The sequence below is a fragment of the Oncorhynchus keta genome, chromosome 18 (assembly GCF_023373465.1).
Source record: "Oncorhynchus keta strain PuntledgeMale-10-30-2019 chromosome 18, Oket_V2, whole genome shotgun sequence".
NCBI lineage: Eukaryota > Metazoa > Chordata > Actinopteri > Salmoniformes > Salmonidae > Oncorhynchus > Oncorhynchus keta.
The window spans coordinates 2,250,379-2,353,404 of NC_068438.1; the positions used below are offsets into that span (position 1 = coordinate 2,250,379).

The window sequence follows — 103,026 nt, forward strand, 5'->3', positions numbered from 1 at the left end:
CTGCTCAATTGTTCACCCGTATGCCCTCTGCTTACCCACTCCTCGCAGGATGTCCTTTTGAACTCCCTTTCAATCTCGCCAAGTACGCAAATCCAAGTTTGTCCCACCTTATTGAAGGCACCCACACACAATCTCAGGGCCCTTGACTGTATCCTACCGAGGCGCTGTAGTACCGTTTTTGCTGTCGATTCAGTTACAAAGCACCCATCATCCTTAAAATGACCTGATCAATGCCACAATCATATACTGCCACTGCCCTCATGAGGTTCAGCACCTTCCTACACTTCCATGTAAGACTCTCATCAAACCACATACCTACCTATATCAATATAATGTATTTTTAAAGCCCTTCTTACATCAGCTGATGTCACAAAGTGCTGTACAGAAACCCAGCCTAAAACCCCAAACAGCAAGCAATGCAGGTGTAGAAGCACGGTGGCAAGGACAAACTCCCTAGAAAGGCCAGAACCTAGGAAGAAACCTAGAGAGGAACCAGGCTATGAGGGGTGGCCAGTCCTCTTCTGGATGTGCCAGGTGGAGATTATAACAGAACATGGCCAAGATGTTCAAATGTTCATAGATGACCAGCAGGGTCAAATAATAATAATCACAGTGGTTGTCGAGGGTGCAACAGGTCAGCACCTCAGGAGTAAATGTCAGTTGGCTTTTCATAGCCAATTATTCAAAGTATCTCTACCGCTCCTGCTGTCTCTAGAGAGTTGGAAAGAGCAGGTCTGGGACAGGTAGCAAGTCCGGTAAACAGGTCAGTGTTCCATAGCAGCAGGCAGAACAGTTGAAACTGGAGCAGCAGCATGGCCAGGTGGACTGGGGGCAGCAAGGAGTCATCAGGCCAAGTAGTCCCGAGGCATGGTCCGAGGGCTCAGGTCCTCCGAGAGAGAGAGAGAAAGAAAGTGAGAAAGAGAATTAGAGAGAGCATACTTAAATTCACACGGGACACCGGATATACAGTGGGGCAAAAAAGTATTTAGTCAGCCACCAATTCTGCAAGTTCTCCCACTTAAAAAGATGAGAGGCCTGTAATTTTCATCATAGGGACACTTCAACTATGACAGACAAAATTAGAAAAAAAATCCAGAAAATCACATTGTAGGATTTTTTATGAATTTATTGGCAAATTATGGTGGAAAATAAGTATTTGGTCAATAACAAAAGTGTATCTCAATACTTTGTTAAAAACCCTTTGTTGGCAATGACAGAGGTCAAACGTTTTCTGTAAGTCTTTACAAGGTTTTCACACACAGTTGCTGGTATTTTGGCCCATTCCTCCATGCAGATCTCCTCTAGAGCAGTGATGTTTTGGGCTGTTGCTGGGCAACACTGACTTTCAACTCCCTCCAAAGATTTTCCATGGGGTTGAGATCTGGAGACTGGCTAGGCCACTCCAGGACCTTGAAATGCTTCTTACGAAGCCACTCCTTCGTTGCCAGGGCGGTGTGTTTGGGATCATTGTCATGCTGAAAGACCCAGCCACGTTTCATCTTCAATGCCCTTGCTGATGGAAAGAGGTTTTCACTCAAAAACTCACGATACATGGCCCCATTCATTCTTTCCTTTACACGGATCAGTCGTCCTGGTCCCTTTGCAGAAAAACAGCCCCAAGCATGATGTTTCCACCCCAATGCTTCACAGTAGGTATGGTGTTCTTTGGATGCAACTCAGCATTCTTTGTCCTCCAAACACGGCGAGTTGAGTTTTTACCAAAAAGTTATATTTTGGTTTCATCTGACCATATGACATTCTCCCAATCTTCTTCTGGATCATCCAAATGCTCTCTGGCAAACATCAGACGGGCCTGGACATGTACTGGCTTAAGCAGGGGGACACGTCTGGCACTGCAGGATGTGAGTCCCTGGCGGCGTAGTGTGCTACTAATGGTAGGCGTTGTTACTTTGGTCCCAGCTCTCTGCAGGTCATTCACTAGGTCCCCCCGTGTGGTTCTGGGATTTTTGCTCACCGTTCTTGTGATCATTTTGACCCCATGGGGTGAGATCTTGCGTCGAGCCCCAGATGGAGGGAGATTATCAGTGGTCTTGTATGTATTCCATTTCCTAATAATTGCTCCCACAGTTGATTTCTTCAAACCAAGCTGCTTACCTATTGCAGATTCAGTCTTCCCAGCCTGGTGCAGGTCTACAATTTTGTTTCTGGTGTCCTTTGACAGCTCTTTGGTCTTGGCCATAGTGGAGTTTGGAGTGTGACTGTTTGAGGTTGTGGACAGGTGCCATTAATACAGGTAACAAGTGGAGGACCGAGGAGCCTCTTAAAGAAGAAGTTACAGGTCTGTGAGAGCCAGAAAGTTTTCTTGTTTGTAGGTGACCAAATACTTATTTTCCACCATAATTTGCAAATAAATTCATTAAAAACCCTACAATGTGATTTTCTGGATTTGTTCCCCTCATTTTGTCTGTCATAGTTGAAGTGTACCTATGATGAAAATTACAGGCCTCTCTCATCTTTTTAAGTGGGAGAACTTGCACAATTGGTGGCTGACTAAATACTTTTTTGCCCCACTGTAACAGACTGATCCTAGCCCCCTGACACTACTGCAGCATAAATATTGGAGGCTGAGACAGGAGACAGGCTGAGCCATTCCCACCTTTAACCTTCCTCCTAGAAAACACCAAGCAGGACTTGGCCACAGACATCCTAAAACCTTACGTTAGCGACCAATCCTCCACAGCTTCTTGAATCTTCCTCATCACGTATATCACATTCCCACCTCTCTTCCATACAGCCCAATCATCAGCATACAAGATCACACTCACCCGCTGTCCCACCTTTTTATATATACAATGCCTTGCGAAAGTATTCGGCCCCCTTGAACTTTGCAACCTTTTGCCACATTTAAGACTTCAAACATAAAGATATAAAACTGTATATTTTTGTGAAGAATCAACAAGTGGGACACAATCATGAAGTGGAATGACATTTATTGGATATTTCAAACTTTTTTAACAAATCAAAAACTGAAAAATTGGGCGTGCAAAATTATTCAGCCCCTTTACTTTCAGTGCAGCAAACTCTCTCCAGAAGTTCAGTGAGGATCTCTGAATGATCCAATGTTGACCTAAATGACTAATGATGATAAATACAATCCACCTGTGTGTAATCAAGTCTCCGTATAAATGCACCTGCACTGTGATAGTCTCAGAGGTCCGTTAAAAGCGAAGAGAGCATCATGAAGAACAAGGAACACACCTCACATATTCTTATGATTCTAAAACATTTCACACAGTTATACAGGTTCGGGTTGGAATACCTTAGTCACTACCTTAAACATATAAATTATTCTATCATTCACCTTGCCCTGATTAAAAGCAGTGGTTCGCTCTTTCAGTTTTGCGCAAATGCTACCATCAATCGATGGTTTCTGGTTGCGGAATGTTTTAATAGATGGTGTGGGTACAACATCACGATGCACTTGCTAATAAACTTGCTCATCGAATCAGCGTATTCATCAAAGTTGTTGTTCGACGCTATGCGGAACATATCCCAGTCCACGTGATCGAAGCAATCTTGAAGCGTGGAATCCGATTGGTCGGTCCAGCGTTGAACAGACCTGAGCGCAGGTGCTTCCTGTTTTAGTTTCTGTCTGTAGGCTGGGAGCAACAAAATGGAGTCATGGTCAGCTTTTCCGAAAGGAGGGCGGGGGAGGGCCTTATATGCGTTGCGGAAGTTAGAATAACAATGATTTAGTGTTTTGCCAGCCCGGGTCGCGCAATCGATATGCTGATAGAATTTAGGGAGCCTTGTTTTCAGATTAGCTTTGTTAAAATCCCCAGCTACAATAAATGCAGCGTCAGGATATGTGGTTTACATAGAGTCAAATTAAGTTCTTTCAGGGCCGTCGATGTGTCTGCTTGGGGGGGAATATACACGACTGGGATTATGATCGAAGAGAATAGCTCTCTTTCCTTCCCATATTTCTGGCACTGAAATAGAACATGTTCCACTGTCCTCCCGAATGGCACAGTGGTCTAAGGCACTGCATCACAGTGCACGAGTTGTCACTACAGACCCGGGTTCGATCCTGCTGTATTACAACCGGCCGTGACTGGAAATCCCATAGGGCGGCACAAAATTGGCCCAGTGTAGATCGAGTTAGGGGAGGGTTTGGCTGGGGGGCTTTACTTGGCTCATCATGCTCTAGCGACTCCTTTTGGTGGCCGGGCGCCTGCAGGCTATCCTCGGTTGTCAGGTGAACCTTGATTCCTCCGACAAATTGGTGTGGCTGGCTTCCTGGTTAACCGGGCGGATGTTAAGACGCGTGGTTTGGCGGGTCATGTATCGGAGGACGCATGACTCAACCTTCACCTCCCGAGCCCGTTGGGGAGTTTCAGCGATGAGACAAGATCGAAATATATCGAAAAACGTGTTCCATTGTCTCCATCTCCTCCTGACAATGAGCACCCTCCCAGTCTGATGTTTCTTCGCCAATTTCAATGTACTATTGAGCATTCTGGGTCCCAGTCTCAGCCGTGTGATTACACTTCTCTCTCGGCCTGATGGCCTCCTTGACCCAACCTTTTCCTGAATCTTAAACAGTTATCTTCCCTTTCCCTCCCTTTTCCACAACAACTCTTGCCACTGTTTTCATCAAACCCTTGACTTTTCCTTTACTGATTGACAATTCCATCTTAATTAACAATAGGATGTTTAAGAGCCTGCTTGGTGATACCATTCACCTCCTCCTTCCCTTCTACTCCCACGTGAGCTGTTACCCAGAGGAACATCACAAATACCCCCATCTTTCTCACCCTATATAAGCACTGAAAAACCACATACAATACATCCTGTCAAAAAGGCTCATCACTGCTGTACAGGAGTCGGGGCAGGTGATTACTCTGTCTGGCCTCACCTCCTCCACCCACTCTGCAGCCAAGAGTATGGTCTTCAACTCCATTGTGTAAACAGATAAATGATCCGTTTCTCTTTTTGTCACTGCCACCTTAAACTCAGGATGCATCAGTTTTGTTCCTAAACAACCAAACCGTAAATAGAAATCCGTGTCCATTGAGGTCATTTACAAAATTAGACTGATTGGCCAGATGGTGGCGCTATAATAAGAGATTGAAAATGCTTAATTTGACAGGTCAAGGGCCTAACCCCGTTTTGACCTAAAGTCTTTCAATTTGGTAGATGTGTTCCTTGTGAGGTGAGGGACCTATGTTCCAAAGACCAGGGACCAATAAGGTTCGCCATGATGAATTTTCCGCCATTTTGAATTTTGTGAAAAACACTTAAACCGCTACCAAAGATTTTTACAACTGTTCTGTCTGTGATGGTACTCTTCTGGCACCGAATGTCCGATCTGCACAAAAGTATTCACACCCCGTGACTTTTTCCACATTTTGTTGTGTTACAGGCTGAATTGAACATTTATTCACCTTTTGATTTTTTTGTCATTGGCTTACACACAATACCCAATAATGTAAAAGTGGAATTATGTTTTTTGAAACGTTTACAAAAAAAAAAAAAATGAAATGCTGAAGTGCCTTTAGTTAGTAGGTATTCAACCCCTTTTAATGGCAAGCCTAAATAAATTCAGGAATAAACATTTGCTTAGCAAGTCACATAATGAGTTGCATGGACTCTGGTGTAATAGTGTTTAACGTATTTTTGAATGACTACCTCATTTCTGTACCCCACACATACAATTATCTGTAAGGTCCCTCAGCTGAGCAGTGAATTTCAAATTGAAGTGCAACCACAAAAAAATACTTTGATATCCTTTAGAACAGTAGCCTGGGTTTTTCTAATGACTGCCTTGCCTGGTTCACCAACTGCTTTGCAGACAGAGTTCAGTGTCTCAAATCGGAGGGCATGTTGTCCGGTCCTCTGGCAGTCTCTATGGGGGTTGTCGTGGAAATTTCCTCTATTTACCAAATCATGAGCGCAAACCACACACAAGTCAGAGTTAGTTATCAAAGTCCATCTTTAATTATATGAGCTCTATCACAACCCTGTGACTCTCAGATCAATTCAGTGTCTATCCATGAATTCTCTGAGAGCCCCCTCTACATTGCAACTGAGATCCTTTAATAGCAAAGAACACACATAGTCAGACAGCATAGACATAATAAATCGTTCAACTTTGTCTCCTTACTCAAACCCAGAACTATAAACCAATCCTACATATCAACAGGCATATATCAAATTGTCATTTAGAATAAACCAATTCTAAATACAACCAATCCTGGACAAGCTCACGGGGAGCATAGAATGATTCCAGACACTGCCATCCTCCTCTCCCCGATGGGAAAAGTAGGGAGTGACTGGCACACAGACACAGTGGAGCAAAAGATATGTTTACACATGATGACACCTTGACCTCTCCCCTCTCTGCGGCCCATGCAACTTAGTCTTGACATAGAACGGATAACTGCAATCCCGCCACAGTATTATACAAAAATAACATTCTGATGAGAAGTAACTTACAAACATATGATGAATATAAAACATATTACCTATGTTACCAACCAATTCTGATTATTCCCCAACAGGGTGCCACAGGGTTCAATTCTCGGGCCGACTCTTTTCTCTGTATATATCAATGATGTTGCTCTTGCTGCGGGCGATTCCCTGATCCATCTCTACGCAGACGACACCATTCTGTATACTTCTGGCCCTTCCTTGGACACTGTGCTATCTAACCTCCAAACGAGCTTCAATGCCATGCAACACTCCTTCCTTGGCCTCCAACTGCTCTTAAACGCTAGCAAAACCAAATGCATGCTTTTCAAACATTCGCTGCCTGCACCCGCACGCCCGACTAGCATCACCACCCTGGATGGTGCCGACCTAGAATATGTGGACATCTAAAAGTACCTAGGTGTCTGGCTAGACTGTAAACTCTCCTTCCAGACTCATATCAAACATCTCCAATCTAAAATCAAATCTAGAGTTGGCTTTCTATTCCGCAACAAAGCTTCCTTCACTCACGCCGCCAAACTTACCCGAGTAAAACTGACTATCCTACCGATCCTCAACTTCGGCGATGTCATCTACAAAACAGCTTCCAATACTCTACTCAGCAAACTGGATGCAGTTTATCACAGTGCCATCCGTTTTGTTACTAAAGCACCTTATACCACCCACCACTGCGACCTGTATGCTCTAGTCGGCTGGTCCTCGCTACATATTCGTCGCCAGACCCACTGGCTCCAGGTCATCTACAAGTCCATGCTAGGTAAAGCTCCGCCTTATCTCAGTTCACTGGTCACGATGGCAACACCCACCCGTAGCACGCGCTCCAGCAGGTGTATCTCACTGACCATCCCTAAAGCCAACACCTCATTTGGTCGCCTTTCCTTCCAGTTCTCTGCTGCCTGTGACTGGAACGATTTGCAAAAATGGCTGAAGTTGGAGACTTTCATCTCCCTCACCAACTTTAAACATCTGCTATCTGGGCAGCTAACCGATCGCTGCAGCTGTACATAGTCCATCGGTAAATAGCCCACCCAATTTACCTACCTCATCCCCATACCGTTTTTATTTATTTACTTTTCTGCTCTTTTGCACACCAGTATCTCTACCTGCACATGACCATTTGATAATTTCACTCCAGTGTTAATCTGCTAAATTGTAATTATTCACCTACCTCCTCATGCCTTTTGCACACAATGTATATAGACTATTTTTTTATTTTTCTACTGTGTTATTGACTTGTTTATTGTTTACTCCATGTGTAACTCTGTGTTGTTGTCTGTTCACACTGCTATGCTTTATCTTGGCCAGGTCGCAGTTGTAAATGAGAACTTGTCTCAACTAGCCTACCTGGTTAAATGAAGGTGAAATAAAATAAATAAAATTAAAATAAAAACATGGTCAAGTTATTAATTACACTTTGTATGGTGAAGCCTAGCGGTTAAGAGCATCAGGCCAGGAAAGGTCACTGGTTAGAATTCTGCCATTCTGCCCTTGAGCAAGGCAGTTAAGCCACAACAACAACTGTTCCCTGGGTGTCGATGACGTGGACTACGATTAAGGCAGCCCCCCGCACCTCTCTAATTCAGAGGGGTTGGGTTAAATGCAGGAGACACATTTCGGTTGAATGCATTCAGTTGTGCAACTGACTAGGTATGCCTTTTCCCTTTCCCAATACACCCAGTAACTACAAAGATAAAGGCGTCCTTCCTAACTCAGTTGATCGAGAGGAAGGAAACCGCTCAGGGATTTCACGATGAGGTCAATGGTGACTTTAAAACAGTTACATAGTTTAATGGCTGTGATGGGAGGAAACTGAGGATGGATAAACAACATTGTAGTTACTCCACAATACTAAGCTAATTGACAGTGAAAAGAAGGAAGCATGTACAGAATAAAAATGTTCCAAAACATGCATCCTTGTTGCAACAAGGCAATAAAGTTATACTGAAAAGAATGTGGCCAAGCAATTAACTTTTTTCCCCCTGAATAGAAACTGTTATTGTTGTGGCAAATTCAATACAACACATTACTCTGTGCCACTCTCCATATTTTAAAGCATAGTAGTGGCTGCATCGTGTTATGGGTATGCTTGTAATCATTAAGGACTGGGGAGTTTTTCAGGATGAAAATTTTACGTAATGGAGCTAAGCACAGGCAAAATCCTAGAGGAGAATCTGGTTCAATCTGCTTTCCACCAGACACTTGGGGAAGAATTCACCTTTCAGCAGGAAAATAACCTAAAACACAAGGCCAAATCTAATCAAATAAATAATACACTGGAGTTGCTTACCAAGAAGACAATGAATGTTCCGGAGTGGCCGAGTTACCGTTTTGACAAATCTACTGGAAAATCTATGGCAACTCCTGAAAAATGGTTGTCTAGCAATGATCAACAACACATTTGACAGAACTTTGAGAATTTTGAAAAGAACAATGGGCGAATATTGCACAATCCACATGTGGAATGCTCTTAGAGACATAGCCAGAAAGATTCACAGCTGTAATTGCTGCCAAAGGTGCTTCTACATAGTAGAAGTGGTCCTTCTGTAGCTCAGTTGGTAGAGCATGGCGTTTGTAACGCCAGGGTAGAGGGTTCGATCCCCGGGACCACCCATACGTAGAATGTATGCACACATGACTGTAAGTCGCTTTGGATAAAAGCGTCTGCTAAATGGCATATATTATTATATTATTATTGACTCGCATGTGACTACTTATGTAAATTCAATATTTCTGTATTTCAATACATTTGCAAAAATGTCGAAAAAGCATGTTTTCACTTTCTCATTATGGGGTATTGTATGTAAATGGGTGAGAATATTTTTTTTAATCCATTTTGAATCCAGGTGGTAAAACACAACAAAATGTGGAACAAGTCAAGGGGTATGAATGAAAACTTTCTGAAAGCATCTATGTACAAAGGTCTCTCAAAACACAATATTTTCCAGACTTGTACCTAAAACAACGTCATTTGTGGGGGTCAACATGTTTACTGTTGACCAATAATAATTCACATGGTCTGGCACATAAATGCATATAAATCAGTCAAGGATATTCATATTGTAACAAAATTTGGTGCACATGTTGCAAACACTGTCAAGACTCAACAAGATTCATATCGACCACATGGTGGCGCATGGGCACAAGCAAGGGCACAGAGTGATGAAATTTTGGCTAACATAGCCCACCTACGAAATATCTCAGACACCACTGGCCTGATTTTGACTAAACGATGTTGACTTAACGTCTTGTCATAGAGATCCATCATTTACAAAATTACACTGAGTGGCCCAACAGGGGCTCTGCATCATTCGTGGGGGACAACATGTTTACTGTTGCCTTGTTTTTTATTAAATTTGTAAACATTGTCTTATTGTGGTTATTCTCATTGATCATTTGAGCACTGACTGATACCTGTTGAGTAGACTCTGTATTGTTGCAATACAATTCATTAGTACTGTAGTGGGATAGTGGACAGTTCAGTGGAGGATGTTTTTATGTTTTGTTTGTTTGTTTTGCTCTTGAATGTGATTTGACCTTGTTACCTCTTGGATTATAAAAGTTTCAACCAATCTAGCTGTTTTCATTAGTGGTTAGGCAGACCAATGGTTGGTCAGAAACACTTGCATTGTTGGGCTATAGTATCATTATAGGTCATGATCTAAGTACTATTGCTGGGGTTTTCAAACGTTTCCTTTCTGAGGCCCACTACTTAGTTAAGATTTATATTATGGTTCTTCTGTTTCATCTCTGCTTTTCCAGGGACCCCTGTAAACAACTCCTTTGGGCCCCCTATTGAGAACCACTGCTCAATATACATACTTTTTAGGCTATGAAATGCCTAATGATAGCCTAGTGAACAGTGACAAAGTTCAAAGTAACATTCACACAAAGATGATTGTGAGAGTAAAATCCAAATCAGTCAGGAACGTCACACCAAGGGTAGATGATGTCATTCATATATCATTACTTTGAAAGTATGGATGGGATGGTGAGAGCTGACATTTGTATTATCACTGCGCATGGCCAATTCCCAAACGAGCCTCTCCCTTCTACGACGCTTCAGTCTGCCCTCACATTCTGCGCTTGCGTATTATCAACCTAGCGGCTGCAGGGTAGGGCGAATCGGTGGGAGTTAGCTTGGTGTGTAATGGCGGCTTCGGTGTTGCTGTCTGCGGAGAACACCGGACCGACTTTTGCGGTCGGCAATTCTGGAGTGGTCGGGTCTCCCGGTAATGGAGTAGGGGCACCGGGTCCTGCGTCTTGGAATCGGTCTCTGGACAGGGCATTAGACGAAGCCTCGGCAACTGGTTGTCTCAACCTCAGCGGCAGGAAACTGAAGGAGTTCCCGAGGAGCGTCGCCAACCACGACCTCACAGACACAACTCGGGCCGGTGAGTGGGGATCGAGACTCGCGCAGTAGAATAGATGGAAATGTTTATAATAAATCCATACAGGCACCTCGACGATGGCTGTGGGTATCTAGCTAGCCAGCATAGGCTCGAAAATATACTTGTTTTGACTTGGAGTAGCTACCAAGTTAGCCTGCTAGCTAACGTCACGACACTGTCCGGCCAACATTAGCAAGCTAGCTGACGTTAGCCAGCCAGCCAGCTAGCGAGGGTCCAGACGTCTCCAGACAGCGGAGTTGGTCAACACTGGTTTGAATGAGTTACATTTTCTGATGAACGATGTTGCTTGTTTTGGCTGCTAGCAAACGATTTAGTTAATTTAGTTAGCTTACTATTTGCTTTGGGAAGTTGGCAAAGTATCGCTCAACAAGCTAGCGTGTTAAGCATGTCGCTATGTAACAATGCTCCTGTTAATTTGGAGAGCTACTCAGCTAGCTAACGTTAGCGGTAACCTTAAGTTAGAGAACTGGCTAGCTAGACCATAACGTTAGTTATTTGACGGGTGACTAGTTACCTAAGTTATTTACTTGCCAGCCTAACTTTAGTCAGCTCATGTTTTCATATGGATGTAGGTAGTTATAACATGCTGAAAATACATTCTCAGGCGCACTCAAAACGTTATAATACGTGGGGCGAGAATTGACAGATTTGTACCCTCATGGAATGTGAACTCTTATCAAGAACCGGTTTAGTCACCATTACTTGTTTTTGCAGGTAACTCGTGGCACAGAAAATGCGGGATGCGGTGAACTATTTGTTATTGTTTGTGATACGATGTTCATCTTTGGCATGGTGCATTGCATCGTCCCTCACAGCTCATATGAGATGGACAGTCATTTGAGGGACTGTGGCAGGCCTGGGGTTGGGCTTTGACACGATGTCGCACATTCCTGAACTCGCTCCAGACTGTCACTAACGGCCACTAAACACACACATGACATGTATAATTTGGATGGCTCATGCCATACCAGTATTTCTGGAAAATATCGTTTTCCCCTTTTACCCATTTAACGTTTTTTTTCTCTGTCTTCTATAGGCATAATGAATGCAATAATTAGCCTCTTATGAGATTTCCCTCCCCTGGACCTGTACACAGACCCCTACCCCACACACACTTGCAGGGGTTGACTCATAACCCGAAGTCCCCTCAGTTATATCCATGGGCCAGGTAACTTTAGGGTAATTAAAGTGGAACTGACATTATTTTATCAACTTAATCTTATTAAAATCGGTTCATATACACACCAAGAATAATATGACACTTAAAAAATATATATAAATATATATTTTCTGACAAGGGAGCACTTCGACATGGTCATTATCATGTTTTCATAAATTCTTACAATGTTTGGGAATTACCTATACTAAGACATTTGTGAAAATGCTGAAGCAATGTAGATTGGGGAAACAACCTTGCTTTTGGACAATGAATAGACACTGAAGTAAATAAAACCTAATAAAAACATCTCCCTGGTCCAGCACCGTAGTCTACCTGTGCACTATAGTAGGCCTTTATGAAAACAAGCCATTTGTCACAGGCCTGGGATAATTCACTTTGATCTGGACTGTGTGTTTTATAGGCAGTTCAGCAGCGTGACTTTAGATAATTAGAAATCATTCTCCAAAAGCCACAACATACACCTGAATGGATTTCTGCAAATACCAGGAGTCCCTTACATTTGGCAACTTTACAGTCCTCTTGAACAAACAACTATGAAAAGGCAGTCTCTCTTCCTCAGTTACAGTGGGGCAAAAAAGTATTTAGTCAGCCACCAATTGTGCAAGTTCTCCCACTTAAAAAGATGAGGCCTGTAATTTTCATCATAGGTACACATCAACTATGACAGACAAAATTAGGAAAGAAAATCCAGAAATCACATTGTAGGATTTTTAATGAATTTATTTGCTAATTATGGTGGAAAATAGTTATTTGATCACCTACAAACAAGCAAGATTTCTGGCTCTCACAGACCTGTAACTTCTTACAAGACCACTGATAATCTCCCTCGATCTGGGGCTCCACGCAAGATCTCACCCCGTGGGGTCAAAATGATCACAAGAACGGTGAGCAAAAATCCCAGAACCACACGGGGGGACCTAGTGAATGACCTGCAGAGAGCTGGGACCAAAGTAACAACGCCTACCATCAGTAACGCACTACGCCGCCAGGGACACAAATCCTGCAGTGCCAGACGTGTCCCCCTGCTTAAGCCAGTACAAGTCCAGGCCGGTCTGAAGTTTGATAGAGAGCATTTAGATGATCCAGAATAAGATTGGGAGAATGTCATATGGTCAGATGAAACCAAAATAGAACTTTTTGGTAAAAACTCAACTCGTCGTGTTTGGAGGACAAAGAATGCTGAGTTGCATCCAAAGAACACCATACCTACTGTGAAGCATGGGGGTGGAAACATCATGCTTTGGGGCTGTTTTTCTGCAAAGGGACCAGGACGACTGATCCGTGTGAAGGAAAGAATGAATGGGGCCATGTATCGTGAGATTTTGAGTGAAAAACCTCTTTCCATCAGCAAGGGCATTGAAGATGAAACGTGGCTGGGTCTTTCAGCATGACAATGATCCCAAACACACCGCCCGGGCAACGAAGGAGTGGCTTCGTAAGAAGCATTTCAAGATCCTGGAGTGGCCTAGACAGTCTCCAGATCTCAACCCCATAGAAAATCTTTGGAGGGAGTTGAAAGTCTGTGTTGCCCAGCAACAGCCCCAAGACATCACTGCTCCAGAGGAGATCTGCATGGAGGAATGGGCCAAAATACCAGCAACAGTGTGTGAAAAACGTTTGACCTCTGTCATTGCCAACAAAGGGTATATAACAAAGTATTGAGAAACTTTTGTTATTGACCAAATACTTATTTTCCACCATAATTTGCAAATTAATTAATTAAACATTCTACAAAGTGATTTCTGGATTTTTTTTCTTCTCATCTTGTCTGTCATAGTTGAAGTGTACCTATGATGAAAATTACAGGCCTCATCTTTTTTTAAGTGGGAGAACGTGCACACTTGGTGGCTGACTAAATAATTTTTTTGCACCACTGTATGTACATCAACAAGATAAAAATGAATGCTAGCCAGAGCAAGGTGTGCTAAAATCTAACGAAGTAACATCAGATAAACCCATTCAAACTTTTTCAACTAGTTGTCTGTCAAAATTTCACTGAACGATGTGGAATTGTAGCCTACTTGTCCTTCTGCAGCTTGCCTGCACCCAAGCCAGCTGGCTAAAGTTCTTGCTATAGCTAGCTACTTCGACACAAATGAGAACAACCTCACTCTGACCATTTTACTCGCCCTAGAAGAGTTGGTTAGGCTGTTTGTCATGAACTCTCTCGATAACATGTAAACTATACCTTTTTTGCCTATGTTTACTGACATCGGTCATATTCAGCGGGTGTTTTGCATTTGTAAATTCATCAGTTATTCTGTGCTCTGGCACTCAGTGCTCTGAAATTGGAGTAGCGAGCTCGATAGCCAGAGTGAATTTGCAGACAAGATGCTAGCTAACTGGAAAAGTCGTTCAAGTTCTTCCTAGCTAACCAAATGACTCTTGCATCTCTAGCTGTGTATAGCCACAGAAAAATGATATCACTTGCCCACTCCTCCAATGACATCTTCCTAGTAGCTCCAGAACAAGTCAAAAGTTTGGATACACCTACTCATTCTTTATTTTGACTATTTCCAACATTCTAGAATAATAGTGAAGACATCAAAACTTTGAAATAACACATGGAATCATGTAGTAACCAAAAAAGGGTTAAACATATCAAAATATATTATATTTGAGATTATTTAAAGTAGCCACCCTTTCTTTGCCTTGATGACAGCATTGTACACTCTTGGTATTATCTCAACCATCTTCGTGAACTAGTCACCTGGATTGAATTTCAATTAACAGGTGTGTCTTGTTTATTTGTGGAATTTCTTTCCTTAATGCTTTTGAGCCAATCAGTTGTGTTGTGACAAGGCAGGGGTGGTATACAGAAGATAGCCCTATTTGGTAAAAGACCAAGTCCACATTATAGCAAGATCAGTCCAAATAAGCAAAGAGAAACAAAAGTACATCATTACTTTAAAGACATAAAGGTCAGTCAATATGGAACATTTCAAGAGCTTTGAACGTTTCTTCAAGTGCAGTCGCAAAAAACATCAAGCACAATGATGAAGCTGGCTCTCATGGGGACCCCCACAGGAAAGGAAGACCTTGAGCCAAGTTAATTCGTTACCAGCCTCAGATGGGCTCAGTGTTCTTGGCTTGGTACATAAATAGATACGCTAGCCTATTAGACACATTATTACTGACTTGTGATCTGTTTTTGTCCAAAATATTGAGTCGGTGAAACTGAACCTCGAATGGAGGCAGTAAGCAATGTACCAGGCCAGCTGTGATTTACTGTATGTCATGGAATGTTGAGTCAAATAGAACCTTCAGTACCAGTCAATAGTTTCGACACAGCTACTCATTCAAGGGGTTTTCTTTATTTGTACTATTTCCTACATTGTAGAATAATAGTGAAGACATCAAAACTATGAAATAACACATGGAATCATCAAATCAAATCAAATTTATTTATATAGCCCTTCGTACATCAGCTGATATCTCAAAGTGCTGTACAGAAACCCAGCCTAAAACCCCAAACAGCAAACAATGCAGGTGTAAAAGCACGGTGGCTAGGAAAAACTCCCTAGAAAGGCCAAAACCTAGGAAGAAACCTAGAGAGGAACCGGGCTATGTGGGGTGGCCAGTCCTCTTCTGGCTGTGCCGGGTAGAGATTATAACAGAACATGACCAAGATGTTCAAATGTTCATAAATGACCAGCATGGTCGAATAATAATAAGGCAGAACAGTTGAAACTGGAGCAGCAGCACAGTCAGGTGGACTGGGGACAGCAAGGAGCCATCATGTCAGGTAGTCCTGGGGCACGGTCCTAGGGCTCAGGTCCTCCGAGAGAGAGAAAGAAAGAGAGAATTAGAGAGAGCATATGTGGGGTGGCCAGTCCTCTTCTGGCTGTGCCGGGTGGAGATTATAACAGAACGTGGCCAAGATGTTCAAATGTTCATAAATGACCAGCATGGTTGAATAATAGTAATAATAATAATAGTAATAATAATCATGTAGTAACCAAAAGTGTTAAACATATCAAAATATATTTATTTGAGATTCTTCAAAGTAGCCACCCTTTGCCTTGATGACAGCTTTGCACACTCTTGGCTTTCTCTCAACCAGCTTCACCTGGAATTATTTTCCAACAATCTTGAAGGAGTTCCACATATGCTGAGCACTTGTTGGATGCTTTTCCATCACTCTGCTGTCTAACTCATCCCTAACCATCTCAATTGGGTTGAGGTTAGGGGATTATGGAGGCAAGGTCATCTGATGCAGCACCATCACGCTCCTTCTTGGTTAAATAGCCCTTACACAGCCTGAAGGTGTGTTTTGGGTCATTGTCCTGATGGAAAACAAATGATAGTCCCACAGCGCAAAGATGGGATGGTGTATCCCTGCAGAATGCTGTGGTAGCCATGCTGCTTCAGTGTGCCTTGAATTCTAAATAAATCACTGACAGTGGCACCAGCGAAGCACCATTACTCCTCCATGCTTCACGATTGGAACCACACATGCGGAGATCATCCGTTAACCAACTCTGCTCTCACAAAGAAACGATCTCAAATTTGGAACAAAGGACAGATTTCCACCGTTCTAATTGCTCGTGTTTCTTGGCCCAAGCAAGTCTCTTCTTCTTATTGGTGTCCTTTAGTAGTGGTTTCTTTGCAGCAATTCGACCATGAAGGCCTGATTCACCCAGTTTCTGAACAGTTGATGTTGAGATGTCTTACTTGGGCTCCTGAGTGCCGCAGCAGTCTAAGGCACTGCATCTCAGTGCAAGAGGCGACACTACAGTCCCTGGTTCGAATCCAGGCTGGATCACATCCGGTTGTGATTGGGAGTTCCATAGGGCGGTGCACAATTGGCCCGGGTTTGGCCAGGGTAGGCTGTCATTGTAAATAAGAATTTGATCTTAAACGACTTGCCTAGTTAAATAAAGGTTAAAAATATATATATATTTTTGACTCTTGAAACATTTATTTGGCCAGTAATCTGAGGTGCAGTTAACTCGAATAAACTTATCCTCTGCAGCACAGGTAACTGGGTCTTCCTTTCCTGTGGCGGTCATCATGATAGCCATTTTCACCATAGCGTTTGATGGATTTTGCGACTGTGCTTGAAGAAACTTAAATTTCCCGGATTGATTGACTTTCATGTCTTAAGATAATGCTGGACTTTAGTTTCTCTTTGCTTATCTGAGCTGATCTTACCATAAAATTGACTTGTTCTTTTTATTTTTTATTTTATTTCACCTTTATTTAATCAGGTAGGCTAGTTGAGGACAAGTTCTCATTTGCAACTGCGACCTGGCCAAGATAAAGCATAGCAGTGTGAACAGACAACACAGAGTTACACATGGAGTAAACAATTAACAAGTCAATAACACAGTAGAAAAAAAGGGGAGTCTATATACAATGTGTGCAAAAGGCATGAGGAGGTAGGTGAATAATTACAATTTTGCAGATTAACACTGGAGTGATAAATGATCAGATGGTCATGTACAGGTAGAGATACTGGTGTGCAAAAGAGCAGAAAAGTAAATAAATAAAAACAGTGTGGGGATGAGGTTGGTGAAAATGGGTGGGCTATGTACCAATAGACTATGTACAGCTGCAGCGATCGGTGAGCTGCTCGGATAGCTGATGTTTGAAGTTGGTGAGGGAGATAAAAGTCTCCAACTTCAGCGATTTAAAACATTTTTTTTATTAATTTCTTTTTAATTATTATTATTATTTTTTTGCAATTCGTTCCAGTCACAGGCAGCAGAGTACTGGAACGAAAGGCGGCCAAATGAGGTGTAGGCTTTAGGGATGATCAGTGAGATACACCTGCTGGAGCGCGTGCTACGGATGGGTGTTGCCATCGTGACCAGTGAACCTAGATAAGTCGGAGCTTTACCTAGCACGGACTTGTAGATGACCTGGAGCCAGTGGGTCTGGCGACGAATATGTAGCGAGGGCCAGCCGACTAGAGCATACAGGTCACAGTGGTGGGTAGTATAAGGTGCTTTAGTGACAAAACGGATGGCACTGTGATAAACTGAATCCAGTTTGCTGAGTAGAGTGTTGGAAGCGATTTTGTAGATGACGTCGCCGAAGTCGAGGATCGGTAGGATAGTCAGTTTTATAGAGACTGCCAGAGGACAGGACAACATGCCCTCCCGATTTGACACACTGAACTCTGTCTGCAAAGTAATTGGTGAACCAGGCAAGGCAGTCATCCGAAAAACCGAGGCTACTGAGTCTGCCGATAAGAATATGGTGATTGACAGAGTCGAAAGCCTTGGCAAGGTCGATGAAGACGGCTGCACAGTACTGTCTTTTGTCGATGGCGGTTATGATGTCGTTTAGTACCTTGAGTGTGGCTGAGGTGCACCCGTGACCGGCTCGGAAACCAGATTGAATAGCGGAGAAGGTACGGTGGTATTCGAGATGGTCAGTGACCTGTTTGTTGACTTGGCTTTCGAATACCTTAGATAGGCAGGGCAGGATGGATATAGGTCTGTAACAGTTTGGGTCCAGGGTGTCTCCCCCTTTGAAGAGGGGGATGACTGCGGCAGCTTTCCAATCCTTGGGGATCTCAGACGATATGAAAGAGAGGTTGAACAGGCTGGTAATAGGGGTTGCGACAATGACGGCGGATAGTTTCAGAAATAGAGGGTCCAGATTGTCAAGCCCAGCTGATTTATACGGGTCCAGGTTTTGCAGCTCTTTCAGAACATCTGCTATCTGGATTTGGGTAAAGGAGAACCTGGAGAGGCTTGGGCGAGGAGCTGCGGGGGCCGGAGCTGTTGGCCGAGGTAGGAGTAGCCAGGCGGAAGGCATGGCCAGCCGTTGAGAAATGATTGTTGAAGTTTTCGATAATCATGGATTTGTCGGTGGTGACCGTGTTCCCTAGCCTCAGTGCAGTGGGCAGCTGGGAGGAGGTGCTCTTGTTCTCCATGGATTTCACAGTGTCCCAGAACTTTTTGGAGTTGGAGCTACAGGATGCAAACTTCTGCCTGAAGAAGCTTTCCTGACTGACTGCGTGTATTGGTTCCTGACTTCCCTGAACAGTTGCATATCGCGGGGACTGTTCGATGCTATTGCAGTCCGCCACAGGATGTTTTTGTGCTGGTCGAGGGCAGTCAGGTCTGGAGTGAACCAAGGGCTGTATCTGTTCTTAGTTCTGCATTTTTTGAACGGAGCATGCTTATCTAAAATGGTGAGGAAGTTACTCTTAAAGAATGACCAGGCATCCTCAACTGACGGGATGAGGTCAATGTCCTTCCAGGGTACCCGGGCCAGGTCGATTAGAAAGGCCTGCTCACAGAAGTGTTTTAGGGAGCTTTTGACAGTGATGAGGGGTGGTCGTTTGACTGCGGATACAGGCAATGAGGCAGTGGTCGCTGAGATCCTGGTTGAAGACAGCGGAGGTGTATTTGGAGGGCCAGTTGGTCAGGATGACGTCTGTGAGGGTGCCCTTGCTTACAGAGTTAGGGTTGTACCTGGTGGGTTCCTTGATGATTTGTGTGAGATTGAGGGCATCTAGCTTAGATTGTAGGACTGCCGGGGTGTTAAGCATATCCCAGTTTAGGTCACCTAACAGAACAAACTCTGAAGCTAGATGGGGGGCAATCAATTCACAAATGGTGTCCAGGGCACAGCTGGGAGCAAAGGGGGGTCGGTAGCAGGCGGCAACAGTGAGAGACTTATTTCTGGAGAGAGTAATTTTCAGAATTAGTAGTTCGAACTGTTTGGGTATAGACCTGGAAAGTATGACATTACTTTGCAGGCTATCTCTGCAGTAGACTGCAACTCCTCCCCCTTTAGCAGTTCTATCTTGACAGAAGATGTTATAGTTGGGTGTGGAGATCTCAGAATTTTTGGTGGCCTTCCTGAGCCAGGATTCAGACACGGCAAGGACATCAGGGTTAGCAGAGTGTGCTAAAGCAGTGAGTAAAACAAACTTAGGTAGGAGGCTTCTGATGTTGACATGCATGAAACCAAAGCTTTTTCGATCACAGAAGTCAACAAATGAGGGTGCCTGGGGACATGCAGGGCCTGGGTTTACCTCCACATCACCCGCGGAACAGAGAAGGAGTAGTATGAGGGTGCGGCTAAGGGCTATCAAAACTGGTCGCCTAGAGCGTTGGGGACAGAGAATTAGAGGAGCAGGTTTCTGGGCATGGTAGAATATATTCAGGGCATAATGCGCAGACAGGGGTATGGTGGGGTGCGGGTATGGCGGAGGTAAGCCCAGGCACTGGGTGATGATGAGAGGTTTTATCTCTGGACATGCTGGTTGTAATGGGTGAGGTCACTGCATATGTGGGAGGTGGGACAAAGGATGTATCAGGGGTATGTGGAGTGGGACTAGGGGCTCCATAGTGAACTAAAACAATGATAACTAACCTGAGCAACAGTATACAAGGCATATTGACATTTGAGAGAGACATAAAGCGAGGCATACAGTAATCACAGGTGTTGAATTGGGAAAGCTAGCTAAAACATTGGGTGAGACAACAGCTAATCAGCTAGCATAACAACAGCAGGTAAAATGGCGCTGACTAGGCAACGGGGCCGACAGATAAAACAAACAAGCAGAATGGAGTACCGTGATTAATGGACAGTCCAGCGTGCATCAGCTATGTAGCCAAGTGATCAGAGTGATCAGAGTCCAGGGGGCAGCGGTGGATGGGGCAGGACTGGCGAGTGTTATCCAGGTTAAAAAATAACAATGACTAAGTAGCTTGTAGCTAGCTAGCTGGTTAGCTTCTGGAGGTTCTTGAGTGTGTTCTAAAAATAAAGATAATAGCGATTCCGTATCACATTGGGTGAGGCAGGTTTCCGGAAGGTATAAACACATTTTTTAAAAATCGGGAAGAGATAGAAAGTACATATGGGCCACTGTGTTTTTGGGACGCGGTGATGCAGACTGTTAGCAGGCCTGTGCTAACAAGCTAACAGATTAGCAGGCCGGGGAATGAGTAGGTGTCCATACTTTTGACTGGTACTGTATTTGTAAAACCTCTTTATAAAGTGTGTTTTGTAGCGTAAACTATGAATTTTATATTTTTGACTGATATTATGACTCTATTTCATATATGCAAAGTAGGTCAAATGCTGTCAGTTCCACTTTTATAGCCAAAAGAGAAAACAATACCTTTTAAACAAACCAGAAATGTTTTTTTTCTTGTGCAATTTATATCTTTAGGCTTTTACGTTAAATATTATTTTACGTTAAATATATCCTATCTGGCATTAGTGCGTACATCTCTAAGCTTTAGGGCCTATAACCGTGTGCATGTTAAATAACCTACACGCCAAATGCTTTGGGGAACAGTAGATAAAGTGGACATCGTCCACGTCGGAAAATAATCTGAGTTTAATTGAAAAACAGTAACGCTGCGAAATGGAGAGTTGAAAGTAAAGAGAAGGGAGGGCCAGACATTGTTTGGGAAAGTAGTAAAAGAGGATGATGCCAGTCCCAGCTATCTTATATGTGATGATTGTGAGGAGCTTCACAAATTTGACAGTCACAAGACAGGGACTTCAAATAGGCCTATGGCAGTTCAGTTCTGCTGTTCAGAGGTTAAATGGAAACTGAAATCTGGACACTGACTGTAGGTCTATAACCTCTCAGAGCCTTAATATTAAGTCCTGTAGAATTAACCATTTCTTGCAGTAAAATCATACACGAAATGTAGATAAGATTGGGACTTGGGAACAAGAGGTTGACCGATTAAAAAAAAAAATATATATATATATATATTTTTTTTTCAATACCGATACCGATTATTGGAGAAACAAACAAAAAAAGCCGATACATAAAACAAATACAAAAATAAAATATTTTTTTAATTTAGAGGTTTTAGGTTGTAGTTAATATAGTATTTATAGGACTATTTCTCTCTCTACCATTTGTATTTCATATACCTTTGACTATTGGATGTTCTTATAGGCACTTTAGTATTGCCAGTGTAACAGTATAGCTTCCGTCCCTCTCCTCGCCCCAACCTGGGCTCGAACCAGGAACACATCGACAACAACCACCCTCGAACCAGCTTTATCCATCGCTCCACAAAAGCTGCGGCCCTTACAGAGCAAGGGGAACAACTACTCCAAGTCTCAGAGCGAGTGAAGTTTAAAACGCTATTAGCGCGCACCCCGCTAACTAGCTAGCCATTTCACACAGGTTACACCAGCCTAATCTCGGGAGTTGATAGGCTTGAAGTTATTAACAGAGCTGTGCTGGTGAAGAGCTGCTGGCAAAACACACAAGTGCTGTTTGAATGAATGCTTACGAGCCTGCTGCTGCCTGCCATCTCTGTCAGACTGCTCTAACAAATATCAAATCATAAACTTAATTATAACATAATAACACACAGAAATACGAGCCTTTGGTTATTAATATGGTCGAATCCGGAAACTATAATTACGAAAACAAAGGTTTATTTCAGTAAAATATGGAAGCGTTCGGTATTTTATATAACGGGTGGCATCCCTAAGTCTAAATATTCTTGTTTCATTGTACAACCTTCAATGTTATGTCATAATTAAGTAAAATGGGAGCTTGGGAAGTTGAGTCTTAATTTGATCAAGTTACACTTGTGTGAAACTCACTGTTTGCCAGCTATATATCTCATAACTATTAAGTTAATTATCTAAGATGTGCCAAATGCATTCTCTCCAGCTGGGTTTTGCTAATGTTTGCTCAGTTGCTAATGTGAGCTTGCAAGATCAAGCTTCCTGGTAACGGCAGCAGAGACAAACCCCTCCTGGATTGAGATCGCTGCTGCCTAATATTTGTTTTGTGCGTGCTGCAAACTGTGTTTTGAGATACTTCAAACTGTGTTTTGAGATACTTCATAACTTTGAGTTGGGTTGTCTGTCCTTGTAGTGAATGTTTGCATGTTCTTGTTAGCAATTGCCTAGCATCCGCTGAGAATACCTTAGTACTTCTTAGAATTTTGTTAGCATTCTGGTAAGGGATGTTTTTGGCCTTTTATTTATTTGAAATGCAACTGCACCCCTTGCACTACCGGTAATACCGTAAATCCCAGGATGGCACAGGCACGGTATGAAGATATGGAAATCTGGTTAACACCCAACCAGTAGCAGTTATTTGCATAACCTTATTTCTATTACAGCATGTTGGATGACTCATTCCATTCACCCAGTTCAATGTAACAGTGACAGGTTTAGGCTACTACATGATATTCAAATTTTCCCTATACCTATCATGAGGTTGCTACAACCAAGCATATGAGAAGTTTACAATGTAGGTGCACACAGGTCGAGAGAAATTTGAAGTGACACATGGACAGACGGTGACATTCAATACCGTCTTGCACACACTTCCCTGCATCTAGCTGATATAGGGTGTAATCATTAGTCCAACAGTTGTAAATGAGAATTTCTATTGGACAAATTCAGGTATGTTTATCCCCGTTTTGTTCTGTTTGCTTCTGTTTAAGAAACGTTTTTCAACAGGAACAGTGGAATGAATACACCCCTGATCACAAGCAAACAGTTCACTTTCATAGCAGCCATTTCACAATTTTCACCCATATTAAGAGATCCAGCAACAGAGACAAAGCACACAGAAAAAAAAACAAGAAAAACAGCACCCACTTACACATCTATGCACCCACTTACACATCTTAATTTTGGAAGAAATTAAGTAGTTCAAAACTGTTCAACGAATGTCTTCTCTCTTTTGAGTCAACTACTCACCACATTTTGTACACTGCAGTGCTGGCTAGCTGTAGCTTATCCTTCAGTACTAGATCAATTCTCTGATCGTTTGATTGGGTGGACAAGATGTTAGTTCCTGCTGCAAGAGCTCTGATAGGCTGGAGGACGTCCTCCGGAAGTTGTCATAATTACTGTGTAAGTCTGGAAGGGGGTGGGAACCTTTAGCCTCCTAGGTTTCGTATCGAATTCAATGTACCCAGAGGAGGACGGAAGCTACCTGTCCTCCGGCTACACCATGGTGCTACCCGACAGAGTGCTGTTGAGGCCACTGGTAGATCTTCTTTTCAAAATAGTGTTTTTAATTATGTGGTGGCTTGATTATATTTAGAATAGTTGTATCTTTTTAAAAATGTTTTACAATTCATAAAATAAAATAAAAAGATGGTCCTCCCCTTCCTCCACTGCACCCAACCCTAGTATGTTCTACATTTTGGGAGATGAGACATAAAAAAGGTATTTTTAGAAAGGTTTAGTTCTAGTCTACGATAATGTCTTTTTGGTGTCAGAATGGCCTACCTGTTGGACCAAACCTAAAATGTAAATAGCTAGTTTAAATGGCTTGTCAGAGAGGAAGAAGTCAGTTTTCGTCTTTGTTGTTGAGTGGCAGGTGGGGCTTGGTGTCTGCGAGTCGCAAGGCCAAGGAGACAAGGCCAAAAAGACGGAACGCTTATAAAAATGCAGTAGAGGCATTTGGAACATGCCGCTAAAACATGCGTTCAAATGAGTTTGACATATTGCAGTCCCTAACTGTATAGAGAGAGCGAGACAGAGGGGGTATACATGTCCTTGTCTGACTAAGTCTGTAATGCTCTTGCCTGGGCGCTCCACTGATCAGTGTTGTCTGTGTGCACTGACTGAGGAATTGGAGTGTAGTCAATGCAGTGTGTATGTGCCCTGCCAGTTTGGCGATGCTTGGGGGCTACATCCAGACACGGTTCACACTGCCAGACCCTTACAAAGGAAAAGAGGAAAACGGAGATCGAGACTGAGGCCTGACTTGGTTAACTTGGCAGAGGCCTCTCTTGTTGTTCTCTCTCCCTCAGTGTTTTGTTCCACCAGACCCATGTCTGTGGCCAGTCCACACCCGGTTATCTAAGGCAGGAGCTCGCTGGAAGAAATGTCTTATACAAGTCAGCATGGAATGCATTATTTTAAAGGTGCATTTTTCTGTTGAACATTTGCTTCCCCCAACTTGAACACACCACCTACGCATAGGCTAATGATTTTGTTTGTTACTGGTCTTGTTTGTTGAGGAAAGGTAAATGTGGACAGTTATTCTAACATCTTCAAAGTACCCGGTAAGGACACACGTCATTGCATCCTCGACTTCCGTCTCCTGTTAAGATGAATTACCATATTCTTAATGTCATTTCTGTCACTCTGAACACGCCCTAATCAGGTTATACACCCAATGCATATGGGACCGTTATATTTCTCAAATGTCTGCCGCCACATTTTCAGAATGGAAACTTCTGATGCCTAGTTACCTTGCCCCTATTCATATCTACCGCTATAACTCCAGTATCTCTGCACATTGTAAATATGGTAGTGGAACTGTCCCTGTAGGTTGCTTACTTTCTCGTGTTTTTGTTTTACCTCATGTTATTTTTGCTACATTGATATTGGTTACTGATTGTTTGGGTTTAGAACTTGCAAGAAAGGCATTTCACTGTGCATGTGACATTAACTTGAAATCAGTGAAGGGAAGTGAGTAAGTGTGCACACTTTGGGATGAAGGAGAGAGAATTTGGACTTAGCCCATATTTCTGTCATTGGGCATCTTTCGGTGTGATTGTCTCTGGTTGGAGGGAGAGCCTGGCTGGGGTAGGAAGCAGACAGCGTTGCGGAGAGCAGCAGCTTCCTGTATCCTGGATCCTCACACAGCTGCAGGGGATAAATATAGACGACTTGGCTGGGATTGCCATCGGGATACTGCAACACTCACTGCACAGTATTACTGAACAATATGTGAGTGACACACATACAGAAATACTTGCTCACAGATGATCACAAACTCCTGAAAAAGCTATCCCTTTTTTCTGTCTGTGGCCCAAAATGTTGGGACATACTGGTCAAGTTAACAGGTAGTTAGTTAGCTAATAAGGTAACATGACGGAGCAAAGTGTAAACAAATGGTTAACAACGTTAAAGTAGTTATAGAACTGCCCACGGCATGGTTTATGAATGGAAAATCCGGTCCCGGCGATCCACTATAGGAAGATTAAAAAAATAATTAAAAGCTAGGAGGCTCGCTCGGCATTACTTATTTAGACAAGTACAAGAGCTGTTTAATGATACTGAGGCCTTTGCTCTGACTGGAGGGAAAAGAACGTCCCTTTATCTGTCAGCTTGGTGGCTATTTTCAGACGTCACGGGTGTGTGTGACTGTCTCTGTGTGTGATGGAAATTGTCTTTTGTGTTGCTGTCTGTAACATAGGCCTACTCTTATTTAAACACCCAACAAAACACATTTAGTCAGAATGAGTGGTCTATTAAAATACCTGTAGTTGTAAAATGAGTACTACTGTAGATACGTTTTCCAGCATTCACCCCGAGTTCTTATCACAGTATTACATCACGATAAGCAGTGGAGAAAGTAAAGACCTATGCTTGGGAATAGGATAGCAAAATCACATCTTTAACTTAAATGTATGTCTTAACTATACCACATTTTTATGCAGCTAGCGTAACACTAAGAAATTACCAGCTTTTAGGCTAGCAAACAGAGTGGACTCAGAAGCTATGTGGATTGAGGGAGGGGATAGGGGTTGAATTTAGCTTTACAGCTGGTGTTCAGGGATGTTTTTTTGTCAGATATTTAGTAGTGATGGGCGTTTGAAAGAATGTCTGTGTTGGAGTACTCTCTTGAAAATAATTTTGAGTACTCGTGTTAGCGTGAAACAGGGCTGAAGGTATTTACAGTGTTGTTCATTTTACTGGTTCTGATACAGCTGAAAGTAAAAATAACAATTTTACTGCATTTCACATACTCCACAGGCAATAAGCACATCTGTTTGACATTCCGACAGTGTTTATAAATGTAACCTGCTAATTGAGTGGACTTGTACATTTAGTATACTTGTATTAGGTTATTGGCAAACCAAAGCATTCGTGATCTCTATAAACAATTCTGATTTACACTTTTGAAAGGAACAAACTAAAATAAATCTGTTTTATTCATTAAGGCCTAGAGAACACATGGTAAATGTAACTGCTGTGCAGGGTTTTCCCCTGGACAGTGACTGGGGACACTGCCCTGTAAAGGGTGCTGTCCATCAGTTGAGATGACAACCGATGTCCTTACAGATACCATGACACTTGTCACAAGAGTATGGGTTGGGTTGGGCCCAAATGTCCTGAGTTTTATTCATTAGTGCAGACCAAGTTCAAGTAATCACTCCTTGTTTCAGTGCAATTTCTTCTATTTGGTACCAAGTGAATACAACCCTGGCTAGATCCCAACACAGCCTTTCTTGCCGTTGAGAATGTGTTCTTAACCAACTTCAGTCTACCGAACGTCCCTAACACTAGAACACCTACAGGTGTGAAAACAAAACCAGCCAAATCACCTGCTCAAATAAAGGGTTGAATAAATGAAATAAACTGTGACGTGACGTGTGTCTCTCTCCCCTTGTTTAGATCTGTCCCGTAACCGTCTGCCAGAACTGCCCGTGGAGGTGTGTATGTTTGTTTCTCTGGAACACCTTAACCTCTACCAGAACTGCCTGCGCTCATTGCCTGAGAGTCTTCTCAATCTCCAGGCCCTCACCTACCTGAACATAAGGTAACGGGCATGCACACACACCAGTGGTGTAAGCTACTTAGTTGTAATATACAGAAATTGCTATGCCAAACCAGGAACTATTTTGGTTACCCCAAAATAAAATAATAATAATAAAATCTTGGACCCGAGATGCAAAAACTCCTAAATGCAATTTCCCAAGAAGGAAGTTAGCCCACCAAAATAATACAAAAGTATCACCTCGAGTGAAATTTGTACAACGAGCTCAATATGAATTCAATACATCAACAGTACAATAGACTTCGATATCGGCTATGTATCCCGCGTCGGAAACGCAAGGGTCTGAAACTTTCCAGTAAATTTCCCATGGGAAGTTCAGCCTGGGAATTCTGGGAATTTTGCTAAAATTCATTTTTTTTTTAAAGTTAGCTTATAACAGTGATTTGTTTTGTGTGTGGGATGGGATACACAAGGCAATTCTAGATATTGTGGCATATTTTGGTTAAACTCCCCAGTTCAAGGGAACCCTCTGCATGCACAGTGCATTCTTCCATCACATGTACAGTACACTCTTCCGTCACATGTACAGCTGATTCTCAAGATCTTGCGCACTAATGAGATGCTATTCAGCCCACACTACTACACTGTCTGAGCAAAGGACTACATGCTTTCTGGTAAGTTGAGATTACAATACTGGGCGGGGTAAATATATTTTATGACATACATGATTTTTTGTTAACTAGTAAATAGTAGCCTACAGCAAAGTGTGTTTAAATCATTTTTAACTTGTTAACAAGTTCTGCTAGTTAGTTTTTGTTACCACGTGGGGTTTAGCTTGCTTGAGCCTACTAACTGAGGATTGTTAATTCACCTGTTTCCATACATGTTTAATTTTTAAACAACTCCTTTGTACGATAATACATTTATCTAATTGCTTAACTATTTATCTGTGCATGGAATTGTGTGTGTGTATAAGTAAATATATTTATATATTTTTTTATTTACTTATACACACTCAATTCCATGCACATATAATTAAGTGATTTTCTAATCTTTACAGGAAAATGCCACGGGCACTATCTGATGTGTGGAGACATTTCGCTGCAGCTAATGTAGAAGGAAAAGCTGTGTACATTTGCAAATACTGTGCCAAATCATATGTGAAGAATGTAACACATGCAGAATCATCTGGCCAAAGTGCACTCACAAGAACAACCTCTGACAAAAGTCCCTCTACTTCTATTTGAGGTGAAAATGATGAATCAGACACCTTATCGATAGCAACAGCTCATGGTCCTCCTGGAATCAGAAGTTTTCCAGAAGACTCAATGGCGGAACGTAGTAAGAGAAATGCTGACGAATGTCTTGCTCAAGCTGTGTATGCAGGTTCACCTCTGATCCTCACAGGCAATGTGTGTTGGAAGAGATTTCTGAATGTTCTTCGTCCAGCGTGTACACCCCTCCAACCAGACATGCTTTATCTACTAATTTAATGGATGCAGAGTTCAAGTGAAGGTCAAGCAAATCATAGTGCAAGCAGACTATATTGCAATCATCTCTGACGGGTGGTCGAATGTTCGTGGGCAAGGAATAATTAACTACATCTCCACCCCTCAACCAGTATTCTACAAGAGCACAGACACAAGGGACAACAGACACACCGGTCTCTACATTGCAGATGAGCTGAAGTCAGTCATCAATGACCTTGGATAACCGAAGGTATTTGCACTGGTGACAGACATAATCCTGATAGGTATTAGTCTGGTTTCTTCAGTAATGACCTTAGTGATCACTGTTTTTTACCGCCTGTGTTAGTAATGGCTGCTCAGTGAAACGACCTGTCCTGATTTGTCATAGATGCTTGCTAAAAAACTTTAATGAGCAAGCCTTCCTTCATGAACTGACCTCTGTAAAATGGTATAGAATCAGCTTGATCCCCTCAGTCAAAGATGCTTGGACCTTCTTTTTTTTATATTTTCAGTGGTATTGTTAACAAACACGCCCCCATAAAGAAAATGAGAATTAAAAACCGGTTCAGGCCCTGGTTCGACCGTGATCTTGCAGAGCTACTCCACCTCAAATTGCATTTGGCAAAAGGCTCGGCATACTCAGGTTGACTGCCTCACGTTCAGGCAAATGAGAAATAAGAGCACTCAGGCTATACGGAAAGCCAAAGTTAGTTACTTTAAGGAGCAGTTCTCTCTCTGTACATCTATCCCCAAGAAGTTCTGTAAAACAGTTAAAGACCTGGAGAATAAAACCCTCCTCACAGCTGCACATGTCCCTTAAAGTTGATGATGGGGTTGTAACTGACAAGAATCATATGGCTGAGTTCTTTAATCACTACTTCATTAACTCAGGATTCCTATTTGACTCAGCCATGCCTCCTTGCCCGTCCAACATTTCCTCATCTGCCACCCCTTTTAATGTGACTATCCCCAATGCTTCTCCCTCTTTTCCCCTGCCCAGCTAAAAAGAGGCGCTCCTTAAACTTGACCCCAAAAAAACAGCTGGGTCAGATGGTTTAGACCCTTTCTTCTTTAAGGTTGCTAAGGTCCCCTATGATCGCCAAGCCTATCTCCAACCTTTTTAATCTGTCTCTCCTCTCTGGGGAGGTTCCCATTGCTTGGAAAGCAGCCACGGTTTGTCCTTTATTTAACTTCTTGGCGCACCAATCCCGTTAGCGGGATCATTTTCGTCAACATCCGCTTAATTGTAGTGCGCCAAATTCAAATGAAATTACAAGTGCAATAGAGAAAAACACAGCTTAGTTTTTGTTAATCCACCTGGCGTGTCAGATTTCAAAAAAGCTTTACAGCTAAAGCAAACCAAGCGTTTATGTAAGGACATCTCTCTCAGCAGACAAAACATTACGAACAGCTAGCAGCAAAGTAAATTGGTCACAAAAGTCAGAAAAGCAATCAAATTAATGGCTAACCTTTGATCTTTGGATATTTGCACTCTTGAGACTCCCAGTTACACAATAAATGTTACTTTTGTTCCATAAAGATTATTTTTATATCCAAAATACCTCCATTTGTTTGGCACATTTTGTTGAGTAATCCACAGGCTTGAGCAGCCACAACAGGGCAGACAAGTTCCAAATAGTATCTGTAAAGTTCGTAGAAACATGTTATACGTTTTTTTTATAATCAATCCTCAGGTTGTTTTTACAATAAATATTTAAGCCGGACCATAGCTTTTTCAATAGGAGAGAGAGAGAAAATGTCTGCTCCAAGCTGTTGCTCATGCAAAACTCTGCTGGCACCCAGCCATCCACTGACGCGATGTCGTTCTCGTTAATTTTTCAGGAATAAAAGGCTGAAACTGTCTAAAGACTGTTCACACCATGTGGAAGCCATAGGGAAATTAATCTGGTTGCTATTCCTTTAAATGGAGGGAAGGCATGCAATGGAACAGGGAGCGTTCAACATAAGAGGCACTTCCTAGTTGGATTTTCCTCAGGTTTTCACCTGCAATATCAGTTCTGTTATACTCACAGACAATATTTTGACAGTTTTGGAAACTTGAGTGTTTTCTATCCTAATCTGACAATTATATGCATATTCTAGCTTCTGGGCCTGAGAAATAGGCAGTTTCATTTGGGCATGTTTTTCATCCGAACATCAAAATACTGCCCCCAACACTCAACAGGTTAAAGTGGGAGATCAAGCTGATCCTAACTGTTATAGGCCTATTTCTATTTTACCCTATTTATCAAAAGTGTTGGACAAACTAAACTGACTGGCTTTCTTGATGTCTATAGTATTCTCTCTGGTATGCAATCTGGTTTTTGCTCAGGTTATGGATATGTCACTGCAACCTTGAAGGTCCTCAATGACGTCACCATTGCCCTTGATTCTAAGCGATGTTGTGCTGCTATCTTTATGGACTTGGCCAAAGCTTTTGCTACGTTAGGCTAAGGAGTATTTGTGTCTCTGAGCGGTCTTTGGCCTTGTTTGCTAACTACCTTTCTCAGAGTGCAGTGTATAATGTCAGAACATCTGCTCTCTCAGCCACTGCCTGTCACCAAGGGAGTCCCCAAGGCTCGATCCTTGGCCCCACGCTCTTCTCAATTTACATCAACAACATAGCTCAGGCAGTAGGTATCGCTCTCATCCATTTATATGCAGATGATAGTCTTGTACTCAGCTGGCCCCTCCACAGATTTTGTGTCGTATGCTCTACCACAAATCTTTCTTAGTGTCCAACAAGCTTTCTCTACCCTTAACTTCATACAGATCATTGGGACGCTAGCTTCCCACCTCGACAACAACAGACCGATTTAATCGAAAAAAAGACCCAATAGTGATTATGGGACATCTAGGTGTGCCAACAAAGAAGATGGTCAAAGGTAATGAATGTTTTATATTTTATTTGTGCGGTTTGTGTAGCGACGACTATGCTAATTATTTTGTTTACGTCCCCTGCAGGTCTTTTGGGGTGTTACATGCTATCAGATAATAGCTTCTCGTGCTTTCGCCGAAAAGCATTTAAAAAGTCTGACTTGTTGCCTGGATTCACGAGTGTAGCTTTAATTCAATACCCTGCATGTGTATTTTAATGAACGTTTGAGTTTTAACTAGTACTATTAGCATTTAGCATAGCACATTTGCATTTCCAGATGTCTAGATGGGACGCCTGCGTGTCAGGTAGGAGCAAGAGGTTAACTGACTTGCCTAGTTAAATAAAGGTATAAAAAAAATTGGCGACCAAAAATACCGATTTCCGATTGTTATGAAAACTTGAAATCGGCCCGAATTAATCGGCCATTCCGATGAATCGGTCGACCTCTAGTTGTTTCTCTTGTCATGTGTGTTTTGTCCTATTTGTTCTTTTTTTTTTTAAATGTATTTTTAATCAAAGCCCCCGTCCCCGCAGATGTCTTTTGCCTTTTGGTAGGCCGTCATTGTAAATAAGAATTTGGTCTTATTAACTTCTTGATCTTACCCATCCCGGATCCGGGATCGTGAATACACCCTCGGGCTCATTACCATAACGCAACGTTAACGATTTCTAAAAATCGCAAATGAAATGAAATAAATATGCCTGCTCTCAAGCTTAGCCTTTTCTTAACTGACTTGCCTAGTTAAATAAAAAATGGCTGCTGCAAACGTGAAGGCTGCTTGGTCTAAAGTGGAGGAGTACTACCCTCAGGTCATACCCATTGGCTATACCCATTGGCTATACCCATTGGCTATACCCATTGGCTGTGCTGCTCATGCATTGAATCTGCTCATGCATTGAATCCGCTCCTTAAGAACATCATGGATGGTAATGGAAAACAATGGATACACTCTACAAGGGAGCCAAGGAAATGGTTAGGTATGTGAAGGGTCATCAAGTTATAGCAGCAACCTACCTCACCAATCAAAGTGGGAAGAATAAGAGCACCACATTGAAGCTGCCCAGCAACACCTTTGTGGTGTTTTCATCATGTCTGACAGTCTCCTGGAGGGGAAGGAGTCTCTCCAAGAAATTAACATATCACAGTCTGCCGATATGGACAGCCCCATCAAGAGGCTCCTCCTGGATGATGTATTTTGGGAGATATTGGTAAGCAGCCTGAAACCTATAGCAGTAGCCATTGCATGGAATGAGGGAGACAATGCCATCCTGTCTGATGTTCAGACTCTGCTTGCAGATGTAAGAGAATAAATCTGTACTGCCCTATCCAATTCACTGTTCCTCCAAGCAGAGGAAACTGCAGTTCTGAAATGCATCCAAAAGTGTAAAGACTTCTGCCTGAAGCCCATACACGCCGCACATGTTGGACCCCAAGTATGCTGGCACACAGAGATCAACAAGGCCTATGGTTGTCATGACTACCATGTCTCGATGAGGCTGGATGAGGGCAAGATTCTTGGCAGTCTGGTTAAGTACACTTCCAAGCAAGGGCTTTGGGAAGGAGATGCAATATGGCAGACGTGCCAACATATTTGGGGCGGCAGGTAGCCTAGTGGTTAGAGCGTTGGACTTGTAACCAAAAGGTTGCAAGATCAAATCCCCAAGCTGACAAGGTAAAAATCTGTCTTTCTGCCCCTGAACAAGGCAGTTAACCCACTGTTCCTAGGCCATCATTGAAAATAAGAATTTGTTCTTAACTGACTTGCATAGTTAAATAAAGGTTAAAAAAAATCTCCAGGTGGAAGGGACTTTGTGGATCTGAGGCTGTTAACTACATCATCCTCCATAAGCCGGCTCAGAGCGCAACTGGGCCTTGTTTGGGAATACACACACACCAAAGCTGACCAATACAAGGGTTGAAGGATTGGTGGCCATCTGGGAAAATTTGAGGATTTTTGAGCCTGACAAATAGCTACGGTGAAGATGAGGCCTCAGAGTCTGGTGCTTATGTTTCTGTTTCCATATGATATTTTATTTTATTCTTTTTACCTTTATTTGTTTGACTTATTTGTCAGGGAGATGGATGTGATTTTTGATGCATATCTTGCATATCTTTATGCCTCAGAACTGACGATGCACCCAAACTAATTGAGGACTTGTTTTACAAGATTGAACTCCCTATTATTTCCGAAGAACAGAGGTCTCCTTAATGCCCCTTACTAAGGAAGAGATGTTTGCAATTGAGAATTTGCCAAATGGTGGGGCCTTTAGGACCAGACAGGTTTTGTAGTGAGTTCTATAAGTAGTTCCAAGGCCTGATCCTTGAGCCATTGCTTGATATGTTTAACCACTCATTTTCAAATGACGACCTCCCTCAAACCCTGAGGGATGGTAACATATCACTTATTCTCAAAAGGGGGAAATTCCCAGAGTCTTGTTCCTCCAACAGACCTTATTGCCCTTCTGTACATGGATAGGAAATGTCTTTCTAAAATCCTAGCCACACGACTTGTGGACTTATTGCCACATATCTGACAAAATGGTGCCATGACTCTAGTTCAACTTTTTTAAATTTTCTTACATTATTAGCCCATAAAATTTTATTTTACATACAGCCGAGAAGAACTTTTGGATATCAGAGTGGCGGTACCTCACCAGCATTACGACCAGGAATACGACTTTCCGAAATCTGATCCTTTCTTTGTACTTCACAGGGCAATTGAACTGATTCCAGAGACTGACCCAAAACACCGCTGGCGGAGGAGGGGTAGTCGACTTCTAGTCCGACTCGGGAGGCGAGCACACCGCCCACCGCTTCTGAGTATATTACTCAGTTTTGTTAAGTGTCTGGATAATAAAGTTGACGATACTCTGTTTCATGAAAACATGGCTCTCTCAGTTCATCGTGAAGAGAGGAATAAATATCTCTCTGGGAAGAAGGGTGTGGGTGTATGTTTTATGATTAAATACTTAGTGTGATTGTGATAACATACAGGAACTCAAATTATTTTGTTCACCTGACCTAGAATACCTCGCAATCAAATGCCGACCGTATTACCTCCCCAAGAGAATTCTCTTTGGTTATAGTCACAGCCGTGTAGATTCCCCCTCAAGCCGATACCACGACTGCTCTCAAGGTACTTAACTGAACTTTTTGCCAACTGAAAACCACATATCCTGAGGCTCCATTTTTTTGTAGCTGTGGACTTTAAAAACACTACTGAAGTTCTATCAAGACTGACTAGTACTTGAGCTGCGAAAACACTCGACCACTGCTACTCCAATTTCCGGGATGCATACAAGGCCCTTCCCCACCCTCCTTTGGCAAATCTGATCACGACTCCATTTTACTCTATAGCACAGGTACTTCCTGATTGATTTTCTGCCTAAGGACAATTCAATGCTGGTCTGACCAATCGGAATCCACGCTTAATATTGTTTTGATTACGTGGACTGGGGTATGTTCCAGGTTGCCTCCGAGAATAATATTGACAAATACACTGATACGGTGAGTGAGTTTATCAGGAAGTGTATAGGAGATGTTGTACCCACTGTGACTATTAAGACCGTGGATAGATGTCAGCATTCACGTAAAAATGAAAGCGCAAACCATCTAATTTAACCATGGTAAGGTGACTGGGAATATGTCCGAATACAGTGTAGTTATTCCCTCCGTAAGACAATGAACATGCAAAACATCAGTGTAGAGACATAGTGGAGTCACAATTCAACGGCTCAGACACGAGACGTATGTGGCAGGGACTAGAGACGATCACTGACTACAAAGGGAAAACCCAGCCACATCGCGGACACCAATGTCTTGCTTCCAGACAAGCTAAACACCTTCACCCGCTTTAAGGATAACACTGCCACCGACGCGGCCCGCTATCAAGGACTGTGGGCTTTTCTTCTCCGAGGCCGATGTAAGACATTTAAGTGTGTTAACCCTCGCAAGACTGCCGGCCCAGATGGCATTCCTAGCCACGTCCTCAGAGCTTGCGCAGACCAGTTGGCCGGAGTGTTTGAAAATGTCCGGAATCTCCCTATCCCAGTCTGCTGTCCCCACATGCTTCAAAATGTCCACCTTTGTTCTTGTACCCAAGAAAGCAAAAAGATAAATGAACTATATTAAAATAGCCTCATAGCACTCATTTCTGTCATCATGAAGTGCTTTGAGAGACTAGTCAAGGATCATATCACCCCTACCTTACCTGACACTCTAGACCCACAGACGATAGATCCACAGACAATGCCATCACACTGAACACTGCCTATCCCATGTGGACAAGAGGATTACCATTGTAAGAATGCTGTTCATTGGCTCTCGCTCAACATTTAACACCATAGTACTCTCAAAGCTCATCATTAAGCTTGAGACCCTGACCCTGACCCCCGCCCTGTGCAATTGGGTTCTGGACTAATTGACGGGCCGTCCCCCGGTCGTGAAGGTAGGAAACAACACCTCCACTTCGCTGATCCTCAACACTGGGGCTCCACAAGAATGAGTGCTCAGCCCCCTCCTGTTCACCCATGACTGCGTGGCCATGCACGCATCCAACTTAATCATCAAGTTTTCAGATGATACAACAGTAGTAGGCCTGATTACCAACAATGACGAGACAGCCTACAGGGAGAAAGAAGGTGAGGGCCCTGGGAGTGTGGTGCCATGAAAATAACCTCTCACCCAATGTCAATAAAACATAGGAGCTGATCGTGAATGTCAAGAAACATCAGAGGGAGCACCCCCATATCCACATCGGGATCGCAGTGAAGGTGTAAAGCTTCAAGTTCCTCTGCGTACACATCACGGACAAACTGAAATGGTCCACCCACACAGACTGTGGTGAAAATGTATTTTTTTGAATATTTTGAGAGGTTGCTGAAGAAATTTGTCTCGGCACCTAAAACCCTCACAAACTTTTACAGATGCACTATTGAGAGCATCCTTTCGGGCAGTATCGCTGCCTGGTACGGAAACTACACCACCCGCAACCTCAGGGCTCTCCAGAGGGTGGTGCAGAATGCTTAATGCATCACCGGGAGCAAACTACCTGCCCTACAGCACCCGATGTCACAGGAAGGCCAAAAAGATCATCAAGGACAACAACCACCCGAGCAACTGCCTGTTCTCCTCGCTATCATCCAGAAGGCGAGATCAGTACAGGTGCATCAAAACGGCCCGAGAGCCTGAAAAACAGCTTCTATCTCAAGGCTATCAGACTGTTAAATAGCCATCCCTAGCACATTAAAGGCTACAGCCCTATATACATAGACTTGAATTCATTGACCACTTTAATAATGTTTACATGTTGCATTACTAATCTCATATGTTTCTACTGTATCTTAAAAGTCTATGCCGCTCTGACACTGCTCGCTCAAATATTTATAGATTCTTAATTCCATAACTTTGGATATTTGTGTATTGTTGTGAAATTGTTAGATATTACTGCAATGTTGGAGCTGGAAACAAGCATTTTGCTACACTCGCAATAACATCTGCTAAACACGTGTATGTGACAAATAGCATTTGATTAGATTTTTTTAATTGTAAAAGGTGACCAAACTGGCTTTGTTAAGGGCCGTAACTGATGTAATAATGTCAGGCGTATCTTAATGTTATTCAAGACTAAAAACGAAGGCTGCTATCCTTACTAAGGTCAAATAGCTTCTCCACACACCGGGGTACCAGACAGGGCTATCCTTATTCCCCTCGCCAATTTGCGCTCAGTATGGAACCATTGGTCGAGGCCATCAGAGTAACGCCTGCTATACAGGGTCTGCTCATTGGTGACGTTTGTCAAAAAATAAGCTTGTATGCTGATGCTTTGATATTCATCTCGAGCCCCGAGACTTCAATTACATATCTTGTTAATATTATTGAATTATTCAGTGTATTTTCAAGCTACAAGATTAATTTAACTAAATCATAGTCTATGCCACTTGGTTGTCTTAGCTTTGTACCTACTACCGCTCCCCCATTTCCTTTAAAATGGTGTCCTTCAGGTTTTATGAATCTGGGTATATTACTCCCAAATCCCAGCAAAAGTATAAAGCTAATTTTGTTACTTTATTTGACACAATAAGACACATCTGGAGTGTGGAACTCTTCTCTAATTTCATGGTTGGGTAGAATATTCCTATTGAAAATGAATATTTTACTAAGACTACTCTACCCAATCCAAATGATCGAAGTCTTACTTTCCAATAAGGTAATAACAGATTTAAATGGCTGGTTAAGTTCCTTTATGTGAAGTAAACACAAGCCAATAGTTAAGATGGCAATATTGCACTTGCTAGGTTTTCAGGGGGGTTGGATCTGCCCAATATTAGGTTTTTATCAGTGGTGTGCCCACTTAAGTTATATTTCTGAATGGATCACAAATGACTCCTATTTAATTAGATATTGAGACTTTTTAATATATGTTTTAACCTTTAGTTAACTAGGCAAGTCAGTTAAGAACAAATTCTTATTTTCAATGACGGCCTAGGAACAGGTTAACTGCCTGTTCAGGGGCAGAATGACAGATTTGTACCTTGTCAGCTTGGGGGTTTGAACTTGCAACCTTCTGGTTACTAGCCCAACGCTCTAACCACTAGGCTACCCTGCCGCCTACTTATTTTTTATATATATATATATTTTCCCAGAAGCTTCAAATCTGTGTAAGATTATTGCAATAATCCCATTATACTTAATGCACTCAAAGCATGGAGGAGGCCAGTTCAAAGTGTTTTGGGAAGGTCCAAACTAACCTCTGCTCTTACCCCAATTCTTAACAACCCATATTTGTATCAGGATTGCTGGATGCTGTCTTTAATGTTTGGCTTCATAAGGGTATAGGCAGACTAAATGATGTCACTGATAGGATTTAATTGTTTATTTGAGCAGATGGTTGAGAAATATCAACTCTATAAGTAGGACTCTTTTCACTTTCTACAAGTTAGACCTATTTTGAAGAGCACCACCTTCATTGGCAACCCTGATGTCTTGTCATTGAAATAATTATTTTATGATGCTTTAAGGTTAATTTCTACTGTTGACACACAGGTGGTCAAGCAGGTGTGGGATAAATGATTGTCTGTTACTATTGACGAGGAGATGTGGGAGGACATTTGGAGATGTGCAAAAACAATATCTATCTGTTATGGTACTTGAGCAATCCAATTAAGAATAATACACAGATTGCATATATCCCAGAATGCCAGACATGCTTTTAGCCCCCCCGTCCTCTCAGTGTCTTAAATGTACAACTTATACAGGCACCCTAACACATTTATGGTCATGTTCCAAATTACAAAGGCACTGGTCTAATGTTCTTTAAGAAATGGAAAAAGAATCTAATTAACGGACATATACACACACACACAACTGTGCTACATCAGTGTTGTCATCAATAGCCAGGGACAAATGCTCAGCCTGATTGAGCCCCTCTAGAACAATCCTATGCACATCATCCACCATGGACGTGGCGGCCTGCTGTTGATGCAGACAGGGGCACCTGTTTGACAGTCTCATTTATGCTATCCATAGACTTGTCCGTAGCCAATTCCACCAAAGCTGTCACCATGCACTTTTTAAACACCTCCACGTCTGTGATGGGCATGTTGTGTTGGGTTAGAACCCAGGACGCTTTTAATGGAGGCACTTGTGACCTTCTGTTGTTGAGTCAGGTCACAAAGGAGGATTCTGCTTCTGTGTGTTAACTCTTACATTTTTCTACATCATGCCTCTCTCTGGAGTGGGAAGACCACTGAAAGTACCATGCTTAGATGTATAATGATTTATGAGATTGAATTCTTTGCAAACAACATTTTTGTTGCAAATAACCCACAGGCTTGGCATTGGGGGTTATGTTTATTCTCCAACTTTTGATAGTTGAGATTAAAATTTCCTCTTGCTAGTTCGGGATCGGCGTCCCGTCAACAGGACCGTTGTAAATCATGCAGCGCCTTTTCACGATCGCAGATTTTAGAGAAACAATAAATGTTGGTACGTATAAGTGTCTTATATCGGCTGAAAGCTCAAGTTCTTGTTAATGTAACCATGCTTTTATTGTTTGAGGAGAGCTCCTAACAACAACTTTTCACAGCGATATGTTTGATGTGTGCTTACATTCTGAAATCTTGCTCTGATTTATCATCCAAAGGGTCCCAGAGATAACATGAAGTGTTGTTTTGTTGGATAAAATAATTGTTCATATCCTAAAAAGGTCCATTTTGCATGCACCATAGATTTTGTATTTCCACTCGTTCCATTTGCAAAGAAAGGAATCTGAAAATCTAACCCTAAACGTGGTTTCAACCAGTCAAATTACATTTGTATGTATTCCTCAGCGATCATAGAACGTAACCAGACTTCACTGTATCATTAGTGGTGTAGTATATCCATATCTGGTCAGAAAGCAAGGCCTTCATGGCACGCCGATGACGCAGGCGGTCTTCACCTGAACGACTAAAACTGTGTCAAATAAGCACCAATCGGGGTCAAACAGCGCTAGCTAGATCGCCAATGAGCTGGGCTTTATGGGAGCATCCGGAAACCCTGTATCTGTTGTAAAATGTAGCTACTAACCTTGTGCGACAGCGTACCTTTTCCTTTTGGGCAGAAGTTATGAAGTTATGAAAACTGGTTTTTGCAAATGTTGAACTTATAATATGGCTACTAATACTGGAAAAGCTAAATCAAAGTCCAAGTATACAGATTTGACGATATTCTTTCAGAAAAATGTAATATGAATACAAATGTCTCCTACACGATTTGCCCAAATGTACCTGGGTGACTTCACACTTAATGTCATGTAGTTCGCTCATCCGTCTGAAACTTTGCACATACACTGCTGTCATCTTTTGGACACCATCGGAATTACAACCAGAGTGATGGCTAGAACTGGGACCTTTCTGTTGCATTTTAAATAAATAAAAACCGTTTGGTTTTTTTCTTTGTATTTTCTTCTACCAGATCTATTGTTATATTCTTCTACATTCCTTTCACAATTCCGCATTTCAGTGTTTCAAATGGTACCAAGAATATGCATATCCTTGCTTCAGGGCCTGAGCTACAGGCAGTAAGATTTGGTTATGTTATTTTAGGCAAAAATTTAAACCATTCATCCCTTAAACTTCAATTTTTATTCTCCACCTTTTGATGTTTGAGATTAAGATTTCCTCTTGCTAGTAAGCTAATTGTTTTTAACGAATAACATCAACAAAGTATTGTACACTTGTTTTTCCCCACCAATGTATTCAAAATAATAATTGAATAGAGACATTGGTGATTTTGAGTGAAATCAGATTGAAATGATTGGCATTGAATTTATGTTCTAGTCAGAAGTGTTAAAAATGTAGCGTAGGTCTATTAATTGTGCTAATATTGTATGCTAATTATGTTCTGACGTACCGACTATTAGCTCAGAAAACATTTGGCCCGAGGCCAAACCTAGTTGATGAACGAACCCTGGTGTTGAGCATCATTGTACCATCTAAACCACTGTGAAATACACTACAAAAGTATGTGGACACCCCTTCAAATGAGTGGATTCTGCTATTTAATCTCAGTGATTTATAACATGGCACCGTCATTGGATGCCACCTTTACAACAAGTCAGTTTGTCAAATTTCTGCCCGGCTAGAGTTTCCACGGTCAACTGTAAGTGCTTTTATTGTGAAGTGGGTACGTCAAGGAGCAACAATGGCTCGGCCGCAAAGTGGTATGCCACACAAGCTCACAGAACAGGACGACCGAGTGCTGAAGCCTGTCCTATGTTGTAACACTCACTACCGAGTTCCAAACTGCCTCTGGAAACAAAGTCGGCACAAGAATTGTTTGTCGGGGGCCTCAAATGGTTTTCCATGACTTGTAATTCCAAGTGTCGCCTGGAGCGGTGTAAAGCTCGCCTCCATTGGACTCTGGAGTGATGAATCACGCTACCTGCCCCAATGCATAGTGCCAACTGTAACGTTTGGTGGAGGAATAATGGTCTGTGGCTGTTTTTCATGGTTCGGGCTAGGCCCCTTAGTTCCAGTGAAGGGAAATCTTAACGTGACAGCGTACAATGACATTCTAGACGATTCTGTGATTCCAACATGGTGGCAACAGTTTGGGGAAGGCCCTTTCCTGTTTCAGCATGACAATGCCCCTGTGCACAAAATGGGGTCCATACAGAAATGTTTTTTTCAAGATCAGTGTGGAAGAACTTGACTGGCCTGCTCAGAGCCTGACCTCAACCGCATCAAACTGCTCAGGCATTACAGCAATATGGTCCTATATCATTAGAACACGTTGTCATCCCTACTGACACTGATTTGGCAGACTCACTTAACACAAATTCTGTATTTGTAAATTACGTCTGAGTGTTTGTGGCCCCCTTCTGTCCATAAATAAATAAAAATTAAAAGAACATTGTGCTGTCTGGTTTGCTTAATATAAAGAATTTGATGTATGGCTTTTACTTTAAAAAAATTATGTCAGTAGACTACTTTCTCCACCACTGTACTTTAAGTACATTTACAACCAGATACTTTTAGTCAAGTAATACTTCACTAGGTGACTTGCTTTTAATTGAGTCATTTTCTATTACTTTTACTCAAGTATGACAGTTGAGTACTTTTTCCGCCACTGACACTCACATACCTGAACATATGGTGATAAACACAGAGTGAACTCTGATGGACACATCTATTTACAAATTTGACATAACACTTGTACACTTAACCATAGAAAGACGGCCTATGCATGCATATTACACACACCTGTGTGAAGATGTGTGATGCCTTTAAACAGATGGTCAGCATCCCAAAGGCACCCTATTCACTATAAAAGTAGTGCACTAAATATGGAATAGTGTGTCATTTGGAACAAAACCCATGTTCATTCATAAACCAATATTAAAGCGATCTGTTTTGGGCATAGAGAAACGTCACAACATATCTGATTAACAGGTTTGAAAGATTTTTGGTCTGTAACATCAACCTGTTTGGTAGGAAGTGTTCCCAGACAATAGCAAAAGAATGTCAAGAACATCATTGGAACATTGTAACTTTGTTTAATAATAAACATTTGCCATCTTGCCAGTACACTTAAAAAAACATCCATCACAACTATTTGAATGGACATAAATCTACTAAGCTTTAGTCAAAAACCCCCTCTTACATTTTCTTTCCGCCCTCTCTCCTGTTGGTCTGTTCTTCTTTCATCTGGATTTCAGTCGAAACCAGTTGTCGACCCTGCCCAGCCCGGTGTGCAGTCTGCCGTTGAAGGTCCTGATTGCCTGTAACAACAAGCTTGTCTCCCTTCCCGAAGAGCTGGGCCAACTACTACAGCTCACAGAACTGGTCAGTACAGACACACACACACAGTTTTGGCTTAATTGACCGTGGGTTTTAGTGTCAAAACCACCATGTTGATTTGCCTGTTTTTACCCCCTTATTGGTAGTCTATGTGTTGTGGTTTGATTACTGTTTAACCAGGTCATACTTTCCTCTCCTCTCTCATCCCTCTCACCAGGACGTGAGTTGTAATGAGATCCAGACACTCCCTCCTCAGGTTGGTCGACTGGACTCGCTGCGAGACCTTAACATCCGCCGCAACCACCTGGCCCGCTTGCCCCCAGGTCAACACACACACTCAACCACCTGGCCCGACGCAGTGTCTGCACTGCTCAACACACACACACACACACACACACACCAGTGGCGCGCAGTGCTGTTTAAGATGGGGATGATTTTTTTTAATGAGCATGGCCTTATTTCTATGACAGCATGTTGGATGACTCCCATTCATATTCCATTCACCCAGTACGACGTAGGTGCACACAGGCTGAGAGAGAATTTGAGGTGACTTTGAATACCGCTTTGCACACTTTTGCCAGCATCTAGCTGATATAGGGTGTAATCATTAGTCCCAACAGTTGCAAACAAGGTTCTATTGGAGAAATTTGGGTATGTTTATCCCCGTTCTGTTTAAGAAACATTTTTCAACAGTATCGGTGAAATGAATAGAGTTCACTCTCATAACAGCCACGTTGTATTCTTCTTCGCTTCACTTGAGGACTTCAATGCACAACAAATCAGCTGTATGTGACCAGGCGAGAGAGAAACTTTCCAAGCCAAACCATATCATAACTTCAGCACACAGCCTACATCGTTGTAACCATATTAGCTAAAGTAACGTCTTCGTCAACATAGCTAGTAGCACTAAAGTGTTAGTCAACCCATACAATCATGCTGTGACAGTGTACAGTCAGTAAACAGTTACACTGGCAGGCCCCGGTGGCAATAAATTAGTAAAACCAAAAGCTTACCTTGACTTGGAAGAGTTCCAGTGTTGTGTTGGATAGTCATATCCAATTACCTAACATGGTATCCCTCTGTTTGAGCAGGGTGTTTCAGTAGGGCGAACTAGTTAGCTGTTTTTTTTTTTTTTCACTTTCAATCTCTATTTCTCTCTTCCTGCTTCTTAATTTTGGAAGAAATTAATTAGTTCAAAATTGTTCAACGATTGTCTTTCTCTCTTTTGAGTGGGGTGGGGCGGCAGGTAGCCTAGTGGTTAGAGCGTTGGACTTGTAACAAGGTAAAAAAAAAAGCTGACCAGGTAAAAATCTGTCATTCTGCCCCTGAAAGAGGCAGTTAACCCACTGTTCCTAGGCCGTCATTGAAAATAAGAATTAGTTATTTACCGACTTGCCTAGTTAAATAAAGGTAAAATAAATCAAATTGTGTACACTGCAGTGCTAGCTAGCTGTAGCTTTTGCTTCAGTACTAGATTCATTCTCTGATCCTTTGTTTGGGCGGACAACATGCCCCCTTTCAGGTAACCCACTGTTCCTAGGCTGTCATTGAAAATAACACACACACACACACAACCACCTGGACCACACACAAAAGTATATTTTGAAATAAAAAAAATACCATAATTGCTTGATAAGGTAAATCTGGCATGTTGGGGGGTTAAATAAGAAGGATCAGGATTTAGTTGACCAATATTTAACCCCCCTTTTTTGGGCACTTAACTTCATCCATTAACACTGAGTATACAAACCATTAAGAGCCCCTGCTCTTTTTATGACATATTTTATTTTACCTTTAAAAGTCAGGCAAGTCAGTTAATTAAGAACAAATTCTTAATTTCAATGATGGCCTAGGAACAGTGGGTTTAACTGCCTGTTCGGGGGCAGAATGACAGATTGGTACCTTGACAGCTCGGGGGTTTGAACTTGCAATCTTCCGGTTACTAGTCCAACGCTCTAACCACTAGGCTACCCCGCCCCTCAGTGTAGATGAAGGGGAGAAGACAGGTTTAAGGATTTTTAAGCCTTGAGACAATTGAGACATGGATTGTGTATATGAACCGTTCAGAGGGTGAATGGGCAAGACAAAATATTTAAGTGCCTTTGAACTGGGTATAGTAGAAGGTTCCAGGTTTGAGAGTCAAGAACTGCAGCACTGCTCAACAGTCTCCCGTGTGTATCAAGAATGGAAGCATTGGAGACATGGACTCTAGGGGATTAAAGTTAACCTGTGTGTCCTATGTCCATACAGAGCTGTCTGAGTTGCCCCTGGTGCGTCTGGACTTCTCTTGTAACAAGGTGACATCCATCCCTGTGTGTTACCGCAACCTGCGCCACCTACAGAGCATCGTGCTGGACAACAACCCACTACAGAACCCACCTGCACAGGTAACACACGGACACAGTCTGACTATACAAACACACACTCAGCTTGACAAAACCGTTGACCTGCACCACACGTTTTAATATAACCTAGTGAAACTGTTCCTTCTATTGTCTATCATGTGTTTCTTGTCATTCCCAGATTTGTATAAAGGGGATGATCCATATATTTAAGTATCTGAACAACGAGGCCAGCAAGACTCCACCTGAGCTCCCAGACTACGACAGGAGACCCCTCCCCTTCGGATCCTGGTGAGAGACACTTGCACACACACACTTCCACTGCCAATAATAAGGCAGAAGCCAGTCCTGGAAGCAGCTGTGTGCAGAGGAACAGCTGTAGAGAGGCAGAAAGAGGGGGCACTCTTTCCTCTACATCTCCCTGCCTTTTTCTGTCAGTATCTCTACTTTTATCTCTCCCTCATCCTTTTTATATTTTGTGCTCTACTCTTGCTTTCTCAGAGCCCTCTGTAGATGTTAAAAGGTACTTACTAGAAACTGTTTGGGAGGAGAGATAGAAATTGAGATCAATGGGGAAGTGAGGGAGTGTTAAAAAGAGAAGGTGGAAAGGTGGGTAGAGTTTATGAGGGGAGCACAGCTGAAAGAGGGAGTTGAGAATGGGAGGTACCATAACAACAACCTTGCAAACACTCAGAAATACAAAATTAATCATGCTCACTGGATCCCAGGGGTGTATTTACTAGAAACCAAGCAGGTCAAAACAGGGAGGGACCAACCTGAATTTGTCCAATAAGAAAACTACATGTCCTTGCAAATAATTTTCCAATTCAAAAAGTTCTGCGACAGGTGGGTGTTGTGGACATTCTTACACAGGGACACTCAAAGTCAAACTTAAATTAATCATTGCTTATTATCCGCGCGCTAGAGAGGCTCCAACTAACTTGATGCACTATAGTGAACGTCTGTCAGGAGCACAAACAGGTCAGTCCCGTTTAGTTCCCTTATATAGGCATATTTCATAGAGTTGGTTCCGGCATTTCTGGCACCGTCTCCTATCTTAACTTAAAGAACATGTTCTGGGCTTTCTGCCAAATAGTTTAAAGGGGGAGGTCATGACAGCCCCTCATATCTTTACCAGGCACAGGCAGGAACCAAGGAATGTTTATGACACCAAAGACAAGATGCACAAAGTAACATTTCCTTTACATAAGCTAACCAAGCAACTCACAAGTTTATTTATCCAGACCTGCGTTGTCACTCTAGTAGTTTTACACACACACCTTTCCCTTCAGTCACACAATAAACTCAAAAAAACAATCCTCCCTTTTTCAGGACCCTGTCTTCAAAGATAATAAGTAAAAATCCAAATAATTTCACAGATATTCCTTGTAAAGGGTTTAAACATGCTTGTTTAATGAACCATAGACAATTAATGAACATGCACCTGTGGAACGGTCGTTAAGACACCAACAGCTTACAGACGGTTGGCAATTAAGGTCACAGTTATGAAAACGTAGGACACTAAAAGAGGCCTTTCTACTGACTCTGAAAAACACTAAGAAAGATGTCCAGGGTCACTGCTCATCTGCGTGAATGTGCCTTAGGCATGTTGCAAGGAGGCATGAGGACTGCAGATGAAGCCAGGGCAATAAATTGCCATGTCTGTACTGTGAGACGCCTAAGACAGTTCTACAGGGAAACAGGACAGACAGCTGATAGTCCTCGCAGTGGCAGACCACGGGTGACAACACCTGCACAGGATCGGTACATCTGAACATCACATCCGCAGGACAGGTACAGGATGGCAACAACAACTGCCCGAGTTACACCAGGAATGCACAATCCTTCCATCAGACTTTCCCCTATAGGCTGAGAGAGGCTGGACTGAGGGCTTGTAGGCCTGTTGTAAGGCAGATCCTCACCAGACATCACTGGCAACAGCATCGCCTATGGGCACAAACACACCGTCGCTGGACCAGACAGGCAAAAAGTGCTCTTCACTGATGAGTCGCGGTTTTGTCTCACCAGGGGTGATGGTCGGATTTGCGTTTATCGTCGAAGGAATGTGCGTTACACCGAGGCCTGTGCTCTGGAGCGGGATCGATTTGGAGGTAGAGGGTCCGTCTGGGTCGGTGTGTCACAGCATCATCGGACTGCCTGCAATGAAAACAAGCTCAATCTCAAAGCTGTGTGTTACAGGCAAGACATCCTCCTCCCTCATGTGGTACCCTTCCTGCAGGCTCATCCTGACATGACCCTCCAGCATGACAACGCCACCAGCCATACTGCTCATTATGTGTGTGATTTCCTGCAAGACTGGAATGTCAGTGTTCTGCCATGGCCAGCGACGTGCTCTGATCTCAATCCCATTAAGAACATCGGGGACCTGTTGGATCAGAGGGTGAGGACTAGGGCCATTCTCCCCAGAAATGTCCGGGAACTTGCAGGTGCCTTGGTGGAAGAGTGGGTTTAACATCCTCACAGCAAGAACTGGCAAATCTGGTGCAGTCCATGAGGAGGAGATGCACTGCAGTACTTAATGCAGCTGGTGGCCACACCACATACTGTCTGTTACTTTTGATTTTGACCCCCCTTTGTTCAGAGACACATTATTCAATTTCTGTTAGTCACATGTTTGTGGAACTTGTTCAGTTTTAGTCTCAGTTGATGAATCTTATGTTCATACAAATATTTACACATGTTAAGTTAGCTGAAAATAAACACAGTTGACAGGGAGGACGTTTCTTTTTTTTCTGAGTTTGCATACAATGCATTCGGAAAGTATTCAGACCCCTTCCCGTTTCCCCATTTTTGTTAAATTACAGCCTCATTCTGTTAGTCACATGTTTGTGGAACTTGTTCAGTTTTAGTCTCAGTTGATGAATCTTATGTTCATACAAATATTTACACATGTTAAGTTTGCTGAAAATAAACACAGTTGACAGTGAGGACGTTTCTTTTTTTGCTGAGTTTCGGAAAGTATTCAGACCCCTTCCCCTTTTCCCCATTTTTGTTACATTACAGCCTAATTCTAAAGCGTATTAAATAAATGTTTTGCCTCATCAATCTACACACAATACCTCATAATGACAAAGTGGAAACGGTTTAGAATGTTTTGCAAATGTATTACAAATAAAAATAACAAAAATACTTTTTACGTAAGTATTAAGACCCTTTGTTATGAGACTCGAAATTGAGCTCAGGTGCTTCCTGTTTCCATAGATCATCCTTGAGATGTTTCAACAACTTGATTGGAGTCCACCTGTTGTAAATTCAATTGATTGGACATGATTTAGAAAGGCGCACACACCTGTCTAAAGGCCCACAGTTGACTCTTCCTAGAGCTGTCTGCCCGGCCAAACTGAGCAATCGGGGGAGAAGGGCCTCGGTCGGGAAGGTGACCAAGAACCCGATGATCACTCTGACAGAGCTCCAGGGTTCGTCTGTGGAGATGGGAGAACCTTCCAGAAGGACAACCATCTCTGCAGCACACCTCCAATCAGGCCTTTATGGTAGAGTGGCGAGATGGAAGCCACTCGTTAGTAAAAAGCACATGACAGCCCACTGAGTTTGCCAAAAGGACTCTCAGACCATGAGAAACAAGATTCTCGGGTCTGATGAAACCAAGATTGAGATCTTTGGCCTGAATGCCAAGCGTCACATCTGGAGGAATCATGTCGATATCCCTGCCATAAAGACCTGATTGGTGGTTTTGCAGAGATGGTTGTCTTTCTGGAATGTTCTTCCATCTCCACAGAGGAGTTCTGGAACTGTCAGTGATCATCGAGTACTTGGTCACCTCCCTTCTCCCCCGATTGCTCAGTTTGGCCGGGCGGCCATCTCTATGAAGAGTCTTGGTGGTTCCAAACTTCTTCCATTTAAGAATGATGGAGGCCACTGTGTTCTTGGGGACCTTAAATGCGACAGACATTTTTTTATTACCCTTCCCCAGATCTGTGCCTTGACACAATCCTGTCTCGGAGCTCTATGGACAATTCCTTTGACCTTATGGCTTGGTTTTTGCTCTGATATGCAACTATGGGGCCTTAAAAAGACAGGTGTGTGCCTTTCCAAATCATGTCCAATCAATTGAATTTCCCACAAATGGACTCCAATCAAGTTGTAGAAACATCTCAAGGATCATCAATGGAAAGAGGATGCACCTTAGTCTCATAGCAAAGGGTCTGAATACTTATAAATACATTTATTTTTTGCATTGTCATTATGGGGTATTGTGTATAGATTACCGAGGAATGTTTTTTGTAATTTAGTCCATTTTAGAATGCGGCTGTAACGTAACAAAATGTGGACAAAGTCAAGTGGCCTGAGAAGTTTCCAAGTACACTGTAGATACTATCGCTGTCCCCATTCTCTGACAGACAGACATATCCACTCCCCAGTGACACAAACCGTACCTGGGTCAAGGGACTTCCTTGATTTTGCACTTGTACTGCAACTCAATAAATTGCTTTGTTTCAAATGATTGTGTTTTGTTTCCTGTTGATATATTGTGTATATAGGTATGTTAAGTGTAATGTTGTTTATTGATGTGTTCATGCAGGGCTCATCTGCAAAAGAAACCGTGATCTCTGCATGACTCCCTGCTAAAGTAAAATAAAAGTACAGCGCAGCTCAAGTGTCTGAAATCATTTGATGTTGTGTTTTGACCCACGTCCTGTTTCAAGGTGATCTTATCTTCTGTACTCTTAGTGTGGAGGAGCTATACCCTGGCCGGCCGTACGGCGCACTGGACTCTGGCTTCAACAGCGTGGACAGTGGAGACAAGAGATGGTCAGGCAACGAGGTGAGAATGAGCACACACACACACACACACAAGATGGTCAAGCAACGAGGTAAGGCACAGACACACAAGATGGTCAGGCATCTAGGTAAGGCACACACACACACAAGATGGTCAGGCAACTGGGTAAGACACACACACACACACAAGATGTTCAGGCAACTAGGTAAGACACACACACACAAGATGATCAGGCAACTAGGTAAGACACACACACACAAGATGTTCAGGCAACTAGGTAAGACACACACACAAGATGGTCAGGCAACTTGGTAAGACTCGCACACACACACACACAAGATGTTCAGGCAACTAGGTAAGACACACACACACACAAGATGGTGTCGTGTCTTTGGCTATGCCGGATAAAGTGATATGACATGCTATTCTATAAAATAATTTCTCCATAATTAATATTACCTGATTGAGCTAATCATGTAAATGTAATTAGAGAGTCTGGGCACCGTGAAAGAATATTTATAGAGCTGTTTTCTTCCGAATAAACTCTTAAAGACCTAGTAATGTTTTATTTTACATCAATAGCAGTCAATATTAATTGTCACCTTTAATTCTGTCTCATCTGAAAGTTGTAAATTCTTGGTTATCTGCACAAACCCTGGCTAACAAATTGAATCAGCAATACAAAATTGGGTTTAATTATTTATTTACTAAATACCTAACTAATCACACGGAATTACATATACACATAATTAATCATAACTGATTACAAATTACGTCATAGAGGAAAACGTCCCTAGGGGGCGGAACATATGACAGCTGGTTACACAAAAGAAAGGGGGCTGGGTTTGAGTGAAAGAGCGGGAAGACTGAGGGATACTGGGAGAAGCTGTGCTATCGTAAATACACTCTGATGCATTCTAAATGACCTCCCATTTGGTAAAGGAAAATGCAATAAATATTTACTCTGAGCTGCGCTTCGGGAAAGGTTGGTTGTAGATGGAAGGCCATGTTGCCCAACCAAGTCCTTTGAAGAATGTCTCTGCTGGTAAATTGGATACGTTGTAGTAACGTTGTTGTGTGGTAGACGGGATACTCTGTCTGTTCCTTCCTAACCTGCGTTTGCAGCTGCTGTTGCTAACACAACGGTTAGGAGGTATCACTTCTGTAGTGAATAAGAGTTCAAAGTTCATACCATTTGCAACCAAAGCTCACGCTTATGTTGGCTTCATTCTGTAGTTATTATCTGAACCATTCTGACATCGCACCGTCGTCCTCACATCCTCGGAACAGCAGGTTACATTGTCGTCAAGGCTTTATATAGGAAGGGAGAGGAGGGCGTGTTTGAAAATGTTTATAGCCCATGTCCCTTCACAGGGATGGGCCACTGATCGAGCAGGGCCCTATCTTACATTTTAGAAGCTAAAATCACATTTCATCCCATCACGAATAACTTAATATTCATACATTTAAATTGAACAACAATTCCATGTGAATCCGATAACTCTAATGTGTAGGCTTTCCACTGTAGAGTTTGTCATCTTATCATTAATGAGAATGTCTCAGATGACAACCGAACTGACATCATATTCTTTAAGTACCACCGCATATGTTCAATTGGTCAGATTACCAGAATATAGTTCATTTCCCCCCACCTTCTGATGTTCCCAGAATCTCTATGTTAACCAAGGGTTTTGCAAATGTAATATCAGTAGGGTAGAGAAAGGAAAAGGGGGGGGAAGAGGTATTTATGACTGTCATAAACATATCCCCAGGCCAACATCATGACAGTAGACAACTGCTTGGTGTAAACCTGGGTTCCAAACTGTCATGGTAAAAACATATTGATGCAATGGTAGCTAAGATGGGGAGAAGTCTGTCCGTAATAGAGCGCGGCTTTTCTTTCTTGACATTGCTATCAACAAAAGTCCTACATGCCCTAATTTTGTCACCTGGACCAGTCATATGGTCAAGTGGTGGTCAAGCAAATTACAGTTGGCCCAGAACAAAGCAACATGTCTGACCCTTAAATGTACACAAAAAATGAACATCAATGATGTGCATGTCAACCTCTCCTGGCTCAAAGTAGAGAAGATACTGACTGCATCAGTACCTGTCTTTGTTAGAGGTATTGACATGTTGACCACACCCAGCTGTCTTTTTCAAACGACTAGCACACAGCTCAGACACCCATGCATACTAGACATTCCACTAGTCCCTTCACAGTCCCCAATTCTAGAACAGACTCCAGGAAATGTACACTACTCCACAGAGACATGACTACATGGAACTCTTTTCCATATCAAGTTTTTACATATAATGACACTGCTGAAGGTTCTTAGTGTGTCCCAAATGACAGACGGACTGAGTTCCAAGCGGTCAAAACCATTACATTTTAAGACAGGGGTGTCTCCAAAGCTGTGTTGTCGCTAATTGTCAAAGATGCATTATGTTGCATTTCAATCGCAAAACGTTTAACAAAGATGACAACTGTGGTGATATACATTATCCAAAATTCCATAATCATCACAGCCCGACACCACACACGTGCACACGTCAGTTATCATGAATGGAAACAAAGAGCAATCACAAAGGTTCTATGATTGCAAGGTAGTGTAATATTTCAGTTATGTTGAAGCTAATCTCTCCATTCATGTTTTTATTCCTCTCCCGTCCATTTTCGCTTTCATTCCTTGTGTACCTACAGCCCACAGATGAGTTGCCGGACCTGCCACTGCGTGTGGCAGAGATCACCAAAGAACAGAGACAGCGGAGGGAGAGGGAGGAGCACAGGACAACTGGCTCCCATCCTGTTACCAACGGCACATGTGAGAATCAAGGCCTGTCTGTGTGTGAACTGTACTCTAGTGTATCTCCAGTATTATTCTATGGTTTTCTAGCTTGGGAACCAGTCTGTTGATTTAGCATGTCTCTCCCTGCCACTCCTTGTCATGCCAGACTTTTTGGCATATGACACAGAGTACAAGGAGTGGAATGGTAGCACAATGGGCCTGGATTTGAGGCTAATAATATTATTCATCTGTGGAAATATACACTGAACAAAAATATAAATGCAACATGCCATGTTTCATGAGCAAAAATAAAAGATCCCAGAAATTTTCCACACGCACAAAAAGCTTATTTCACTCCAATTTTGTGCACAATTTGTTTACATCCCTTTTCGTGGGCATTTCTCCTTTGCCAAGATAATCCTTCCACCTGACAGGTGTGGCATATCAAGCAGCTGATTAACCTTTCTAGCGCAACCTTTTTACAACATTCCGCTGAAATAAAAAAATAAAAAAATGTAATATGTAACTTTCACACATTAACAAGTCCAACACAGCAAATGAAAGATAAACAATCTTGTTAATCTACCCATCATGTCCGATTTCAAAAATACTTTACAGCAAAAGCACCACATATGATTGTTAGGTCATAGCCAAGTTGAAAAAACAGCCATTTTTCCAGCCAAAGATAAGAGTCACAAAAAGCAGAAATATAGATAAAATGAATCACTAACCTTTGATGATCTTCATCAGATGACACTCATAGGACATCATGTTACACAATACATGTATGTTTTGTTCAATAATGTGCATATTTGTATCCAAAAAGCTCAGTTTACATTGGCGCCTTACGTGCAGTAATGTTTTGATTCCAAAACATCCGGTGATTTTGCAGAAATACTCATAATAAATACTGATAAAAGATACCATTGTTATTCACAGAATTAAAGATAGACTTCTCCTTAATGCAACCGCTGTGTCAGAGTTTTTTATTTTTTATTACGGAAGAAGCATAATCTGAGAACAGAGCTCAGAACCCAAAAAAGCCAGAGGAATATCCACCATTTTGGAGTCAACAAAGTTAGAAACAACACCATAAATATTCACTTTGATGATCTTCATCAGAAGGCACTCCCAGGAATCCCAGGTCGACAATAAATGACCGATTTGTCATTAATTTATGTCCAAATAGCCACTTGTTGTTAGCATGTTTTTTTTATTTTATTTTATTTCACCTTTATTTAACCAGGTAGGCTAGTTGAGAACAAGTTCTCATTTGCAACTGCAACCTGGCCAAGATAAAGCGTAGCAATTCGACACATACAACAACACAGAGTTATACATGGAATAAACAAAACATACAGTCAATAATACAGTAGAACAAAAGAAAACAAAAAGTATATATACAGTGAGTGCAATTGAGGTAAGTTAAGGAAATAAATAGGCCATGGTGGCCTTGCAATATAGCAATTAAAAACTGGAATGGTAGATCGGCAGAAGATGAATGTGCAGGTAGAGATACTGGGGTGCAAAGGAGCAAAATAAATAAATATATATTAGTATGGGGATGAGGTAGGTAGATGGATGGGTGTTTACAGATGGGCTAAGTACAGGTGCAGTGATCTGTAAAATGCTCTGACAGCTGGTGCTTAAAGCTAGTGAGGGAGATGTGAGTCTCAAGCTTCAGAGATTTTTGCAATGCGTTCCAGTCATGCGCAGCAGAGAACTGGAAGGAAAGACGACCAAAGGAGGAATTGGCTTTGGGGGTGACCAGTGAGATATACCTGCTGGAGCGTGTGCTACGAGTGGGTGCTGCTATGGTGACCAGTGAGCTGAGATAAGGCGGGGCTTTACCAAGCAGAGACTTGTAGATAACCTGTAGCCAGTGGGTTTGGCGACGAGTATGAAGCGAGGGCCAACCAACGAGAGCGTACAGGTCGCAATGGTGGTTAGTGTATGGGGCTTTGGTGACAAAATGGATGGCACTGTGATAGACTGCATCCAGTTTGTTGAGTAGAGTGTTGGAGGCTATTTTATAGATGACATCACCGAAGTCGAGGATCGGTAAGGATGGTCAGTTTTACGAGGGTATGTTTGGCAGCATGAGTGAAGGATGCATTTTTGCGATATAGGAAGCCGATTGTATATTTCATTTTGGATTGGAGATGCTTAATGTGAGTCTGGAAGGATAGTTTACAGTCTAACCAGACACCCAGGTATTTGTAGTTGTCCACGTATTCTAAGTCGGAGCCGCTCAGAGTAGTGATGCTGGACGGGCGAGCAGGTGCGGGCAGTGATCGATTGAAAAGCATGCATTTAGTTTTACTTGCGTTTAAGAGCAGTTGGAGGCCACTGAAGGAGAGTTGTATGGCATTGAAGCTCGTCTGGAGGTTACTTAACACAGTGACCAAGGAGGGGCAGAAGTATACAGAATGGTGTCGTCTGCGTGGAGGTGGATCAGAGAATCACCCGCAGCAAGAGCAACATCATTGATGTATACAGAAAAGAGTCGGCCCGAGAATTGAATCCTGTGGCACACCCATAGAGACTGTCAGAGGTCCGGACAACAGACCCTCCGATTTGACACACTGAACTCTATCAGAGAAGTAGTTGGTATACCAGGCGAGGCAATCATTTGAGAAACCAAGGCTGTCGAGTCTGCCAATAAGAATGTTGTGATTGACAGGGTTGAAAGCCTTGGCCAGGTCAGTGAATACGGCTGCACAGTATTGTTTCTTAACAATGGCGGTTAAGATATCGTTTAGGGTCTTGAGCGTGGCTGAGGTGCACCCATGACCAGCTCTGAAACCAGATTGCATAGCGGAGAAGGTATGGTGGGATTCTAAATGGTCAGTAATCTGTTTGTTAACTTGGCTTTCGAAGACCTTAGAAAGACAGGGTAGGATAGATATAGGTCTGTAGCAGTTTGGGTCTAGAGTGTCACCCCCTTTGAAGAGGGGGATGACCGTGGCAGCTTTCCAATTTTGGGAATCTCAGACGATACGAAAGAGAGGTTGAACAGGCTAGTAATAGGGGTTGCAACCATTTCGGCAGATAATTCTAGAAAGAGAGGGTCCAGATTGTCTAGCCCGGCTGATTTGTAGGGGTCCAGATTTTGCAGCTCTATCCGAACATCGGCTATCTGGATTTGGGTAAAGGAGAAATGGTGGGGCTTTGGCTGGTTGCTGTGGAGGGTGCCGGGCAGTTGACCGGCGTAGGGGTAGCGATGTGGAAAGCATGGCCAGCCGTAGAGAAATGCTTATTGAAATTCTCAATTATAGCGGATTTATCGGTGGTGACAATGTTTACTAGCCTCAGAGCAGTGGGCAGCTGGGAGTTCAGCCCAGTAATCCATCTTCATGAGGCGCAGGCACTTCATCCAGACAATATCTCAAAGTTCCATTACAGTCCTTTCGAAACATGTCAAACGATGTATGGAAGCAAACTTTAGGATGTTATTAACATAAAATATCAATAATGTTCCAACCGGAGAATTCCTTTGTCTTCAGAAAAGCACTGGAACGAGAAGTAACTCTGTTGGGAGCGCGCGTCATGAGACCGAGGCTCTCTGCCAGACCACTGACTCAAAGAGGTCCCATGAGCCCCTCCTTTATAGTAGAGTCCTCATTCAAGTTTCTAAAGACGGTGACATCTAGTGGAAGCCATAGGAAGTGCAACTTTATCTATATCTCAATGTGTATTCAGTAGGCCAAGAGTTAAAACTACAAACCTCAGATGTCCCACTTCCTGGTTGGATTTTGTTTTAGTTCTGTTATACTCACAGACATCATTCAAACAGTTTTAGAAACGTCAGTGTTTTCTATCCAATACTAATAATAATATGCATATATTAGCATCTGGGACAGAGTAGGAGGCTGGGCACACTATTCATCCAAAAGTGAAAATGCTGCCCCCTATCCCAAAAAGTTTAAACATCATTACACAGGTGCACCTTGTGCTGGGGACATTAAAAGGTCACTCTAAAATGTGCAGTTTGTCACACAAAACATTGCCACAGATGTCTCAAGTTTTGAGGGAGCGGGCAATTTTCATGCTGACTGCAGGGATGTCCTCCAGAGCTGTTGCCAGATAATTGAATGTTAATTTCTCTCCAACGTTGTTTTAGAGAAATTGGCAGTACATCCAACCGGCCTCACAACCGTAGTCCCCGTGTAACCATGCCAGCCCAGGGCCTCCACATCCGGCATCTTCACCTGAGACGAGCCACCCGGACAGCTGATGAAACTGTGGGTTTGCAGAAGCAAAGAATTTGTCTGAAACTGTCTCAGGAAAGCTCATCTATGTGCTCGTCATCCTCACCATGGTCTTGACATGACTGCAGTTCAGTGTCGTAACCGACTTCAGTGGGGAAATCACCTTTGATGGCCACTGGCACGCTGGAGAAGTGTGCTCTTCACGGATGAATCCCTGTTTCAACTGTACCGGCAAGAAAGCGTATGGTGTCATGTGGGCGAGCGGTTTGCTGATGTCAATTTTATGAAAAGAGTGCCCCAATGTGACGGTGGGGTTATGGTATGGGGAGGGAAAAGAGGTCAACGAACACAATTGTATTTTATCATAGGTCATTTACTATGACGAGTTCCTGAGACCCATTGTCATGCCATTCATCCGCCCACATCACCTTATGTTTCAGCATGATAATGCACGGCCCCATGTCGTAAGGATTTCGACACAATTCCTCGAAGCTGAAAATGTCCCAGTTCTTCCATGGCCTGCATACTCACCAGACGTCACCCATTGAGCATATTTCCATCCTCTGGGTAGACGTGTACGACAGTGTGTTCCATATTCAACAACTTTGCACATCATTGAAAAGGAGTGGGACAACATTCCACAATCAACAATCAACAGCTTGATCAACTCTATGCAAAGATGTCGCGCTGCATGAGGCAAATGGTGGTCACAGCATTTTTATTTGGAAGGTATCTGTGACCAACAGATGCATATCTGTATTCCCAGTCCTGAAATCCATGGAATAGGGCCGAATTTGATTTCAACTGACCAATTTCCTTATGAACTGTAAATCTTTGAAATTGTTGCATGTTGCATTCATATTTTTGTTCAGTGTATATTCGACATCTTTCGTCATCTTTACTTTGAACTGGTGGTAATCTGTCTCTGTTGTGTCTGTCTGTAGTAGAGGGAGAGCTGGAGCAGATAGACTTTATAGACAGTTGTGCAGGAGAGGAGGAAGAGGAGGGTAGGAGAGGAGAAGTAGCAGAAACCATCAGCCTCAGCTCCCAGTTCATGGCATACATCGAGCGCCGCATCACTGGAGAGGTAAGTGTGTGTGTGTGTGTGTGATATAAAATAGAATATATGCCATTCATCAGAGTCTTTCATCCAATTGGACATGTTTGTATGGGTGACCCCAGTGGGAATCACTCACCCATACAAGCGCCATACTCCGCCAACTGGAACAACTGTGTGTGTGTTCATGAGTGCGCTTGTGCGTGAGACTGGCCAGTGAGTACCGAACTGTATGTAGAAGGCTGTGGGCCTGTTCAATTCAACAGAAACGGCCTCCCGAGTGGCGCACCAGTCAAAGGCACTGCATCGTTGTGGTGTGGCGATACTACAGCCTGAGGTTCGATGACCGGGAGTCCTATAGGGTGGCGCACAATTGGCCCAGTGTCGTCCGGGTTAGGGGAGGGTTTGTTGGGTGGGCTTTACTTGGCCCATCGCGTTCTAGCGTCTCCTTGTGGCGGGTCAGGTGCCTGCAAGCTGACTTCGGTCGTCAGTTGAACAGTGTTTCCTCCAACAGATTCACGCAGCTGGCTTATGGGTTTAGCGAGCGGGTGTTAAGAAGCGAGGCTTTGGTGGGTCATGTTTTCGGAGTACTCATGACTCGACCTTCTCCTTTCCCAAGCCCGTTGGATTTGTAGCGATGAGACAAGATCACAATTATACATCATGAGGGAGAAAAAAATATATATATATCTTTAAATAATTTAAACGAAACTACTGTTCTGAATGACCAGTTGAAGAACCTGATTATGGTGACCAGGAAGCGGTAGTGTATGGTGTGCTGCATGAGTTTTGCAATTTGTATCAGGCCACACTCTCCAAACAGGAGCAAACGTACCTCCAAACGTACCTCCAAAAGGCTGTTGAAGAATGGTGCGCATCGTTTTAGGGAAACGTGTCAATCAGGGCAAGTCTTCACACAACATAGTAAACATTGAACCAAACTGAACACACTCCGTCTGTGTGTGCACGTTGGTGGTGTGTGGCGTTACAGCGAGATCGTGGCTGGTGTATTGATGACTGTCTCTTTGTAGAGCTCTCCAGTCAAGTCCAACTCCTCCAGAGACTCAAGGACAGACGACCCGAGGCGACACAATTCTCTGCAGAACAGGTAGGGAGACGTGTGTGTTTGTGTGTGTGTGTACACACACCCTATCTTTCTTGTAACTTGACCTATAGCAGTGTTGTATGTGACGTATAACACTCTCACACAAACACATGAGCCAATCTCTATTGCAGATTCTCAGCCTGTGTTACTGTCGTGTCTCTGTTTGGTTTTTAACTAAACAAATTGACTTACCAAATGACTGTGCTCAACAGACCATACAGTCTCCAGTCTAAATAAAGATCCCTAATCTAATCTGTATTTAGTTAGATCACACATCTAACCCCCTCCCTTCCTCCCTCTGTCTCCCACCCACCCCCCTCCCTCAGGACTGTCCATGATCCAACCTCTTCTACCTCTCATAATCAGGTAACCCGAGTATGTCTAAATGCTGGGTACAGCTTCCAATACTGTTTATTACTACGTAATTACTATCATGTTTTTAATCTTGATGTATTGAGTCTAACTGTTGATACCGCCTCTCTTCAACTCCGCTCTTCTCTTCCTCGTTCCGCCTCCTCTCCCTCTGTTTCCCCCTATCTTCCATCCTTCATCTTTCTCCTCTCTCTTGGTTTCTCTCCCCTCGCTGTGTTTCCTTCCCCTTCCTCTCTCCCCCCCTCCCTCTTTGTGTTCAGAGAGGGTCAGGGGCTGGGGTTGGTGCAGCTCCGAGCGTGGAGCGCGTGCGGAGGATGGCCCAGTTGGCCGCCCTGCGGTACGAGGAGGAGAGGCAGAAGCCACGCTCAGTGCAGCGGGACGCCGTCATGACCTACGTCAAGGTTCCTCCGACTACTATTCAGTTTTATTGTTGATTTATGTCTTGCTCTTGTATCTCTGTTAGTGGTGGATTTAGTGGGGGAGTTGGTGGAACGTTATTGGAGTTTACACTGATGCTGTGTATGTCTGCAGTAGCCTTATGTTAAAAATGTTTAAAGTAAAAGATAAATATGAATGTCCTCAAATGAATGACACTCTCTAGCGCTTTTTCTAAGTAGACATGTTGGAGAGCATTGTGTATGACTGAGACTGGTCTCTCCACAGCACAAAGTGTCTCAAAGTCCTACCAAGCTGAGTCCCACAGAGAACGAGGTGAGTCCACACACTGCGCTCTCTCTCTCTCTCTCTCTCTCTCTCTCTCTCTCTCTCTCTCTCTCTCTCTCTCTCTCTCTCTCGCTCTCGCTCTCGCTCTCTCTCTCTCTCTCTCTAACTCGCTCTCGCTCTCTAACTCGCTCTCTCACCTCTTTCCTCTCTTTTCTCTCACTCTAAAGGTCTCGCCATGCTGAGTTAATGTATGTGTTGGCATGAAAGGTTCTAGAAAAACAACAAAAAGCACAAGTTTTAATAAAATTTCACAGGGGCTCTCTGTTAACATGACTACGCATTTTCTTCAGCAGTCATGTCCGGTGTTCATTCCCCCCATGAATTCTGTCATCCCCCTTTCAATTGTCCTCCATTAATCCTCCACCTCACCCCACACACACACACACACCCCTCTCTTTTGCTCCTATTGTGGTCACGTGCCTTCCTTCACACTCCCTCCCCTTCAGTAATACCATCACTGATTCTTGAGGGTAAAGACGAAACATCTATGACCCCAGCAATGTATTGTTGTTTAACAATAACAGTAAGACGTCTTTTTTTGTGCCTACTTTAAAATAGGCAGAGCTCTAGACTGCAACCATTTCGTCGCATCTTGCGACCCTTTAACCTCACTGTGCGAGTTACGTTTTTTTATTGGTCGCACATTCTACCTGGACACCTCAATCAAAACGTCCTATTTTATGGGAGGAAAAAAACATGAATTTGGTAAACAATAAAGTGCATTACCCTCATCATGTCTGCCCTGCTGTTGGTACAGCCTGTTTCGTTGGGGCACTCGCTCTACCCCCTTGTGGGCTCGCTCTACCCCCTTGTGGGCCTCTTGTGATTGTATTACATTGCAATATGCAAATACGGGGAGCAACTAGTTGTCCATATTAAAGAGAGGAGGGTCTGAATGCGGTACAGATGACATTATTGTGGGAGCACCTTTTCTCAGAGTATGAATTGGGTTTGAATCCTAAGCAACCTGCATGCACATTGTTTGAAGTACAGTAGACTAACATAGCTACTGTAGTAGGTCAAAACTGTGTGCTCGAAACCCCTGGTAAGAGCATGGGGTGGGGAAGGCATTGTGGTGCTCATAATAATCATGTTTTGGCTTCAGACCAATGCCTACGTCTCACTTCAAAACAGTTTTTAATGTCCATGTTTTTTTTACACTTTAGGTGATTGTCCAGCATGACACCAATACAAATCAAGTAAAATTACACAGTGACAAATGGCAACCAAAGTAATGTAGTTATTAGTAATTATTTCACATTAACAGCTTATTTTCCAGAGGGAGGTGAAAAAAACAGAAACTTATTGAAGCCAATATGGAGTAAACTCTTTTAACAAGCCAATCGAGAGAGCTCCTGGAAAATACAGAAATAATAAACATGTAGCCAACCCATTATTTATTTACTTTCATTATTGACTGTCACATTAGGTGGCTCGGAGAGCAATGCATGAAGTGACACAAACTGCTCAGTGTTCTGTGCCAGCAGAGGGCCTGTGCTACTTCTCCCCCTGACATCCTGGTCATCCACCTCGGTGGAAACGACTTGGGATATGCCAAGGGGACGGCACTGGTGCGGCACATGCAGAGATTTACAGACGGTCATCCGAATGTTTCCCTGGACAAAGGTGGTCTGATATCGCACAGCGGAGAAGCTGGATGTCCCAGTGGGACCAGAAAGTGCATGGAGGTGGCCTGGCGCTCAGTCAATCAGCAGGGAACACAATCCGCCACCCCACCCTGGGATGTAGGAGTGGAATGCATCTGACGGAAGAGGGCAATGACGTATTCATTGAGTTGGTCTCAAGTCTACACCATTCCCTCCATAGTAGCAAGATGGAGAATGGTGCAATTGCAGTCCATAATTCGGGGCGTTCCTGCGTATGGGCATTCCTGCATCTTTAGGGCTCCCGAGTAGTGCAGCGGTCGAAGGCACTGCATCTCAGTACTACAGACACCCTGGTTCGAATCCATGCTGTATCACAACCGGCCGTGATTGGGAGTCCCATAGGGCGGCCCACAATTGGCCCAGCGTCGTCCGGGTTTGGCCGGTGTAGGCCGTCATTGTCAATAATAATTAGTTCCGCCTCGTTAAATCAAGGTTTCATTAAATCTGAAGGAATCTCTCATACTTCTATTGGTCCATTTTTAAGCTGGGACTCGGGGACACAGGCGGGAGCGCTCCAGTACAGTAGGTGGCGGGAATGCACCATCACATTGGATGCCAACTGCTGATAAACCCCACAGAAGAGGACGCACGGGCGACATTGTCGGTAGCTAGCTAGGAGATTGTCCTTCGCCCCCGAAAAACTCAGATAATACTTGTATTTCCCTTTTGACGTAGACAATCGGGGGAAATCCCGACTGTAGAAACCAATGGGATGCTCGGGGTGGGCCGCAATCTCACACTATTGGCAAGACGCTCGCAGTAGTAGACACCACTGTCCCTGTCTGTTGCCACATTGGCCTGCAAGCATACACCGTGACTGCTGGCCAATATGTGTGTCGGGACTGGAAAGAGAATGGTCAAAATGTCCTGAAGGCCTTCAGATTGGATCCCACAGTCATAAACCCTGCCTATTTCTACTATTTCTCTTCAGTGGAACTGAAACCATTTATGAAGTATGGGACCTTTTTAAATAACCTAATACGATCACCAAGCATGTCCCAAACACTAAAATTACAAGAACTTGAAACTCTCACTGACCGACAGTGCACGGCCATCGTTAACTCGGTGAGGTCATCTTCGTGTTCACGTCTTACTGACGGCTTCTTTAGATGGCAGCTAGCTCATAATGGCAGAACCAGCTCAACAGATGCGTCAATGGGGACTTACTGTATAGCCCCAGGCTTAAGTAATGTACTTTACACAACAGAGGGGTCCACTAACATGCCCTAACACCCAAGTGACATCAGTGTAGCGACAGTGGCTGTGAAGCATCAAAGCCCACCTGTTGTCCCTGGAGTCAGATTTAGCGGTAATAACTAAACAAACCTGTGTACACACGGTTACTAAAGGTATGAGCAGTTACATGTTCTCTATGCATTAACACATAATTTAGTGCCAGGGAACTAACCATGCTACAGATATACAGTGGGGCAAAAAAGTATTTAGTCAGCCAACAATTGCAAGTTCTCCCACTTAAAAAGATGAGAGAGGCTTGTAATTTTCATCATAGGTACACTTCAACTATGACAGACAAAATGAGGGGGAAAAATCCAGAAAATCACATTGTAGGATTTTTGATGAATTTATTTGCAAATTATGGTGGACAGTGCACCTGTCCACATACATACAGCGTCCATAGTTCTCCGAGACAGGATTGTGTCGAGGCACAAGGATACCAAAAAAGGATACCAAAAAATATCTGCAGCATTGAAGGTCCCCAAGAACACTGTGGCCTCAGTCGTTCTTAAATGGAAGAAGTTTGGAACAATCAAGACTCTTCCTAGAGTTGGCCATACTGAGCAATCGGGGGAGAACGGCCTTGGTCAGGGAGGTGACAAAGGACCCGATGTTCACTCAAACAGAGCTCTAGAGTTCCTCTGGGGAGATCGGAGAAGGACAACTATCTCTGCAGCACTCCACCAATCAGGCCTTTATGGTAGTGGCCAGACAGAAGCCACTCATCAGTAAAAGGCACATGACAGCCTGCTTGGAGTATACCAAACACACCTAAAGACTCTCAGATCATGAGAAACAAGATTCTCTGGACTGATGAAACCAAGATTGAACTCGTTGGTCTGAATGCCAAGCGTGACGTCTAGAGGAAACCTAGCACCGTCCCTACGGTGAAGCATGTTGGTGGCAGCATCATGGTGTGGGGATGTTTTTCAGTGGCAGGGACTGGGAGATCAGTCAGGATCAAGGGGAAAGATGAACGGAGCAAAGTACAGGAGCAAAGTACAGAGAGAGACTTTATGGGGTATCATGTATGTTTGTAGCCGGTTCTGGACCGCAACCTTTCTGCGTTGTGTTCTGGTGAGGTGTAGGTGGAAGGGAAGGACACAATTCTGCCGGTTGTCTTTTAATTACTGCATAGAATGGATACAAATGCAAGGCAAACTTTAATGCTGCCATCTGGACTCCCATACACAAGTATATTTGCCTCTCCTCATCACGTCTTGAGCAAACTCTACATGAACAAAAAATGAATTGTACAAAATGTACATGTTAATATTTATTTTATTTATAATTTTATAAACGTTGTACACCAATACACCCAACAATTTGCAATTCAGTGCCAAATATTTATTGGAGTGTACCGGAGGCATACTAATGAGGCAGCAACGGCATTTTTGACATGACCGGACAGGTAACAAAATGAACAACAGCTAACTTAACACAAACAGCAGGGGTACAAACTTCACAACCCAGTGCTTACATTTGAATATAAAAATTGATTTTGACAAACAGAACTATGCTCAATTTTCCTGAGACCCTCAGGATGACAAATCGGAGCAAGATTACTGAATGCAAGTACATTATATTCCTTCAGAGGTCAACGTATCAAACCAGTTGCCGTGATAAAAGTGTTGTTGTTGTACACTCTCCTCAAACAACAGAATGGTATTTTTTCACTGTGATAGCTACTGTAAATTGGACAGTGCAGATTAACAATAATTTAAGCTTTCTGCCCCCCAAAAAACATGTCTATGTCCTGGAAAGTTGGATGTTACTTACAACCAGGGACATCACTAGATATTCATGGATAGGGGGGCTAAGCTTCTTTTAGGGGGGTCTGGGCATACTCCCCCAGGATTTGTTTTAAAGCCTCCAAAATGTGTTTTCATCATGTATTTTTAGATAAGCAACGGGTGTAAAATCGATCAAAATAAGGTTATTTTTGGACAAGGTTGGCTAAAGGTATACCGGTCTCAGTTTGTGTTTGACACTGATCTAATATGACTTACTTAATTTCTTTATTTGGATAGAATAAAAGTCCTCTCTGTCCTCATCCCTCAAACAACAACAAAAGGCACAAAAATGGCTGAATTGTTATTTTGAGAGAGAGACATGCAAGGTCATATTATACCACTAGAAAAAAATATTTAAGTTAAACCCTTTTGTTCATAGGTCTTTGCAACGCACTTTAGGCCTGCTATACCCCTCTCATTTGGAGTTGCTGTTGCAACTCATTTGCTATCGGTTGGGCATCAAATGACTTGATTTCTGCTAGTGCTAGTAAACGCTCCTTAACTGTCCCCTCTGTTACATACCGAACACACAGGGCCAACTGTTCAGGCTGCCCATCCCTGTCCTCATCCGCCATAATGACATACATTCCAGACTTTGACATCTCAGAGACCATGGCGTCCGTAATCTCTTGAGCACAGCATTCGATCATGTCATTCTGAGATTCTGGAGAGAGAGATGTCGCGTTTGATGGAGTATTGTACCTTTGCAGGAAAGGGTTAAACTCCTTCAAAAGCTCCATACATTCAAGAAAGTTCCCTCTATTTGTGCTTTCACTAGATTCATCATTGGCACAGAAAGAGAGTCCCTGTCTTCCTAACATTGAGGTGACCGCAACAATTCTCCTCAGATACTCCCTTCTCTCTGCAATATCACTATCACCAGCACCATGACTGCTAGTTGCCTGGTAGCTTTGCCATGTCACAACACTGTCTCTGTGTTTGTGCCATTTCATGTTTACCCGAAGATAAACAAAGCTTTTTCCAATTTTTGCAGCCATTGCTGACAAAATAATCAAATGGAATGTCTGGGCCCAGTGTCTTTATCCCCTAAATCGCTCTCATTTCTGGAAGGAGTTGCTGCAGCGGCTTCATTTCTTTCTTTCTCTGGATCTGTTTGTTGTCCCTCCCTCCCTGTCTGGATCTCCTTGTTGTCCCTCCCTCCCTGTCTGGATCTGTTTGTTGTCCCTCCCTCCCTGTCTGGATCTGTTTGTTGTCCCTCCCTCCCTGTCTGGATCTGTTTGTTGTCCCTCCCTCCCTGTCTGGATCTGTTTGTTGTCCCTCCCTCCCTGTCTGGATCTGTTTGTTGTCCCTCCCTCCCTGTCTGGATCTGTTTGTTGTCCCTCCCTCCCTGTCTGGATCTGTTTGTTGTCCCTCCCTCCCTGTCTGGATGTTTTTGTTGTCCCTCCCTCCCTCCCTGTCTGGATGTTTTTGTTGTCCCTCCCTCCCTCCCTCCCTGTCTGGATCTGTTTGTTGTCCCTCCCTCCCTCCCTCCCTGTCTGGATCTGTTTGTTGTCCCTCCCTCCCTGTCTGGATCTGTTTGTTGTCCCTCCCTCCCTGTCTGGATCTGTTTGTTGTCCCTCCCTCCCTGTCTGGATCTGTTTGTTGTCCCTCCCTCCCTGTCTGGATGTTTTTGTTGTCCCTCCCTCCCTCCCTCCCTGTCTGGATGTTTTTGTTGTCTCTCCCTCCCTGTCTGGATCTGTTTGTTGTCCCTCCCTCCCTGTCTGGATCTGTTTGTTGTCCCTCCCTCCCTGTCTGGATGTTTTTGTTGTCCCTCCCTCCCTGTCTGGATCTGTTTGTTGTCCCTCCCTCCCTGTCTGGATCTGTTTGTTGTCCCTCCCTCCCTGTCTGGATCTGTTTGTTGTCCCTCCCTCCTGTCTGGAATCTGTTTGTTGTCCTCCCTCCCTGTCTGGATCTGTTTGTTGTCCCTCCCTCCCTGTCTGGATCTGTTTGTTGTCCCTCCCTCCCTGTCTGGATCTGTTTGTTGTCCCTCCCTCCCTGTCTGGATCTGTTTGTTGTCCCTCCCTCCCTGTCTGGATCTGTTTGTTGTCCCTCCCTCCCTGTCTGGATCTGTTTGTTGTCCCTCCCTCCCTGTCTGGATCTGTTTGTTGTCCCTCCCTCCCTGTCTGGATCTGTTTGTTGTCCCTCCCTCCCTCCCTGTCTGGATGTTTTTGTTGTCCCTCCCTCCCTGTCTGGATCTGTTTGTTGTCCCTCCCTCCCTGTCTGGATCTGTTTGTTGACCCTCCCTCCCTGTCTGGATCTCCTTGTTGTCCCTCCCTCCCTGTCTGGATGTTTTTGTTGTCCATCCCTCCCTGTCTGGATCTGTTGGTTGTCCATCCCTCCCTGTCTGGATCTGTTTGTTGTCCCTCCCTCCCTCCCTGTCTGGATCTGTTTGTTGTCCCTCCCTCCCTGTCTGGATCTGTTTGTTGTCCCTCCCTCCCTGTCTGGATCTGTTTGTTGTCCCTCCCTCCCTGTCTGGATCTGCTTGTTGTCCCTCCCTCCCTGTCTGGATCTTCTTGTTGTCCCTCCCTCCCTGTCTGGATCTGTTTGTTGTCCCTCCCTCCCTGTCTGGATCTGTTTGTTGTCCCTCCCTCCCTGTCTGGATCTGTTTGTTGTCCCTCCCTCCCTGTCTGGATCTGCTTGTTGTCCCTCCCTCCCTGTCTGGATCTGTTTGTTGTCCCTCCCTCCCTCCCTGTCTGGATCTGCTTGTTGTCCCTCCCTCTCTGTCTGGATCTGTTTGTTGTCCCTCCCTCCCTCCCTGTCTTGATCTGCTTGTTGTCCCTCCCTCCCTGTCTGGATCTGTTTGTTGTCCCTCCCTCCCTGTCTGGATCTGTTTGTTGTCCCTCCCTCTCTCCCTGTCTGGATCTGTTTGTTGTCCCTCCCTCCCTCCCTGTCTGGATCTGTTGGTTGTCCATCCCTCCCTGTCTGGATCTGTTGGTTGTCCATCCCTCCCTGTCTGGATCTGTTTGTTGTCCCTCCCTCCCTCCCTGTCTGGATCTGTTGGTTGTCCCTCCCTCCCTGTCTGGATCTGTTGGTTGTCCCTCCCTCCCTGTCTGGATCTGTTTGTTGTCCCTCCCTCCCTCCCTGTCTGGATCTGTTGGTTGTCCATCCCTCCCTGTCTGGATCTGTTGGTTGTCCCTCCCTCCCTGTCTGGATCTCCTTGTTGTCCCTCCCTCCCTTTCTGGATCTGTTTGTTGTCCCTCCCTCCCTGTCTGGATCTGTTTGTTGTCCCTCCCTCCCTGTCTGGATCTGTTTGTTGTCCCTCCCTCCCTGTCTGGATCTGTTTGTTGTCCCTCCCTCCCTGTCTGGATCTGTTTGTTGTCCCTCCCTCCCTCCCTGTCTGGATGTTTTTGTTGTCCCTCCCTCCCTGTCTGGATCTGTTTGTTGTCCCTCCCTCCCTGTCTGGATCTGTTTGTTGTCCCTCCCTCCCTGTCTGGATCTCCTTGTTGTCCCTCCCTCCCTGTCTGGATGTTTTTGTTGTCCATCCCTCCCTGTCTGGATCTGTTGGTTGTCCATCCCTCCCTGTCTGGATCTGTTTGTTGTCCCTCCCTCCCTCCCTGTCTGGATCTGTTGGTTGTCCCTCCCTCCCTGTCTGGATCTGCTTGATGTCCCTCCCTCCCTGTCTGGATCTTCTTGTTGTCCCTCCCTCCCTGTCTGGATCTGTTTGTTGTCCCTCCCTCCCTGTCTGGATCTGCTTGTTGTCCCTCTCCCTCTGGATCTGTTTGTTGTCCCTCCCTCCCTGTCTGGATCTGCTTGTTGTCCCTCCCTCCCTGTCTGGATCTGCTTGTTGTCCCTCCCTCCCTGTCTGGATCTGTTTGTTGTCCCTCCCTCCCTCCCTGTCTGGATCTGCTTGTTGTCCCTCCCTCTCTGTCTGGATCTGTTTGTTGTCCCTCCCTCCCTCCCTGTCTGGATCTGCTTGTTGTCCCTCCCTCCCTGTCTGGATCTGTTTGTTGTCCCTCCCTCCCTGTCTGGATCTGTTTGTTGTCCCTCCCTCCCTCCCTGTCTGGATCTGTTTGTTGTCCCTCCCTCCCTCCCTGTCTGGATCTGTTGGTTGTCCATCCCTCCCTGTCTGGATCTGTTGGTTGTCCATCCCTCCCTGTCTGGATCTGTTTGTTGTCCCTCCCTCCCTCCCTGTCTGGATCTGTTGGTTGTCCCTCCCTCCCTGTCTGGATCTGTTGGTTGTCCCTCCCTCCCTGTCTGGATCTGTTTGTTGTCCCTCCCTCCCTCCCTGTCTGGATCTGTTTGTTGTCCCTCCCTCCCTCCCTGTCTGGATCTGTTGGTTGTCCATCCCTCCCTGTCTGGATCTGTTGGTTGTCCATCCCTCCCTGTCTGGATCTGTTTGTTGTCCCTCCCTCCCTCCCTGTCTGGATCTGTTGGTTGTCCATCCCTCCCTGTCTGGATCTGTTGGTTGTCCCTCCCTCCCTGTCTGGATCTGTTTGTTGTCCCTCCCTCCCTCCCTGTCTGGATCTGTTGGTTGTCCATCCCTCCCTGTCTGGATCTGTTGGTTGTCCCTCCCTCCCTGTCTGGATCTGTTTGTTGTCCCTCCCTCCCTGTCTGGATCTGTTTGTTGTCCCTCCCTCCCTGTCTGGATCTTTTTGTTGCCCCTCCCTCCCTGTCTGGATCTGTTTGTTGTCCCTCCCTCCCTGTCTGGATCTGCTTGTTGTCCCTCCCTCCCTGTCTGGATCTGTTTGTTGTCCCTCTTTCTCTGGATCTGTTTGTTGTCTCTCCCTCCCTCCCTGGATCTGTTTGTTGTCCCTCCCTCCCTGTCTGGATCTGTTTGTTGTCTCTCCCTCCCTGTCTGGATCTGTTTGTTGTCCCTCTTTCTCTGGATCTGTTTGTTGTCCCTCCCTCCCTGTCTGGATCTGTTTGTTGTCTCTCCCTCCCTGTCTGGATCTGTTTGTTGTCTCTCCCTCCCTTTCTGGATCTGTTTGTTGTCTCTCCCTCCCTGTCTGGATCTGTTTGTTGTCCCTCCCTCCCTGTCTGGATCTGTTTGTTGTCCCTCCCTCCCTGTCTGGATCTGTTTGTTGTCCCTCCCTCCCTGTCTGGATCTGTTTGTTGTCCCTCCCTCCCTGTCTGGATCTGTTTGTTGTCCCTCTTTCTCTGGATCTGTTTGTTGTCCCTCCCTCCCTGTCTGGATCTGTTTGTTGTCTCTCCCTCCCTGTCTGGATCTGTTTGTTGTCCCTCCCTCCCTGTCTGGATCTGTTTGTTGTCCCTCCCTCCCTGTCTGGATCTGTTTGTTGTCCCTCCCTCCCTGTCTGGATCTGTTTGTTGTCCCTCTTTCTCTGGATCTGTTTGTTGTCTCTCCCTCCCTCCCTGGATCTGTTTGTTGTCTCTCCCTCTCTGTCTGGATCTGCTTGTTGTCTCTCCCTCCCTGTCTGGATCTGTTTGTTGTCCCTCTTTCTCTGGATCTGTTTGTTGTCCCTCCCTCCCTGTCTGGATCTGTTTGTTGTCTCTCCCTCTCTGTCTGGATCTGTTTGTTGTCTCTCCCTCCTGTCTGGATCTGTTTGTTGTCCCTCTTTCTCTGGATCTGTTTGTTGTCCCTCCCTCCCTGTCTGGATCTGTTTGTTGTCTCTCCCTCCCTGTCTGGATCTGTTTGTTGTCCCTCCCTCCCTGTCTGGATCTGTTTGTTGTCTCTCCCTCCCTGTCTGGATCTGTTTGTTGTCCCTCTTTCTCTGGATCTGTTTGTTGTCCCTCCCTCCCTGTCTGGATCTGTTTGTTGTCTCTCCCTCCCTGTCTGGATCTGTTTGTTGTCCCTCCCTCCCTGTCTGGATCTGTTTGTTGTCTCTCCCTCCCTGTCTGGATCTGTTTGTTGTCTCTCCCTCCCTGTCTGGATCTGTTTGTTGTCTCTCCCTCCCTGTCTGGATCTGTTTGTTGTCTCTCCCTCCCTGTCTGGATCTGTTTGTTGTCCCTCTTTCTCTGGATCTGTTTGTTGTCCCTCCCTCCCTGTCTGGATCTGTTTGTTGTCTCTCCCTCCCTGTCTGGATCTGTTTGTTGTCTCTCCCTCCCTGTCTGGATCTGTTTGTTGTTCCTCTCTCTCTGGATCAACTTGATTTTACGTGGACACAGATCCAGTAGAGTTAACCTCTGAAGGATCTGACCCTTTTTCTTCTTCAATTTTCACCTAAAATGACGTACCCAAATGTAACTGCCTGTCGCTCAGGCGTGAAGCAAGGATATGCATGTTCTTGATATTATTTGAAAGGAGACAATTTGAAGTTTGTGGAAATGTGAAATGACTGGAGGATAATATTTTTTTTTACTGAACCTTTTTTTAACTAGGCAAGTCAGTTAACAACACATTGTTATTTACATTGAAGGTCTAGGAACAGTGGGTTAACTGCCTTGTTCAGGGGCAGAACAACAGATTTTTACCTTGTCAGCTCTGGGATTCAATCTTGCAACCTTCCGGTTACTAGTCCAATGCGCTAACCACTAGGCTACCTACGCCCCAAATATAACACATTAGATCTGGTAAAAGATGATACAAAGAAACAAACATGCTTTTTATATTTTTGTTAGTACTATCTTTGAAATGCAAGAGAAGGGCCACAATGTATTATTCCAGCCTTGGCGCAATTTAGATTTTGGCCACTAGATGGCATCAGTGTATGTGCAGTTTTAGACTGCTCCAATCAACCATTGCATTTCTGTTTAAAATGTTGTATCAAGACTGCCCAATTGGTTTATTAATAACTTTTCATGTTCATAACTGTGCACTCTCCTCAAACAATAGCATGGTATTATTTCACTGTAATAGCTACTGTAAATTGGACAGTGGCGTTAGATTAACTTCTTGACGCACCCATCCTGTTACCGGGATCATTTTCATCAACGGGCCAAATTCAAATTACATGACTAAAAATATTTAATTTTCATGAAATCACAAGTGCAATATAGCAAAACACAGCTTAGCATGTTGGTAATCCACCTGGCGTGCCAGATTTCAATAAAACTTTATGTAAGGACATCTCTCTCAGTAGACAAAATATTACAAACAGCTAGCAGCGAAGTAGATTGGTCACGAAAGTCCGAAAAGCAATAAATGAATCGCTTACCTTTGATCTTCGGATGTTTGCACTCACGAGACACCCAGTAACACAATAAATGTTCCTTTTGTTCCATAAAGATTATTTTTATAACCAAAATACCTCCATTTGATTGGCACATTTTGTTGAGTAATCCACAGGCTCGAGCGACCACAACAGGGCAGACGAAAATTCCAAATAGTATCCGTAAAGTTCGTAGAAACATGTCATATGTTTTTTTATAATCAATCCTCAGGTTGTTTTTACAATAAATAATCAATAATATTTCAACCGGACCGTAACTTTTTCAATAGGAGAGAGAGAGAGAAAATGTCTGCTCCAACTGTTGCTCATGCAAAATTCTGCTGGCACCCAGCCATCCACTGATGCGATGTGTCGTTCTCGCTCATTTTTCAGAATAAAAGCCTGAAACTATGTCTGAAGAGTGTTCACACCTTGAGGAAGCCATAGGAAAAGGAATCTGGTGGCTATCCCTATGGAGGGAAGGCATGCAATGGAACAGAGAGCTTTCAGGAAAAATAGCACTTCCTTATTGGATTTTCCTCAGGTTTTCTCCTGCAATATCAGTTCTGTTATACTCACAGATAATATTTTGACAGTTTTGGAAACTTGAGTGTTTTCTATCCTAATCTGACAATTATATGCATATTCTAGTTTCTGGGCCTGAGAAATAGGCAGTTTCAATTGGGTATGTTTTTCAGCCAATCATGAAAATACTGCCCCCTACACTCAACAAGTTAACAAGAATTTAAGCTTTCTGCCCATATCAGATATGTCTATGTCCTGGAATTTTCTTGTTACTTACAACCTCATGCTAATCGCAGTACCCTACATTAGCTCAACCATCCAGAGGGGGACCCACCAATCCTGTGAAGGTTAATGAGTGAGTGACGACGGACGTAGTCAATATAACTGTGTTCAGCAGATTTGAAATGTTAAGTGACCGAATGCAGAGGGGGGATATCAGCACATAATGAAACCTCTTACAATATTAGATTATGACATCTCTCTAAAACAAGTTATAGGCTACTCTGTCATTATTTATCTTCATATGACAAGGATTAAAAAGGATTTGCCAGTAGATTGTCGACTTGATTCATGATGATGACTGTTAGCTAAGACTTTGAAAGTAAGATGTTGACATGATCAGTCCAATCAAAGCTACTGTACAAATAACGTGATTTGACGTAATTTCTGTGGCCAATGACCTTGAGCCTCCTTGGATGGACACTTCTAATATACATTTTCTAGCTCTAACTTTAGACTTGTACTGTCCCATGAGTGGTAGAAAACTGAGTCTACGCAACGCTCTGTATTTTCTGCTGGCCCGCCCCACCACCACAGAAAGCCCTGAGCTCGGCTGAAACGCCTGCATTTTGGAGCTGCCTTACTCAAGAAAACAAAAATGAGACTAAGTTTGTATGGGGCTTTATGAACTCAATGAATGTTTGTTTTTATTTTTTATTTGAAATTGTTTGAAAACTGATGTGGCAGGTATTAATGCCAAAAAAACAAGCAAATCAGCCCCACATGCCCTGAATGACGGGTCGCCACTGGATACCTTATACGTTTCATTAACGGTTGCACCTACAAACGTATTCAATCCGAAAGGTGGCAAGTCTGATGCTCATTTTATGGACGCTGTGGACTCGTATGAATCCGACGTCTAGAATTTGAGCTATGTTTTTGAAAGAAATTGTCTGACGACCCTAATGCTAACGGTCAAAGATCCGGTATAGTGGTTCCCGCCAACGGCCGGACAAATCATGACCAGAGGCGTGGAGTGTGTTGTGTACCGCCAAACAAGTTAATTTGCTAATTTTCATCGTCATTGGTGTCATATTGGTTTTAGATATGATGGTATGTAACATTGAGCTTCAACCAATGCATATACTATAACCCAATAATATTAGAGCACATCAAGACAAAAAAAACATCTGAATTCTGGAGCCCTATAGTGACAGTAAAATATAACAAAAGTAGCTGAATTGTCAACCCAAAATTCCTGACCATCACTGGTTTAGGCTTGTATATCCCCATATTTTTTTATCATGCATTCCTGCTTGGACATGTTAGATGTAGTAACTTATTTATTGAATGCCATCTCTGTAGTCTGACACTAATTAATAAAGCATTGTAAATGACTTTATAATGACTTAAGATGCTGACTCAAATGTATTCTGGTGTGGGACGCTGCACAATTCTTTTGGGGGGGGTGCCACCACATCATGTGCTGGTGCCACCAACTAAAAATGTTTGTGCCACCAGGGGAAAGTGTTAGTCTAGAGCGCTGGCTATATATCCTAGTGATCTCCCCCTCACCCCCTCTCCATCCTCACCTCCTGTCTTCCATGTGTGTTCTTGTCCTCATTCCCCCTCTTCCACTCCTCCCTGCCAGAACGCGTACCCCTCCAGGCGTTCCACCCACACGGACGACTCGGCCCTCTTCATGGTAAGGCCCCGTCGCTGTGCTCCCCTTCTCTTCTTCCCTAAGCCAACAAGTCTGCACTACTTCACTCTCTCTCCACTCATTTTAGAACAGTGGTCAATTTAGATTTTTACATCAACAAATGACCTTAAATTCATTGCATTTTCATCTCTTATCCAAATGAAAAGAAACCAATAAATGTATTTTTCGAGGTATCTTTTTCAAAAACGTATCATTCCATACAATAATCTGTCATGTTAATTTAGAAATAATACTTGGCGACCCCATCTTCAGTTCCCAGTCGGCCACACAAGGGGTCTCGACCCCGACTTTGAATAACACTGTTTTAAAAGGGAGCAACTGGGGAAAGATATATGGTAGCCCATGGCATGCTTACACCAATCTAAAGCTGTTCTGGGGGAATTCTTTTATATATATATTTTTTTAACAAAAATGAATCTTTATGCTTCTAAACACTTGTGGCGGAGTAAACAAGTGCCCACGTTAGGAAAACAGTAGGAAATGGGAACACGACCTGTGTCTCACCTGCTCTCTATCCACCCTCTCTCTACCCACCTGTCAACACCCAATAACCTTTCATAGTCCTCCCCCTCCATCTCTAACACTCTTGTCTACTGTTTGGTTATATAGTTAAACACATTCACACGAGAATGAATGTATGGACTTTCAGGTAACTGCTCAAAAAAAGGAAACGTGAGTAAATGAGGTGCCTCCACACACATGTGGTTCCTGAGTAAATTAAGCAATTAACATCCCATCATGCTTAGGGTCATGTATAAACATGCCCAGTTGCCCATTATTTTGGCTACCATGGTTAGATGAGATCTTGATGACTTTGAAAGAGGGGTCTCAAAGGAGCATACAGAGTTTAAAGGGTGTTTATCTCAGTCACCAGATCTCAACCCAATTGATCACTTATGGGAGATTCTGTAGCGGCACCTCAGTCCACCAAATGATGGAATTTCTCATAGAAGAATGCTGACTCATCCCTCCAATAGAGTTGTAGACACTTGTAGAATCTATGCCAAGTTGCATCGAAGCTGTTCTGGCAGCTCGTGGTGCCCCAACGCCCTACTAAGACGCTTTCATTTGGACTTTCCTTTATTTTGGCAGTTGTGAAACCTGTGTTTCGTCATATGCCTGTGTGGAAATCTGTTTTTTCTGATTGCATCTAACAATCTGTTGGTCAGTGAGCGATGTGTTCCGCCATTCACTGCCACTGTAAAAGAAGTGGCGTTTGACATCATTAACTGGGTCGTGTTCCTTACGCACCAAATGGAAGAAAGCGGATTGAACTTCCATGTGGGACTAGGATAAAACTCACATTTTCATTTTCTGTCAAGTGCCCTAATGAACACAACCCTGGGTATTATAACTTTTTCACAGTAATGTTCCTCTGACCCAAACTCTACCCCTCTGGCTCACTTTTCTCTGAGCACAGTACAGTGTAACCCAAGTATAAGCCTGCTTTTGTTACACATGGCTTATTTACAGCCTGGTTTGGCGTGACTTGTTTATTTTAAAACAAAAACTTCAAGTAGTCAGAGCACTTTCATTACAGTCCTTCGTCTTGAAATGTTAAACTGTTGACATGCACAATTTGTGACTGTCAACAGTAGACTAATGAACAAAATACACGTATTTTTTTGTATAATGTCCCTCTAAAAGGGGGCTGGCATCAGATACCTAATTGGGTGCATGGAAGGAAAATGGAAATATCTTCACCAGCATGGTATGGTTTGGGTCAGCACGGTCGTGTGAAAACGCTGTTAGTTTAGTCATAAGATGACCTGCTGCTTGGTTCTGGGTTTCAGCTGGCTGTTGGAATCCTTGCCTGTCCCCTTGCTTTCTGACTTTTTCACTAACCTGTTCCAGAGACAGGAGTTGTGTCCCAAATGGCACCTTATTCCCTATATAGTGCACTACATTTTACCAACGCCCGTAGGGCATAACAAATAGTCCCTTTTTTCTGGTGCATTGTACCTTACACCTGTCCTGGCTTAACCCCTCTTCTCCTCCTCCACTTCTTTCTCTTCTGATTCCCCTCTTTCTGTATGTGTTTATTTTCTGTCTCTCTCTCTCTCTCTCCCTTCTCCGGCTGGTTCACTGTTAGAGCGAGTACCAGCCTCGCATGGTGTTTGAGATAGACACTGACACCAACACCATAAAGAGGAAGCCTGGCACTCACAAGCAGGTGAAACACTCCTTTGGTTACAGTCCTACACATATACACATTTGACTTGTTTCACATGCACATTTAGGGAGCAACTATGTGTGCACAGCATACACACAGTCACACATTGTTGGAGCACAGCAATACATACAAACAAACAAACCAACCAAGTCATTGGCACTTAACCCAAATTGCTCCTTTAATTTGCTCTAGATAAGAGCGTCTGCTAAATTACTGAAATATAAAATGATATACGGGCTGTCTGCAAACATACCATCCCACACACAAACATGCACATAGTTGTTGTTTTGTGGCCTGTATCTGCAGCATGCTGTGTGTGCACTGTGCTTTACTCAATTAACAGAACAGTACTCGATTTTCAATCTCTCTCTGCTTATAAATCTCTCCATTATTCCACGTCTCTTTATTTTCCTTCACACTTCCTTGTTACTCTTTCTCCTCAATTGTAATTTTATTTGATTTTTAAATCCCTCAATCCACCTGTTGCCATTCCTTCCCTCGTCTCTCTCCTTATTTCTCCTTATATTTTTGTCCTCCTGCACTCTTTCTCTCCAACCACCTCCCCCCAGTCTCTTACTGTGTCTGGGATGTCCATAGATGGGTGTCTCTCCTATCCTGCCGATATTGCCCCAACTTGTCTACTGCAGGTACTGCAACCTTGCACGTCGTCTTTTCAGAGCAACCTCCCTTTTCTGTCTCTCTCTCTCTTTTTATTTCCTTATATGCTTTGGATTTTGGAGCATGCTGTTAAACACTGGTCCAGGGCCAGTTTAGTGATGGTTAGAGTTTGGCTCGTGCATGTGTGGTGCGCTCCCCTGTGCAACCACCCAGTTGTGAGCTACACTTTGGCTGTGGATGAGGTGAGTTTCCCCTGCATAATGGAAACGCGTTGAGCACCTATTAGGAAAGCACTAGGTGTCTATAAATCCAATCCATGAATATATCATTATAAGCTGACCCTAAGGGGCCACTCTACCTACCTGCAACCAGAGAGTCTGATCCATGGCTCTATGCCCACAGTCCACCCTCTTCTCTGTAACAGTTGCCCATCTTTGATGTAGTGGTAAAAGATAGGTTTGTTAACACCAAACAGTAAAAGATGAATGCTAATGCTAACAGCGCTAATGTTGGTGTCAAAAAAAGATGCTCTCGTGATATTTGCTGGCCTTTACTCTCCCTCATTACATCTCTGGTGCCAACAGAGGTGTGATATATACCTGAGTATTGTTGAGAGAACCGTATGTGCATGAATGCCGGAGTTTCACTCCTGACTCCAGTTGAAAGTGGGATGAAATGAACCCTCTCTCTCCCTCTGTTTGCTCTCTGCCGGGACTTGACTGGCCACCCAGCAGGGCGAGGATCGCTGCTCCTCCCTGTCTCCCACAGGTAAGACACCAGTCACACTATTCCTGCTGCCCTTCACTGCTAGGTGCAGCTAGTCCCATTGGCTTCCAGGGAAACCAGAGTGTAAATGGCTGTGAACGAGACCAGATTCCAACACACCCTTCCCCTCTCCTTAATCATTTTCTGTATCCCAAATTGACTACAACTCCCTAGACGTTCCTGTGGATCTGAAAGGGTTTTATAACACGCCATATTCACTCTACCTCTCTCCCACCTGCTCACTTCCTGTTCTGCTTGCAGCCCTCCAATCACCTTCTTACCCCGGCCCTGTTACTCCGCCCTCCTGCTGTGGACCCGCCCAGCGGCCGGACAGCTTCTTGTTTCGCCTCAGCCAGAAGGAAGAGCAGAGGAGAGGTATGTCACTGGATCACAACCTCTGGATCTTGGCTGCATGGCCTGGGGAGCTTTCAGAAGAGAGTGTTGGTACCTCCTGAGTGTGCAATGCGCATGTCGCAATTGAGTGTCATGTGACATTGCTCTGGTAACTAGCTGGGCTGATAGACACGTCTGGATGGGATCCTGCACAGTCACTGAGCGATACTGTGGATAGTCAAACAAAATAGACGCTTCACACCCTTAGAATTCATTTGGGGGTCGGGGATGGGGGTAGTAGTATTAGATCATTTTGCGTATGGAAAGATTTCTATGTTTTAAATAGGGGAGGGGATATTGTCGGCTTTTGTTTTGACTTATGTATGCTGGTCTATGACTTTGATTTCTGTCTGTCTATAGGTCAGAGTTTTGTCTGTTTGGTTCAGTGACTAACATGCATCTGTGGCTTATAGTTTCGAAGCTCAGTTTTCTGTTGGTTTTGTTCCGACTATTACTTCAAGTTCCTTCTGTTGCTGTAGTTCTATCTGCTGTAGTTTGCCTTCTGGTTTGTTTGCCAGCCGTCTGGTCATGCACTTGTATCCGTAGAGCTGGACTTTCCTCGTCTTCAGGATCAATGATTAGCAGCCATTCTGCTTTCACCAGCTTTTGATCTTGTGTGTGTATGTTTGAGCCTGTCTGGTTCTGCCTTCCACGCCAGGTGATGGTGCCGCCCCCAGGCCAGAGCCTGAAGATGTGACCCCTACCCAGGCTCAAGGCCCCATGGGAGAGGAGGCTGCTCTGGTGGAGCAACTGCGGAAGGTGAACAGATTCTCCCCCCCCTTTTGAACAAGCTATTAGGGCCTGGAGTTTCTACTGGGTTCCTTGGCCCGTATTCATAAAGCATTTCAGAGTAGGAGTGCTCAACCAGAATCAGTCTTTCCTTTCAGATCGTAATGAGTACAATTATATGAACACGGGGACATGATCCTAGATCGGCACTCCTACTCTCAGGTGCTTCATGAGCCCAGGTCAGATCACAAGGTCACACTCCAGTCCCGACATGTGCTGATCCCCCTGTAATTGTATCCTGCTCTATTTTGTAGAACATAGAGTCACGTCTGAAAGTGTCCTTGCCAAGCGACCTGGGGGCAGCACTGACCGACGGGGTCGTCCTCTGCCATCTGGCAAATCACGTGCGGCCACGATCCGTACCCAGCATCCATGTGCCCTCCCCTGCTGTGGTGAGTGTTTGTGTGTTTGCGCACTTTGTGCGTGTGCTGTGTGTGCAAACCATGTGTGCATTGGTGAGATATCAGTTTTAGAATACATTTTGTCAGTGTGTCTTTCTCTCAGGAACACTACACTTCAAGCATATCAATACAACAATGCTACTTTTTTGCATTTGGGTTATGATCAGGCACTGCTTACATCCCAAATGGAACCCTATTCCCTATTTGCTGTGACATAGCCCTACAGGCCCTGGTCAAAAGTAGTGCACTTGACAGGGAATAGGGTGCCATTTGGGACACAACCGCTGTCATTGTGCTTACCATTGTCCCTGTTCTGTCTCTGTCCATCAAGCCCAAACTGACGATGGCCAAATGTCGGCGGAACGTGGAGAACTTTCTGGAGGCGTGTCGCAGGATCGGGGTTCCACAGGTAAGACCTTCACACTAGTTGAATAAAGGACTGGCATACTCAATTCACTAGTCTTCATGCTAAAACGTTTGTGATGGGTTAGAAAAAGCATATGATCCAAGAGAACCTTTACTGACTGACTGTTCTTCAGATTTTAATTTGCCAGCAGCAGGCAGTGACCTCAACAAATGAATGAAATACCTGAAGGCTATTTTCAGACAGTGCAGGTTTTTCTCTTCTATCATAAATGTTTTGTTCATAGTCGGGAGACAGACTCCCTCTACTACTCTGCTTTTTGTATCAACCACAGTTTAGCCTACTTCTCTGTCCCTGCTGTTTATCAGTTGACTCCAGCTAACTCAAATGACAAACGGGCAGCCTGCATAGCTTTTGTAAACCGCTTAATAACAGTGACTTTCTCTCTCTCTCTTTCCGTTCCTCCGCTTCCCTCTCAAATGCATCTTCCATCCAAACACAAAACTCCCCTATCTGTGTGATCTTATCCTTTGCCCCCCTCCCCCCCCACCTAACCCCTTCCTCCACCATTCTCTTCCCCCACTTCACCTCCCGTGGGACAGGAGAGGCTGTGCACAGTGGAGGAGGTTCTGGATGGCCGGGGAGGCTGTGTTTACGGGACGCTCGGGGTCCTGCTCTCCATGGCTCCTCCCCCCCTCCAAATGCCTTCTCCTCCGGCCCAGCTGGCAGGCTTCGCCCTCTTCTATCTGTCCATCATGTCTGTACTGTGTGCCCTGTACTGCCACCTGGTGCCCTACCTCTGAACTGTCTGTCTGGACAACACAATCCCTTTCTCACATTCCTCGTCCCACAACAAACGGACTCTCTACTACTTGTGCACACACACTATCTCAAACACACACCACTCGCACACCTCTGTGCTTCTCATTTCATATTGCGGTGTTTTCCATCACTGCAGCATTATCTATTCAGACACAGCAGTCAGCAGAACTCAACAAGGGAAAACACAAGAATGAGTGGACCACTCCCTCTCTGTCCCACTCTGCCTTAACAAAGAGGAGCGCTCGCCACTGCCTGGTTTGTCATCCACTGAAACGGGCACAACTCCATATGCCAAATACCATATAGTAGGTTTTATCTTTTGTTGTTCCAGTTGTTTGTTGGGGAAACGTTACTTGCGTCTCCTCAAGTAGTGGCAAGGTGGACCTTCAATGCTCCCTCGTTACCCTTCTGTCATGTACTGGCACTCCCCCCATTTGAGAGAGACAGCGAGACCCTGGAGGTGGCTGTGTTGTCACTGAACTGTCCGCTACTGAACCTCCGTCTGTGCCTTAAGTTTGTCCACCTGCCAACGTGTGTGTTTTAGATGGAACATTCCCACCCGAAGCCACTTCCATTGCACTAATAACATCAATCAAGTCGGAGTGCTTGTCCAATGTAGCCTACGTGCTGCTTCCTCCCTCCTGTCCCTGAGAAGAACCAACCACGAGTAATCTGACTAATCAATGCCGAGCGCTTCTCTTCTCTCCTGACTCTAGCACAGCTTAGCCTAAGCTGCAAAGTCAGTCTGAAGTTTTAGCCTAATCAAGAGAGCAGGTCGGCGAGGGTCATGTTAGCCTTTGAGTCTTTGCTGACGCACAATCAAGTTTCCGACAGGAACCCTTTTTATTTCCTTGACTGTCTGTGATCCAGCCCCCCTCTGTCATAATGCTCATTTTGTGGCTCCGGGGAGATGTTTCCGCTAGATACAGATCTAGGATCAGCTACACCTCCCCAATCCTAACCTTTAAAGAGGAACTGAAACGCTCAAATCACCCTACATTTTACACGGTATGTACCCTGTTGAAGGTGATGTTCTGAAAATACTATAAAACATAATAATGATAGATTCGTAGAGTGCCTAGCACAAGCTTCTTCTTCAAAAAAACATCTTTATTTAACTTGGCAAGTCGGAGAGATATACCTGCTGGAACGCGTGTTTCAGGTGGGTGCTGCTATGGTGACCAGCTAGCTGAGAAAAGGTGGGACTTTACCTACCAGGGTCTTGTAGGTGACTTGGAGCCAGTGGGTTTGGCGACGAGTATAAAGCGAGGACCAGTCAACGGGAGCGTACAAGTTGCAGTGATGGGTAGTATATGGGGCTTTGGTGACAAAACGGATGGCACTGTGACAGACTGCATCCAATTTGTTGAGTAGGGTATTGGAGGCTATTTTGTAAATGACATCGCCGAATTTGAGGATCGGTAGGATGGTCAGTTTTACAAGGGTATGTTTGGCAGCATGAGTGAAGAAAGCTTTGTTGCGAAATAGGAAGCCAATTCTAGATTTAACTTTGGATTGGAGATGTTTGATGTGAGTCTGGAAGGAGAGTACAGTCTAACCAGACACCTAGGTATTTGTAGTTGTCCACATATTATGAGTCAGAACCGTCCAGTGATGTTGGACAGGCGGGCAGGTGCAGGCAGCGATCGGTTGAAGAGCATGCATTTAGTTTTACTTGTATTTAAGAGCAATTAGAGGTCATCTTCAATGCCCTTGCTGATGGAAGGAGGTTTTCACTCAAAATCTCATGATACATGGCCCCATTCATTCTTTCCTTTACACGGATCAATCTTCCTGGTCCCTTTGCAGAAAAATAGCTCCAAAGCATGATGTTTCCACCCCCATGCTTCACAGTAGGTATGGTGTTATTTGGATGCAACTCAGCATTCTTTGTCCTCCAAACACGACGAGTTGAGTTTTTACCAAAAAGTTATATTTTGGTTTCATCTGACCATATGACATTCTCCCAATCTTCTTCTGGATCATCCAAATGCTCTCTAGCAAACTTCAGACGGGCCTGGACATGTACTGGCTTAAGAAGGGGGACACGTCTGGCACTGCAGGATTTGAGTCCCTGGAGGCGTAGTGTGTTACTGATGGTAGGCTTTGTTACTTTGGTCCCAGCTCTCTGCAGGTCATTCACTAGGTCCCCCGTGTGTGTTGCAGGAATTAAATTCCTCTGTTTTAATAATGCTTCTAATGTTAACATGCATAAAACCAAGGCTATTACGGTTACAGAAGTCATCAAAAGAGAGCGCCTGGGGAATAGGAGTGGAGCTAGACACTGCAGGGCCTGGATTCACCTCAACATCAACAGAGGAGGAGTAGGATAAGGGTACGGCTAAAAGCTATGAGAATTGGTCGTCTAGAACGTCTGGAACAGAGAGTAAAAGGAGGTTTCTGGGGGCGATAAAATAGCTTCAAGGTATAATGTACAGACAAAGATATGGTAGGATGTGAATACAGTTGAGGTAAACCTAGGTATTGAGTGCTGATGAGAGAGATATTGTCTCTGGAAACATCATTGAAACCAGGTGATGTCATCGCATGTGTGGGTGGTGGAACTGAAAGGTTGGATAAGGTATAGTGAGCAGGGCTAGAGGCTCTACAGTGAAATAAGCCAATAAACACTAACCAGAACAGCAATGGACAAGGATTATTGACATTAAAGAGAGGCATGTTTAGTCGAGACATCATAAGGGTCCAGTGAGTAGTGAGGTTGGTTGGGGTCACGGCGATTCAGACAGCTCGCCGGGCTGGTAGCAGGCTGGCAGAGAATGGAGGTCTATTTTTAGCCACCTCGTGCATTTCCGTGGGTAGATAAGTGGGGTTCCGTGTGGTAGAGGGGATCAATCCAATTGGCAAAATAGATATAGTTATGGTGACCCAGGAAAAATTGTCCGATAGACCTATTCAGATAGCAGCCGATAAGACAGCTAACTATTAGTGGGCCGCAGATGGGCGTTCAGGCAACGTTCAGGCAACGTCCATCCTCCAATGGTGGGGCCAGTTGGATAACTCCCTCGGGCAGATAACGTCTGTAGTCCAGTCATGAAGTTCTGGTGGGCCTCCGCATCAGCAGTAAAATGGGTCCGGATAGGTGATTGTAGCCCAGGAGTGACTGATTGAACTCTTCAGCTGGCTAGCTCCGGAATAATTGATGTTTGCTCCGGGATCGACGTAAGCCAATAGTCACATGGATAGCAGCTAGCTAGCTGTGAGATCCAGGTGTAAATGTCCAGAGTTTGCGGTTGAAATCCGGGGTTATGGAGAGAAAAATAGGTCCGGTATGTTCTGGTCTGAGTCGCGTTGTACAAAACTGGCGATAGCTTTTCGAGCTTACAGTGAGGGACTTCAGATGTGCCAAACCTAAGAGAGGCTAGCTATTCAGTTAATGCAAGCTAACATTAGCTGCTGACATGTAGATTGTTAGATGTCCACTCCTATTAAATCAATTGCAGCTAGTTGTGAGATTTACCAAATGATCCTGCCAGTATCCATAGTGAAATGAATCATCCATAGTAAAATTCTGCACTGAAGCAAGCTGATAACATCACGAGCTACTGTAGCTAACTGACCCATCAATGATAGCTGAGCTTGCCATGGTTTTGGACTTGCTAGCTAGCTATGATAGCCCACCTTGCACAGTATATTTGTTTTAGTTTTATTTGTAGGACAAAAACACTACATAAAGAGAGACCTAAGACAACTGTACAACATTGCAGCAACACATGACAATACAACATATTAGCAACACATCATGACAACATTCACCACCATGGTAGACAGCAATACATCACTCAAAGCAACCACAAGTGTCAGTAAGAGTGTCAATGGTGGGAGTCTTTGAATGGAGAGAACTGTCCAGTTTGAGTGTTTGTTGCAGCTTGTTCCAGTTGCTAGCTACAGCGAACTGAAAAGAGGAGCGACCCAGGGATGTGTGTGCTTTAGGGACCTTTATCAGAATGTGAGACTGGCAGCACGGGTGTTGTATGTGGAGGATGAGGGCTGCAGTAGATATCTCAGATAGGGGGGAGTAAGGCCTAAGAGGGTTTTATAAATAAGCATCAACCAGAGGGTCTTGCGAAGGGTATACAGAGATGACCAGATTACAGAGGAGTATAGAGTGCAATGATGTGTCCTATAAGGAGCATTGGTGGCAAATCTGATGGCCCAATGGTAAAGAACATCTAGCCGCTCGAGAGCACCCTTACCTGCCGATCTATAAAATATGTCTCCATAATCTAGCATGGGTGGGTTGGTAATCTGATTCAGGGTTTGGCAGCTGGGGTGAAAGGTAGAGAGAACTAATCCTGCAACTTGGAAATGAAAACATTCTCAATAAAGCTACTAACATACATTGTAATCTGGGCTGCCGGTCAGATGAACCATTCAAGTGATGTCATTTATGGCGGCACGCATTAGTCAATGAGGCAATTTTCGAATGTTTTTTTTCAGCTACTTTAAGGGTAGGAACTTGCTTCTTTACCACATTTGACTTAATAAAATGTTTCAGTTCGTCTTTAACCATTAGTAGAGAAAACTGACCCACGATCAGTGTCTGGAGGCAACTTCAACCTACACCCATTTTAGCACTTGCCTGATCCCAGGTCTGTTTGTGTGTGAAAACAAATCTGTGACCAGTCTTGGCAGGCACAAGCTGTGGTAAAAATCAGCCCCAGGATATGACTGGACTGCCTTAAAGTATTCACACCCTGTGACCTTTTACAAATTTTGTTGTCTTACAAAGTGGGATTCAAATGGATGTAATTGTCCTTTTTTTGTTTACGATCTACAGAAAATACTCTGACAAAGTGGGGGGGAAATTATGAAAGATCAAACCCTAATCTTGATTAGGTAAGTATTCAATACATAAGTCCAATGCTTGTTAGAATCCCCTTTGGGGCCTCCCGGGTGGCGCAGTGACTAAGGGCGCTGTACTGCAGCGCCAGCTGTGCCATCAGAGTCCCTGGGTTCGCGCCCAGGCTCTGTCGCAACCGGCCGCGACCGGGAGGTCCGTGGGGCGACGCACAATTGGCCTAGCGTCGTCCGGGTTAGGGAGGGCTTGGTCGGTAGGGATGTCCTTGTCTCATCGCGCACCAGCGACTCCTGTGGCGGGCCGGGCGCAGTGCGCGCTAACCAAGGTTACAAGGTGCACGGTGTACCCTCCGACACATTGGTGCGGCTGGCTTCCGGGTTGGATGTGCGCTGTGTTAAGAAGCAGTACGGCTGGTTGGGTTGTGTATCGGAGGACGCATGACTTTCAACCTTCGTCTCTCCCGAGCCCGTATGGGAGTTGTAGCGATGAGACAAGATAGTAGCTACGACAACAATTGGATACCACGAAATTGGGGAGAAAAGGGGGTAAAAAAATTAATTAAAAAAGAATCCCCTTTGGCAGCGATTACAGATGTGAGCTCTGTGAAATTGGATGTTGATCATTCATAGACATCCATTTTCAGGTTTTGCCATAGATTTTCAAGCAGATTTAGGTCAGAACTACAACTATGCCACTCAGGAACATTCACTTTCTTCCTTGTAAGCAACTAAAGTGTAGATTTGGCCTTGTGTTTTAGGTTATTGTCCTGTTGAAAGGTGAATTTATCTCCCAAGTTTTCACCTGTGCTTAGCTCCATTCCATGTATTTTTTATCCTGAAAACTCCCCAGTCCTTAATTATTACAAGCATACCCATAACATGATGCAGCCACCACTATGCTGGAAAATATGTGGAGTGGCACATATTGATTTGTAATTTTTTATGCAGTATTACTTTAGTGCCTTGTTGCAAACAGGATGCATGTTCTGGAATATTTTCTGTACAGGCTTCCTTTTCACTGTCAATTAGCTTAGTATTGTGGAGGAACTACAATGTTGATCCATCCTCAGTTTTGTCCTATCACAGCCACTATTAAACTGTTTTAATGTCACCATTAGGCTCATGGTGAAATCCCAGAGCGGTTTCCTTCCTTCCCGGGGCGTTGTGTGTTAGGAAGGTCACCTGTATCTTTGTAATGACTGGGTGAATTGATGCACAATCCAAAGTGTAATTAATAACTTCACCATGTTCAAGGGGATATGTAATATCTGCTTTGTTTTATTTTACCCTTCTACCAATAGGCGCCCTTCTTTGGGAGCCATTGGAAAATCTCCCTGGTCTTTGTGGTTGAATCTGTGTTTGAAATTCACTGCTCAACTGAGGGACAGATAATTCTGTGTGTGTGGGGTACAGAGATGAAGTAGTCATTTAAAAATCATTATCAACACTATTATATTACACAGTGAGTTCATGCAACTTAATACGTGAATCGTTAAGGACATTTTTACTCCTGAACTTATTTTAGGCTTGCAATAACAAAGGGGTTAGAGATATTTCAGACTTTTATTTTGTAAAAAAAATCAAATTTTGACATGGGGCATTGTGTGTAATCAGTTTTAAATTCAGGCTGTAACACAACAAAATGTGGAAAGTCAAGGGGTGTGAATAGTTTCTGAAGGCACTGCATATTGCAATGAGTGCTCTTATACTGTTCTATAGACAAAGCATATATTCTGAGAAAGAGTGAGTAAGTGACTCTGGGTTTGTTCCAAATGGAACCCTATTCCTTAGAGTGTACTACTTTTGATCTGAACCCTATGGGCCCCCTGGTTAAAAGTAGTGCGCTCAATAGGGAATAGGGTGCGTGTGTAGTTTGTTGTTGGTCTATGCTGAATGACAAGGAGTAATGTCTCCTTTGGCTCTCAAGAGCGGTGTGTATGTTCTCTGTGTCAGTGGTCTGTTGTGTACCCACGTGCCGATCTCTACTGTTGTTGACCTTTCAACTCTTTCCCAGAGCTCCTCCTTTCACAATAAAATCAACCAAATATTTGGTGTTACTTCCTTTCTCTCTGCAGTCTGTCTTCTCTCTGCGCTACTTTAGATTGTGTTACCACATTTTCTCTCACTCACTCACTCACACTTGTATTTGCTCCTGTGGGATATGTTGTTCAGTGGGTATCTCAGTGCACCAGTCCCTACACCTCTGCTCCTTTTCCATGCTCTCCTCAAGGTCATGCCTTTGGATCCCATTCACCTTTTCCATTATGTTGCGTTTGATGTCTTTACATTTTTGTTGATGATGATTTCTGTTATCTTTTGGTGGTGGTTTTTGATATTATTATTTACCCATCCATTGACATATCCATTTTTGTTCTCCCCTCTCCTGTTTTCCATCCTCCTTTTGCCTTGCGTGTGTGTTTCTGTGTGTGTGCGTGTGTGTTTTTATGTATGTGTGTGCATGTGCTCTTCGTCTGGCCCCAGACCCAGCTGTGCCTGCCCCTCCACATCCTGGAGGAGAGAGGGCTCCCCCAGGTGGCCGGGACGGTGTGTGCGCTCCTGGAGCTGGCCCCGCCCAAACACACAACTTCCCCCCCCACGACCATTACTACCCCTCTGGCCATTTAGTGCAGCGGAGTTCCACATTCACTCTCATGGATGGACAGACACAGGACCCACTCTCTCCCTCTCCGAGGGTATGTTACATGACTTTCCCTCTCGACCACCCCTGGCACAAGGGTGTGAAGAGAAGACACCCTAAAAAATGCTACCCCGTTTTCCCCCAGCCTCCTCAGCCATACAGGGGCACCCCAGCCTTCCCAGACAGGTCTTCCCCAATGGAGAGAGAGGGAACACAAGTAGGTAAAAGAATGGGTTGACTGTCTTTCCCCCAGTGTCCCCACACAGACTGCTTATGACTTGCAGCCTCTAAAGAGAGACAGACAACCGAGATTGTTCCAGACAAACGGTCAGTTGGACGGCAAGGAAGAGTGTTCTTTTATTTTCTAATATTAGTCAGTTGTCTTCTCTCACTTCTCCATCCTCCTTTTACTGATGTTCACCAGGGATTGTTTTATTTTACACCATTACTATTATTATTGCATCTCATTTCTCATATTCATTTTACTGTCACATGTCAGATCCTTGCAGGTCAGCGGGGTCAGGTAGGGGGAAGGGTTCGGAGACTAGGAACTTGTTGGTTGTCTAAGTAACACAGTCATGTGAGCAACAGTCACGTTGATGCTGCCAACACTTACAATGGCTGTTATGAAATGAACCACATTTTTTATTATGTGGTCAAATCACAAGCTAGCTGATTCAAAAGCGATGCTGGAGTAGAAAGAGAGAGGGAGCTCTGGGAATCTCTGTTTCATTCTTTCTCACAATGTTGTGTACAAATATATACTGAGTGAACAAAACATTAGGAACACTATCCTAATATTGAGGTGCACCCCCTTTTTACCCTCAGATCAGCCTCAATTTGTTGGGGCTGAGGGATGCTGGCCCATGTTGACTCCAATGCTTCCCACAATTGTCAAGTTAGCTGGATGTCCTTTGGGTGGTGAACCATTATTGATATACACGGGAAACTGTTGAGCATGAAAAACCCAGCAGTGTTGCAGTTCTTGACACTCAAATCTGTGCGCCTGGCATCTACTACCATACTCAGTTCAAAGGCACATAAATATTTTGTCTTGCCCATTCACCCTCTGAAAGCCACACATACACAATCCATGTCTCAAGGTTTAAAAAATCCTTATTTAACCTGTCTCCTTCCTTCATTTACACTGATTGAAGTGGATTTAACAAGTGACATCAATAAGGGATCATATCTTTCACCTGATCAGTCTGTCATGGAAAGAGGTGTTCCTGATGTTTTGTACACAGTGTATATGGGTCATTATACAGAAGTGGTGCAAATTGGGGGTTGGAAACAATTCACATTTGTATCCTATTTTCCCCAAACTTTCTGCACACGTCTTCCAGCATATGTCAGGGAGATATGTATACATACACACACACACACTACTCACACTTTGTATTGCATATTTGAAATCTTTACCTTAACACTAGATGTCATTTCTGGAACACAGTGTAAAAGGGAGAACCAGCAGAGTAGTGATACTTTTGATTAACCTTATTACACATTCATTTAAGAAATGATTTGCATACCAAATTAACAAAATAACCTGTTTCAGTGTCAATAGAGGACTCAGATGGATATAATTTGTTTTAGTATAGACATTGCTATTGAGGGCTTCAACCATTTAAAAGTAGTGAACTGGGTGTGTATTGCTATGGGTTCGGAGTTCAGCCAATGATCAGACAGCATTGTCTTCTTCAAATTGAAAACCAAAGACGAAAGTAATATCAAGGAGCCAAGACTGATATTTATACCAGGACATTGGTCCCAAGATCCAGACCCAGTGAGTTGAGACGATGACAAATAAAGACCAAATTTGCGGTCTTGAGTGTTTTATGGGGGGGGCTCAGTCTGGCTTTCAACTTACCCCTTAAAGTCGTAGTAGTGTATTGCACAAGGTGCCATTTTGAAAGTGGATAGTGCAAAAGCAGTTTCTCTTGTCATTGCAGACTTTAGAGAACTGTCTATGTCAGAAATGTCCAGATCAACTAGCCCATGTCAGCTAAAATATTTTAGCAATGTTTTTTTAGACTATTGATTTGCAGGAAATAGGATTTAAAATGGCAAAATGTTCTCTCAGCCAACAAGAGGGGTGTGAACAGTTTGTCAGTAATGTTCTTGTGCCACAGATGTTCCCCAATGCTGGAAGGGGGCCTGAGTAAAAAGTTTGGGAACCCCTGCAGTATAGCATAGTACATTATAGACGTTTATGTTTTGGGTAAATCGATGCTAATGTTTGGGGTCTTGGATGGTTGGATCGCCCTGCTGGATATGCATCTCAATACTCTACACTTTTTTCATAAAGTGTGGACTTGTCCCCTACCCACATGGTGGCCCTCTTGTAGCTCAGTCGGCAGAGCATGCCGCGTGCAACTTTAAAATGGAGATAGCTTCAATGGCACTGCCCATGCTGTCAGACGCCATAATGGTACAAAAACGAGACCTCTATATAAACATCCCTTTTTCAGGACCCTGTCTTTCAAAGATAATTTGTAAAAATCCAAATAACTTCACAGATCTTCCTTGTAAAGGGTTTAAACACTGTTTCCCATGCTTGTTCAATGAACCATAAACAATTAATAAACACGCACCTGTGGAACAGTCGTTAAGACACTAACAGCTTACAGACGGTAGGCAATTAAGATCACAGTTATGGAAACTTAGGATACTAAAGAGGCTTTTCTGCTGACTCTGAAAAACAAAGAAAGATGCCCAAGGTCCCTGCTCATCTGCGTGAACGTGCCTGAGGCATGTTGCAAGGAGGCATGAGGACTGCAGATGTGGCCAGGGCAATAAATTGTCCGTACAGTGAGACGCCTAAGACAGCTCTACAGGGAGACAGGATGGACAGCTGATCATCCTCGCAGTGGCAGACCACGTGTAACAACACCTGCACAGGATCGGTACATCCGAACATCACACCTGCGGGACAGGTACAGGATGGCAACAACAGCTGCCCGAGTTTCACCAGGAATGCACAATCCTTCCATCAGTACTCAGACTGTCCGCAATAGGCTGAGAGAGGCTGGACTGAGGGCTTGTTGGCCAATTGTAAGGCAGATCCTCACCAGACATCCCCAGCAACAATGTAGCCTATGGGCACAAACCCACTGTCACTAGAAAAGACAGGACTGGCAAAGGGGGCTCTTCACTGACGAGTCACGGTTTTGTCTCACCAGGGGTGATGGGTCAGATTTGTGTTTATCGTCAAAGGAATGAGCGTTACACCGAGGCCTGTACTCTGGAGCGGGATCGATTTGGAGATGGAGGGTCCGTCATGGTCTGTGGCGGTGTGTCACAGCATCATCGGACTGAGCTTGTTGTCATTGCAGGCAATCTCAAAGCTGCGTTACAGGGAAGACATCCTCCTCCCTCATGTGGTACCCTTCCTGCAGGCTCATCATGACATGACCCTCCAGCATGACAATGCCACCAACCATACTGCTCTTTCTCTGCGTGATTTCCTGCAAGACCGGAATATCAGTGTTCTGCCATGGCCAGCGAAGAGTCCGGATCTCAATCCCATTGAGCACGTCTGGGACCTGTTGGATCGGAGGGTGAGGGCTAGGGCCATTCCCCCCCAGAAATGTAACATCTCACAGCAAGAACTGGCAAATCTGGTGCAGTCCATGAGGAGGAGATGCACTGCAGTACTTAATGCAGCTGGTGGCCACACCAAATACTGACTGTTACTTTTGATTTTGCCCCCCCCTTTGTTCAGTGACACATCATTCCATTTCTGTTAGTCACATGTCTGTGGAACTTGTTCAGTTTAAGTCTGTTGTTGAATCGTGTTATGTTCATACAAATATTTACACGTGGTAAGTTAGCTGAAAATAAACACAGTTGTCAGTGAGAGAACATTTCTTTTTTTGCTGAGTTTATATGGTGTCAATTGTTTTGGTTGTGACTGTTTCGGACTTCAAAGAATCCCCATAGCTCTCTAGATGTACATCCCACCAAACATGTAATTAATGACACCAATTCAAAATAGATGATTTACCAACTTGCTCACTCATTTTCTCCAAAAGGTGCAAGGTGGTGATACTTGTAGGGGTGTGGCTTAAGGTACATTAATTATAATTGTCTTTTAATGTGTGCGTTTCAGTAGTGACATCAAAAGGTGGGACAGCATTTTTTATAGAAAGATGTTTAGTACAAATGAGATCAGTATCTTTCAATGTAATAATAGAACAATTCAAGATGTTCTATTGAAATAATAAAAACTACTGAAATGCTTTATTTTCAAACATGACGTTTAGGAATCGGTGTAGGACAGCCAACTCAATAGAAATAGGTGTATAAAAAATGACTTTGTACTATACGAATTGAACTATATTTGTTATTGCCTTGGATTGAAATACAACACATCATTAAGTAAATAAAACATTTTTCTTTATATATATATATATCGTTTTTGGGGGGTGGGACTGCAATTTGCACCACTTCTGTAGAATCACTCGTATATAAAGCTTCAATTTATGTGTTTTGCCACAAGGAGTTGCAGTCTCGTGTAGCTACATTAATTGGACACAGCACCCCAGGGTGTAGGTAGACACTGTCCCTAAGTGCTGTGCCAGGGCAAATCAAATAAAAAGTTCTATAAGAAAACAAGCCTCTTAAAAGGTTTGTGTTTTTTAGTGGGATTGGTTCAAGCTGATCCTAGACCAGCGTTTACAGGCAAGTTCTTCCTTGAGTGCAGCTCAATCAAGTCTCTTATCAAGGGCCTATGTATGGGCAGGTTGACTGACAGCATGACATCATAGCCTGCACCTTTGCATTCGTCTCCCGTGTTTCTATCCTGAAGTAACGGTTCTTACTTATTATTGTCCACTCTAGTGATGAGCGGTTGGGGCTGGCCAGGGTCTGGGGCTAAACATACACTAACTTTGTAGAAAAGAAAAGTCTGTTTTATTTTTGTATTTTTTACAAACCACCTCATCACCTTCACAGTTGAGTTCAACATGGAGAGTTGAGACCATAGACAAGTAGTCGTGAATAGGACACTGTCTGCATCATGCACGGAACTCATCTTTTATCACTACATGTTGCTAAATTTGCATGAGATTAAAAGCAGTCTATAGATTTTGCTATTGACAGTGTTCAAGACACCCTTCCGATTCTCATGATCAAGTTGTTTTTAGTGTATGGTTCAATCATTTTTTTATGGACACAAATGTGGCTCTTGCTGCACACGTTGCTAAGTTGGTCTGTTCATTAGGCGCCAAACAGAAGATAAAAAAACAGGGACTACCTGTTTTTGTACAATAAGAAATGTTCATTTTTGTTATCCATTGCAAAAGATTTTCAGTTGCAGTGTTACCTACAGAAAGACAGGTTAACGGACTGACTCTTAGTCCTGAGGCAGACACAACCTCTCGTTCCCAGGGAGGGGGACGAGGGAGTGCTAGCCACAGAGCTGACAATAATACTGGTCAGGGCTGACCCGAGGACAACTGATTGAATGGGTTCTTGTTGGCAGATTCCCAGCCTCCCTTTTCAGAATTCGTATTCTATCGAAAATCAAGTTAAAATGGTAATATCTCTATGTAGGCAGCCTACATAGCTTTTACTGTAAGGATGTGCATCGATGTAGGCTGGGATTCTGCCTACATAGCTTCTGAAGGGAAAAAAATATCATTGGTATGTTTTTACCATGAACTTAATTTTGGATAGTCTGAGTTGTGAAAAGGGAAGTTGAAGGTGTATAAATATAAATGTTTTGTATAGATATTTTAGTGTTTTTCCCCCCTGCCTGACTTGGACTTTCTCCAGCAGAAATCATGTGCCCCTACTGCTGGGTCTGAACCCTGTGACATTTGTACAGTAAAATAGATGCATTCCATTTGTTTACAAGTATGTACTACTTCCCACATACAGAGAGGACCTTTTTAATGACCGTAACATGGTCTTTACATTTTTACAGTTTGCTGAAATTGTTCCCGAAAACTGAATTATTTTCTGGAATTAATATTTGTCTTTATCGTTAAAGTGCATTAATAAAAGTTTCCCATTTCAGTCTCCTGATTGTGCTTCTTTATTACCATTCTTGCCCTTGTTGGACTGTGAGGACCTTGGTGGTAGTCGTATTCAAAATAGCCATGCCAACTTTATACTCTAGATCAAAGAAAAACAGCAGTTCTCATTGAATATATATTTAACTACAGGCCAAGTGTCGAATTCGATTGTCTGTAATCAGGAATTCAACACTGAAAAGTAACATGTCTGTATTGGGATCAATACTTTTTTGGAGTTTACTTTCACTGGAACACCTGAAACCTGAAAACGTCACTTTTTCTTTGCTTTATTGGACTTGAGCTACTTGCTTTTCTTACAGGGGCCCAGGCTGCATCGTACTAACATTCCTCTCCACCGCGACTGGATCTGCAGGCGACAGACAGGGAATAAGACTGTTGGGGTGTAATAAACAAAAAGGGGGACAATTGTGACTTATTTTTTGCTTTCGGAGAATAAGAGCTGAAAATACTTGGTATAGGGAACAAGCAGTTGAAGTCGGAAGTTTACATACACTTCGGTTGGAGCCATTAAAACTAGTTTTTAACCACTCCTCACATTTCTTATTAACAAACTATAGTTTTGGCAAGTCGGTTCGGACTTTGTGCATGAGAAGTCATTTTTTTACATAGATTAATTTACTATCACAATTCCAGTGGGTCAGGAGTTTACATACACTAGGTTGACTGTGCCTTGAAACAGCTTGGAAAATTCCAGATGATGTCATTGCTTTAGAAGCTTCTGATAGGCTAATTGACATCATTTGAGTCAATTGGAGGTGTACCTGTGGCTGTATTTCAATGCCTACCTTCAAATTCAGTGCCTCTTTGCTTGACATCATGGGAAAATCAAAATAAATCAGCCAAGACCTCATCATTGGGTCTGGTTCATCCTTGGGAGCCATTTCCAAACACGTGAAGGTACCACGTGTACTATTGTTTGTACACATGAACAAGTATAAACACCATGGGACCACGCAGCCGTCATACCACTCAGGAAGGAGACGCATTCTGTCTCCTGGAGATTAACGTACTTTGGTGCGAAAAGTGAAAAACAATCCCAGAACAACAGCAAATGACCTTGTGAAGATGCTGGAGGAAACCGGTCCAAAATATCTACAGTTGAAGTCAAAAATGTACGTACACCTTGGCCAAATACATTTAAACTCAGTTTTTCACTGACATTTGATCCTAGTAAACATTCCCTGTCTTAGGTCAGTTAGGATCACCACTTTATTTTAAGAATGAAATGTCAGAATAATAGTAGAGATAATTATTTATTTCAGCTTTTATTTATTTCATCACATTCCCAGTGGGTCAGAAGTTTACATACATTCAATTCGTATTTGGTAGCATTGCCTATAAATTATTTAACTTGGGTTAAACATTTCTGGTAGCTTCCCACAATAAGTTGGGTGAATTGTGGCCCATTCCTCTTGACAGAGCTCGTAAACTGAGTCAGGTTTGTAGGCCTCCTTGCTCGCATGCTTTTTCAGTTCTGCCCACATTTTATATGGGATCGAGGTCAGGGCTTTGTGATGGCCACTCCAATACCTTGACTTTGTTGTCCTTACGACATTTGCCACAACTTTGGAAGTATGCTTGGGATCATTGTCCATTTGGAAGACCCATTTGTGACCAAGCTTTAACTTCCTGACTGATGTCTTGAGATGTTGCTTCAATATATCCACTTAATTTTCCTTCTTCATGATGCAACAAAAAAATACAAATTATTGTAAAGGTTGCCAACCCCAAAATAGGGGCAAGGGATTGATTTTGGGATTCGACTATCTCAATTAAATAACAGCATTATAGAAGTTTTAGGATGGCAGCTTAAAGAACGTAATAAGTCACCCTACTACACCCAATATACAGTTCCAGTCAAAGGTTTGGACACCTACTCATTAAAGGGTTTTTCTTTATTTTTACTATTTTCTACATTGTAGAATAATATGTGCTATTTTATAGTTTGTCTTCAATATTATTCTACAATGTAGAAAATGGTTAGAAATAAAGAAAAACCCTTCAATGAGTAGGTGTCCAAACCTTTGACTGGTACTGTATATGTCACACAAGTTCAATTATTCTCCTATTCACGAGTCATACCAATTTCCAACCATCTCTGAGGAAAGTCTGCTCTTCTCCTCCCTCCTCTCCTGCTGTAGCTGAGGACAGAGGAACAATGATTACGCAGATGCACATGTAGTGGTAACTGTCTCTGTACGGCCAAACCTCAGTTACTACAAAGTCTGTAGCCAAGTCACACCAAAGGCTCTGTCCAGAAACACCCCCAGGCCCCTAGCCACTTGTGTAGATCTGAAAGGATGGGATAGCTACAAGAAATGTGTAGATATTTGCAAAAAAGCATTTAATAAACTCTGTTTAAATTTGAATGTGAGTTTGCATGACCTAGGCCTATCAGAAAACCTGTCCGGCCCATCTTGGTAGGTAGGCTGGTTGTTGCCCACTGATCAGCCAAAGGCTCATTATAGATTAGTATAAATCTTAAAGATCCAACTTTTTTTTTCAATTTTTGCCTAAAATGACATACCCAAATCTAACTGCTTGTAGCTCAGGACCTGAAGCAAGGATATGCATATTCTTGATACCATTTGAAAGGAAACACTTTGAAGTGTGTGGAAATGTGAAATGAATGTAGGAGAATATAACACATTAGATCTGGTAAACTATAAAACAAAAAAAAACATGTTTTTTTGTATTGTATCATCTTTGAAATGTAGGCCTCAATGTATTATTCCAGCCCAGGTGCAATTTAGATTTTGGCCACTGGAGTAGTGTATGTGCAACGTTTTAGACTGCTCCAATGAACCATTGCATATCTGTTCAGAAAGCTGTATCATGACTGCCCAAATGTGCCTAATTGGTTTATTAATAAATGTTCAAGTTCATAACTGTGCACTCTCCTCAAACAATAGCATGGTATTCTTTCACTGTAATAGCTACTGTAAATTGGACCGTGCAGTTAGATTAACAATAATTTAAGCTTTCTGCCCATATCACATATGTCGATGTCCTGGGATTTTCTTTGTTACTTACAACCTCATGCTAATCACATTAGCCAATGTTAGCTCAACCGTCCCGTGGGGGGGACACCGATCCCATGGAGGATAACAGAGAAATTGCGCAAGAATCTGTACAACGAATCTTAACAGGCCCATGGGCCGCCTGCCATGTCACCTTTTTTATTTATTTTTGTGTCAATGTCAACCAGCCCACCCAACAACAAAAACATTCCAGCCCATCTATATGCCAGATGGCCAATCCGCCCCTGCATGAGGCACTTAGGCTGCATTTAAACAGGTAGCCCAATTCAGATTTTTCGCCATTGGTCTTTTGTTTGCCACTAATTGGGCAAAAGATCGGAATTGGGCTGCCTGTGTAAACACAGCCTTAGGAGCTAGGGAATTATTCTGGACAGCGCCACAAAGACACACACACACCCTGATCTCATCCTCCAGATGCTTCTCAGTGTGTTGATCTTCTGTCCCTGGTACACCAGCAGCTCCGCGCTGCTCTTCACATACTTCCTCTTCAGGCCAGTCTTAGCCTTCATCTCCTGTAGTTGGTCTTTCAGGTGGGCAGTCATTTCCTCCCGTCGCTAAAGGGACGACATCAATACAGTTTGCTCCAAATATTATTTAAGTTGCCAGTCCTTTAATGCATTTACCCAAGATCGAGAAACAGAGAGGCTAATTCTCACCCCGATTTTCAAAGACATCAACATCTGACACCCTCAAGAAACTTCTCCCTGCAATACGTACAGACCGCAATCAGGCCCAATGTGTAAGCGTGAGTAGTCTGACCCTATCATATCTATAAAGATATTCAAAGCAGAACAGAATGAGATGGCACAATCAAAGTGCTGCCTTAAAATTAAATCTAAAAAGGGATTAAATTAGATTTTTTACCCCTAAAGATCTACATAACCTACTCAACTTTTTCAAAGTAAAAGAAAGTTATTGAAGATACACCCTCAAAATGTTTTATCATACTTTGATAAGTCTTCACACCCCAGAGTTAATACTTGGTGGAAGCACCTTTGGCAGCCATTACAGCTGGGAATCATTTTCATTTTCAACTCTTAGGGCAACATCCACTGAGTGTACAAAACATTAGGAACACCTGCTCCATGACAGACAGACTGACCAGGTAAATCCAGGTGAAAGCTATGATCCTTAATTGATGTCACCTGTTAAATCCACTTAAAGCAGTGTAGGTGAACTGGAGGAGACAGGTTTAAAGAAGGATGTTTAAGCCTTGAGTCAATTGATACATGGATTGTGTAAGTGTGCCATTCAGAGTGTGAATGGGCAAGACAAAATATTTAAGTGCCTTTGAACAGGGTATGGAAGTAGGTGCCAGGCACACCAGTTTGAGTGTCAAGAACTGCAACGCTGCTGAGTTTTTCATGCTCAACAGTTTCCTATGTGTATCAGGAATAGTCTACCACCCAAAGGACATCCAGCCAACTTGACAACTGTGGTAAGCATTGGAGTCTACATGGTTCAGCATTCATGCGGAACGTATTCTACACCTTGTAGAGTCCATGCACTGACAAATTGAGGCTGTTCTGAGGGCAAAAGGGGGTGCAACTAAATATTAGGAAGGTATTATCCATTGTTTGTCAATTGTTCAAGCTCATTTTACATTTGGTTGGGAATCATTGATGGACAGCAATACGCAAACCATGTCTCTGATTTTTCAAGCAAATTTGACTGAGGACTGAGAATAGACCACTTAGGAACACTCATCACCTCTTGGAGAGCTATTCTGGTGTGTCCTTGGCATTAACATTTGTGTAATTGTCTTGCTGAAAAATACTATATACTATCCCAGGGTTAGTTTTTCTGAAGACTGAGGTTGGCTTTGCTCCTTTAATATTCATTTTTATCCTAACAATCTCCCCCACCCCTGCTGTTGACAAGCATAACCATAACATGATGCTGCCACCACTACTTGAAAATAAAAAGGGTCTCTATTGGTGCTCTATTGGATTTCACCTAGCCTCGTTGAAAAACAGGCTTCCCGGAAACGGGAATTCAAACGCTACAAGCACCATTTTTTTTGGTGCATCATCGGCTGTGATGACAACGAAAGTGATCACCGCATCATTGCAAGTGCTCTACCTTGGAACAACATAGCTATCTACAGCTACCTTTGGTCACTACAATAGGCCATATAGCTAGAGGTTGTTTGATTGATTATTAATCATTGCAAACTTCAGACTTATCATATACAGTAGGTAGACAAATGTTGCACAAGTCCTCGGCTCACATTGTAGAATGCATTTAACAATATCTTTAGTTGATCATGGCGACAATTTGTAGGCTAGATCATTTTATACAGTCAGTGTTTTTTCTTGACAGTGAAGTAACTGATAAAGCCATTTTATGTGGCACATACAAAGTGTATGATTGCAAATGTATTGCATCTCATGACGAGTCGCAGAAATTATTCTTTGATTTAAGGTCACTCTTACAACTATTTCTGGAACAAAGTCTTGGATACAAAGAGGTCATTTGGAAGGAATTGGTATGTCTTCAAGGTAATTCACCCAGAAAAATACCAAAGTATTTGAAGGAAGTTCCAGGTTTGTCACAAGTTTTTATCAAGCAAGCACTGAATATTGTGGGTGACGAGTGTATAGGATTGGCCAGTATTAAGGTGGACTCAATACCGCAACAGTTCCTCAGCACTGAGAGTGTTCATGGGATAAGAGCACGTTCGAAATGTATGTGTGCACTAATGTTTCGTAATGCGCGTTGTCATGCATCAAGATGGAATGCTTTGAACATCTATCCACGCTCGCTGTCTGTCTGTTCAGGAAGAGTACAATGACAAAATGTAAACAGATTGGCGAGTCATGGGATGAGAAATGTCTCCAGAGGAAGAGAAATATGGAGGGTCCAGGTCCAGACTGTAGGGAGTGTAGCTTGTCCTGACAACACGATGATTGAATGGCACGTACAGTGACTTATTCATGTCCCTTGACTTATTTTACATTTTGTTGTGTTACCGACTGAATTCAAAATTCCAATCTACACACAATACCCAATAATTACAAAGTGAAAATGTGTTAATTAAATACAGAAATATCTCATTTACATAAGCATTCACTCCCCTGAGTCAATACATGTTATAATCTCTGGGTAACATGCTGACCACACCGATCGCATTACGTGTGCGAGTGTTGCAAAATAAAATGTACACATCAATCATGTCATCCAAACTCATGATCGTCTGCGTAGCCAGGTGCTAAAATAGAACTTGGTTCTAGTTTTTTATACGCATGATGGGCTGCAAGTCCTGCCTCTCCCATCTCATCATTGGGTTTTAGGAGCATATACCCACGTGGGTGATTGAAAGCTGAACTGGCTTCAGTCCAGTTGGTGGTGGTAATACACCTTAAAGTTGTGTCGTGTCTTTGGCTATGCCTGGATTAAGTGATATGACATGCTATTCTATAAAATCCTTTCTCTGTAATTAATTTTACCTGATTGGGCGAATCATGTAAATGTAATTAACTAGAGAGTTGGGCACCACAAAATAATATTTATAGAGCAGTTATCTTCCGAAAAAAAATCTTAAAGACCTGGTAATATTTTACATCAATAGCAGTCAATATTAATCGTCACCTTATTTCAGTCTCATCTGAAAGTTGTAAATTCTTGGTTATCTTCACGAACCCTGGCTAACAAGTTGAATCAGCAATACAAAATTGGGTTTAATTATTTATTTACTAAGTACCCAACTAATCACACAATTACATATACACATATTCATAACCAAAGCTCACGCTGAGGTTTGCTTAGTTCTGTAGTTATTTCTGAACCCTTCTGACATTGGATAGTCATCCTAATGTACCCGGAACAGGAGGTTACATTTTCGTCAAGGGCTTATATAGTGGAGGGAAAAGGGTGTGTTTCATAGTTTACAACCTATGTCTCTTCGCGTGAGTGGGCCACAGAGTCGGGCCTAATTCACTCATGAAACCCAATTCTCACATTTTAGAAGCTAAAATCACATTTCATCCTATCACGAATAATTTCATATTCAAACATTTAAATTGCACAACAATTCCATGTGAATCTGATAACTATAATGTGTAGACTTTCCACTGTAGAGTGTATGTCATCCTATCATTGATGAGAACGTCTCAGATGACAACCAAACTGACATCATATTCATTAAGTACCAACGCATATGTTCAACTGGTTGGATTACCAAAATATAGTTCATTTCCCCCACCTTCTGATGTTCCCAGAATCTACATGTTAACCAAGGGATTTTCAATAGTCACATCAGTAGGTTAGAGAGGAAAAAGGGGGAGAGGTATTTATGACTGTCATAAACCATACATTTTCTCATCCTCCATCTCACTTTGACCAGCGTATGTGGCGGCGATCCCTTGAGAGTTAAGAACACTAACCTGATCCTCGGTTATTGACATCTGAGAAACTACTATTACCAATGAATTCTCCACTTTCATTTTCAATAAATCGCAGACTGCCAGCCACAGTTGATACACTAAACATTTACCAAAACGTCTCTTTTCTTTGGTAAATTAGTGTTAACGCAGAGGAGCTGTAATGCCTTCATTCCCTTTTTAAGGGATAAAAGTCGCTCTGGATAAGAGCGTCTGCTAAATGACTGAAATGTAAATGTAAAATAATGCCCTCGAAGCCGGTGTTTGGATGATATATTCGTCTGGGCTGGCAAACCGTGCCAATATAACGTAAACTCACACCATTCCGTACAAATGTGCACAACTGCAACATTCATGCGAGGCTGCAAAGAAAAATAATGGGACTGTAGCAACTGTGTTGACTTCAAAATCTGGGATGAGAACTATGTTTCTATTAAAGCATTGATCGACATGGTAATGGCTCTATAGTATTGGAGAAAAGTAAAAAAAACAGACCCTCTGGTACATTGTGACGTGCCGTAACGTACAGCAGGCATAAAGCAACTATCTCTTTCTTACAATCTCTCTCCACCAGGTGTAGCACTTCTCAACGTTTAAAAATAAGAAATGGACAATGACGGGGGTAAGGGGATACCTAGTCATTTTTTTCGTCATCATTGCATACAATCATCATTCTCAAAGCCGCTGTTTACTTCTAAGATCACTTTAGCACTGCCCTAAAAACCCAATTTCAAATTCGACACAAACCTTCAAATACGTATGTAATGACACATTATATAAACTCTTTATAGTGTTTTATTTACATTTTAGAGGCGATAAGTTGGACAGATCGAGTGAAAAAAAGCAATTTTTCCACACAACTCCTCCTTCTCACTATCACGTATTAGTTTCGATTCCCCACCCGCCATTTTTAAAAGAACCTATGGAGCTCATTGCCTTCTTGAATCATTCAGAAATGGGCATCGTGGAGGTCTCGGCATGGAATTTGTTGGAAAGGGGAGAAATTGTGCTTTACAATGGTATTGGCATTACAGTTGATCTGGAAGTATTACGTTTTTTTGGGCGCTAAAATAAGGTCAATTGTACGGACCAAGGTGATGTACAAAAGTGCGTGA

General features: G+C 43.4%; 1 protein-coding gene and 1 long non-coding RNA gene across 9 annotated transcripts; both read left to right on the forward strand.

Moving 5' to 3' along the window:
• Window positions 1-10,443: 10,443 nt before the first annotated feature.
• LOC118396801 (DISP complex protein LRCH3-like) lies at window positions 10,444-94,471 on the forward strand. Of its 7 annotated transcripts, none has more exons than XM_052467102.1 (22): window positions 10,444-10,844; window positions 27,364-27,508; window positions 43,015-43,141; window positions 43,314-43,419; window positions 45,347-45,483; window positions 45,620-45,729; window positions 50,149-50,242; window positions 52,905-53,025; window positions 58,145-58,287; window positions 59,289-59,365; window positions 59,689-59,728; window positions 59,995-60,135; window positions 60,398-60,445; window positions 74,595-74,648; window positions 76,759-76,839; window positions 77,409-77,486; window positions 78,189-78,225; window positions 78,484-78,597; window positions 79,274-79,374; window positions 79,659-79,796; window positions 80,137-80,214; window positions 80,772-82,686. In XM_052467102.1, exons 1-22 carry the CDS (start codon window positions 10,601-10,603, stop codon window positions 80,970-80,972), a joined length of 2,415 nt encoding a protein of 804 aa, XP_052323062.1. In that variant the 5' UTR covers window positions 10,444-10,600; the 3' UTR covers window positions 80,973-82,686. The 7 variants fall into 7 exon arrangements, with proteins under 7 accessions (XP_052323062.1, XP_052323063.1, XP_052323066.1 ...); XM_052467103.1 differs by having other exon boundaries at window positions 78,192-78,225; XM_052467105.1 differs by lacking the exon at window positions 80,772-82,686 and adding an exon at window positions 88,291-94,471 and having other exon boundaries at window positions 10,453-10,844.
• Window positions 27,540-34,731, forward strand: LOC118397040 (uncharacterized). Of its 2 annotated transcripts, XR_008067622.1 has the most exons (4): window positions 27,540-28,140; window positions 28,527-29,185; window positions 31,708-31,820; window positions 34,528-34,731. It is a non-coding gene; the product is annotated as an uncharacterized LOC118397040 (long non-coding RNA). The 2 variants fall into 2 exon arrangements; XR_004828326.2 differs by having other exon boundaries at window positions 27,547-29,185; window positions 34,528-34,730.
• Window positions 94,472-103,026: the final 8,555 nt, after the last annotated feature.

What these genes read in the sequence shown, in the direction of transcription:
- LOC118396801 (XM_052467102.1), top strand. Translation starts at nt 10,601, where the DNA reads ATGGCGGCTTCGGTGTTGCTGTCTGCGGAGAACACCGGACCGACTTTT. An exon ending in CCTGGCCCGCTTGCCCCCAG is followed by an intron (nt 43,420 to 45,346) that starts GTCAACACACAC and finishes ATGTCCATACAG; the next exon opens with AGCTGTCTGAGTTGCCCCTG. An exon ending in CTCCTCCCTGTCTCCCACAG is followed by an intron (nt 78,226 to 78,483) that starts GTAAGACACCAG and finishes TTCTGCTTGCAG; the next exon opens with CCCTCCAATCACCTTCTTAC.